Source organism: Sceloporus occidentalis, unplaced genomic scaffold, assembly GCF_023333645.1.
Source record: "Sceloporus occidentalis isolate IW3139 unplaced genomic scaffold, rSceOcc1.0.p SCAF_1, whole genome shotgun sequence".
Lineage (NCBI taxonomy): Eukaryota > Metazoa > Chordata > Lepidosauria > Squamata > Phrynosomatidae > Sceloporus > Sceloporus occidentalis.
This window is the reverse complement of record NW_028316981.1, coordinates 75,878,292-76,022,470: the sequence shown is the minus strand read 5'-3', so window position 1 is coordinate 76,022,470 and position 144,179 is coordinate 75,878,292. Positions and strand designations below refer to the sequence as shown.

General features: G+C 43.1%; 1 protein-coding gene across 3 annotated transcripts; it reads left to right on the top strand.

The window, feature by feature from the left end:
• The first annotated feature begins 78,835 nt into the window (after nt 1–78,835).
• On the top strand, nt 78,836–143,861 carry SEMA3B (semaphorin 3B). 3 transcript variants are annotated; one of them, XM_089525797.1, is made up of 18 exons: nt 78,836–78,908; nt 100,478–100,621; nt 112,247–112,404; nt 116,515–116,577; nt 127,679–127,798; nt 127,975–128,068; nt 129,360–129,479; nt 130,950–131,095; nt 131,682–131,796; nt 132,983–133,052; nt 134,866–135,010; nt 135,529–135,748; nt 136,692–136,783; nt 137,405–137,446; nt 138,779–138,936; nt 139,462–139,517; nt 141,387–141,526; nt 143,340–143,861. In XM_089525797.1, the coding sequence occupies exons 2-18, from the start codon at nt 100,534–100,536 to the stop codon at nt 143,805–143,807; spliced, it is 2,295 nt and encodes a 764-aa protein (XP_089381923.1). In that variant the 5' UTR covers nt 78,836–78,908; nt 100,478–100,533; the 3' UTR covers nt 143,808–143,861. The 3 variants fall into 3 exon arrangements, with proteins under 3 accessions (XP_089381923.1, XP_089381915.1, XP_089381933.1); XM_089525789.1 differs by lacking the exon at nt 78,836–78,908 and adding an exon at nt 79,226–79,300; XM_089525807.1 differs by lacking the exons at nt 78,836–78,908; nt 100,478–100,621 and adding an exon at nt 106,688–106,751.
• The last annotated feature ends 318 nt before the right edge of the window (nt 143,862–144,179 follow it).

Here is a 144,179-nt window from a genome sequence, read left to right as displayed (position 1 = left end):
TTCCATGTGAACGAGGTTTTGTTGTTATTTCCTCTGAGGTTCATTCCTAGAACTGCTGAACTACAAGAGGCACTTCTCTTTAGCAGACCAGAGTGCATAGGTCACAGCTGCCATGAGCACACAGGCTTGCAGCAAGTTTCTTGGGCTAATAGACGAAAACCTCCTTTCCCTTTGAGCCTCACCTACAGAAGTGGAGGAGTGTATGTGCTTGTAATGAGCCAAAGCAATAAAAGGATAGAGATAGATACACTGTTCTGAATTTTTGCTCGGCATGAGCTGCTTTCATTCCCTAGCTCAGTAGGAAGGAGAAACCAACCAGCATGATTTTATTTATTTATTGAATTTTTCTCCTGCTTTTCAATTTAACCCAATATTTCTAATCCAGCTAACTGTGTATTATATTTATGGAAAACATTTTCATTTGGTAAAGGTTACACTCATTCAACCTGCAATAAATGCATATGTAAGAACAGGAATGGGTAAAGTGCAATTCTCCAAATGTTGGTGGGCTGCAGCTCCCATCAGCCCTAACCAGTGTGGTAAAGGATGGTGAGTTTTGTAGTCTAAGAACAACTGCAGGTCTACAAGTTGCCCATCTGACTTATCATTCTTGTTCAGCTGATACAGCTTTTCATTCAGTTAACCATATTACTCTAAAACAAGAAGGGCTCTTTTAGTTTCATCCCAAGAATGACAATCACCTTGATGTAATGAAAAGTCATAATAACTATTGTCTGGCTGCTGGGGAAAACAAAACAAAAACTTCCCCCACTTCCCCATTTATTTCATGCCACAAATTCATAATAAAATGGCTATATGATTAGGGCACACAAATGCTGCATTTCAGTGCTTCTTGAATCTTCGACTGATGCAGTGACTTGGGATGGCATCTCTCCTCTAAATGCCTGCTTGGAGTCGGTAATGGGCTGGATGAGGGAAAACAAACTCAGTGTGAATCCAGGGGAAACGGAAGTACTGGTGATAGGTTCCCCAGATCTGGGTGGTGAGATTTGCCATCCTGTCCTGAACGGGGTCACGCTTCCCTTGAAGGACTCGGTCCACAGCTTGGGAGTGCTCTTGGACTCTTCGCTCCAGTTGTCATCTCAGGTGGATGCGGTCATCAGGAGCGCTTGTTATCAGCTTCGGCTGATACGCCAGCTGCATCCCTACCTGGACTGGGGGGACCTTGAAACTGTAGTACATGCTCTGGTAACCTCTGAATTGGATTTCTGTAATGCACTCTACATGGGGCAACCCTTGTACCAAACCTGGAAGCTACAGTTGGTGCAGAATATGGCAGCGAGATTGGCCGCTGGTTGTTCCAGATCTGACCATATAACTCCCATCTTGAAAGATCTTCATTGGCTGCCTATTCGCTTCCGAGCTCAATACAAGGTGTTGGTAATGACCTATAAAGCCCTAAATGGCTTGGGCCCAGGGTACTTGGAGGACCGCCTCTCCCCATATAATCCGCCCCGCACACTCCGGTCAACAGGGATGAAATTGTTGGAGGTCCCAGCAACACTCTATGTGAGGACCTCACAGAGGGCATTTTCTGTCATGGCCCCAAAATTCTGGAATAGTCTCCCAGACGAGCTCCACTCCACCACATCTTTAGGTCTTTTTAAAAAGAACTTGAAGACATATTTCTTTTCCCAAGCCTTCCCACCATGAAAAATCATTCTTTACCTTACCCCTTTTCATTGACGACCCTGGATTGTATATATTGACTTCCCCCTTTTCTCTGGCCCTTTGCTGTTAGTGTTGTTGTATTGTTTTTAATACTGTTTTTTAACTGATTTTATTGGAATGTTTTTATATGCTGTTGTTCGCCGCTTTGATCATGTTTTGGAAAAGCAGGATACAAATATATTATATTATATTATTGTTATTCTAGCATTAATGCTGATGGAGTAAAGGTTTTCCAAGAATGATCTCCTTGAGGCCTGGAAAGATTCTTGAATCAATTGGACAGTATCCCTTTTGCAAGTTCAGCCTGATTCTTTTGTTTGGATTTTGTTTCGCTGGGGCACTTTTAGCATGGATATGATCAGCAATTGGAACTCAACATGGTTCTGAAAATTATTCATCCAACATCAACATGGTATTACGAGAATGGCTTTGGCAGGAGTGTCATGCCCTGTGGTGATTAACTATTTCTCAGCATGATAAAATTTTCAGAAAAGTATTTACCTCTTCTTGAAGAAAGGGCTTAGTATGAAAGGGCTTGGTATCAAACATATGCTGCACTTACTGACACCAGTATATATGGAAAAAGAGGAACTCAGGGTTGAGGGAGGGAATGAAACTCTTTAAAGGAGCACTTTTTAAAAAATTAATATTTAAAAACAAAACAATGTAACAAAACAAATAACATTCAAAAAAGCAGAAGAATATTACAACATTGTTAATTCCATTACATTTATCCATTCCAGATTATTTGTTATGATCTCCAAACTATGTACTACTTATTATTATTATTATTATTATTATTATTATTATTATTTATATAGCACTGTAGATTTGCAAGCGCTGTACATAAAACAATAAATATATAAGAGCAAATCTGCCTATGGCGTACAATCTAAGAAATAATAGGATAATACATATAAAATACATAGGAATACAGGAAATGGTACAATAAAACAGGCAACAAAAGAACATCAAATAGCAAATAATAATCACACAATGCCTGGGAACGCTTCTCTGAACAGGATGGTCTTCAACTCCGTTTTGAAGCTGGTTAAAGAAGTGATGGCTCTTGCTCACGGGGGGAAGAAGATTCCAGGAGTGAGGGGCAGTGAGTGAAAAGGAGCAAATCCAAGATGGGGAGGAGGAAATCCTGGGCTGGGACAGTAGACCTTGACTACCAGAACGGAGGGCCTGAGTGGGAAGGTGAGGAGAAAGAAGGTCTGATAAGTAAGGAGGGGCCAGTCCATGGAGGGCTTTAAAAGTCGACAGCAGGAGCTTGTACTGAATACGGAAAGGGAGTGGGAGCCAGTGAAGGGATGCCAACAAAGGAGAGATAGGGTCAGAGCGGTGGGCAGATGTCATAATGCGTGCAGCTGAATGCTGGACAGAAATTAAAGGACAGAGGTGAGAAAGAGGAAGCCCACCCAGGATTATGTTACAGTAATCAAGTTGTGAGACCACTAGGGCATGGACCAGAATCTTGGCAGTAGAGGTGGAGAGAAATGGTCGGATTTTGGCAATATTGTACAAAAAGAATCTACAAGCCTTGGCTGTGGTCTGGATCTGAGGGATACACGACAGAGAAGAATCAAAGATAAAACCAAGACTACGGGCTTGCTGGACTGGTTGAATAGAAATGTTGTCCACAGAGACAGAAAAGGAGTGTTGAAGGGTGGACTTAGGAGGAAAGACAAGAAGCTCCGTCTTGGACATGTTGAGCTTCAAACGCCGATGGCGCATCCACTACGAGACAGTTGTGAAACAAGACGAAATTTGCTGTTCAAGCCTTGGAGAAACTCAGGGGTGGAAAGATACAACTGGGTGTCATCAGCATACAGATGGTAGGAAAAACCTAAAAAGCTAATGAGTTTACCTAAGGACAGTGTGTAGAGAGAAAACAGAAGGGGACCCAGAACAGAGCCCTGGGGCACTCCAACAGATAAGGGAACAGAGGATGAAGTCTGACCACCTGTGACCACTGCAAAAGATCTGTCTGACAAATAAGATCTAAACCAGTCAAGAACAGAGTCTGAGAACCCAAGGTCAGAAAGTATATCAACTAGAAGACAGTGATCAACGGTGTCAAAGGCTGCAGACAAATCAAGAAGGATGACAACAGAGTAAAGGCCATTTGCCTTGGCCAGTAAAAGATTGTTCTAGTTCTTTGTGAGGGCTGTCTCTGTAGAATGCCGTGGGCGGAAACCAGACTGAAAGGGATCGAGGATGGAGTTGGCTTCAAGAAACTCAAGACAGCGAGAATAAACGACCCATTCCAAAACCTTAGAAAGAAAAGGAAGAAGAGAAATCGGACGATAGCTAGACAAAGAGGAGGGGTCAAGAGAAGGTTTTTTTAAGAATTGGGGAAATGAGAGCATGTTTGAAGTCCAAAGGGAAGGAACCTGTAGAGAGGGAGAGATTGAAGATATGGAGAAGCGAGGGCATAAAAGAGGGAGCTATAGAAATTAGAAGACAAGTAGGAATTGGATCAAAAGAACAAGTTTCAGGTTTGGAAGACTTCAGAAGTGTAGAGAGTTCATCCAGAGAAGCAGGATGAAACACAGAAAAAATTTTTAGGCGAGGGCGATAGAAGATTATGAGCAGAAGAAAAATCGGGAGGGACTATCTCAGAGCGAATAGTGGTAATCTTTGAGATGAAATAATTAGCAAAGTCATTAGGAGAGAATGATGAAGAGACAGAAGGAGAAGGAGGTTTATGCAAAGTGTTGAAGGTGGAGAACAAACGCTGCGGGCGCCTCTCATTGGCGGAGATCAATGATTTGTAATAATTTTGTTTTGCCATAGACAGGGCGCGTGAGAAGGAAGAAAGAACAAATTTGTAATGGATAAAATCAGGCTGCTGTTTAGACTTTCTCCAAAGATGTTCGGCCACTCTGTAGCAGGACCGGAGAAACTTAATGATGGGGGTAAGCCAGGGCTGAGCCCTAGTCTTAGAGGAAGAAGTGCGTACAGGGGCAAAGCTGTCAAGAGTCGAGGAAAGAGTGGTGTTAAATAAAGACACTGCTGAATCAGCAGAATTCCCAAGATTTAGGGAAGAGAGAGATGAATCCAGGGTCTGACCAAGATGGTTAAAGTTAACAGATTGAAGATCACAAAAATAGCATTGAACAGTGTGACGAGGAGGTGGAGTATAAGTAAGAGCAAAGGAGATTAAATGATGATCAGATAGTGGAAGGTAAGTGTCAGGTAGTCAGAAATGACGCAGTTTGCAGCAAGAAGTAGATCAGGGGTAGGCAACCTTTTCGAGCCGGGGGCCGGGTTGCTGTCCCTCAGACAACTGGGGGGCCAAAGCCAAAAAATAAATAATTAAATAATTTTTAAAAATTAATTAAATAAATAAACTGGGACAAATGTAGGATGAAATTTTCAAATGGAGGACACTTTTATAAAAATGGAGGACACACAAAAAATTTGGTGATTTTAAATTTTTTTTAATATAAATGTATGTTACTGGGGCTTCTATAGACAATTGCCCCCTTTGCCCGCCTCCTCCTGATAGGCCAAAGGCCCCACACCCTCACGTGAGAGGCCAAAGGCTCCGGCGGCAATCGGTGGCAGGACCGGGCTGGAGCCGGTCCCAAGGCCTTGCCGGGCCGCATCCGGCCCGCGGGCCGCAGGTTGCCTACCCCTGAACTAGATCAAGACAGTGACCAAGAGAATGAGTTGAAGAGTTGGAATGTGGTTGGAGGCCAAAAGAAGCTAGGAGATAGTTGAAGCAAGACGTTGTAGGGTTATTGGAATCATCAACATGGATATTAAAGTCACCTAGGATCAGAGTGGGGACTGAATCTGAAAGGAAGAATGTCAGCCATGATTCAAAGTCTGAGAAGAATTAATATTGTACTTGAATTAATATTGTACAATAAACATTAGTGATTGGTTTTGTTGTTGTCTAGGAGATATATTTTTTTAAGAAATGAAACTGGAAATTAAAAAAATAATATGTTATCAAAAACTTTCTTCTGTCTTTCTGGTTGTGAGATTTGTTTATCTTTGTCTACTTCTGATTTTTGTCAGTTTCTTTTGTGTAACTTCAGTATTTCTAGTGATTTTTAATATGACTTTCATTATCTACTAATGTCTGTCATTTGTATATTTTGTTATTTTTCCATCAGCTCCTTGCATCCAGTAATTTTAATAGCCATTCAATAATATCAGGCTATATGGCTGCTGAAGAAAAAGAAAAACTAAAAATGAGACCTTAAATATTAAAAACAACAACAGCAACAACACCATCTCATCTTGGAAGCTAAACAGGGTCAGCCTTGTTTAGTATTTGGATGAGAGACCACCAATGAATATCATGCACTGAAGACTATATTTCAGAGGAAAGAACTAGCAAAACCACCTCTGAGTTTTCCTTGACTAAGAAAACCCTATGAAATTCACAGGGTCGGCATAAGTAAGCAAGTGATTTGTAGACCCACATACTCACAAGAAAAAGAGCAATTATGGTTTGTACACCATCTCCATGTGGAGCAGCAGGTTAGACTGGCAGTGGTGACAAGATAGCTTCATCCACTGCACCTGAAAATAGCTGAAAATTACTGAGTGTTTTTGTTTTTGTTAACTGCAGTATGTCAACTTCAACTTATGGTGAACCTATGAAAGACAGACTTCCAAGTAACCTTGTCATCAACTGTCCCACTCAGGTCTTGCAGACTCAAGGCCGTGACTTCCTTTACTGAGTCTGTCTATCTTTTCCTACTGTCTTCCACCTTCCCAAGCATTATTAACTTTTCTAATGAGTCATGTCTTCTCATGATATGGCCAAAGTACAAGAGTCTCTGTTTGGCTTCCAGGAAGAGTTCATGTCGGATTTATGTTTTGGGTAGTACACAAAACTTTCCTCCAGCACCTCCTCCTCTCTAAATATCAGGCTCCTTCAATGTCCAGTATCCAGTCAACCGTACATAGAAATTAGACATGGAATGGCATGGGCAGTCCTGAATTTGGGGTTCAGTTATATCTTTACACTTCAGAATCTTATCTAGTTCCTTCATAGCTGCCTTTCCTAGTTTTCATATGATTTCTTAACTGCAGCCTCCATTCTGATTAATAACTGAGCCAAGATATAGGAAATCTTTGATTAGCTCAATATATTCATTGTTTACTTTAAAGTTATATAAATCATCTGTGGTCATTATTTTTGTTTTCCTAATGTTCAGCTGTAAACTTGCCTTTGAACTTTCTTCCTGACTTTCTTTAGTAATCACTGTTTAGTAATTGTTTTGTTAGATAATTTTGAGCACCACTTTGCTTGCATGGGAAATTAATGCAATGATCTCGTGAGTACTGCAATTCCTGGCATGTCTTTTCTTGGGGATTGGAATGTTTCCTGTCTGTAAGACATTCTTTTGTTTTCCATATTTGCAGAATATTATAGCAAGAATTTGAGAGGATTCTGTCTCTGTTGGTTAAAACAGATCTATTGGTATGTCATCTGTTCCTGGTGAACTATTTTTTCCCAAGTGCTCTGAGTGTAGCTTCCACCTAATTTTCTAAAATTGTAGGTTGATCTTCAAATGACACTTTCTTGAATAAACACACCATCCTTTAATCTCTTTTACATAGTTCTTCCATATATTATTTCCATTGTCTTTTTATTGTTTATCACGTAGTGTATTCCCCTGCTTATTGTAGTGCATCCCCACTCGTGGTTTATATTTCCCTTTGATTTCTTGGATTTTGTAGAAGAGGTCTCTTATTCTACTTTTTTGTTGTTGTCCTCTATTTCTCTGCATTGATTGTTATAGTAGTTGTATTTATCTCTGTACACAAGTCATTAAACAGCTACATTCTGAGTTCTGACCCCCATTTCTATCCCCTTTTATTTTTGTTTCTCCCCCTTTTATGAGAACATTACCACTATTTGAGGCAGCTGCCTCAGTGTGCTTGATGGTGAATCCAGCCCTGAATCTCTTGTTTCTCCTGTTAAGAGGATCATGGATTAAGATGATAGAAGAGACTTCATTGGCTGAGAGGCTGAGTAGAACTCCTGCTGATTAGAGTAGGCAATACTGTGCTAGAATAGACTGATTGAAATGTAGAACCACAGAATCATAGACTCAAAGAGTTGGAAGAGACCTCAAGGACCATCCAGTCCAACCGCTTTCTGCCATGCAAGAAGACATAATCAAAGCACTCCTGACAATTGGCCATCCAGCCTTTAAAAACCTCCAAAGGAGGAGATTCTACCACATTGTCTTTTCTGGTGATCCATGCCTTCTCATTATGTGGCCAAAGTAGAACAGACTCAATTTGATCATCTTGGCTTCCAGGGAGATTTCAGACTTGATCTGTTCCAGGACTCATATGTTTGTCTTTTTGGCTGTCTATGGTATCCTCGCACTCTTTTCCAGCACTATAACTCAGATGAGTTGATTTTCTTTCTGCTTTACTGTCGTGCTCTCACATTCATAGGTGGTGATGGTGAATATAATGGCTTGGACAATTCTGCCAACCCAGTTCTGAGGAGGGCTTTAGGAACTCCTGATGCCATGTTCTGGGGTCTTTAACCTGAACTCATTGCTTCAGCTGTCATCTCAAGTGGATGTGACAGCCAGGAGTGCCTGTTATCAGCTTTGGCTGATACCAGCTACGGCCCTTCCTGGAATGGGAAAACCTAGAAATGGTTGTACATTCACTGGTAACCTCTCGTCTCGATTTCTGTAATGCACTCTACATGGGGCAACCCTCATGCCACATTCAGAAGCTTCAACTGGTCCAAAATATGGCAGCCAGATTGGTTACAGGGAGTTCAAAATTTGATCCTTTTACACCTATTTTAAAATCACTACACTGGCTGCCTATTAGCTTCCGAGCACAGTATAAGGTGTTGGTCATTACCTATAAAGCCCTGCATGGCTTGGGTCCAGCTAACCTGAGGGAACGCCTCCTCCCATACAATCCTTCCTGCACTCTCAGGTCCTCTGGGAAGAATCTCTTGCAGTCTAAGAAAACCAGACTGGTAACGTCTTCCCAGAGGACGTTTTCTGTTGCCACTCCAAAAGTCTGGAATGACCTGCCAGAAGAGATCCGCCATATAACATCTTTGGAGGCCTTTGAGAAGGCAATAAAAACGGATCTCTTCCAGCAGGCATTCCCAAATTGACCTCCTCGGAATGTTCACTCTCCAGTTGGGAATTGTCGTTTTTAATGGTATTTAAAGGTGGGAGGGAGATAGGGAATTGGATTTTATATGCTTTCCTATGCTTTTACTTGTGGTTTGTTGTGTTTTATTTTTATTGTTCTTATGTTTGTTGTTACCCGCCTCGATCCAATACAGGGAGAGGCGGGATACAAATAATAATAATAATTATTATTATTATTATTATTTGACAGCAAGCCAGCACCTCGGGCTTCCACCAGCAGGGTTATGACCACCCCTGACAGCCCTCCACCTCCCTATTTGTTGCTTTTTAATGAGTTTGGTTTTAAATCACATTTAATTCTATTGACAATTAAAATATAATTAATTTTAAGGGTTTTTAATAATGTGAACTTTTAGTTGTATCTGTTTTGTAAGCAGACTTGACTTCCAGGGAGGGGGGGAAGTATTGAATATATAAATAACTGGTGGTGATGGTGGATTACAAAGCTCAGTGGCCTTAGCAACTACTGTATTAGCAATTGTGAGGAATGCTGAGAGCTGCAATCCAACAACATCAGGAGGGCCACATGATTCCCTACTCAATAATTTAGCAGAACAGGAAGGAGGTGCCAGTTTTGATCCAAAAGGTGTATATCACCAGGTAATTTATTGTAATGGTTCATGACATTCCTAATTGTTTAAAAACAAACAGGCATCTGGTTTGAAGAAATGATATTCAAGTGAAAAAGGGAGTTTCCTCACTCCAGAGTTGATAAATAATATCCAACAATGAAAGCAAGATGGATTTGGAAAAAGGAGAGGATTGCCCACATCAATTCAGCAGAATCCAAGGGCCAAACCACATGAGATCTGAGAGAGCCACAATTGGAGCTTCCAACTTTAAATATTATTTTAGGGCAAGCAGGGAGAGCAATGCTAGGGTGGAAGCATTTCGCTTTCTGCCTAATATTATTTTCCCACTTGAATTCACTGCATTTCCAGATCATCCCCAATGCAGAATTTTTTCCCTTTATTCCCATCCTGCTTTCAGGTCTAATAGCATCTTCAGAAGGGCAGTTTAGGTCAGGAAAACAGCACAGGAAAGGAGTTAAATACTTTTTCTGCAGTGCCATTTTTGTTGCTGTTATCTGCCTTCAAGTCATTTCTGACTTATGGTGACCCTGTCATGGGGTTTTCTTGGCAAGCTTTGTTCAGAGGAGGTTTGCCATTGCCTTCCCCTGCGACTGAGAGCATATGACTTGCCCAAGGTCACCTAGTGGGTTTCATGGCTGTGCTGGGAACTTAACCCTGGTCTCCAGAGTCATAGTCCAACACTTAAACAACTGCACCATGGTGGCCCTCACAGCACTACTGCATTGCCTGCCATGTTTTTTTTTAAATGACAACATTGTTTTAAAGTAAAATGAATCCATGTGGCCTAATAGTTAGATGAGAAAGCCACTATGGTATAGTGGTTTGAGTGTTGGACTACAGCTCTGAAGATCAGGGTTTAATTCCCAGTTTGAGCATAAAAACCCACTGAGTGATATTGGGCAAGTCCTATTCTCTCAGCCTCAGAGGATGGCAATGGCAAACCCTTTCTGAAGAAACTTGCCAAGAAAGATACGTTTACCTTGGGGTCACCATAAGTAAAAAATGACTTGGAGGCACACAAAAACAACAAAGTAGTTAGAGGTGCAAATCATGCCATCTTCCAGATGTGGCTGGATTGAAATTTCCAGCAGCTCTAGTCAATACAGCCAATAGTGAGGAACACTGGGAGCTTGTAGCCAACTAGATATGTAGGGCCACATCATTCTCATGCATGAATTAAGTGTTTAGAGAGATGCATGTTCAAACCCCTGCTCAGACAGAAGGCCAATATGTCAAATGTGAGCCACTCACCCTCCTTCTAATTGTTTCATTTTGTGTGTATGTGTGAAAGTTAAACAGAACAAGGAGAGGAAATGTATGCTGCCCAGAATTCCTTGGAGGGAAAGAGAGACAAACATGCGATTAATCATAACAAATAAACAACACTGAAAAACTGGAGACTCCATATCATCACATGAAGTTTAGAGATCACACCAGTCTGCTCTCCCTTCACAATCATGCTTGTTTAATAATAGGAGCATGTTGGTTTGGCATCATTTCTTAGCATACTTAACATACTTAGCATACAATAGTGCTTTGGCACTCCATGGTTGTGTGATCTGTTTTCCACACTGCTAAATGCTGCCTTCCAGGAGAAAAGGGGGAGAGTGCTATCATGGCTGCCAACTGCCTCCCAAAGCTGGCTGCTGTGTGAATGTGCTGCTCAACCCCCAAAGTTTGGGGCTGCTATGTACATATTCACACAGCAGCCCCATGCTTCAGGAGGAAGGAGGAACAAGTCAACCGGCTGTCAAAGGCAGTAATGGAATAGAAGCAAGACTGACCCTACTGATGAATTTTGCCCATCGATGAAAAGGTGCACTACAGTAATGAATGGAATGCAAAGCAGCAGCAGGATGGAAACAATTTTGTGTGATAAGTACCAATCAAAGGCACTTTTATCTTATTAAAATTCTGCTTTTTAGCCTCATGTGGTAAAGTGCTAGGTCCAAATTTTTAAGCAAAGTACAGCTTTTTATAATAATTACACCACACTTCTAGTTTCATGCTTTATTAAACAGCTTGCTCCCTCCTCCACCCCATCCTGAGTATAGGAATGGACTGGACCAACCTTCATCTTCTAGAAAGGCTCTTGCCCAGACAAGGCCCTGCACCATCAGGTTTTCTCCTGGACTTCATACAATCCCTCTGAAGGGCCAGTCAACTTAGTCAATATTTATTTTAGTCCAGACTTGGATTATCTAAGGGGTGTGTTATCAGGTAGTGTTGTGATATTATGAGGTAGGAACAACAGTGTTACCAACATCCTCACATTCATGCTTCCACACCTCTCACTGTCTCCCCCTCTCTGTTCAGTGCCATTTGTGCCTCATAGCTTTTTAGACTGATTTGTGGACTCCCCGTAGGTAGGGGGCAACTGTGAAATGGGGATTGGGGGGGGGACTTATTTTAATAGTAACTGATATTTTACTCTATTGCATTGTGTGGTTTTTAAGATGTTGTAACCCGCCTTGATTCCTTGAGAAAAATCGGGCTATAAATAAATCTTATTATTATTATTATTATTATTATTATTATTATTATTATTTCCACCCACCACATTTTTCTATGGAAGTCAGAAACAAATGCCAGTATATCCACCTTTAGATTCAATAGCCAAGCCTTATTTCTCAACCTTCTTCCAACAATGGCAAAACATCTGAGGTCATTTTATGAGCACTAGTATTGTGGCAAAAACTGGAACCTGCTGTATCAGTTGCACAATTGTTGTTTTTAATCGAAAGGAGCATCCAGTGGAATTTACAAGTCTTTGTTGGTTCCAGTCCTTGCTTAATCCCATCTGAATTTCTTCCATGGCAGAGACCTTACAAGTGCCAAATCCAGGGAGAGTCTAATACTAGGATCATTCATGCAATTCATATCCCAGCTTTCCACTAAAAATAGTGCTCAAGATAATTAATCCTGATCATCCTGCCAGGTGGTAAAGAGAATTTTGCCATACATATGGTGTAGATGTGTAATGAAATGGTTATCCATGGCCACCCACAAGCCTCTTCCTAAATTGTGTTCATTATTTTTTGTTATGCATCAATCATATTAAGGGAAATAGAAAAAAGGAAGTTTAAAAAGTGAAACCAAATGCAACTTAGAATTAATTCCATTAATTAATATCTAACAAAATTGATTACATTAATTAATTGATCTACATTTTTATTTTATACATTTTTATTTAATAATTAAATTATCAACTGAGATTTCTTGTGGATAGCCAAGCTTAATTGGTATAAGTGTGAAATGTGTGTGTCTGTGTCTGTGTGGACAGAGAGAAACTCAAGAAGAATCATGATGTGCTTGCAATAAATGTCACTTTGGGGTTGTTCCCACTAGGTGAAACCCCTCGTTCTGAATCGAATCCAAGGAGTGGCGTTCCTATTAGGATCCGATTTAAACCTAGAACGGTTCTAGAGCAACCCGCAATCGTCCTCACTACAAATCGAATCGTAGAGCGGGATAAAAATTTAAATCGAGTTTTCCTCATTTAACGCGTGTTAAAAAAACACTAGGGTCCGACCTACGTTTTTCCCTTGATTCGAGTTAGGAACCGGAGCATTTAAATAGGAACGACAACCTTTGAAATCAGGTTAGATGGATGGGAGGAGCCGAGTGCGATGGGGCTGGCCTTGGGGGAGTTGCCCTTTCTGTCCCCATCCGTCATGGCTGTCGCCATTTTTGCTTCCCTCACCCCTTTGTCCGCTGTGGTCTTTCAATAAGAGATAAGGATTATTTTTATTTTTTATTTTAATGGTTTACAGGCGCTTAATCTCTTCAGCGCTTTAAGCGCCTGAAGTCCCAGCTGCTCAAGCGCCTGCATCTGCCGGTGGATTGCAACCTCCCCTCTGTGTGGGGAGAGCCCATTTCTAACGGAGGACAGGCAGGAAGGGAAGGCTCCTCTCGAAGAGGCATTCCCTGCCCGCTTGGGCTCTGATCTCGCCCAGACAGGGAAGGGAAGGCTCCTCGAGAGGAGGCATCTGATCTCGTCCAGGCAAGGAAGGGCTCTGATCAATGGGGGGGGGGGGAATAGAGCCTTTCTCCCTCCCTTTCTCAAATGGAATCTGCCTTCTCCTCCAACCCTGGAAAGAGAATCTTTGGGAAGAGTGCTCCCTCCCTGCTTTTCCAGCAGCCTCCTTCATTGATCTCTGGGCTCTCTGAAGGGATTCTCCCTGGATGTCTTGGGAGACATGAAGAGGGGATGCTGTCATGGAAAACCTATCCCATAGTTCCTCTGGAAAGAGCTTGGGTTTCCTAAATTCGCTTTTCCAGCAGCCTCCTTCATTGATCTCTGGGCTCTCTGAAGGGATTCTCCCTGGCTGTCTTGGGAGACATGAAGAGGGGATGCTGTCATGCAAAACCTATCCCATAGTTCCTCTGGAAAGAGCTTGGGTTTCCTAAATTCGCTTTGCCAGAAGCCTCCCCCATTGATCTCTGGGCTCTCTGAAGGGATTCTCCCTGGCTGTCTTGGGAGACATGAAGAGGGGATGCTGTCATGCAAAACCTATCCCATAGTTCCTCTGGAAAGAGCTTGGGTTTCCTAAATTCGCTTTGCCAGAAGCCTCCCCCATTGATCTCTGGGCTCTCTGAAGGGATTCTCCCTGGCTGTCTTGGGAGACATGAAGAGGGGATGCTGTCATGCAAAACCTATCCCATAGTTCCTCTGGAAAGAGCTTGGGTTTCCTAAATTCGCTTTGCCAGAAGCCTCCCCCATTGATCTCTGGGCTCTCTGAAGGGATTCTCCCTGGCTGTCTTGGGAGACATGAAGAGGGGATGCTGTCATGCAAAACCTATCCCATAGTTCCTCTGGAAAGAGCTTGGGTTTCCTAAATTCGCTTTGCCAGAAGCCTCTCCCATTGATCTCTGTGCTCTCTGAAGGGATTCTCCCTGGCTGTCTTGGGAGACATGAAGAGGGGATGCTGTCATGCAAAACCTATCCCATAGTTCCTCTGGAAAGAGCTTGGGTTTCCTAAATTCGCTTTGCCAGAAGCCTCCCCCATTGATCTCTGGGCTCTCTGAAGGGATTCTCCCTGGCTGTCTTGGGAGACATGAAGAGGGGATGCTGTCATGCAAAACCTATCCCATAGTTCCTCTGGAAAGAGCTTGGGTTTCCTAAATTCGCTTTGCCAGAAGCCTCCCCCATTGATCTCTGTGCTCTCTGAAGGGATTCTCCCTGGCTGTCTTGGGAGACATGAAGAGGGGATGCTGTCATGCAAAACCTATCCCATAGTTCCTCTGGAAAGAGCTTGGGTTTCCTAAATTCGCTTTGCCAGAAGCCTCCCCCATTGATCTCTGGGCTCTCTGAAGGGATTCTCCCTGGCTGTCTTGGGAGACATGAAGAGGGGATGCTGTCATGCAAAACCTATCCCATAGTTCCTCTGGAAAGAGCTTGGGTTTCCTAAATTCGCTTTGCCAGAAGCCTCCCCCATTGATCTCTGGGCTCTCTGAAGGGATTCTCCCTGGCTGTCTTGGGAGACATGAAGAGGGGATGCTGTCATGCAAAACCTATCCCATAGTTCCTCTGGAAAGAGCTTGGGTTTCCTAAATTCGCTTTGCCAGAAGCCTCTCCCATTGATCTCTGTGCTCTCTGAAGGGATTCTCCCTGGCTGTCTTGGGAGACATGAAGAGGGGATGCTGTCATGCAAAACCTATCCCATAGTTCCTCTGGAAAGAGCTTGGGTTTCCTAAATTCGCTTTGCCAGAAGCCTCCCCCATTGATCTCTGGGCTCTCTGAAGGGATTCTCCCTGGCTGTCTTGGGAGACATGAAGAGGGGATGCTGTCATGCAAAACCTATCCCATAGTTCCTCTGGAAAGAGCTTGGGTTTCCTAAATTCGCTTTGCCAGAAGCCTCTCCCATTGCTCTCTGTGCTCTCTGAAGGGATTCTCCCTGGCTGTCTTGGGAGACATGAAGAGGGGATGCTGTCATGCAAAACCTATCCCATAGTTCCTCTGGAAAGAGCTTGGGTTTCCTAAATTTGCTTTGCCAGAAGCCTCTCCCATTGCTCTCTGTGCTCTCTGAAGGGATTCTCCCTGGCTGTCTTGGGAGACATGAAGAGGGGATGCTGTCATGCAAAACCTATCCCATAGTTCCTCTGGAAAGAGCTTGGGTTTCCTAAATTCGCTTTGCCAGAAGCCTCTCCCATTGCTCTCTGTGCTCTCTGAAGGGATTCTCCCTGGCTGTCTTGGGAGACATGAAGAGGGGATGCTGTCATGCAAAACCTATCCCATAGTTCCTCTGGAAAGAGCTTGGGTTTCCTAAATTCGCTTTGCCAGAAGCCTCTCCCATTGCTCTCTGTGCTCTCTGAAGGGATTCTCCCTGGCTGTCTTGGGAGACATGAAGAGGGGATGCTGTCATGCAAAACCTATCCCATAGTTCCTCTGGAAAGAGCTTGGGTTTCCTAAATTCGCTTTCCTAAATTCGCTAAATTCACAAACAGTCAATGAAATGGAAACGATGCCAAAAGATAAATCGCTTCCAAATATTCCGGATTAACGTTACGTCATTCTGACGTACTATTTATTGACAGCTCCAAATAAGGTATGGAGGAGAAGAATCGCTTTATTTAAACACCGATTTCATGCCAAGTAGGAACGCTTGCAGGTAAAAACTTCAATTTAAATAACCAGATGGGAACGATGAACAAAGCGATTCGGATAGCGGGATAAGAACAGTGTTATTTTGAATCGATTTTATTAAAAACGTTGTATTTTAAATCGTTTCAAATCTTAAGTGGGAACAACCCCTTATTAGCTAAATATACATTTTGGCATAACATTTTTGTGCAAAGAAAAGCTAAAAATGTATAAATAACTTCACATGAACTTGGGACAATTTTGATCTCCATATGAGAGTTTGAAAATAGGATACATCTTTCCAAATTTCTCTGGAGTTTTTGAGCAACTAAATAAATGAATATGTAAACTTTGGGGAGAGAGATAAGACTGTTTCTGTTCTTTAGCATGAAACCACCACTGCCTTATATGCTCAACTAGAGTATATTGTGCAAGTCCCTTGGCTTTGTTCTTCCACTCCCACTTGTTGTTAGCTGCCCTCAATTCAACCCCAGCCCATGGCAACCCTGTGGATGAGATATCTCCAAGACCCCTATCTTCCACTGCTCTGCTTAGGTCCTGTAGATTCAGGCCTGGGACAGGGACGTAGTCAAGGTCTTGGGGTCCGGAACCCCCCCTTCCATTAGAAAAATGAATGGTGTGTGCTGCTGTGCCGCCGCACCCAAGCCCCATTATAATGGTGGCACTTAGTCTGGACCCCCCCCCCCCTTCCTAAAATCCTAGCTACATCCCTGCCTGGGAGCTCCCTGATTGAGTCTAGCCATCTGGCTTGCAGCCTTCCTCTCTTTCTACTACCCTCTACCTTTCCTAGTATTATTGTCTTTTCTAATGAGTCATGCTTGCTCATCATGTAGCTAACATACAACAGTCTCAGTTTGATCCAGCTTTCCCATCTGTACATGGTGATGGGGAATACAACAGACTGGATGATTCTAACTTTAGTGCACAGTTGCACATCTTCACTCTTTAGTATCTTGTCTATTTCTTTCATAGTTGACCTTCCCATTCATAGTCTTCTGATTTCTTGACTGCAGTCTCCGTTCTGATCAATGTTTGTTCCATGGTATGGAAAACTTTAACTATTTTGATTTCCTCATTGTCTAGGCAGAATTTATGTAGATCCTCCATAGTAATCATTTTTGTTTTCTTTATATTCAGCGAGATGCCTGCCTTTGTACTTTCCTCTTTGACCTTCCTTAATAATTTTTCCAAGTCTGTGACGTTTTCCGCTAGTAGTAGGGTGTCATCCACATATCTTTCCCTTCCCATCTCACTCTTTCCCCTTGCCAACAACAGTCAGCTACTTCCTCGTCTCCAAGGTCTGCATAACAGCCTGACTTGGATCCTCCAACTCAGATACTTTTCTGGGTCACTGGTAACCTGACACGCTGAAAACATCTGCATTTCTCTTCAATTGCTGGTGCTGCAATGCTGCTCTTCAGTCACAAGACTTATTACACATAAACAATTATTATTATTCTCATTCCTACTGCAGGGCAGCAATCAACCCAAACAAAAAGGCAACACTCCTTTTGCCCTTCCTAAAAGTCTGCTCACTTGCCTGTCTCTAACATGTCATAGTGAGTTCATATTCCCACCACAGAAAACAGGGAAGAAGCATTTCTGTATTCTCCAGACATCTATAATCTTCATTCATTTGAGGCAAAGTAGGGTACAATTTTTTGGTCCCTCTGCTTTATGTCCCTGGAGACAAAAGTAACTGATTTACTTCTCTGAGTGGTTGTTTCTTGGTACTAATCATCAGCTTGATGATTTGCCATAAACATACCTTTGCTACAAACATGGGAGATTATTGCATGGCCATTTTTGCCCTATCCGTGCACAGTACGGTACAGGCCAGAACGGGGGGAAACAGGTTTTATCACACACAAAATTGCTGCTGCACTGCCACCTGACTATCACCCATCCCCCAGCTGTGCTTCTCCTGGTGATTTTGGTAGTACGGAAGCTTTCCATATTACCAAAATCAGCTGGCAGAGTGCTGCTCAGGGATGGGTGATGGTCGGGCAGCACTGCAACAACAATTTCATGTGTGATAAAACCTGTTTTTCCCCTATTCCAGCCTGATCCTGTCTCGTGCACAGATCAGGCAATAATGGCCATGCAATAATCTCCATGGTTAGCTTCTGTCTGTATGGGAAAGAAAGGCTGGTCAAATAAATCATATTCATATGCAGATGTGTAAAGGAGCCAGGGCTCTTGGAGTAAAAACCCCAGGACTTTTTTAATTAGCAGGAGCATTGACACCATCGGCCAACCCCATCGGATTCCTCTGCCAATTACAATACCATGTGTACGTTCTTCTCATCTTTTTCCTACACAATTATTAATTTTGACTTCTGATTTCTTAATAATCACATCCCTCCAGATGTAATTCCAGTTCCAAAGGTAAACTGTGACAATTCCACTCTGTCTCCCATTCCTTTACTTATTGTTTTGCTTTCTTTCCTTTCTGTATCACATTCCCTCTCCTCTTTTACTGTTGCTTAGACCTGTCTGCAACATAACAGAAAGCTAACTGGGGACAGAGAGCATGCCAAGGAAGTGGGAAACATGTAAGAGCCAAGGAGTGAATCTCAAGAATGTGCCAACTCCATTATTCTCAGCCAGTGACATTCCCAGCAAGTGAGCGCACTTAAGGGGATCTGATGGAAGCTGAGGCTTTGGTTTTTCTGCCAAGTAAACCCCCACCACCACCACCACCACCACCACCTCTTTACTGATTAGTATGTTGGTCAACTTTCATTCCCCTTACCACCCTCATTAACAAGTATTGGATTAGGACAACAGCAACAAAAACAGTGAAGCTTTCCATCCTCTGGCTCAGCTGTGTTTATCTGTGATGGACATGAAATACATGTTGTATTCTTACAGCTTATTTTAACCCTCCATCTTTTCTACTGCAGCCTAGGAGAAAAGCAGGTTTGACTGGAAAAATGTTGGTTAACATTCCTGCACACATACATACACACAGCAATCTCACTGAACCAAATTGAATTAGCAGTTGCCTCTATCTTATTTCATTCAAAACAGAAAATAGTGGGAGGACCAGTCCTAGATATTCCCGTTTGATCCTTAGAAGCAAAAGGCACATATTTCTTCACAAACTCACCACTGTTTTTCTTTTGTTCCATTCTTTGGATTGCCTCTGCTTTGTCTATCTGGGAATGGGTTGTTGAGCTAGAGCTGTCAAGAGTCTGATTTGGACAATACCTGAAAGTATTGATTTGGTGCACTGTCCCTCCATCCACCATGCACCCTCCAGCCACCAAAAGGGTCCAAGCTCGACTCAGGCTTGCATCCTTCCGAGGTCGCTAAAATGAGTACCCAGACTGTTGGGGGCAAATTAGCTTACTTGCTAATTAGCTTACTTGCTGTTCACCGCTATGATCTTTGGAATAGCAGTATATAAATAAAACAAATTATATTCACAGGGATAGCTAGTCCAAATGGAGCCATGCAAATAAAATCTTCTGCACATTGGCCTTAGCTGTGCAACTGATTCCCAGATAATGTTCCACACATAAGATTCTTTGCTCATACGATCATCACTTTGAAGGACCATCCATGGCCCTTTTTACTGGGAAATATATACAAAAGATGAACATCAAACTTAGTGACAGAGGCTCTCGCCCACCATTCTGCTGCCTAGTCACCTAGTTTGCTTGGATCATTCTAGGCTTTTTCAGACACTGTTTTCAATTTAAAAATTCTTCATATTTCCGTTTCATCAAAAAATTTGGCTGCCTCATAATAATTCCTCTTTCCTGATTATTCATGAATACTAAAAGCGCCTGTTCCAATACTTCAATAATAACAATTCGCTCTGTTTCAAAATCACTATGTAGCCAAAAATGGCACTATATGTATAGGGAGAGAGCCAATGTGTTGTTATGGTTTGAGTGTTGGACTAGAAGTCTGGACACCAGGATTCAAATCTACACTGGGCCATTGGGCAAGTCACATTTTCTCAGCCTCAGAGGAAGGCAAAGGCAAACCCTCTCTGAACAATTCTTGCCTAGAAACCCCCATGATAGAATCACCTAGGGTCACTATAAGTTGGAATTGACTTGAAAGCACACAACAACATGTATAGGGTGGTATCAGTGGGCTTAGAGTTTGCAGAAATAGGAGGGGGGGAGGAAAAATTAAAGCTGGAATTTTCTATCATCAAAATGATCTCAGAAAATCTCTGGAATGAAGCATAATATACCATCTAGTTCATTGGACTGGTTTTTAGGAGAATAAACCAGAAATAGGAAACATTTTTGTCCTCCAGATGTTGTTGCACTGCATCTCCCATGATCCCTTACCACTGACTATCTCATAATATCTAGAGGTCATCTCCCCAATCCACTACAAGAGAGACCAGGCTACACAGTTCCATACATGCTGAAAGAAAAGTATTATGCCTTATTACATGGACTGTATAGCTAGAACCACAAGAAAAAAATACAAGAAAAAGCAGAAAAGAGGGTCACCATGAAATCTGACCTTAAAAAATAAATAAAACGGGAGCATTTTCGACCCAACGTGCAAAAGCGAAAACTGTACTTTTTCTTCATCAAGAAAGAGTTTTCTTTGCATCTGCCTTTTAACCTACAGTTATAAGAATTCTGTGGTGGTTTTAGTATTTTCCTGATGACCTCCTAATCTACTGTTGAACTAAGACAAAAGGCCCTTTCTTCTTTAGATTCTGACAATGCAGTAGCTCTTTTCTTTTAATGAATAAAGCCCCCCATTTGAACAAAAAGGTTACAAATAATTAACAACCTATTGCTATCTCCATACTAGGGAAAGACCAGCGGCATGGTATGAATTCAGAGAATAGGGCAGACACGCATACAAAGAGGATCTGAAAAGTGAATGTCTGCATAATTATTCAAAGAATAAAAGGAGCAATGACAAAAAAGAGATCATGATGGTGGAATAGAAATATCCTTGGAACTTTCAGTATTAAGAGTAGACTTCTTTTTAGGAGACAATCACAAAGTGATACCATTTGAAGCTGAGGTTGGGAATCCTGTTTTATTAACCCATAGAATACATTTCCAAATAGTGTTATAAAATCAAACAAATCAGCATATATTTTGACTGGACTAAACTAGATAATATGCTTTACATCCATCTTCCCTTTCCTGTATAAATATAGACTCTGGATAAGAAAAGTGTATTTCATTGAAGGCATATTGGGCTGATCCACACTGGAGAGATAACCCAGTTTGGCCCTGCTTTTAACTTTTTAACTAGTCATCCAAGACTATTGGTTTAACTACAGCTAGTTTTAAGCTGACTGGAAAACAGCCTTCCCCAGTGGAAGTTGTTAATTTCCATGGTAATGGCTTCCAAGCAGACCATTGTAGCAAAAACAAACAAAAACAAACAAACAAAAAAAAAACCCCACCCCACAACGTCTTGAACCATCATAAAGATCAATATATTTATCAGAAAATAATAACATGTATTTATAATGCCCTTTCCACCAAAAGGCACATACACTCAAACACATACACTCAAAGACAAAAACAATAAAACATAACACTACAAATATAAATAAAATGCCTAACATCCCACCAGCCAACACCCACCCCAGCGACCTCAGGCATAACTCTGCAGTTCAGTCTGGTGAATCAAAGAGGAAGGTCTTCAACACTTAGAAAAATGAGTGGGATCTTCCTCTAACTGGAGATCCAAAGGAAGGCCATTCTGCAGATGTCAAGCTAGATCTTGAAAGTCTCTCAGCCTTTATAGAGCTGTGCCTGTTAGTGGAACAAACAATAATCCTTTGCTTGTAGATCTTAAATTCCTAAATGGTATATAACATGCTAGCCAAACTGCCAGGTACTGAGGGAGATTACAGTGGACCTCCACATTTACTGGCATTAGGGGTGTAGGACCCCCCATGAAAGTGGGAAAACTGCAAATTAAAAATAAAAAACTTTTTTACCTGAGAGAACACCTTTCTAGTAAGCTCTTGGTTCTCCAGCATAACCCAGTAGTCAACATCTGCCAGAAGCTGACCACAGAATTGTGCTGGAGGACCTACAAATGCCTAGAAAAGTGTTTTTCCTAGGAATCTCTTGGTCCTCCAGCATGACTTCTGGTGGAGGTTGACCAAAGAGTCACACTGGAGGATCTAGAGGTTCTTAGAGAGAACATATTAATCAAATCCATAAAAGTCAAAGTCACAAATGTGAAAGACCAACTGTAGAGTGCACAGCCCTAAATACAAGAACCAAAAGTTTGAAATGGACCCTGTCCTGAACTGATAGCCAGTGAATGGATGTATGGGTTGAGGTGGGGGTGAGAAAAACATGAAACTTTAGGAAGCTTTAAAACAACCCAGACTGCACTGTTCTGAATTAAAGCCAGAGGAAGAAGAGAGCAAGAAGACCAACCTGCCAGTAGGCTATTGCAATAATCCAGGTGAGGCATAACCAAATCCCAGATAAGGAGACTGGTAGTCTCAGTGGTCAAGAACCTATGGATCGTGTGGATGTTCAAAAGATGTTGTCGTCCTGATAAAGCTGTGCAGGGGCAGTCATCCAGCAGGACTGTGAGGTTCCTGACAACCAAAACAGGAACTACTGGAACCCTATAAATACAGTGGAGGGTGTGAAAGTAGCTACTGGATGGTCTGGCTGAAAGATCAAGTTTTCAGTTTTTTTCTATATTCAGTTTAAGACTGTGGATGGTTATCCACAAATAAACGTTCAACAAGCAATCCATCGCAGGCTTCCACACAGATGCATCAATTAATTTAAAACTCTGGAAAATCTGTTGTCATCTTCCTAAATGTGATAATGTAAATCCAAATCTGGATTTTAAAAAAAAACCAAGAGAAAGGGTATATAGTGATTTATTTTTTTTTTAAAAAAAAAACCAGACCCATAACTGATCCTTGTGGCACTCCAACAATTACAGCAAAAGCTTTTGACTATGGCCCGATCTAGATGGGCCTAAAGTGCGCCTTTGTCACATGCTAGGGGTTGGCCAAGGGCGCACTGCCCATGCATGCCTCACCCCTAGCATGTGATGAGGGCGTCAAAATGGCAGCGCCCTGTACACATGGGCGCTACCATTTTGACATGACAGACACCTAGTGTCCGCACGTCCTGGCGTCATTGTGATGCAGAAAGAACCCACTTTTCGCAGGTTCTTTTTGCTGCGCGATGGAGCGGCACGGTTGTCAACTACGGCTCACCCAGCAAAACAAGACACGGATAGACTGCCCTTTTTGGGTGGTCTGTATCCCACCATAGATCCCTGAAATCAAAAAGAGGAGGAACGATCAAACAAAAATCATTTAAACCAGGACAATGCATTCCATTTTATTCCCAATGATGCCAACTATACTATTAAAAGCAACTGCTCCCTGGGGCTGCAAAAGGGCACTCTGGACACGCAGGGGCATCACCACACACACGTGCTCCCACACACCCCAGAGGTCCACCAGAAGGCCCTCCCCTGGAAGTTCCCTCCAGAGGTCTTGTCCTCCATGAGTAACCACACCGGGTGACACCAACTCTAGGGACACCATTGCAGAGATAGAGGATGCAATACAGTCGATTTAAAGTAGCCTGGGGAAAATACTCCTTGAAAACAAACAATTTACTAAATATAAAGCAGAAGCAGATAAAGTCTGTAAACTTTCATGGACTAGAGTCCCTTTCATCAGATGCATTCAGTGCTATCAGTGGCAAGTCTGAATGGAGAGGAAAATATTGTAAACAGTGGGGTCCACAGCACCTCAGGCAGGAACATTTATTCTAGAAGTGCTGCATTTATTATCAATTGATCATAATAAAAAATAAACCACAAAGACCTGGCAATGCATTCTGACACAAGACACTGTTAGGATGGAAAACATCGCTTTTTAAAAAAAGCCACTGCCAAGATTAACATCTGTTCTTAGCCCAGTCACTGTGTTTATTTTGCATTTGTTTTAACATTAATTAAATTGTCACAGACCATACTGCTTAAGTTTCTATCTCTGTGTGTGTGTCCATCTACTTCCTTGCTGTATGAGTTAATAATACCTCATACATCCAGTGAAGTGCATTTCAATCTGTGGAAATTTATGTCATAATAAATCTCGTAGTCTTCATGATGCAACAAGACACAGTTGTTCATTTTAGAAGTTGGGGGAAAGAACATGTTATTGCACAGCAGAGAGCCTTTATTGCCACTAAGTGTAGAATTTGCACTAAAGGTCAGGTTTCCACTTCCATGATCACAATCCGTGTCTGACTATTAAAGACAAATTGTGTTCTGTGGTAAATGAAATCAAAGACAAGGCCAAGATGCCCATCACCCAACCAAACATGAAGTGACTCCAAGCATCTGCCTTAGTTGTTTGATACAGGGTATGGGATGCAATTGCATGGCACTCAAGAGCCACATTGAGAGTGGTGATAAGTAACAGGCTGCCATTTTAGCTTATTATCTTGATATTTGATGAGAAGGGGAACTTCAGTAAGTCTGATTTTGTATCCCTAGGACCCTCTGTGGACTGCCCAAAAACGAAAAACAAAAACCACTCCCAGAAATAATTGGATATCTCCTTTTAATTTTTAAAAATGGGCCTTTTAATTTTAAACAGTTCAGCAGACCCCTGTAAGTTAGCTAAAAGGTGACTTACTGCTCTGGAAGGCTTCCAGGGGAGGCAATTTAGTTCCCCGTCACCAGAATAAAGTGAGTCTGTGTGGGGTCACAGGCCACACAAACAACACTGGGGCCACATCACTATCACAAAATATGATCAACCAGCTCTCAGGGAGAAAGAGTACAGGCTTCACATGGAGTATGATGGCCCCAGAGGACTGCTGCCAGGAACAGTAGACAAATATTGGGTTAGATCAGGGGTGGACAACTTTTGCCCCTTGACCTATCACCATGGGCATTACAAGGTCACATAACCTTTGGTCACTATTTTCGGATGAATTATGGTTAAAAAAAAAACCTCTTTGGGGGAGTCTGAGCATAGAGAAAAGCAAACTGCTACATTTTCAGGTAGAAAATATCTCAAAATCACATCCTAAGTGGCTTACTGGACTGGCTGAGGGGCTTCAAGGACTGGAAAAGTGTGAATGAGAGGAGATGTATGACCTGCAGGCCAAACTCTCCCTAATGATTTTGAGACAATCATAAGTTTTACTAAAATCTCTGATTTTAGGAACTGACTCCTATTAGCTGAAGCAAAGGGAGAAGCGCCTGAAGCAGCTACAAGCCTAGGTGACTAATCTGGCATCACGAAACTGCCATAGGGCAATTCCCATAATCTCCACTATGGGCACTTAGACACTCATGGCATTGCAGCCAGTCTGACCTTGGAACAGAGGCATCTTAGTTTTACATTTAGATCTGCCAGATTTGTGAGACCAAATGACAGTACCCAAGGTAACCTAGCAAAATGTGAATCTGGATATTAGGGTCAGAAACTTGTCAGTATCTTAACCATGCACAAGTTCTCCATAGGAACAGTTTGAGATTTTTTTTTTTATGTGTGGCTTCTGCATCTATTTCAAGGTCATGAAAGCAGAGTGGCAGGTGCACTATCACTGAACATATGAATGTGTATTCTCAGCCAATATATAGCCATCTGCCCGTGCTAAAATTAGTTATAGTATTCCTTTGGTTGTGCAGTCAGCTGCATATTCTATTGCACATTTGGTTGCACAACATTACTACTCGGCACAAAGATTGTGTAGTACACTCAATATGTAGTTCTGCATGTGGAGATTTATGCTACATAATGCCATACCCACCAAGCGGGTATATCACAGATAAAAACTAGGATACATGTGTCCAAACAACATCAGTGTATGCTCAAAATGGGAAAAGTTATTGGAAAAACTGTAGCAATTTACTTTTACCTGAACCTCCCAGGAAAGGCAAGACTCTGTTTCTCCTCTGCCCTGCCGAGTTGAGTAATAACTACTTTTCCAGTTTGCAACAACTGAAGTCAGCTGAGGATCAATGGAGAAGGTAGGAGGAAGAAAGAGAAACTGGAACATCTTAAAAGCAGCTGGAAAAAAATGGGACAATAGAGGATGAATCAGGAATGCCCCTGCCAACTTTGGGTAGTTGGAAGGAATGCAGTCCTGATGTAGGAAAATGGTCTTCATCTTCCAACTCAGCACTAAAACCACTATGATATCTCTTTACCACAGCATTTCACAGAGGGAAATGCTTTTAATATTACTATTTCCCCTCAAAGACCACTATGTTGAACCACACATTGAAACGATAAACAAAAAGGGGTAGGGGAGCAATTATTATTATTATTATTATTATTATTATTATTATTATTATTATTAACCTTTATTTATAAAGCACTGTAAATTTACACAGCGCTGTACATACAATCTTTTTAATTAGACGGTTCCCTGCCCTCAGGCTTACAATCTAAAAATAAGAAAATGATTTTAAAAGAAAAGATGTGACAGGTTGGAAAAATCCACCTTCTGAGAGGAGCCAGATGTGGTTAATAGGCATGCATGAGGGGTTAAGCACAAGCACTGCAAAGTACCTGGCCTCCGAACTATTTATCAGGAAAATTCCCATTAAGTAGGGCTGGAAGCAAGCCAGAAATAATTCTCACGCTCATTGCGGTACCAGGCACTCGTGCCAATGATTCCAGCTGTCTAGCTCAGACTCTGAGTCTGACACACATATACATGTATGTGCATGCACACACACACACAGAGAGAGGGGGGGGGCAGGTCTTTGGTGTGAGTTTCATTGATTCCATACCCTGTTTTTAGGGACCATTTGGTATGGCTTGAAAACAGCCACGCTGGCTAGGGAAAGAGAACACATCCTTTCCTAATAGCCCCTCTACTACATTCCTGTTTTAACTGTTACCATTATGTTTTAGTCTCTCTTTGCCTTTGTAGCTCAAGGGATTACTCCCATATAGCATTTTACTGATACCCATCAATACCACTCTTTTAATCACCCATTTGGCTCTGTTCCATCCCTGACAAATGTCACCTACTGAAGTCTCCCTAATCCAGGAACTCCTTTTTTCAGGTCCGTGATTCCAACTCACCCTGCTCTGATCAGTGCTGAGCCACAGCCTTCATGGAAACTCCTGGGCTCTTTTCTTTCTTGTATATTCTCCCTCCCACTCCTTATCCCCTTGGCATCAACAGAACATAAAAGTTTAAGAAAGAAAAGCCCTGTTAAATCCTGCCTAATCTCCCACCTTTTGTTGGTGGAAGATTATTTGTTATGGTGCATTTAGAATCCGGCCTCAATCAAGATTTACATTATTCTAGTGAAGGCAAGGGCTTTACCATTTCCTACTAATATTTCTACTTTCAAAGTAAACTTGGTGATAGAAGATTTAAGTTGAAAATTTCTTGAAGGCACACAACAACAACAACAACAACAACAACAACAACAATTGATCCACGGTTCAGTTTTATCCTAAGCATCTTGTTCAGCGTTCGTGTGTTTCCTCCTCTTTTCAACAGTCCCACTGTTAAAAGTCTTTCTCGTTAAACTATGGCAATGGCTTACTTTTCACAGAGATGGTAACTTTGAGTTTGGGGTTATCTGACTTCAGATTTCTCCACAAGGCCAGTGGCTTGCACTGTTCAGTGCTCCCCTACACAAAACTAGGTGTCTGCAAGAGAGGATACAGTGCAGTCTCCTTCCTGACATGCTTCGTTCTTTATGAGAGAGTCTGAAATGGCACAGAAACAGCTTCCTTACAGCCTCGGTAAGAACCAGTCATGTAGCTTTCAGTAAAAATCTACACTTGAACGCAGCACTCTTAAGCACTGGAGCTGGTTGCATAGCAGCTGCTAATTACAATTACTATTCTTGATTCCGTGACATTAATTAATTCACCAGGACTTTGTTGGCTGCCTTCCTCCTATAAAGTTATGCATTAATCTTACAGCTTTAATCCACTTTTCACTTCATTTTCACAACCCATGAAGAGGAAATCCAGCCTATCAGTATCCTCAAAGGAATTACAAAGAAGAATGGAGGTTTTCTTCCTACTATAGAGATGTATTCTACACTGGGCCTAGAGATTGTACTTCTTAGCTTTATTTCCTTGGTTGGTAGATGAATACCTACTGTTAGGTAAATGCATGCTATAATCAGCAACTCAACACTCTTTGTAATATAGATAGATAGCTAGATAGCTAGATAGCTAGATAGATAGATAGATAGATAGATAGATAGATAGATAGATAGATAGTTGTTGTTGTGTGCCTTCAAGTCATTTCCAGCTCATGGCAACCCTAAGGGGAGCCTATCATGGGCTTGTCTTGGCAAGATTGGCTCAGAGGAAGTTTACCACTGCCTTCTTATGAAGCTGAGAGCATGTGACTTGCCCAAGGTGTGTGCATTTGTGTGCATCACCTGAGTGCTGCTAAGCAGTATCTTTGACCCCTAAAAAAGGGCTTTACTATAAGGTAAATAAGAGAAAAAAAGTGAAACATTTGCAGGTCAGCTTCAGCACATGCTTTTTTGTTGTTTTTTTAAAAAGCAGATTGATGGACTCTTCCATACCTGACCACTGCTCTTTGTATACTTTTCTTTAATTTTACTTCAATTTATTTAATGGTGTGTAATGTTAGCTGCCAAAAAAGAGTTGGAATCCAGGAACCTTTCATCTTCTAAGAAGAAACACCCTGGCAAGTCAACCAGGAAGCCTGCCAAAGTTAGAAAGAAAGGGCACCCTGAACACAATATTCCCTTCAAAAGAATCCATTCTAAGGAAACTGTAGGCTGTTTTGTAAATCTGTTCCCCATCCTTACCATCATGTGTGTGCAGTATTACACAAAGGTTTATTGCAATACACAGGTGGAAGTCCCCCCCCCCCCACTCAACATCTCTTAACAGGCTAGAAATCACCTATGGTAGTGGAAGGAGATAGTAGGGAAAATGTTGTTGTTTTACTACAGGTTGAGTCTCTCTTATTTAGAATTCCAACTTCCAAAATACTCCAAAAACCAAAACCTTTTCGATGGGTAGTTGAGGCAGTGTCACCTGTGCTTTCTGATGGTTCAGTTTATACAAACACTGTTTCATGCACATAATTATTAAAAATATTTTATAAAATTACCTTCATGCTAGGTGTATATGAAACATAAATGAATTTCATATTTATACTTGGGTCCAATTTCCAAGCTATTTAATTATGTATATGCAAATATTCCAAAATCCAAAAAATAAATAAATCTGGAATCCAATACAATTCTGGCCCCAAGAATGTCAGCTAAGAGAGACTCATCCTGTATCTATATATTATAAATTTATTGGCATTTTAAGCACATTTGTATCCTCACAAACATCTACTCTGGAAAAGACGCACTTGCCACCATCCCTGAGTAATACTAAGTTGTAAACAAGTGCTGATCACAAATGCAGACAGCAGCTATTATCATCTTGAGTAAGACAGGAATGCCACCATTTCTGTGTAAAGAGGTGAGAAATATATACTAAGGACAGGGAAAGAAAACACTGAAAGCTATTATTTTCTGCAGATCTGCCTGCTAGATTCTGGCAGTGAAGAGCAGCACATTTGTTATTTTGAAATGGAAACATGGCATCTCTTACCACTGATTATTTCTCCAGGCAGAGAGAAATGTCAAAAAGCACATTTTAAAAAGTGTAGATAGATATAGAAATTAAAACCAGTATTTGTGGGAGACCACATTCTTAAAGTATTTGTTAGCAGCTCTCAAATTATGTACTCTATTTCCAAAGCACCTGCTAGGAATCCAACCTGGAAAACTTCAACTACAAGCATATACATCCACCCACAGCAGAACAAGGGTGAAGGTGGTCAGAGCAGTAAAGGCCTCCAAAAATGTATAGTATAGCTTCTGATTTATTGGTTGTTTAATGTTAATCATGTCAAAAATGATCTGCAGATAACTTTCAAAATGGAAAAGGAATAAAGTTGCAACAGTCAGCATACTTACTTGTGAGTAAGTAAAAATTGTCCCCCAACTGATCCTTGAAATGACCCAGTGTGCTGGCTGTGTGCCGTAATAAATGAATTTGAATTTGAATTTGAAATGACCCAGTTTCAAGGAAAAGCTGGACCCCTTGATCATTTTAGCAGAGTTCATTTCCATTCATAGCCAATAGTTTGGAAAACAGAGTGACTTTAGGTCAGATTTGCACAATATCAGTACTCCAGCTCTCTCCTGATTCAGTAGCTCTTGCAGGATCCAGAACCAGATTTAACAGCTATCCACTCCGCAAGGAAACTGTGGAATTCCAGTTTTTAAAAGACTGACTTCAGTTCACTATTGAAATTACTGATGGTACTGATTATTTACAACTGAATTGTAAACTATGCAGTTAATGGTAACAGGTTTGTTTTCTTGCACATGAGGGTGTTACTACGATGCATTTCAAAAGTATAGTAATGTAACAAATCACATTACTTTACTTGTGTAATAATCCAAGTTTTAAAGTTACCCTTTAAAGCTTATTTTCAGGAACTGTTTAAGCATTTTAAAATCCATTTTGAAATCCATTTTGAAAGGGATGCCCCCCCCCCCCCCAATTTCATGCCATTCTTTTATCAGTCATGTCTGCCAATCAACAGCAAAGTAACAAGTAATTCAATGAGCAAAGTAACAAATTACTCTTAAAATTCTACAGCAAACAATGGCAACAGGTTCTTTTAAAACATATACAAAGACCTAAATACACTCATGGCACCAGGTCTCATCTGGTTTTGAAAGCTAAGCAGGGTCAGTTCTGGTTAGTACATGGATGGAGGACTGCAAATGAATACCAGGAGATGTAGGTTATATTTCAGAGAAAGGAACTGACAAAACCATCTCTGGGTATTTTTTGCCTAAGAAAACCCTATGATTAATGGGGTGGTCATACAACAAGTGGCTTGAAAGATGCTGCCATGCTGCAGAAATAAAGCAGTTTGACACCACTTTAAGTTCCATGGATCGATGCCATGGACTTCTGGGATTTGTTGTAAGGTGGGGCACCAGAGGTCTCTGACAGGGAAAGCTAAATAACGCACAGAATTACTAATCCTTGAATTCCATAGCACTGAGTCATGGTAATTAAAGTGATGTCAAACTGCTTTATTTCTGCAGTGTAGATACACACAAAAACACATACAGATACACATAATGTGGACAAAACACTTTTTAAAAAGTATCTTTCCAAGATCTTTCTGTATGTGTAGAGATAGATGCAAAATTTTAAACAACAGAATCAGTTTAAAATGCATAGTGTGCTTGTCTGCGGCTGAGCTCCTGCTGCTGTGCCTGCATGCATCTGGACTGAGGGGCAACTAGACTAGAATCAAGCATGCCTTCCAGCTCAGAGAATACATGCACTTAGTATATAGTATAGTATTTTTCCAGCACCTGCCAATTTCTAAAATTCATAGGATGCTTCACAGAATCATAATATAAAATATAAACAAGAGTAAAATGACTCAGCAGAGCATTTCAAACAACCATTCAGAGGTATGAGTTTTGTTTTGTTTTTGAAACTCCAGGTTACAAAACTAGTTAGATAACATGTTGGAAGAAAAAGGCCGATACAGTATAAGAAAATCTTAACCTAGTCCTGAAATGGCATAAAATATGGTGCCAGATTATTATCCAATGAACTTCAAACAGCAGGAGGTACTGAGAAAAAGGCTTCTAATGACCAGCTTAACATTTGAGTAGGTTCAGGCAGAAAACAACTATTTCTCTAAGATAGCTAGTCAAATAGCTAGATGGTGCTAACTTAGCAGTGGAAATAGTAATAGTGTCTATACCAGGTTTTTTTGGAAGAGCATTCCAGAATTGAGGTGCAGCACAGAACAGCCACACACTCTCAGCCTCAGAGGATGGCAATGGCCAGTAGTGTCCCTAGGGTTGATGTTATCTGGTGCGGTAACTCATGGTGTCAGTCCCCTCCATTGACTCTTCCCCCCTTTTACACCATACAGAATTGTTAGCAATCCTTTTTTGCACTAATGTTACCTGTAAATCATAATTCTCATATAGCACTGAGTGTAATGCTAATAGTTGTGACATAAACAACTAGAAAAATTCAAATTGTACCTTCAAATTACAATCTGGGCCCCATTCCCACTCACTCATTTGCCCTGGATGGAACTGGGCAGATCCAGACCCCCCCCCCCCACCCCTCTCAAATCTCTCTGGAAACAAGTGCCCACTATCTTTTACCTTGATTGGGGTAATTTCACATTTGCGGTACCAGTTTAAAATGAAGGCTCCTTTGCTGTCAATCAAATTTACTTCTGCTTTCGTCAAAGGTGATGTTTCCTACAGCCATTAGCCAACGGAATGGGTGCTTTCCACCCTCCTTTTAAAAAAAAAACTGGTGGCAGCGTGCGCGTAGTCTGTCAAATTTAAAAACCTCCAGGTGTGTGTGTGTGTGTGTGTGTTGTGTGTATTTGGGTCATTACGCATTATGGCAACCCTAAAACGACCCCATCCTGGGTTTTTCTTGGCAAGATTGGTTCCGAGGAGATTTGCCATTGCCTTTCCCCTGAGGCTGAGAGAGTGTGACCCCCCAAAGTCATGGGTTTCCGCAGCCTTCCAGTCTCCCCTTCACTTCCAGCCCAATACTACAGCCCTTGCCTCCCTTCCCCATGCGATGCTATCCCATTCTCATCATCATAATAATAATAGTAATAATAATTCCTTGCCCCAGACTGCCATCTCTGCATCCTCTTGCTTTGTTTTCCTTCCTTGAGACCCCAGAATACACACACATACATATGTAGCAAAAGCATTCACAGATTGTATCAATTTACCAAATTGAAAGGGAAACATTTGTACCATTCGCATCGTAGCATTCGCATATTATGCAATAACAACAACAACAACAACAACAATAATAATAATAATAATAATAATAAAGCCTCTTGCAAAGTGAGGTGCTGTACCGGAAGCAGGCAGAAAGGGAAATGTTTCACAAGCAGACACATTCTATCTATATGTATCAAGCTGTAGAAAAAGCATTCGCATGTTCTGTCAAAAATAAAAATACAAAAATAAGGGAGAGAAAAAGCTGCCTGCGAGAGGGAGGCTTGTTCCTTTCTCTGCCCTCCCTCTGACCTAATTCTCTCCCCTGAACTTGACCCTTCGTCCTACTCCTTCCTACTCCTTTGCCCCGATTCTGCCCTCCATGGCTCCCTTCCTTCCTACTTCTCCTCCTCCTTTGCCCCGATGAAGGGGAGGCATGTTCCGCCCTCTGCTCTCTTCTGACCTAATCATTCCCCTGAACTTGACTCAATCATGACTGGGGCGAAGTTCATATTTGCCGGACCTGGTTTTTCTGAAAAGATACAGCTTAAAGTCCGCTTTCAAAAGACCCGCACCAAGGGACATTTGCCCCTGAATGAGTGTGGAAACCTCAATTTTGCTTGTGGAAGAATCGGGGCCAATATGAACTTCCCATGGTTAATCTGGTTTCTGAACCAGGGGGTAAAAGGTAGTCTGAATGGCAGCCCCCTAGTATGCACAACCTAAATGCATTTATATATGCATAGTGAAGTTTTGGTTAAAACGTGATATTTTAAAAGAAAATTTAAAAAGAATAATTTTTTAATTTCAAAAAATTCTGGGGCCTCTCCTTTCCCCTCCCACTGAGCTTTACCTCACTCCCATTATCTTTAAAACAATTTTAAAGGGAAGCAGATGAATGCCACAGCCCATTTCTGCAAAAAAGTAGGTGTTCGAGGAGCAATGGTGTAACCCCCTCCTCAGGGTGTCACCTGGTGAGGTGAGCATTATTATTATTATTATTATTATTATTATTAATATCCCACCTCTTCCGCTTTGAGGATCGAGGCGGGTAACAGCGAAGTGAATACAATATACAACAATAAAAACAACAAGCCCCACAAGACCCTGACCCAACCCTCCCTCCCAACTATAAAATTATCCCCCACACCCCCGTAGTGATGCCACTGGCAATGGCAAACCTGCTTTAAGAAATCTTGCTAAGAAAACCTCACGACAGGTTCTCCCTAGGGTTGCCACACATTTACTAAAGAGGCAAGTCTGGAGTAAGTATTCACACATCTTACTGAAGAGCAAGTGCCCCTGAACTCAGTATGACCTACCTCTAGAGTAGGTGATCATTGCACTGCTAAGAGGAACTGAGGACGTGTTCAGACCGGCTATTAAGGTGCCACGTGCCACTCCACACAGTGTGCGGCATCATGACACTCCTCTGGCGCTGTGTTCATATGACACAGTGCCGAAGGAGCGCCACCAAGCAGCGGCAACACTGCTATGGTGTCCTTTCCAGGGCACACAAAGGAGCCGCAAAAAGTGGCTCCTTTTTGCTGTGGCCCTGATCTGGCTGAAGCTGTTTGTACAGCCCCTCAGAGAGGGAATCAAGAGAAAACAAAACCCTCAGGTAAATCTACTGGGAGACTAGTGTGTTGGAAGCACTGGCTACATCTGCACTGCAGAAATAATGCAATTTGACACTGCTTTAATTGACATGGCTCAATGCTATGGAATTCTGGGGGCTGTAGTTTTGTAGCATATGTTGCCTTCTCTGTCAGAGAGTCCTGATGCCACAACAAACTACAGTTCACAGGATTCATAGCACTGAACCATGGTAGTTAAAGTGGTGTCAAACTACATTATTTCTGCAGTGCAGATGCAGTCATTCTGTGTAGTTGATTAATGAAGCCTTACAGTTTCTCAACTGGTATCCTATTCACCCTTCCACTCCAGGACAAAAAGATTAAGATTATCACCCTTGGAATACCCTTTTTAGTCCATTTCAACTATACAATTGTATGCATGCCTTCCTGAGTCTAGAGGTAAGTGTGGGGAAAACTATAGCTGAAGTCACCATTCATTGTTGTTTTGTGTCTTCAAGTCATTCCCCTACCTTACGGCAATCATAAAGAGATGCTATAATGGGGTTTTCTTGACAAGATTTGTTCAGAGGGGCTTTGACATTGCCATCCTCTGAGGCTGAGAAAGTGTGACTTGCCCAAGGTCACCCAGTGGGTTTCTATGGCCAAGCAAAGATTTGACCCCCGGTCTTCTGAAATCCTGCTTGAACACATAAACCACTATATCATGTTGGCTCTCATTAAGCCACCATACACTGCACAATTATAACTGTTTGATAACACTTTAACTACTATGGCTAGTCTCTATGGAATTCTAAGATTTTTAGTTTGCATTCTCTAGTACACCTCCTTGAATTACAGCCCTATAGCTCTCTGTGGCAGAGAATTCAAATTACCCCACAAAGCTAGAAATCCCAGGATTCTATAACAGTCAAAGAGCCATGGCAGTTTAAGTGGTATCAAAGTCTTATAATTGGGTAGTGTGGTTTTATCCAAGTTCTCTTTGATTGCTTGTACTTGTGTTTATGCTGTCTTTTGATATTTTATTGATTCAGTTTTTTTCTTATTATTTTTCACCCCAAGAGAATCCCCCCCCCCCCGAAGATTGCAAAATGTGAGTTTAAGAGGACCTTTTTCATGGCTGCCCTAGACTGTGGGACTCCCTTCCCAGGGAGGCCAGAATGACCCCTTCTTAATTATCCTTCTGCCAGCAGGCTGAGACCTTCATGTTCAGACAGGCATTTAAAACAGAAAGTTTTTAAAGAACAGGCTGGGGTGTTATAATGTTTTAAAGCCCCCCCCCCCAATTCTCTTTTTAAACTGTTTATTATATTTTAACATGCAATTTGTTTTAATACTGTAGTACTTTAATTTAATTTTAATGTATTATTTTGTATGCTTTTAATTGTACTGGTTTTTTTTTAAATATTGTAAGCTACCATGAGTCCCAGTTTTGGGAAATGGGCGGGATATAAATAGATATAATAATAGTAATAAATAATAATTTCAACAGCTCCTTTGCCGTACAAAAGTTTAGCAAGGGGCAGGGGAATAACTTTCCCATATCACTTCATCCATGCCACTAAATATTGTCTTGCTCAGATTTCTGGAGGAGAGAAAGTGCAGGTTCTACAGCTGATAATGTCAATGAAACCACATCAACAGGATAGAAAAAGATTCCTATGGCAGGACGGTCTCCCCCAGAAGAACCATGTCTAACCTTCTCCTCTGTACAGACTTTCATTCTACAGACTAAATGACAAAAGGGTTAACTCCTGTGTGCTTCCACACTCCTGGCCTTCTGCCTTCCAAATTCCATCTCTGTTGCCATTGGGCTGCCCTTGCCCAGAGCAAGGCCAGCATGGAAATGCTTTGGAGCTGCGTCAGTCTGCCTGAGGGTTCCTCTCACACGTGAAAGAAATACCTTCAGACTCCTTGGATGGAATGAAACACAGACCGCCACAAGCACAGAGGCCCCCACCAGCTTCCAAAAATTTCCTCTTCCCAAGGAATAGGTGGCTAACACCTTACACCCCTCCCCTAGCCCTCTGGGATTTATAGTGGGAGGTTTTAGCAGCAAAGGGAAACTGAATCCAGAGCTTGGATTGCTCCTGAGGGAAAGTGATGGCTTCTGTAGCACAACATCTGGAGACAAACAGGGCTGCTCTGCTATCACCATCCCACCTCCTCCAACAACTGAGCTGTCTGAGCCTAGCAAAATTGGTGTATGCCTTCATAGAATCATAGAATCATAGAATCGTAGAGTTGGAAGAGACCACTAGGGCCATCCAGTCCAACCCCCTGCCATGCAGGAAATCCAAATCAAAGCATCCCTGACAGATGTTGTTTCTAACTTATAGTGACACTAAAGTGACCCTATCACAGGGTTTTCTGGGGCTGAGACTGTGTGGCTTAGCCAAGATTACCCAGTGGGTTTTCCTGGCTGAGCAGGAAACTCAACCCTGGTCTCCAGAGCTGTAGTCCAAACCACTACACCACTCTGGCTTCTAGCAGAATTACCCAGAAGTGTTGAGGAGGGTCTAAATACCCTAAAGGCATCTGATGCCATCTGTTTTTGGAAGCTAAACAAGGTCAGCTCTAGTTAATACTTGGATGGGAGTACTATCAATGAACCCCTGGTACTGGAGGCTATATTTTCAGAGGAAGGAACTGGCAAAACCACCTTTGAGTATTCCTTGCCTAAGAAAACCGTAGGAAATTTTAGGGTCTCCATAAGCTGACAGGCAATTTGAAGGTGTGTGCACACACACATATTGTGGGCTATTTTTTTTTAAAAAAAAATGTTTTATTTTTTGCTTCCAACACTCCTGTAGCTTTTCTAAACACCTACGAGGCAGGCAGCAGACAATCAGTTACCTGGAGCTATTCCTGGGGAATACAGTCATAGTTAGAAGGAAAGCTTCACTTGCAAAAGCCACAGAAGCCTTGCCAGGATGGAAAGAGTTGGCAGGCATATATAAACAATGCAGTTAACATTAAGGCATTGCACTTTAGTCTATAGAACAAGTTTCACATGCAAAATTGAGATACCCAGTTTCAGAAGACTGGCACTCTGTTGAAATCTATCCTTTCATTCCTTTATCTGGTTGCCAACCCCCACCCCTCTTAGGGCTTCTTAAGCAGTCAACTGAAATGGAGAAATTTAGCAGATTCCAAGCTTTTATCTGCATAAGAAAAACTTTGCATTTCTGGTTGTTCAGCAAAAGCCATCTTGGATCCCATTTTGGGAGAAAGGCAGAATATAAGTGCAATAAATAAATAAATAAATAAATAAATAAATAAATCAGAGCTGGCTTAAGAAGTCTGCAAGTGTGACGTGTGACGTGTAAAGCAGTCCTCTTTGGATGAGCCCACATGTTAATCTTTGTCCCTTAGTTCCATATTCTGCCCATCATAAAATTTCACTCATCCAAAGCCTACTGCATCTCCCTTTCTATTTGGAACTCTGTTTTGGACACCCAAGGTCTAGATTTCAGAGCACAATTCTTACATCAGCAGTCCTGCTCAGGTCTTGCAGATTCATAGTTGTGGATTCCTTGATTGAATCTATCCATCTGGTGTACAGTCTTCCTCCTTTCCTATTGCCCCCTCCCCCCCCCCCCCCCACTTTACCAGGCATTATTGTGTTTTCTAGTGAGTCATGTCTTTTCATCATGTATATGACAATCTTAATTTAGTCATCTTGGGCTCATTCCCATTTACATTTAAACTGGTTCAGGATTTGCCTTTGCTCCGTATTGGTAAATTGATTCTAAAAGGTCAGTTGTTCCCATTATGAAAGTGGATCTTTTCATTATGTTCTTGTAATCGCTTCTTTTTTGGCATGATTCATCCCCACTAGTTTCCACCACTTCAAAATGCATGTCAATCATGTGTGTGTCATCAGTGATGTAAGCAGTAGCCTGGGTTCTGGGTGGAGAGAGGGCACTGGCAAACACTGGGCCTCTTGGCTGGGCAACACTCAGGAGGTGCTTCCCCCAAAGAGCTGCTCAGGAGCACAGTGCTAAAACCTTCAAAGGGCTCCATGGCATTTATAGTTTTTTTAAAATAAATTGACTGAAGATTCAATTTATTGGTTTTGCAACTACTTGCCTTTGCAAGTGGTTGCAAAATCAATTATTTGAATTTTCTATGAATTTTATTTTATTTTATTTTAAAAAATGCACCCATAGATCACACCACAAGCCAAAAGGCAGCACTGAGAGAGGGGAGGAATGGTGGTTCTACCAGAAACTGAGGAGGAATGGTAAACACCCCTCTGCCAGTAGTTCCTCCTCTCCAGAATGATGTGATTCAGTTCTGTTGTTCCCACTTGTTGAACACACTCCAGAATCGATTCTTTCCAAAAGAACCACCAAAGAACTAGTTTCAGGAAAGAGTGTTTGTTTGTTTTTTTGTTTTTTGCGTTTGCCTCGCTTCATCACAATTGAAACCGATCACACTAGGATCAGAACTGGTTTCAAATGGGAACAACAGTCATATAAACCGATCGGCAATTCGCTTTAAAACATAGTGGGAATGAGCCCCTTGTTTCTAAGGGGGATTCAGGACTGATTTGTTCTAGGACCCATTTATTGGCCTTTTTAGCTGTCCATGGTATTCTCAGAACTATTTTTCAGAACCACGTGTCAAATTAATTGATTTTCTTCCTGTCAGCTTTTTTCAATGTCCAGCTTTCACAACCACACATAGAGATGGGGGATGCAATGGCATTGGCCATCCTAATTTTAGTATCCAGTGCTGCTGGTTTCTAGGGAGAGCTCAGGTTTCATTTGTTCTTGGACCCATTTTAGGATCTTATCTACTCCTTCCCTTCCAAGTCCTACTCTTCTTCTGATTAATGACTGAACTCAGGTATCGAAAATCTTGATTTATGTTTTCATTCTCTAATTTAAAATTATGTAATGAAATGAAACCCTCAGGTCAGGTAAGCATTACATAAGTAAACAAGAGCATTTTGAATCTTCTAGAGACCACTTGCAAGCTTTTTCCAAACTATATCCAGCCTCCCCTTTACTTTTGATTTCCATTTTGGTGGCCAAATTTCTATCTTTATGGTTGTTGAGTTTTATTTTGTTTTTGTTTTTCAAACATGCAGAGGGTAGCTAGTGGGGCAAGCTAAGGGGCTGTGCAGACCTGCGGGAAAGGCTGGACAGGGGGAGAAGTTGGGGTGTGTTGTCCACATGACATATGCCCCAGCTCTGCCTCTAGACTGGTATGACACCACACTCCAGACCACATGGCATGCGGTGTCACGGCATTCCTCTGGTGCTGCGTCTAGATGATGCAGTGCCAAAGGAGCATTATAAAGCTGCAGTGTCGGTGACTATGGCGCCCTTTCCACTGTGCAAAAAGGAGCCACGCCTCCCTCTCCTGCCGGACTTTGGGCCAGGGGCCAAGCTGCTGCTGCCGGGCGGCTCTCTCTGGGGTGTCGGAGGTGCGCATCTGCGCACCGCCCCAGGGAGGCCGCCCACGGACTCTGTGCAGGACTCCTGTTTGTTTTTGCTGCGGCTCCGAGGCGGCTCCGGAGGACCAGACTGGGGACACCTGGGGGGAAGGTGGAGCGAGGGGCGTGTCGGTGGCAGCGACACGCTGAAAACCAGCTGCCTGGACTCCTCCTTCACCACGCCTCCCTCTCCTGCCGGACTTTGGGCCAGGGGCCAAGCTGCTGCTGCCGGGCGGCTCTCTCTGGGGTGTCGGAGGTGCGCATCTGCGCACCGCCCCAGGAAGGCCGCCCACGGACTCTGTGCAGGACTCCAGCTGCGCAACTGCGCAGTGGCGCGTTTTTAGCGGCGTAAGAGTTAGAAGAGGCTGTGCGGATGTCAGCCTTAGAGCAGGGGATGCCTGAAGTGGCTAACCTCTGCTCTTTCAATTGCTGGGAAGGGGGGGAGGAGGTTATGGATGCGGGGGATGCGCGGGCTGGGGAGGAGGGGGATAACATCGGCATGAGCGGAGCTCCCATTGAGATAGTGCTGGGCAAGGGGAGATATGGCGGTGGGAGAAGGGACTTGCATTACAGAGGAAGGCAGGATCGATGCATCATATCTATCTCTCCTTCCTGTCCCCCTCCCAACCAAAGGGACCTGAGGGTCACTCCAATCGTGCCACAAACCCTGTCGCTGCTCCTGTGCAATGCCAGGTCGATTAACAACAAGTCCCACATCCTCCATGATCTGCTGGAGGACACTAATTGCGACCTGGCTTGCATTACCGAGACCTGGCTTGGGCCTGAGGGGGATGCTGTGTGGGCACAGGCCCTCCCTGCTGGGTTCTCGGTGAAGGACCAGACCAGGTTAGGTGGGCGGGGGTGTGTGTGGCCTTGATACATAGAAACACCTTGTCTCTCACCAGGAACCACATCCGACAGACGTCCTTTATAGAGTGTATTTACATGACCCTAAAGGCTAAGGACAGTCTAGGGATTCTGTTGGTGTATCGGCCACCCCGTGCACTAGCGGACTCCCTTAACGAGCTGACACAGCTGGTCGCGGAGCTGATGCTGGAGACACCCAGGCTACTTGTCCTGGGTGACTTCAACATCGCCCTCACGGCCAGCTATGTTCCATCCGGTGCGGCTCGGGAATTCATGGATACCATGGCGGCCATGGGCCTGTCCCAGCTGATTTCGGGTCCAACGCATTTTGCGGGTAATACACTTGATATGGTCTTTTGTTCGGATGCGGAAAATCCGTGGGTGGAAATAACTAATATTTCCCCCCTGTCATGGACGGATCATTTCCTCGTGGAGGCAAAAATCAAGGCCTCTACACAGATCCCCCCCAGGGGTGGTGGACCTATTAGGATGGTCCACCCTCGAAGGCTGATGGAACCCAAAAGGTTCCAGGAAGCCTTAGAGGGATACATGGTTGGAAGTGATGGCGATTCTGTTGATGCCCTGACTGGTATCTGGAATACCGGTCTCTCTAGGGCTATACACAGCATCACTCCCAAGCGCCCTCTCAGGCCTGCTTCCAAACGTAAGCCCTGGTATACGGAAGACCTCCGGGCGAGGAAGCGGGTCCTGCAACGGCTAGAGCACCGCTGGCGGAAACACCTACGCTTAACCGACAAGGCTCTCCTAGACCGCCTATTGCAGGACTACGGAGAGGCGATACGAGCAGCTAAGAACTCGTTCTATGGTGCTCGTGTCGCGTCCGTGGAGTCGCGTCCTGCAGAGTTGTTCAGGGTGGTCAGGGAGCTAACTCAGCTCCCTCCCGCCCCGAACCAGATCCTTGAACCTTCTAAGGCCTGCTGTGACCAATTTAACAACTTCTTCGCGGATAAAACCTCTCGGTTAAGCGAAGGTCTCAACGCCGGCATTGGAGCAGAACCTAGGGTAGAGGCATCCAGAGCCTCCGTGGACTCTATTAAGCTGGATCAGTTTGAGTTGGTAAGTACCGATGATGTGGACAAGATCCTCGGAAGTCTTCGGAAGACAACCTGCTCTCTCGACCCTTGTCCCTCATGGTTAGCGGCGCAGGGGGGACCGGCAGTAACTTTACTGTTACGCCGGATTATTAATACATCCTTGAGGGAAGGGCAATTTCCATTTGATTTAAAATTGGCCATTGTAAAAACTTTATTAAAAAAGCCCTCCCTCGACCCCCTGGTATACAATAATTATCGGCCAGTCTCGCTGCTGCCATTTCTGGGGAAGGTGATCGAGGGAGCGGTTGCAATCCAGCTTCAGTCGGTCTTGGATGAAACGGATTATCTGGACCCATTTCAAACTGGCTTTCGGGCGGGTTACGGGGTTGAGACGGCCATGGTCGCCTTGGTCGATGATCTCCGTCTGGGCATCGACGGGGGAAGCGTGTCCCTGTTGGTGCTCTTGGACATCTCAGGGGCTTTCGATACCATAGACCATGGTATCCTTCTGGAGCGCCTGGCTGAGGTGGGAATCGGGGGCACTGTGCTCCAGTGGTTCCGGTCCTACCTCTCTGGGAGGTTCCAGATGGTGCAGCTGGGAGACGTGTGCTCCAATAAGAGGGCCCTCACAACTGGGGTCCCTCAAGGAGCCATTCTGTCTCCCATGCTATTTAACATTTACATGAAACCGCTGGGAGAGATCATCCGGAGACATGGGGCGCGGGGTTATCAGTACGCTGATGACACCCAAATAGTCTTCTCTATGTCTCCGACTGATGCAGTGACTGAGGATGGCGTCTCTCCTCTCGTGGCATGCCTGGAGTCAGTAATGGGCTGGATGAGGAAAAACCGACTCAGTCTGAATCCAGAGAAAACAGAGGTACTCGTGATAGGTTCCCCTGGTCCAGGAATGGCAGTGGTTCCACCTGTCCTGAACGGGATCACGCTTCCTGTGAAGGACTCCGTGCGCAGTCTGGGGGTGCTTCTTGATTATTCGCTCCACCTTACATCTCAGGTGAATGCGACGGTCAAGAACACCTGTTATCAGCTTCGGCTCATTCGCCAGCTGCGCCCATACCTGGCCCAGAGGGACCTTGAAACGGTGGTACACGCTCTGGTAACCTCTAGATTGGACTTCTGCAATGCGCTCTACATGGGGCAACCCTTGTATCATACCCGGAAGCTACAGCTGGTACAGAATATGGCGGCCAGGCTGGTCACTGGTACTTCCAGGACCAGCCATATTACACCTGTGCTTAAAGATCTGCACTGGCTGCCTATTCGCTTCCGGGCACAGTACAAGGTGTTGGTGATCACCTATAAAGCCCTACATGGCTTGGGCCCAGGATACCTGAAGGACCGCCTCTCCCCATACATTCCGCCCCGCACCCTCAGAACTTCTGGGCAGCAATTACTTAGGGTCCCTGGGGCCAAACTCTCCTCTACAATGAGGAGGACGTACTCCATCGTTGCCCCGACCCTTTGGAACACGCTGCCCACAGAGCTCCGCTCGGCCACCTCCTTGGCTCAGTTTAGAAGGGACTTAAAAACCCTTCTATTTCAAACTGCATTCCCCGAGTGAAGTCCTAGATGGCCTCCCTCCCTATGTTGTCGGCAAGATGGATGGCTGTCCAGGGTTTTTAAGTTGTTTTTAATATGTATAATGTATGTACTGTTTTTATCACGTTGTTCACCGCCCTGATCAATGGAAGGGCGGTATATAAATAAAATTTTTATTATTATTATTATTACTGTGGAAAGGCCACATCAGGTCCACAGTTGCCATGGCCCCAGTCTGGCAAAGAGGGAGGCGATCTGCACAGTCCCTAAGTCCTTCCCTCCCTCCCTTCTTCCTTCTTCATTTGTGCTCTATAAGGTATTCCAGAGGAAGCTGCTGCTGCTTTGCCTGTGGTAGGCAAGACACAGCTAACTAGAATAGGAATGGTTGAGAGGTATCCCATTCTTTCCCAGCTCTAGTTTCATTGCACTCTTTACTGCAGACATGCTACTGCATCCTGGCGATGGAATATCTGTGTTTCTCCAGTCCTTCATCACCCTTCCAATCCTACTGTTGTTTTTAAAAGCTTCCAGCTAGACAGAGGACAAGAAGGAAAAGAATAGGGGCTGAATGGGCAGAACAAGAATTTGGGGGGGGGGGGGGGGAGCTTCTTTGTCAGAGACTTTGTTAAATAAGGTATGCCTATATCCTCTTGTTTGCAGTAGGAGGACAAACTTCTCCCAGTCTTGCCACAGAGTCAGCCTTCCATTTTGCATGAAGCCACATACTGCAAAACCTGTTTTGCATGAACCCATAGGTCAGGACTCCATCCTTTCCCAAATGACACTCAGCTAAAATCCTTCAGTCTGCTTTCTATATGGAAATCTTTTGCGTGCACACACAAATAAAACAAACAGGGACGGGTCTGCAAATAATTTCCCCTTGGCTAAACTCAGCTGGGACCATTTACTCTTTTAACTGTATGATAAGGGTCACATCAAGTAAAGAAACAGCACACTTTCTGCCAAGTCTTGGCCAGGAAAACCTGCATGCTTTTTTTTTTTTTTAAATCAAAGCTCCAGCACCATCTCCTCCCTTTCTCTCTGGCTTCTGTCAGTGGTCTGAAATTGCTGCTGGTTCTAAAGCCAATTCTACAACACTAAAAGAAACCAGCTTGTCTTTGCTCCTACAATGCTAATGGGTGTTGGTGTTTCCAGTAAGAACTGTCCAAATGGCAAGTGCTTTAGAAAGGGCTTATATTTAAATAAGATGGTCCAAACTGGGTGAGGCAGGAGAGGAGAGAATTTCAGAGTTAGAGAAAATAACTACTGAATCATGATTTCCTCATTGTTTGTTTCAGGAACACTTTATGGGTAGACTGCTGAGTGTATCTGCCACAAAATCCTTATGCACTACGGGCCTTCATACTGGGCACTGACAGGTCTTGCTCTCATCTTGTGCAGACTGGCAGTGTGACTCAAAAGCCACAAAAAATCCTGCAGCATTTTATTAACAAGTGGATATAGGGACGTGTCTACCATTGACTGAAGGATTCTGAGTTCCCTGAAGCAATCTGAAAATTATACAGAGGACTGACAAGTTTTCAAGGCAAAACTCTTGTGATTTTAACATTTCACAATGTACACTCTTCTGTGCATAGACAGCAGTAGATGAAGTGGGAAGATTAACATCTTTGAGTTATCATTTCAGTCTATAAGGGAACCTTTTGAAGTCTTCTTCTTCTTCTTCTTCTTCTTCTTCTTCTTCTTCTTCTTCTTCCTATTATTGTTATTTAATTAAACTTTATTGTTAAAACCAAAGATAAATACACACCAGCATGGAAAAAATAAACAAAGAAAACCATTCAATTACTACTAATGCCTACAAACATTTATAAACACGTACTAACATACACATAATAAACATACTAACAGCATGTCTGACCCCATCATTCATTTTCATGGTCTAACCTTATGAATCGTTATGGTTGTGAACAGGCACTGATACTGAGGATCAGTAATAGACTGAGTCTGGAAGTTTCTTTTTGCAGACTACAACTCTTAGAATCCCTACAAGCAGCGCTGTCATGCTGCCTAGGGGTTTCTGGGCATTACAATGAAATGTAACTTTTTAAAGCTCTGGAAATATAGATGGGCAGATCCATCATGTCTTTTTTGTGGGTGTTTTTTTTTTCCTTCCTCCAAGCCCATTCTGTGCCAGTTCTATATAGGTTTGCTTCTGGGGGGAAAAATCTTTAATTAAATAAAGACATTCTCCTGGAAATGGATGAATTTCCAACTGTTAATTGGGTCACCTTCAATGTTCAGTCCAGATGGTATAGAATCTTCTTGGCTACAGATAGTGTCTTTTCCCATTCCTCCCTAACAATGTCCCTGGCCTCAGTCCAGAGTTCTTCTTGCTCGCAGTCAATTATACTTAATGATAGAAATCTATTTTTTACATTATCTTTAAATTCTATGACAAAGTTCTACAGGTTGTATTTTGACATGATAGTTGATGTAATATTTCTCTTTAGGTTTACTCTAATTTTTGATATCAGTAGATCATGGTCTGTGCCACAATCTGCTCCTGGTCTTCTTTTTGCAAAGAGACTGGAGTTTCTCCATCTTCTGCTTCTGATTAATCAGTCTATTGGATATCTCTATTGGCCATCCAGTGATCTCTATGTATACAGTGATCTCTTTGTTTGCTTAAAGAGTGTGTTTGCAATGAAGAAATTGTTGGCCTCACAAAATTCATTCAGTTGGTTTCCTAATTGATTTCTTGATCTTCAGTGAAATTTTCAAACAAAATTTGATTCTGTTCTGTTTCCTACTTTTGCATTTTAATTGTCTATGATTAACAAGTGTGTTGTCAGTTTCCTTCTGGACTTCAGCACAGCAGCTTTTAGTTTCTTTTTCTGATGCTTCTGTAGTTGGAGCATAAACTTGGATTGTGATTATATTGATAGGTTTTTCCAGAAATCTTCTTGATATTATTTTATCAGAATTTACATATCTCTTGAGTGTTTTTACTGCATCTTTCCTCACTGTTAATGCCATCCATTTTCTTCTTAGATTTTGAATTAGAAAATTAGCAAAACACTGTGTAATTATCTGAATCATAATCTCCCAATCCTGTCCACTTTAGCTCACTCACCCCAAGTATTGCAATGTTTATATGTACCATTCCTTGTTTTACTATGTCTAGCTTCCCCTGATTTATGCTTCTCACATTCTATTTTCCTATAATACAGGTTGTGCAGCTTCGGACTTTCAATTCACCTCTGAGCACATCAGACCTGAACATACCTTCAGCTTGTGTCCACTTGCATCATTAGCCACAATGCTATTTGTAGTTGTCCTCTGCTCTACTCCAGTAGTTTATTGAGTGTCTTCTGACCTGGGGATCTCATCTTCTGGCATTATCTCTTGCTTCATATTGGATCATCTCATTATAGGGTTTTCATGATAAAAAGACATTCAAAAGGGGTTTACCATGCCTTCTTCTATGCAGTACTAACAAGTGTTAACTTTGGTACTACTTCTGTTATTTCTGAGAGATCCTCCACCAGTTTCACCTTCCACTACTGTTCCTGACTAATAGCTGTTTGGCACATTTAGTCTGGCACCTCAAGAAAAGCCTGTCTGACATGTGAGACCCTACCAGCAACCCTACTGCCCTCAGCAAATCCTCTTGCCTCACAGAAACATTCAATCCAGCCACAGTGAAAAGGTAGTGCCATGGTACCTCACATGACTACAAATCCCAGGATTCCACAGGATGCATCCCAGGAGAATCACCAGTAGTATGTGTGTGTGTGGGGGGGGGGGGACCACTGGCCTCATCAGGTGACATCCTAAGGCGGTGGGCCTACACTACTCCCCAAACATCTGCCTTTGGGCAGAAATGGGCTGTTGTGTTTGCCTGCATCCCTTTAAAATGCTGAAGAGATGGTGGGGGTTGAGGGCAAGGCTCAGTGGGATGAGAAAGGAGAGACCCTAAGTTTTTCTTTTTTTTTTTAATTTTAAAAATAAAAAATATATATTTTAAAATTTTCTTTAAAAATGTTACATCTTACCAAATTTTTATTTTAACCACATGAAACATTGTACAGATAAATAAACCTAGGCTGTGCACATGATATTATAATTTAAAGGTAAATTTTTAATTTTGCTGGTTGTTTATATCATAGTTCTTGCCATTACATTCATTGATATACAGGAATTACAATTTATGAGTAACATTAGTAACATTATTACTGAGGATTCTGTATGGTGTGGCATAGTAGGAGGTCAATGGGTAGGGAGTGGACACAATGAGTTGGGTGACACTTAACCAAGACAGTTAAAGTGGAGTCACAGCTCTATATCTGTGTAGTGTGGAACAGCCCAATATCCCCTTTTCCCCTTTTCCATCTTTTTTTCTTATCCGTGGAAGAGGTAAAGATGGAATAGCGCCACATTGTCATTTGACTGTTAGTGCTAAGAGTCTTCAGTCTGGAAAGAGAGTAGGCAGAGGATAGTAAAGGATGAATATTTTAGAAGTAGTTAATTTCTGTAAGGAATATTTAATTCCTGGAAGGAAAAAGGAGCTAAACAACCCCTATCTGGAAAAGGAATACCTGCTAATCCCACACAGGGGGGTCCTGGCAGTGGTGAAAGCCTCTCATCCCGCCCCGCCCCCCAAAGGTTTGTACTGTATTCTGCTGTTCCCAAAATCAGGCTACTCAGAAGTTAGTCCTCCTGGGTTCAACAGGCCTTCCACCTTCCACCTGTATTGTAAAACAACACAGGATCGCAGCCTTTGCTTTTCATAAACAGGTAACATTCAGCCTGAGTTCTGGTGGTCCAGATGGAAAGGAATGGAATAGGTGCATCCCTTCAGTTCCTGCTCTTCTCACTACTCCTGCCCCTACAAGGAATTAGGAATATATAAAGAGTTCCCCCCCTCCCCCTCCATGCTCTTTTCAAATTCCTCTCCCTGGCACGGGACCTTTTTTTCTTTTTCCAGGAGGCTGGAATCTTGCTCAGGCAGAGAATTTCCTTCCTCTCATATAGATTTTATAGGCTTTCCCCTGCTCCCTCGACCACCCAGGCTCAGTGTGCTGGCTGCCTCCTGCCCCTCTTTTCTCCCTTCTCCAGTTAGCCAGAACCCACAGAGTAGCATGCACAAAATAAGAACTTGCTGTAGATGTGGCAAGAGTCAGGTGTTTTGCTGAAGCCACCAGGCAGTCTTATTTCACATGCACAGAAGACTGATTCATTCTCACAACTAGCAGGAAACCTGTCACTTTGAGACATGAAACTGTCAAAGGAACCAAGGCAAGTGGGGGAAGAGAGGTCACTATTTGAGCACTTCTGTAGCCCCCCCCCCCCAAGTGCAGAACCAGAAGAGAGGTGAGATGCATCTACGTAGAAATGATGCCGTTTGACACCACTTTAACTGCCATGGCTCCATTTTACAGAATCCTGGGGTTTGTAGTTTTGTAAGTCTAAAGACCTTGTAAAACTTAAAATTCCAGGATTTCATGGGATGGAGGTACAGCAGTTAGAGTCATGCTGAACCAGATTATTTCTACAGTGTAGATTCATCCTACATCTTGGCACTAATTTCACCCTTTCCATTGTTCTCTCTGTGGAGTTTATCAGACAGGGGTTTTGGCGATTTTTCCTGCCTATCGCGCAATTTTTGCGTCACGGACATTGCGCAGTAACGTGAAAGTGCTATGTTCTTCCAGATGCTATTCATTGTTATGGGAGCCCGTTGAGCAACGTTCCCATAATGTTAGCGTCATTCTTCCCCTTTTTGAGCATTACGGAAAAAAAGTGAAGTCAGCCCTTTGTCTCCCGTTATCCTTGCGAAATGGTTTTGTGTGGTAGGCAGTAACGGAACGTGACGCAAAAGTTACTGATTGCAAAGTTCCCATGATGCTGGGCTGCTTTTTCACCCCATTCCCTTCTGGTGGCCTTCCTTTTTCAGGACAACCCCGGGGGTGGGGGTGGGGTTGCTCTTACCTGCATGAACACTGAGGAGGCTGCAAATGTCAGGGGCCCCTAAGGGTCATCCATTCCAGCCCCATTCCTCTGCCCTGCATGAATACCAAGGATGCTGCAAATGTCAGGGGCCCCTAAGGGTCATCCATTCCGGCCCCATTCCTCTCCCCTGCATGAACACCGAGGAGGCTGCAAATGTCAGGGACCCCTAAGGGTCATCCATTCCAGCCCCAATCCTCTGCCCTGCAAGAACACCGAGGGGGCTGCAAATGTCAGGGGCCCCTAAGGGTCATCCATTCCAGCCCCATTCCTCCGCCCTGCAAGAACACAGAGGAGGCTGCAAATGTCAGGGACCCCAAAGGGTCATCCAAAAAGTGGCAGCGCTGAGAGAAAAAGGGAACCTCCAAGCTGCAAGGTTATTTATTTGAAAAAATAACTAAAAATCAAGACAGGGGTGTATATATTTAATAATAAAAATAATGCATCCTGTATCCCCCACTCCTTGCCACCCCAGAATGCCTCTTGCACATGTAATAATAATAATAATAATAATAATAATAATAATAATAAATTCATCACCGTAAATGCCAGAAAAGGATGCGATTGTCATGCTTTCTCTTATGACTTTTAAAAGCAATTCAGAGCTGTCCCTGAATTCCTTGCAAAAGCATGTATCGTTTTGCCAATTGCATAATTGACAAAAGCAACAAATGTAACATTCGATTGTAACATTCGCAATTTAGCATGGATTCTCCAAGGAAAAAAGTGCCCTTTTATTGTTCCCTTTCACTTTTATTAGCTGACTTCCAGCAAAGGGATACTGTTGCAAAGGGCAAATATATATATATATATATATATATACACACACACACACACACACACACACACACACACACACATATATATATATATATATATATTCCTCAGCAAAAAACACAACAAAACATGCACTCATTTTGTATATATTTAATAATAAAAATAATGAAAAAATAAATAAAAATAAAGACAAGGGTGTATATATTTAATAATAAAAATAATGGGGAAAAATACTGCATTTGCACTCCAAAAGCCACCCTGATTTGCCCTTTTGCCTTCTGTCACATGTTGCATCCAGATTCCCCTTTTTCCTTTGGCTCTTTCCTTCTCCCCCTCCCCTCCGCTAAATAGGACCCTAGAGATGAGGGGGGGGGGAACCCCTCGCTCCCCCGGAAGCACAAAGGTCACGATGCCACCAAAGCCTCCAAAGGGCATGCGCAGATATGTTGATGCGAAATGTGAAAGACAAAAGGAAGGCGCTGGTGTAGTAAAAAGTTCCGCTATGCATGGTTTCACATCACGCAAATCGCAACTTTCGCGCAATTGTAGCGCTAACATAATGTTACGGGGGAATGACGGAAAAGCAAGCAATGTGGTAAGACTTCGTGCGAAACAGTCATTTCGCAACGTTCTTTGCACTTCCTTAGTGCAATTGAGGGTCCAAAACTTTGAGTGTGATAAACTCCTGTGTGTGCTGGTACTCTCTGTTTTATCCCCTAAAATGGTGGAAATGTACAGAGGATGAACAAGTAAGGCAACTTTTTCAGCAGGCCTCTGGACTTGTGCCTTTAGCCACCATCTAGTGTATGTGAGGGACAATATTACCAAATGACAGGGTTTTCTTTCCATACAGGGAAAATTTTTCATTTGCTAATTCAGGTGTTCACAAGAGCTGCCTAAACCTTAGTCGGCTGGCAATCGAGGGAGGGAGGAGTGGCCGGTGGGAGCGGCTTACTCCTCAAAAAGTCGGCCCGCCGGCTCCCCAACCAAGGACGCCAGCCCCAAGACCAGCTGGGCGCGCTCACGCGTGCTGGGAGGACTCCTTGCCACCAAGCAGGCAGCGTTCGAGGGAGGGAGGAGTGGCCGGTGGGAGCGGCTTACTCCTCAAAAAGTCGGCCCGCCGGCTCCCCAACCAAGGACGCCAGCCCCAAGACCAGCTGGGCGCGCTCACGCGTGCTGGGAGGACTCCTTGCCACCAAGCAGGCAGCGTTCGAGGGAGGGAGGAGTGGCCGGTGGGAGCGGCTTACTCCTCAAAAAGTCGGCCCGCCGGCTCCCCAACCAAGGACGCCAGCCCCAAGACCAGCTGGGCGCGCTCACGCGTGCTGGGAGGACTCCTTGCCACCAAGCAGGCAGCGTTCGAGGGAGGGAGGAGTGGCCGGTGGGAGCGGCTTACTCCTCAAAAAGTCGGCCCGCCGGCTCCCCAACCAAGGACGCCAGCCCCAAGACCAGCTGGGCGCGCTCACGCGTGCTGGGAGGACTCCTTGCCACCAAGCAGGCAGCGTTCGAGGGAGGGAGGAGTGGCCGGTGGGAGCGGCTTACTCCTCAAAAAGTCGGCCCGCCGGCTCCCCAACCAAGGACGCCAGCCCCAAGACCAGCTGGGCACGCAAATGTATTTCGCTTAAGGTTTTTTTTTTTTTTTTTTTTTTTTTTTGCGAAGTACAGGCGTTCCTTCTAGGAACAGGAATTAATTTGCTCGCCTGATTGTATTCGGCTGAGCAGGGGTTTCGTAACTAGGGTAATTTGGATAGTTTGTATTTTAGGAATGACATTTTTTTCTGTCTTCCGTAGCTGTTGTGGGGTCTTTTTGTTACTACTGGGTTTGGGGGGGGATATGAGATGCGGGAGGCCAGCTGTGGTGGCAGATGCACTTGGAATGGGAGCCTCAATAGAGGTTGTGTGGGGCAAGGGGAGGTATGGCGGTAGGAAAGTGGATTTGTGTCAAAAAGGAAGGCGAGATAGATGCGTAATATCTATCTCTCCTTCCTTCCACTTTCCTAACCAAAGAGGCCTGAGGGTCAGCCCAGTCGTACCACAAACCCTGTCTCTGCTCCTGTGTAACGCCAGGTCCATAAAAAATAAGTCCCACATCATATACGATCTTATTCAGGATAACAACTGCGACCTGGCGTGCATCACTGAGACCTGGCTTGGGCCTGAGAGTGAGGCAGTGTGGGCCCAGGCCCTTCCAGCCGGGTTCTCAGTTAAGGACCAGATCAGGTTAGGTGGGCGGGGGGGCGGTGTTGCCTTGGTCCATAAAAACACCCTTTCCTTAACCAGGATCCCAGTCCGGAAAACAGATCACATCGAATGTATTTACCTGTCCCTGAAGGCCAGAGACAGCCTGGGGATTTTGTTGGTCTACCGGCCGCCCCGTGCACTAACAGACTCCCTGGCCGAGCTGACACAGCTGGTCTCAGAACTGGTGTTGGAGTCCCCTAGGCTTCTTGTCCTGGGGGACCTCAACATCCCTTTTGGGGCCAGCGATATTTCAACTGGTGCAGCTCGGGAGTTCATGACTACCATGACAGCCATGGGCCTGTCTCAGTTGGTCTCAGGGCCAACGCATTGCGCTGGTAATACCCTTGATGTGATCTTCAGTACGGACTTGGAGGCTCCGTGGGTAGAGATCTCTAACATCTCTCCCCTGTCATGGACGGATCATTTCTTGGTTGAGGCTCGAATCAAGGCTTCTACCTTAAGTCCCCCCGGGGGTGGCGGACCTATTAGGATGGTCCACCCTCGAAGGCTGATGGAACCCAAACGGTTCCAAGAAGCCCTAGAGGAGTATACGACTGGCACTGACGGCGATTCTGTTGATGCCCTGGCCAACATCTGGGATTCTAATCTTTCCAGGGCTATACACAGTGTCGCTCCCAAGCGTCCTTACCGGCCTGCTTCCAACAAACAACCTTGGTATACGGAAGATCTCAGGGTAAGGAAGCGGGCTGCGCAACGACTAGAGCGTAACTGGCGAAGACATCAGCGCTTATCCGACAGGACACTCCTTCGCTCTCACTTGAAGGCTTATGGAGTGGCAATAGGTGCAGCAAAGAATTCGTTCTATGCTGCACGTATTGCGTCCGCAGAGTCGCGTCCAGCAGAGCTGTTCAGGGTTGTGAGGGAGCTAACTCAGCTCCCTCCCTCCCTGAGCCCTATTTTGGTACCATCTAAAGCCTGCTGTGACGATTTTAACAACTTCTTTGCGGATAAAATCTCTCGGATTAGGGCTGATCTTGACGCCGGTATTGATGCAGATCCTGTAAGAGAGGCGTCCGAAGCGTCCGTGGCCCCGGTTTTACTGGATCACTTTGAGTTTGTTAGTACCGATGAAGTGGACAAGATCCTTCGAAGCGTTAGGAAGACGACGTGCTCTCTTGATCCCTGTCCCTCATGGTTGGCAGCTCAGGGGGGTGATGTGGTGTTGACTATGTTGCACCGCATCGTTAACACATCTCTAAGAGAGGGTCAGTTCCCATCTAAACTGAAAGTAGCAGTGGTTAAACCCTTGCTTAAGAATCCCTCCTTAGACCCCCTGATACACAACAATTATCGGCCCATCTCGCTGCTACCTTTTTTGGGGAAGGTGATCGAGAGAGCAGTCGCCTTCCAGCTTCAATCGATCTTGGATGATACCGACTTTCTGGACCCATTTCAAACCGGCTTCCGGGCGGGCTATGGAGTTGAGACTGCCATGGTCGCCTTAGTTGATGATCTCCGTCTGGGCATGGACAGGGGAAGCGTGTCCCTGTTAGTGCTTTTGGACATCTCAGCGGCTTTCGATACCATCGATCATGGTATCCTTCTGGGACGCCTGGGGGAGTTGGGTATCGGGGGCACTGCCCTGCAGTGGTTCCGGTCCTACCTCTCGGGCAGATCCCAGATGGTGGAGCTGGGGGACTGTCGCTCCGACATGAGGGCCCTTACATCTGGTGTCCCTCAAGGAGCGATTTTGTCCCCTATGCTATTCAACATTTACATGAAACCGCTGGGAGAGATCATCCGGAGACACGGGGCGCGGTGTTATCAGTATGCTGATGACACCCAAATAGTCTTCTCTGTGTCTCCGACTGATGCAGTAACTAAGGATGGCATCTCTCCTCTAGATGCCTGCTTGGCGTCGGTAATGGGCTGGATGAGGGAGAACAAACTCAGTGTGAATCCAGGGAAAACGGAAGTACTGGTGATAGGTTCCCCGGCTCCGGGTGATGAGATTTGTCATCCGGTCCTGAACGGGGTCACGCTCCCCTTGAAGGACTCGGTGCGCAGCTTGGGGGTGCTCCTTGACTCGTCGCTCCAGCTAACACCTCAGGTGGATGCGACGGTCAGGAGTGCTTGCTATCAGCTCCGGCTGATACGTCAGCTGCGCCCTTACCTGGACCGTAGGAACCTTGAAACTGTTGTACATGCTTTAGTAACCTCTCGATTGGATTTCTGCAATGCGCTCTACATGGGGCAACCCTTGTACCAAACCCGGAAGCTGCAAATTGTACAGAATATGGCAGCTAGACTGGTCGCTGGTATTTCCAGGTCGGACCATATAACACCTATTTTAAAAGATCTTCACTGGCTGCCTATTCGCTTCCGAGCTCAATACAAGGTGTTGGTTTTAACCTATAAAGCCCTAAATGGCTTGGGCCCAGGGTACTTGGAGGACCGCCTCTCCCCACATAATCCGCCCCGCACACTTAGATCATCCGGGACAAACCTGTTAGAGGTTCCTAGAGCACATCTTGTAAGGACCTCACAGAGGGCTTTTACCATCGTTGCCCCATCTTCCTGGAATAAGCTCCCCTTAGAGCTTCGCTCTGCCGCCTCATTAGATTCTTTTAAGAAGAATTTAAAAACATACTTATTTAGATTGGCCTTCCCTCTTTAGTTTAATTGATTTTTCTCTGCCCTTGTTTTCTTCCTTTGACTCCGAATATTTGTGATTGATTGTTTGTACCCTGATATGTGTATTTTTTTGACTCCTGTTCCTATTCTTTGTAGTAATGTTTTAACTTTTATATTGTAATTTAATTTGTATTGTAAATCCTATTGTAACTGTTTTTAACATTTGTAAGCCGCCTTGATCATTTTTTTGGAAAGGCGGGGTATAAATAAAATTTATTATTATTATTATTAATATTGACATCCACAGTGTTAGTGAATTGTCAGTGTTAATATTGTAATTATCTCTGTCAAAGCTTTCTTTCTGTAGTTAATGTTCCACTGATCAAACTGTCTCCCCATTCCTCACCAAATACATAATTACAGTCTGCAAAAGTTCATGCTAAATAAAAGTCTTTAGCACATGTCTTGTTTTTTGTTTTTTTGCAGTAGATTGAGGCTGCACCCACACTGCAGAAATCATCCAGTTTCACACCATTTGCTATGGAATTTTGGGAAATGTAATTTGTTGTGGCACCAGAACTCTCTGACAGAGAAGGCTAAATGTCTCACAAAACTACAATTCCCAGAATTCCATAGCATTGAGCCATGGCATATAAAGTGTTGTGAAACTAGATTATTTCTGAAGTATGGATGCAGCCTAACTCAGCTATTTCCCTAGAAATTGTAGGGAGTATGTATTCATACATATACATACCTAAAATTCTAGAAAACACTGCATTCATCTCATGAAGTAGGCTTTAGGAGCACATGAAATCCTATACTGGAATAAATAAATTTGTTAGCCTTTTATACCTTTTCACAGGACTCAAGTTTGTTCTACTTCATAGAGGAAATTTCTAAAGCACTTTATCCTAAATACTTCTAATGCACTATCCCAGACACAGCAACACTGTGTATTAACACCCACCTGGTTATTCTAAGATAAATCATTTATGAAGTTTTTGCTTGCAAAAGCATTATAGATTTACAGTTGTTGGATTTTTTGTTGTTATATGCAATTCCTTTCTCCCTTCAAAACACCAGTATTCACAGTTGCTAGATGCTTAAGCCAAGGAGCATCCAATGAACCTAGGAATCTGGTATACTCCTGTTATTTGGGGCTACAACTCCCACAAGTCTCAGCGTGGATGGCCAAATATAAGGGACCCCTTCTATAAAACACCAAGAGGGCATCAAGTTGCACAGTTAATCTGTACAGTTCTCTGCCACAGGAGTACTGATGATCTATAAAGTCTTATATGGCTTGAATTCATGCTTTAGCGCTAAGATTTTCAGGACTTGATCTTCTCTCCGTCCTATTACCTTGTCAGGTTCGTTTGGTGGGAACAAGGAAGAAGGTCTTCTCAGTGGCTACTCCCAGACTTTGTAATTCTCTCCCTAGGGAGGCCAGGATAGTTCCTTGCATCAGCAAGTAAAACATCTTTATTCTATCTGTCCTTTAGAAAGTGGTTGTGTTCGATTTTTAATGGTATACTATGCTGTGCTGTCTAGTCTTTTAATGAATTATATTTTTTTATCTTTACAAATTGTTTAAATGCTCTTAAAAATAACTTTTATATTAATACTTTTAAACTGATGTTTTGTATAGTTTTAAATCTGTGTTGTTTTTAATAAGTTGAAAGTTACCTTTCATGGGGAGAAAGGTGGGATATAAATGAATAAAAGAAATTTAATGATGATATCCTGCTTTGATGTCTTTTAAAAATTATTCACAAATTCATGAGATAAAAAGGCTATCAATGGCTACTCATCATACTAGCTAGATAGGAGCCCCTGTACCAGAGGGGTACATTTCCATAACAAATGATTAGAAATAGAGAGAAGGGTACTATTGTATTCATGCTTGGTTTATGGGCTTCCCAAATTTTTCTGGTTGGCCACCATGCAGGGCCAATTGGTGATTTTAATGCCAGTGGGGCAGTGATTCTGCTCTGAGTTTTAATCCAAACCTATTCTGGGATAGTGTCTTTAAAGAAACTATGGTTCAAAGCAGAGTAGATTTGTGTGGTTCAAACCAGAGTGGATTTACTGGCATCCTAACTCTGGAGCCACTATTGCACTGTGAGAATGAATATGTCGAGAGATCTTGTTGCATCTTTGAGACTAACTGAAAAAAGAAGTTGGCAGCACAAGCTTTCCTAGGTCATTATCACACGATGAAAACTTCCACTCTATTCCAAAGTCATCCTGGAGTCAATCATGGGTATTCACGTTAATGCGCGAGAGATTATCACACGCAATCGCTGTCATTGCAGAGTTGTTCCAAGGCCAATCCAAAGTCAACCCTGGAATAGCTAAATTCGGTGAACTACCTAATTTACAAGTCCTTCTCCCAGGCTGATTCACATTCAGTTCAAAGCTGTGTTGGTGTGGAATGCCTGTTTGCTTCAGTCCTGGTATTCCCTGCCCCCCAACCTAGAAAGGTACTATAACTCCCACGAAGCTTTGCTGCAATCTTGCTTCTATTTTGCTTCTGAAAGTCTTTCCACTTCTAGTGCTGGCGAGGGGAAAAAGCAGATGTTTCTGATGGTATGGGCAGAGAGCTAGTGGAAGATGAATATGTGCTCGTTTTAATGTGAACAGAGCAGTGTGTGGTTTGTGCCACCCCCCGAAGATCTGCAAATGGGGGTTTCTTTTGGGTAGTCATATTCTGATCTCCTCAGGCGTGTTGCCCAGGCGATGTGATGGGGAGGGAGGTGTCTTATTTTGCCAACACAGGTCATGCTTGCAATATATATATATATGAAGGAGCGATGTATGCATGTGCGCACACACACACATATACGCATACATATATATGTATATACAAAAACATATATACATATATATGTATACACACACACACACACACACATGCATGCCCATGCCCATGGCATGCCCATGGGGGAAGTAAATGAGTGTGTGTGTGTGTGTGTGTGTGTGTGTGTGTGTGTGTATGTGTGTGCATAGATATATACATTGTTGTACATATGTATATGTGTGTGTGTGTGTGTGTGTGTGTGTCTGTGTATGTATACATATATGCACCTTGAAGAGCTGAGGCACACATATTCTATTTACAACTACATGTGCTTGGAGCATATAGTGAAATACCTGCTGACACTTTTCCTGGTGGCACATCTGTGCATATAGATGGATGCACCTACACACACACACACACACATGCATAGGTGCATCCATCTATATGTGCAGATATACATGTATAAAATGCAGATATAATAGTTTTTTTGGGCTATATGGCCATGTTCTATATACCCAACTCCTTTCTAGGCAAGCATTCTCTGAAGATGCCAGCCACAGATGTTAATAATAATAATAGGATTTATTTATATACCGCCCAATCACTGGGAATCTGAGCGGTTTACAGCGGAGGGGGTACTAGACGGTTCCCTGCCCTCAGGCTTACAATCTAAAAGACACGACACAAAAGGAGAAAGGAATGGTGGTGGGGGGGAGGGAATCAGGTCCAGCATTCTTCTCTCCCTCTGAGGCCTGGACCAAGGCAGATGGACCGGAGGGAGGGCCCTTCTTCTTCCAGATGCTGGCGAAATGTCAGGAAGAAACTCTTCTAGAACACGGCCACATACCCCCAAAAAACCAGAAAAAACTATGGATGTCGGCCATGAAAGCCTTCTACTTCACATTGCACATATAATGTGTGTAGACCAAGTGCCTGCACCCACAGATACACACACACACACACACACACACACATATATATATATGCCCACATCTATCTTTTATGTGGAGCCTGCATTCATGTGAAATGGGACACAGGAAACAGGGGAAGCGACTCCCTTCTTCACCCCAGAAGTGTTAAAGTTCACAATGCATTCAGAGCCCCACTGGGCACGCGCAAGGATCCCAATTCAAATTGGAGAATCCACACGGTATGTAATTTTGTGATAATTTATTTTGCACTCGCTCCGCTTTGCATTTGGAATGACTGCAGTCTCGCTCTTCACGTGTGGTAATTAATCACGTAATTTGGCTTATTTTTTAATTGACCCTGCTTGGCATTTCCTTCGGGAAGGGGGCACATATCCCACGTAAGATAACAGCCATAGACTTAAGCCTATTTCTTCAGACACATTTGCTGGAGTGGAAAGAATGAAAACAGCTTTTTAGAATGTGAGAATGAAGATACCTTTCTAGTTTAGTCTGATCCGTAGAGCCCTCTTAGAATTATTGAGTTGGATGTCCAAGCTCCTTCCACACAGGAAAACAAAACTAAAGCATGCCAAAAAGATTGCCATCCAATCTCTGATTAAAAGCCACCGAAGAATGGACCCTCCAAGGCAGTCGATTCCACTGTTGAACAGCTCTCACCATCAAGAAGTTCTTATGATGTTGTTTTTACTGTACCTTCTGGAAATAAAGAGAGAATATTCACATTTTGCCCTCCGGCATGGCTCCTGAATCATCTTTGCATGACAACATATATATAAACTTCTGCAATCACTACGTGTGTGACAGAGAAAGCTGCAACAACTTGGTTTCTGGTTGTTATGTGCAGTGCCATAACTGTACAAGCAACAGCAAGCCACCCTAGGGGCACAACAGGGAATACCTGTGGTTTAATTTGAGTTTTGGGCTCAGAAACTGTTTGCAAAGTCAGAGCTGCTGAACCTTGGAAGTTATGTAGTAACAAAAAGGTGTAGGTCTGCACACCAGGGAGTGACATTGATGATCAGCACCAGCCTATATGGGAATATGAAAGGAGAGAGAAAATCCCTCCACCACAGGCTCAAGATCAATAAACTCTCATTTTATAAATTAAGCATTGGAAATGCCTTGCTTAATAAGGTCAGACATGTGACCAACAGGGAAAGTTCCAGAGGGAGCTAGTGTTAATGTATAAACCAGGATTCTTCAGGCAGCAGTAGAAGCAGGCTAGAGCTTGTAGGGGGAGCCAGCTTGCATTCCAAGGCAGCAAAAAAGAAATTAGATCAACAGAGACCCAGGCATGTTGGCCTGGACCCATCCTCCTCTGCTTTCTTCTCTCTACTCAGTAGCTCTTGGCTGGCCAGATCAAGCTATTGTGCTCTGTCTACCTTCTCATCTATTTCTCATCACCTGGCTCTGATGCTTCATTTGAGCATTCATGAAACCAAAGCATGTTACGTAACCATGGATAGGTAGGTCACAGGAATTGTGTCAGGAAGCGTAAAATCCACTTTTGTTTCAAGAACGCAACCTGCAAAATCAATGGACACCGGGGAGAGAGGAAAACAAAGGAGGATGCGATTAGGGTGGGTCTGAGCCCACATCTCTGTTGATCTAATTTGTCCTTTATTTTTCCAGGACAAGGCATATGTGCAGCAGGCTTTAGATGTGAATACCACTGCTAAACTATTCTCTGTACCTATTTTGTGAGGATCAGTGTGTGCCATGAATATTGCAAATGCTCAAAATATACCATTCTACTTGGAATGAGCAAACCCAAAGAAGCCAAATAGGAATATGAAGGAATAAAATCTGGTGCTCAAAGCTTAGAGAACTAAAGAACATTTATATATATGATGCTAAATATTAATAGCAATAGCAAGTGTATTTCTATACTGTTTATCAGTAATCTACTACTCCTTAAGTGGTTTACAATGTGTAATCCAATTGCCCCCAGCATGCTCATTTTACTGACCTACAAAAAGATGAAAGGCTGAGTGGACCTTGGAGCCCTCCTCTAAGATTGAATTTACAATGCTGTGGCTGCAGTACCAGCATTTAACCACTGCACCACCTGGGCTCAATCAAAGAGCTTTTCTAGCTTTTGTTGTATACATTGCCAGAAATGCATACAAAGTGGAAAAGATACCTTTATAGACATACTGTGTGTTCTCTAGGAAGTGTGAGTTTTATATTTAAGATATTCCAGGAAATTAAGAGTGTTCTTGTGTGAAAGTGCCCTGGAAATTCTTGGTTTTCGGGTCTAATAAAAGATATAAATTGGAAAATCCTGGAGGGCCATTGTCGGAGTTGACAATACCAGACAAGATAGACCAATGGATTGTTTTGCATAAGGTTACTTCCTGTATTTGTATGATCCTCACTATTTTCTTTTATATCTTAGTACTACATCTGTAACAAATTCCTTTTCTAAGGTAGCTTTCCATTTATTTATATTTATATTAATATTTAAAATATTAAAATTCATTAAAAGTCTTCCTCTCTTTCTACTGCCTTGTACCTTTCTTAGCCATTGCCTTTTCTAATGATTCATTTTTTTCTCATGATGTGGCTGAAGTACAACAGACTCAGTTTAGTCATCCCGGCCTCCAGAGATAGTTTGGGCCTCATTTGGCATTAAAGATTGTGGTGCAGTGATTTGAGCATTGGACTATGACTCTGGCAACCAGGGTTCATATCTCCACTCAGGCATGGAAACCCACTGGCTAAGCTTAGGCAAGTGATACTCTCTTAGCCTCAGAGGAAGGCAGGGACAAACCCCCTCTGAGCAATTCTTGCCATGAAATCCTCATGATAGGATCATCATAAGTTGGAAACAACTTGACGGGAGACAACTTAAAAACTGGCATAAGCAGCATTCTATGAGAGAACTGTTGGACAAGACTTCTCAGATGCCCTTATCAGAGAGTTCATGTTAGTTGTGCATAAAATGTCTAAGCTACTCTACATGTGTATATGTGCATTCTGTGCCCAAATGATCTTACACATTATCAACCAGGCATATGGACCCCAAAAAAGGGGAGCAGGGAGGCTCCAATCCTTCCTAAGATTATGCTATAAAGGACCTGTCTTGAAATGATCTGGCAAAATTGGATTACCAAGACTGATAAGTAGTTGATATTTACCAAGAATGATAAGTAGTCTGAACTATTAGTCAGACATGTGTTAAATGATCAAGCACCAAGATGTATTATGACAACTATTGTCATTGAGCCCTTCCAGAAATAATAAAGGTTGCATGAAATCTGTCCTATGTACACTAACTTGCAAGTAAGCTGCACTAACACATGAGAGACACTTCTGAGTACACATTGTGCCTGTAAGAGTCTTCTTATTTAAGGGTGTTGTTTGATTGATAAGGGATGAGAAAAGTAACTTGCCTTTCCTCTGCAAGTAGGCAAAATTAATAACAACTTGCCAAACCTGACACACACACTCTGAAAATAATAGTTCTGGGGTCTATTCCCCCCCCCCCCCCATTCTCTTCTGAAATAACAGGAGGATGGTGTGTCTGTCTTGTTACTGTTGCTTCATCACCACAGAGATGCTAATAGAATCATAGAATCATAGAGTTGGAAGAGACCACAAGGGCCATCTAGTCCAACATACTATACTGCCATGCAGGAACTCTCAATCAAAACATCCCCTGTGACAGATGGCTATCCAGCCTTTGCTTAAAGACCTCCAAGGAAGGAGACTCCACCACTCTCTGAGGGAGTGTGTTCCATTGTCAAACAGTCCTTACTGTCAGGAAGTTCCTTCTAATATTGAGTGGAATCTGTTTTCCTGTAGCTTGCATCCATTGTTCCGGGTCCTATTGTCTGGAGCAGCAGAAAGCAAGCTTGCTCACTCCTCAATATGACATCCCTTCAAATATTTAAACAGGGCTATCATATCACCTCTTAATCTTTTCTTCTCCAGGCTAAACATCCCCAGCTCCCTAAGTCGTTCCTCATAGGGCATGGTTCCTGCACATAGAGCAGGAATGCACACACAGAGAAGACTTCCAGACACCCATGCACGTACCACTGTGATCTATCTGACAAGATTTCAGAATACTACATAAATACAGAAAGCTGTCCATGAAGATTTTAAAGAGCTCCCCTTCAGGGACTGTCAGGCATTCAGATCCTTTGCAACAAGACAAAGTTTACATCAGGGGTTGGAGATCAGCCAGTCTTACCCACCCCACAAAAATGAGGGAACTGACAAAAGCTGGCTTAAATGGAGCCTTGTTTAAAGAAAACCACTGTATTGGATCAGAGTCAGCCTGATGATTAATCTAGCCCATATCCTGTCTCTGGGGCCTTGTACTCATGGAGCATAATAACTAGTGGTAAGGCAACAAACATCTGTGCTTTTTGAAGTGGGGGATACTGGCCATGTAAATGTTTTGCATGCTTCTTACAGTGATGATGTAATTTCTCTTGATTCAGAGTAGTTAACTGTCACTGTAGCATTAATATCCCATGTAAGCAAAATTATACTCAAAATTCTGCAGTATAAACTCCAACCAAACATGGAGAGAGAAATCCCAGAGGTGCAAGCAGGATTCAGAAAAGGAAGAGACACTAGGGATCACATTGGAAATATATAATGGTTACTGGAGTGAACCAAAGAATTCCAGAATATCATCATGTGCTTTATAGATTATAGCAAATCCCTTAGCTGCATAGATCACAAAATATTCTTAAAGACATGGGAGTGCCACTACATTTGATATCTGTGATGGGAAATCTGTACTTAGGAGAAGAGGCTACTGTTAGAATAGAATATGGAGAAACAGAATGGTTCCCAATTGGCAAAGGGTCAGGTATGGATGCATTCTATCACCCTACCTGTTCAAGTTGTATGCAGAAAATATCATACAAAGAGTGGGCTTAGATGAAAGAGGAGTAAAGATAGGAGGAAGGAGCATCAAGAATTCAAGATATGTTGATGCCACCATACTAGTAGCAGATAATATCAAAGACTTGGAACAATTACTAAACAAGGTAAAGGAAAAAAGTATAAAGACAGGCTTACTACTGAACATAAAGAAAACAAAAATCCACCCAAACATTAGGAAGAACTTCCTGACAATACAAGAGCTATTTGACAGTGGAATATGCTGTCTCAGAGAGTGATGGAGTTTCCCCTTTCGGGGAGATGCTGGATGGCAGTGCTTTGGTTGTGTCTTCCTGTATGGTGGTGGTGGTGGTGGTGTGTGTGTAGACTGGATGGCCTTTGTGATCTCTTCCAACTCTATGATTCTATGATTTCTGCAAGACTTACCTGGCTATTTCATTTCACATGTGCATATTGTTTTGACTAAAATGTTTGCTGGAACATGTTGAACTGCTCTTCTTTTTGCGTGGTAGGAACCTATCACTATTTTTTCCATGTTATTTCTGCCCGTAGTACCAAAGCTTCTGATAAAATAAGTAAAGCTTAGGAACACATCTACTTCATAACTGAAGTCTACCTGTACTCCCCATATCCCAAACAGTTTCAGTTCTTTCTGGATGCCATTAAATTACAAGCTAGTAAAAAATAGCCTCTCTCTTAAAATTGTCATAATATATTTGGACCATTTAGTAGGTCATCATGCTACCTTGAAGCACTCAGGAGCTGGACCACCCTGATCTGTGGAAAGTTATTCTCAGAACTCTGGGCGACACTTATCTTTCCTCACTTGGCCCTGAAACTTGGCAGCTCTGTATGTGTTGAGGAGAAGATAGGAGACCTTCACACAGGAACAGGCTGCCCACAGCCTAAACAACACACGGAAGCCCAGACAGCAAGCGGGTGAAATGCTAGGAAGTGTTTACATCTCCGTTTTGGAGATTATGACCTCACTAACTGATCTAAATAAGGGAGATAAAGTGCTCCTCCTTTTGTTGCACATCCTTCCTTGAAATAATCTGGTACATGAGACACTGAGTGATTCTTGGTGGGCACAGAAACTGCTACACTAAAATCTTTCTTTAAATGGCTGTTCATCATCTATGAGACAAGCAGGTTGACCATTAAAAAAAAAAGACTCCTCTCTTATTCCTCATTTATTTTTCTTGAACACTATCAGGTTTCAGGGCATTTTCAGTCTTCCACAAACACCTTTCATATCAATATTCCTCATGGCTATCTCCCAAGGGACTGCATATTGTCCAGCTGATCTGATTTGGCAAGGACAGTCCTGATTAATCATCTGTCACCCTACTTTTCAGCTGCTTTTAAAATGTCCTCATTTCTGTCTCTTCCTCCTACTTTCCCCCTTCATCCTCAGCTTACTTCCATTAGTGCAAACTGAGTTCAAAATGCAAAAGTAATTTGTACTCTGTTAACTCAGCAGAGAGGGAGCAGAGAAGAGGGAGTAGAGTCTTGCTTTTCCCAGAAGGCTCAGAAAAAAGCAAATTCCTGCAGCTTTGACTAGAATGAATAATTCTGGCTGTCTTGACCACACTCTAATGTTGTTTGGCATATACTGGTTTTTAACTGTGAAATGTCAGAGGGCATGAGTCCAATGGAAATCTAGGATTCCATGGAAGGCAGCGATAGCAGTAAAAATGAAATAATAGCACTGGCCTGTCCCTCCACCCAACCTATCTTACCAGGCAGCAGCTCTACTGAGATATGGAAGTCCTTACAACTGGCAGTCATAGCACTGAAGAATGACATTTCTACCCTGAATAAGTAAGGCTGCAACAAGGAATTGTGTCAGGAGTCCTGACTCTGATTGTCACAGCGTCACTAGCTGGTGGGAGCAGTGTAACTGCTGCCTGGTAATGTAAGACTAGTAAGGCATTTAAAAATGTGGCTATAATGTCACAAACATGACTACATAGTGTTAATGAATATAGTGCAGCTATGCGTCCGTATCTTTAGGATATGAATTTGTAACTGCAGTACAGAATTTCAGACATTATTTAATCACTGTTTATTGTGCTAGCCAAAGGCCACAACAAAAAGCTCTTTAAAACAAGCAAAGCATTTAATTTTAATAATTAAAAACCAAGCAATGTTATTACAATGGTTTATCTTTATGTTAACTCATTAGTGACATTTTCCAGTAATTTTAAATGAAACTTTTAAGTTTGATGATTGCACAAATTAATTGCTGAAAGTACATTTCTTAACATTTTAACATCAACGACTAAACTCTTTTAATGAGTTGGCACCAATGCAGTGGCACTAATACTAACATTTCTGAGCTTTGCCCTTCCGTCAGACTCATGATCAGTAATCTTTCTTATCACCAATAGATATATTAGTAATATATGTAGTTCATACAATGGTATAGTGAGGAAGGCTCTTATTTATTTCCTGCAGATAAACATACACATAAATGCAGCCGCCCGATTCATCGGGCAGGCCGTGTTGCCACCAGGAGCTTTGCCACTTCAAGGCTGCGAACAGGCTTGGTCGCGCCCCAGTGTGCCTTTCTGGGGTGCTCAGGCCTAGGATTGGTGGCCAGGGTGGAAATGGGAGGGACATCCACCTCCCGAGGCCTCTCCGGGAGGCGTGGGGTCCCTCTCTATGGTCTCCCCGGGACCTCCAGGGCGGCCGATTCGTCGACTGGCCTTGGGAGCGGGGCGACTTCCCTCCTGGCTCCTCCCACATACTGGCTTATTTAAGGCCACGTGGTTTCCTGCTTGGAGCCATTTTGCTGCTCACTGCTATTGCTGCTCGGTGCCATCTGCTGCTCGATGCCATCTGCTGCTTGGCTCACCCACCCACTCTCCCTTGGGTGCGTGGTTTTTCATGTCACAACTTCAGGGGCAGCAGCATAGGTCGTGGATCTGGTGGGCGTGGTTTCCAGGGCTGCATAGCACTGGTTCAGGAGTCCCTTTGGGACACGGGAGTGCTGAGGGCGTCTCCTGGTGACTAGGGGCTTGATTATACATGCGATCGGATGGTTGCATGGATGGATATATGGTGTTCCCTTAGCCCCTAGGCCATCCCAAAGCCTGGCCGTTACCAGGTATTACGGTTCATCATACAACAGCGGGTTGTATGATGATCCAGATCCAGACCTCATGCTTTGGGCCAACCCTACTTTGCTAGCTGGTTGCTTAATAAAGTTGTGGCCTTTCCTCCATATTGCTGGCTCCTGTTTTTCTTGTAGTGGCAGCCTCCCAGGCAACACACTCCCATTTGCCAAGAGGGAAACAGAAGTTAAGCTACAGCAACTGGATGAGATAATGGGCCTGCCTCTTTCTCCCCAGAACAGATGTAAAGCTCATGAATTGTCTTTCCTCTTCTGCCTGAAAAAAGATTGGCCAGCCGGGGCTTCCACTCTCAAGGGCACATTAGTGCTTTCTTTTCTGCCAATGGGAAATGTAAATTTCATTTTACATTTATTTATACAGTGGTCACTATCATTCCCTCACCTCTCTCTTTCTCCATGATTTCACCACCAAGGTTACAGAAAGTGTGAAGTGAAGCATACAAGCATTACACATGGCTGACTTCTAACAAATATGGCTTGGTTCAGATCAATACTGTAGAGGTAAGACACTTTCCTTCTCAAAATCCCAGGAGATCACCATCACTCCCTGATTTCCACAATTTCACTTGCAACAGCTAAGAGAACCCCCGAATTCAGAGAGAGAGAGAGACAGACAGACAGACAGACAGACAGACAGACAGACAGACAGACAGACAGAGACCACCTTGGGTAGTTGCTTAGCTGGCCACAGGAGCCCCTCTGCTGCCAAGGTGCACATGATTCAGGGTGCATCAAGGTCAGAGTGAAGGTCATTGTCTGTGCAGTTGTCTTCGTGGCTCTGCTGATAAGAGGCAGAAAGGTGGAAAGTGCAAAGCTGCTTGAAGTTGGATAGAACTCGCTATTATTGGCAACCATGATTGGAAAACTGGAACCTTCAAAAGAATTTTGTTTTCATTTATTTGGGAGCCAGCCAGGCATCTGGGATACAGCTGAGGAGGAGTGTAACTCAGGGGAACCTATGTAGATCATTGTCCACCTATCAGCCAAAGCTGCTTGTTTCCAGGTGCTGTGATATCACTAAGGAACATCTTCACATCTCTTGGCCAGTTTTTACAATGTGGTTGGGCAGGCTTCTTCCCCTTACAACCATTTTCCTGCCTGCATGACCATTATTTACTCTCTGTCTCTCTTTCTCTTGTGTTGTTTGTTATTGTTGTGTGCCTTCAAATCATTTCCAACTTATGGCTACCCTAAGATGACCCTATCACAGAGTTTTCTGGGGTTGAGAATGTGTAATTCGCCCAAGGTCGCCCAGTGGTTTTTCATGGCCAAGCACAGAATTGAACTCTGGTGTCCAGACTCGTAGTTCAGTGCTCAAACCATTACACAATGCTGGCTGTTCCTGTGTGTGTGTGTGTGTGTACATGCACACACTATTTATATGTATCCATTTATCCTCACAACAACCCTATAAGCTTAAGAAAGAGAGAATGGCAGATCCATTCTAAACCAGATAGTTAACCAGTGCACCATTCTATATCTACACTATATTCCTGTCTAGTAAAGAAGTGGTCCTTTTTTTTTACAGTGATAGATTTCTGAAATAAATAATAATAATAAAGGATTAGCTGTCTCCTGCATTTATACTACTATTCTGCTACCACCACCCATTAAGTGAGAAAGCTGTGCTCCTAGCCAAGTATGATTATCTCTCGGCTTTTTGTGTCAGTTGAATGCACAGCTTGGAACCAGTGTCCCAGCGATTGTTGTAGTCCAGTTCCCATTATTCATAGCAAGCCTGGCCAGTACTGAAGGATGGTGGGAGTAGCAGTTCTTCAGCATCTGGAGGGTCACAGATTTGTCACCCTGTGAATGCCGCTGTTCTGCCTCCTCAGTCCAAACAAGTAGGTGTAAATTAGAAAGGACATACCTGGCTTTTATTTTGTGTCTGGTGTGACAGTGTTGGTTATGTCGTATAACCTATGTGCTTTTATGACGATTGTTTGAGCAATGTGTTGCCACAAATTAAGAAAGTTATTTATTCCGTCCATGTTTGTGGTGGCATAGTTTTCTCTGCTGCCTTTTCTATTTATCAAGGTTCTAATACAAAGTATTAATTAAGTCAACAAGTCCAGGGAAATAGTTTTGAACCCCCACTTTTGTCACTGAATAATTTGTGTGCATTATTAACATGTTATAAATTTAGAATATGCATGCTACTTTTTTAGTTCACTCATTTTCTTAGAATACGCACCACTGTCTAAAATTTAATTGAATTTATACACTGTGCTGAAGCATACCTCTCAATTATACCTATTTGGTTTGATACAATACCAGCTGTCTGTCTGGTACCCATTCTTAAAATAGAGTAAACTGAAGCCAGTTTAAAAATATTGGCCAGGGCTCAACAAAACATTAAGCATGCTTTAAGCTCATTGATTTCAATGGCCATAAATACATTTAACTGAGTTGGACTGTGACCTTGTGAAGGCTTGTGTCAACAGAATTTCTATTACCAACTTCTAAAGCTGCAGATATGCAAAATTATTCAGAGGCACGGACTGCAAGAATTCTTGCCTCCAATCTTGCTTTAAATGTTACAATTTAGAAGCTGCAAAAGAATGCATTTTTTCAGCCCAGCATTCCAGAAATTCCATGAAGGTATCTGAACCAAATTCCATGAAAGCAGCTTGCTCTTTTTAGACTACAATATATGCTAATTGGTTACTTAATATGAGATGCACTTGTTTTTATTTGTCTTTTACTGAGACTTATACAGACTTGTAGTCCTCTCTAACAGCTCTGATAACTGGAACATTCTTACATTTTTTGAGCAGAGGCTATTTTATGAGGTGTCCTCTTAATCTTGAGTATGTGTTGCTGTGCAAATGTAACAGAGTATAGAGTATTACTGAGCGCCTTTAAAAAACATAAGAGGGAGACATTTATTTAGTATTAATTATTAAAAGTATTTATGTATTGCTTTTCAAACCAACTGAGTCCTCCAAAGGATTACATACAATTACATGCAATGCAATAAAATGCAAAAAAGCACCCCGAAATAAAAATACCTCAACAAAATAAAAACAATAAATAAACAACACTACTTTAAATGCATATGAGAGCCAGCATGATGTGGTGGTTTGAGTGTCGGATTACAACTGTGGAAACCAGGGGCTGAATCTGCTCAGCCATGGAAACCTGCTGGTGACCTTGGGCAAGTCACACTCTCTCAGACTCCGAGGAAGGCAAAGACAAACCCCCTCTGAACAAATCTTGCTAAGGAAATCCTTGATAGTTTGCCTTATGGCCACTATTACTTGGAAACAACTTGAATGCCGACAGCATCTTCAATTTGCCACATTAGGTTGACACTTGCTTTTAATTCTTTTCCTTACGCCTAGGAATACCTTTTAAGGTTTTCAAGAGGGTAGCTTTATTAGATTTCTACAGCAAAAATAGCAGGATATAGTATCTACCATTATCTAGGCAACAGTATCTACTCTGAAATGCAAACACATTTCTCTTGGCATAAGCTTTTATGGACTACAGCACACTTTATCAGAAGCATGGGGTTTTGCCTCAGCTGGCAGACATTTATACACAAGTTTGTGGGAGAGGATGTAATTAATGAGGTAAGAGGGAATGGAAATGTAAAAAGCATTAACATCTGTCATAACCTCAATGGCATTAACAAACAATTGGGTGGGAGAAAGACATCCTAGTACAAATGAGCTGCTTTACATGTATATTGTGCTGAATAGCCAGATAGATGAAAGACAGGTAAAGCAGGCTATTTTCTAGTTAAAACATTTATTCTGTATCTTTGAAATTACACCATGCTTTCATGATCCACATTACTTGCCCATTAGTCTTCTTCTGATAACAAAATTGTGGTCCTCTTCACATCACTAGGGAGTGAACTTCACTGAATTGTGGGGCATAAGTTTGCATAAACATACATAGGGCAGGGTTGCATATGAGATCAAATTATGTGACAATCCATTACAAATTTTTAATGTTGTTTTATATGATAGCATTCAAAGATATAGCTGTGTTAGTCTGTAGAATCAGTATGTAGAATGATCTTGTAGCACCTTTGAGACTCCCGTGAATAAAAAGCAATGTTATAATTCCTCTTTATTCACAGAATAATTGTAAGATATTTGCGATGTCACACAATGTCATGTGATAATCTTTGCCAAATCTTGCGATGGGAGCATCCCGTGATGCTCCTGCCCTTTTCCCCAGTGTGATAAACTCCTAAATGAAAGAAAGAAGTTGGCAGCATAAGCTTTTGTAGACTACAGTCTACTTCCCCAGATGCACTGAGATGCATAGATAGAGTAGAACCTGCAACAAAATGTTGCAAGATATTCTTTGATCCACTTGGCCATGTTTCCCTCTAGCAGGTCATTCTGTTCTTGCCTCCATCCCTTTCTATTTCTTATTACTTGCTGGTAGTCAACACTCATCATTTGTGTTGGGCTTTGGCTATATGCACCACATCCATTAAGAAAACAAAAAATGACCACAGATTATTTACCTGACTTTAAAGTAGATAATGAAGACATTGCAATAGTTGAAGATTTTTCATACCTTGGCTCAACCATTAATCAGAATGGAGACTGCAGTCAAGAAATCAGAAGAAGACTAGGACTTGGAAGGTCAGCTGTGAAAGAATTAGACAACATCCTGAAGTGTAAAGATACATAATCGAATACTAAGATCAGGATGACCCATGCTATAGTATTCCCAGTATGTATGGGTGTGAAAGCTGGATAGTGAAGTAAGTTCAGAGGAAGAAAATCAACTTACTTGAGATGTGGTGCTGGGGAAAATTTCTACTGATACTGTGGACTCCTAAAAAGACAAAGAAATGGGTCCCAGAACAAATCAGTCCTGAATTTTCCCAAGAAGCAAAGATGACTCAATAGGCTTTATCACACCAGCCACTTTCTTGCCAAAAAATTAAAATGGCAGCATACTGGTTTTATAGCAGCCATCATTGCATTGTTTTTCATTTGTGCAACTGGGGCTGCTGCCTTCATTGCACTCCCTTCCCATTTTCTCCCTTAACTCCTTTGGAGGTTTTTATACAGAGACTGGATGGCCATCTGTCGGGAATACTTTGATTGAGAGTTTCTGCATGGCAGGGTGTTAGACTGGATGACCCTTGTGGTCTCTTCCAACTCTATGATTCTAACTCTGTAGCAGCTATAGGTGGGGAGTGGCATTGTACAATCAACATTGCTGATGCTGCTTGCTTTCCAGGGAAATCGCAGTTTAAAAGCCATGTATGATAATGGCTTGAGACTGGTATATGTTGGCCATGTTATAGGATAGCACTCACTAGAAAAGATAATAAGTTGGAAGGAAGTAGAAAGAGGGGAAGACCACACTACAGATGAGTAGACTGAATCAGGGAAGCCACAGCCTGAGTCTGTAAGGCCTTAGCAGGGCTGATGTTAATAGCGTGCCTTGGAGGTCTCTTATTTATACAGTTAGCATAAGCCAAAGTCAGCAAGGAGGCAGTTAACAGCTAGAACCACATCCACATTTTTAATTTAAAAAATCTAATCTGGCACCCCTGACATTCTCCAACAAATGGTAATGCTTCCCCTTGATTTCCTAGTTGCCCATTCTGGCATCATTTCTGTTTTCCCTCAACCCCTAAGTTCACTATTAAAGGAAGTGATTACTATACAGGAGGGATGGGAATAATACAGCGTTCCAGATATTGTTGAACTACATGACTCATCAGCTCAAGTCATTATATCCAATGACAAGAAATGATGGCAATTGCAGGCAACAGCATCTGAAAGACTGCAGGATTCTCACTCATTGTACATGTTATTTCTTACAAGTTATTTTGTTATGTTGTGGCACACTATGTATATTAATATATAGATTTACATCAATTGCCACATCAGCTATACACCTCTGCTTAAATATCTGAAGTTTTAATATCACTCCATCAGTGCACCTAAAGGAGTGAATTTAAATCCACAAAAGTTCATGCTGAGATCATTTAGTGTTAAAGTGCTGCTAAATTACTTTCCCTTCCTTTCCCCCTTTTAATGGTATAACAGACAATGACACCTATTTTTTGAAAACCTACTATCCCGTTAATAGTCTCTAGTTAGCCACTTACATGTACAAAACAATTTGATATGCAGCTTTAACTACAGAATATAAATAGAATGCCTGCATGTGTGTGGTAGCCAAGCAGTCTTAGGACCCCATGTGACGTTAACACATTATACACAGAGGATGCTTCAATGGAGAAAAAAGTAGTCAATATGACATACGGAATCACATAGTAATTGCAGATGTGCCTGTTTTACTGAAAAACCACAATTGGTTCCCCTTTTTCAGGACATATGCAGTGCACATGTACACAACAAGAAGCATGTGCAGTTTGCATGGTTTTCATGTATTTTGTTTTCTTACTCAGCTGAGGAAAGTGGAGAGCTGACTATCTTCAGTGAGTCATAGAAATTTCAAAGCTCAGTCTTTCTCTCTGTTTTTAAACAAGGGAGCTGTCAGGGTGTGGTAAGGCAAAGCTTGTATAATTTTTGATATGTAATCATTACTTATCTCAATGTATTCTCAGAAGCATTTTTCTCCACTTGTTTTTCTAAATCTTGCTTTGAGAAGGCAGAAAGACTGAACATGTGTAGGGCTGACCCTACCATTTGGCAAAGTGTGAGGCAGCCTTTTCAGGCATTGGATTGTAGGTGTCATGAAAGTGCAGCAACTTTTTATTTACTTAATTATTATTGCATTTTTACTACTAGGGATGGACAGAAACACATGTGCAATTTTACCAAAATAACTTGGCTAGCTTTTGTTACTAATAGGAAATGTATTCAGCATTCCTGGATTGATGCTGATGATGTCATTTATGGTTTCAATGAAAGAAAAGCTGGAGTGATAGCACTGCAATATTTAAAATGGATCAAGCATTTTTTATAATTGCCAGATATTCCCAAACCTGCAGAAAAATGTAAAGAGTTATCCACTTACTCATAAATATCAAGTTTAGGTTGGTATCACACCACACTGTCATAGTGCTATTATTCTATTTTAATGGCTATGGCTGCCTCCTGTGGAAATGTGGGGTTTGTAGCTTAGTGAGGCTGAAGGGCTCTCTGGCTGAGAATGTCCCCCATTTTACAGGAGGCAGTCATAGCGGTTAAAGTAGAATAATAGTGTTGCAATATTTTACTGTGATATCCAACTCTGTACAAATTTATTCATAACAGCATTCTTGTGTAAAAATTACAGAATGCCAAAGTGGTTGTTTGACAGACACCTAAATAGTTGATAGCACTTGAGTTGTAGTAGTAGTATGATCTTCATTTTTGTCCCATTAGATAATACATCAAAGCTAGCATCCAGCTAGAGAAGAACCATCCAATCAAGGAGGATTTAGGCCCGTGTCTGTGAATTCATCAGGCATGTGGATTCAGGACCACAAGAGACAGTGAAACGTTTTAAAATCATAGTAGAGACTATCCCTTTGACAGAAAAGCTCTTGGGATCAGTTTGCTGGATGTTTTTGCACAGGAGCGGGACATATCAGCAGCCATTCTCATCTTGCCAAAATAATTTCATCCCACACACATCCTGGAACATCCAGGACAAGCAAGCAAGCAAGGACACAACAATATGCATGCAACATTCTGTTCAAGAAATGTACAGAGAACTAGCTTTGGAGAAATGGTACTTCCCTTTGTTTCCTTCCCATTTCGGCCATGTGCATTGTCTAAACAGGTGAGTTCCAAAATGAGGCAAGGCTGTTTCTTTCAGCTCATGTGGACAACACTCTCTTTCAGGCCACCAACCCTTGTCTATTTCCAGCTGGAAAAAAGTATATAAAATAACTCTAAAGCTCATCTACCCTTTTGTGTTATTTTAATTCTAATAAAGATGTTGCCCAGCTTAAATACCCTAAAGGTACCAAATCCTGTCTGATCTTGGAAGCTAAGCAGGGTATCTGGTTTGTACTTGGATGGGAGAATACCAGCAAATATCAGGTGCTTTAGGCTATATTTCAGAGGATGGAACTGGTAAAACCACATATGTGTATTCCTTGCCTAAGAAAACCCTATGAAATTAATGGGGTCACTGTAAGTCAAGGCAACCTGAAAGCGCACACACACACACACACACACACACACACACACACGGTGTTGTCCAGCTATGGAGTTTTAGATTCCTTCTCCCCACCACCACCTTGGAGAACTGTAGTTATCTTTGTTTTTTATAAGTATATAGCAAAAGGGGTGGCCTATATACAGGGAAGAGGAAGAGAGGCAGACATAGATGCCACAGAATTACAGCTGAGCTTCCTAAGAAGCAGTAAACAGACTATCGCCCTGTTGATCACCTCAGCTAGGAGAAACCTGAATTAACAACAGCACCCAGAAGGCTTACTGGCCAATAACCTGTTCTACAAGATGTTGGGATGGGATGGGATGAGATGGGATGGAATGGGGATGTGGGGGAGGGAGAACATATAAGCAAAGGCCCGTGTCCAAGAGTGGGAGGCTGAGAGAATGCCTTACAGTAAGAACAGGCTGCATTAGCAGCCATGAACTTTCCCAGAACCCTGTGCCAAAGACTGAGCCTCTGTTAGCAGAATGCAAGGTCAGAGGGGCCCTGCGCCTGTTCCACCCCCAATTGCTCTTGCAAAGGAGGCCCAAGAATGGACAATGGAAATAGCAAATACTGGGGTCATAGAGCTTTAGCAAAAGGAGGCCATTCTCTGGGAGTAAAACACAGTGGGTGGGTGCATCCTCTCCCCAGCCCCACCACCATCACTGGAAAGTAAGACCAGGGTGGGAGAGAAAGGAGAGGAATGTACTTACGGGGGGTTCTCTGTGTGTATAAACTAGCTTCAGGTACAGGATTTGTGAGGCATCATTCAAAAAGTAATTTTTCCAAGCTCTGGAAAAGCTATTTGTCATTATTATTATTATTATTATTATTATTAACCTTTATTTATAAAGTGCTGTAAATTTACACAGCACTGTACATACAATCTTTTTAACTGGACGGTTCCCTACCCTCGTGCTTACAATCTAGAAAGACACGACACAGAAGGAGAAGGGAGTGGTGGTGGGGAAGGGGATGAGGGCCTGCAGTTCTTCTCTACCTCCAAGGCCTGGATCAGGGGAGATGGACTGGAGGGAGGGCTTGGCTTCTTAATGGATGGTTAATCATCTTCCAGGGAGGCCTGTTGGAGCTAGCCTGCCTCTCTAGTAGGATAATACATATAAAATACATAACAATACAGGAAATGATTATGCATTTATTAGATTTGTATCCTTTAACTGAGATCCAAAGTGCCTTGCAACACACACACACACACACAGTATCAGCAGTGTAGTGGTTTTAGTGTTGGACTAGGACTCTAAGAGACCAAGGGTTGAACTCCCACTCACTATGCAAACCCACTGGTGTCCTTGGGCAAGTCACACTCTCTCAGCCTAGAGGAAGGCTATGGCAAACAACCTCTGAACAAATCTTGCCAAGAAAAGCTCAAGATTAGGATAGTCATGACTTGGAAGTCACCCGAAAGCACACAACAAAACTGTAAAACATCAATAAAATAAATTCCACATTGAAAACAGAAATTAATCTGGGCATCATATTAAAATACATTTAGCTAAAATAGTTTAAAATTCTTCAGTAACAATAATAAATAAAATATAAACATTAAGAAATCCATCAATCCTATTTAAAAACATTCTCTGTATCAGGCAAGCACTGGCCAAAGCCTGACAAAATAGCAAGGTCATTGTTTGCTGGGAGAGGGACAACAAGCAGAGGTCTAGTTTAGGCTCCCTCCAAAGTGAATTCCATAATTTGGGAGCTGCCATTGAGAAGGCCCTCTCCCAGGTTCTCTCCAAACAGATCTTGGAAGCTGGTGGCACAAAAGGGAGAAGCATCAGGAGAAGCTCAGCATTTCTTAGATAATCTGGGCTTCTTTTCTCCACAATGCAAGCAACAAGGCAAACCTTCCTCTGATTTACAATACCAGACACATACTTAGACAAAATATTTAACTCCCATAGTCATGACAACTCTATATCTCTCTTCAAAGGCTCTGTGTTCACAAGGGCAATGTGGAACAAGGGCAATGTGGGATCTTCTGGAAAAAAAAAATTCCATGTGCCAGTGTGTGTCACATCGAAAAGAGATAACTATTGCCAGCATGAAAGGTAGACCTTTCTCTGGGATCAGAAAGCTGGATTAGACAGGCCTTAGGTTAGACCCAGCAGGCTCTTATTCTCCCCATGTCTTGTTCTGGGTCTCTTACTCTATGGCTGCATCTGTACTGGAGAAATCATGCAGTTTGACACTACTTTAACTGCCATGGCTCAAGGCTAAGGAATTCTGAGATTTGTAGTTTGTTGTGTCTGACAGAGAAGAGGCTACTGACTCAATGGAAGGTATGCCAAGGGACCTTGCAGCACCTTTGAGACTAACTGAAAGAGACAAGTCAGGAGCGGAGGAACTAGGCTCAAGTCTAGAAAGACTACCAACTTCTATCCTTTGAGAAAACATATCCAGGGGGAGCTGTGTTGGCTGACATCTTGACCAGATACATATGACTAATACTGTCAACTCTTTCTTTCTTCTTTCTTTCTTTCTTCCCTTCTTTCTTTCTCCTGTATGATTTTTAACACCTTTGCCTGATGAAGAAGCCAGCAGTGCTTTGAAAGCTCGCCATAGGTATAATGCGCATTTTGGTTGGCCCAATAAAGATAGAGCAGTGTTTTGTGGATTTGGGGGCGATGCCATACTTTTCAGTCATATCAGTTAGTCTCAAAGGTGCTGCAAGGTCCCTTGGCATCCTGATTCTCCAGATGAACACAGCCGATGGACTTTATCACACGGGGAAAATCGGGTGTTTAAACATTGATTATCCTGTGAAAATGGTGTAATTGTGATTAACATTTTCACACGACGTTGCGATTAAACTGCCAATATCCTGGGACTAAAGAGGCAATAAACTGCAACAAATCATTCACAAGGAAATCCTGTCAATGATTTGTTGCTGTTTATTGCCTGTTTATTCCCAGGATAATGGCTCTTTAATCGTGATCTGTATGAAAATGTTATTTGCGATTGTGCCATTTTCACAGGATAATGGCTGTTTAAATCCCCCAGTTTCCCCATGTGATCAAGTCCTATGTCTTTGAATGGCTCTTTACATTTGTGTCTGTGTGTGTGTCTATAAATATATACTAGAAACAGAAAGGGGACCCAAAGGTGAATGCTTGTGTCCCTTCCGCAGGACAGCGGGGGCCTTGGTCCCACCACAGCAGGGTGAACAGGTGCCCTAACTGCAAAGGAGGTCAAGGCACCACAAAATGGAGGACATTCGAGGAAAAATGGAGGACAGGGCCCAAGAAAAGCTCCAAACACTCCTAGAAATCAAAATTCACGCTGAGAATGGAGGACATTTTGGACTCCCTCCCAGGCAGAAGGTTGAAATGTCATTCTTACATTTCTGTCAGTGTCTCAAGCTTTTATGTGGCCACGTCCTCCCTTTTTCTTCCCCGTCCTCCATTCTGGGCATCGCTCACAAGCATGAACCCATATTTCTATAGCAGGAGAGTTTTTGGTTTTAGATTTCATTGGCTCCAGTGTCCTCCCTGTTTCCTTCCCCGTTCTCCTTTTGAGGCTGAGGACTCTGAAGAAGGGGACCCTCTCTTTCTAGGAGTGTCGGGAGCTTTGATCGGGTCCTGTCCTCCCTCGTCCTCCCTTTTGAGGCTGACTAAGGAGCAGGACTCTGTATTTCTGGGAGTGTCTTTAGAGTCTATCGGCTGCTGTCCTCCATCCTCCTGCCCCGGCGTCCTCCATTTGGGCATGATGCCTGAGAAGAAGCCTGAGTGTCGTCTGTTCCTGGGGCTTTCCTTGGGCCAGGGCCTCCTCCTCCTCCTCCCTCTCCCTCCAGGACCCAGGGCTGGGCGCTGCTGGCTGGGGCCCCTGCTGCCTCTGCCGCCGCCGCCTCTCCCTCCTCCTCCTCCTCCTGCTCCCTTCCTCCGCTGCTGCCCTTCTCCTCTGCGGGGACCTCCTCCTCCTCCTTTGGAGCCAGTGAGAGAGCGAGAGAGGGGCCAGCCCTTCTGCCTAGTAGTCCAAGCAACCAGCAGCACAAGCAGCACAAGCAGCACCAGCAGCAGCAGCAGCCGCCGCGGGGCTCTGGGCTTGCTGGGACCCCTGGGCCCTTTGGCGCCTGGCAAGTGGCCCCCGAGAGAAGAAGCTGGGAGGCAGGTGGGTGCGCCTCCTCCATCCCAGCCTCTGGGCCCCAGGAGGAAGGTCCACGACGCCCTCCCCTTTGGAGCAGCACCTGAGAAGCCCTGGGTGACTTTGGAGGGGTGCCTTTGAGCTTTCCCTTTTCCTCTTTGGTCCCGTTTCCTCTGGAAGCCCCTCCGTTTGAGGGTGCCTTGTCCTCCTTGGCTCTGCTCAGCCCCCTTTGCCAGTCCAGGAGAAGAGAAGGTTAGGGGCTGAGATTATAGCCCTGTTTAAATATTTGAAGGGGTGTCATATTGAGGAGGGAGCAAGCTTGTTTTCTGCTGCTCCAGAGAACAGGACCTGGAACACTGGATGCAAGCTTCAGGAAAAGAGATTCCACCTCAGCATTCGGAGGAACTTCCATCCAGACAGTAAGGGCTGTTTGACAGTGGAGTGGAGACTTCTTCCTTGGAGATGTTTAAACAGAGCTAGATGGCCATCTGTCAGGCGTGCTTTGATTGTGACTTCCTGCATGGCAGAATGGGGTTGGATTGGGTGGCCCTTGGGGTCTCTTCCAGCTCTAGGATTCTATGAAATTAGGGAATGGTTATTGGCTGTTGCCCATTAGTTATCAGTAGTGAGACTTTGGGTGTGTGTTGTGTGCCTTGAAGTCGACCCTAAGGCAAAAGCATTGTGGAGCTTCCATGTCCAGCTTTGTTCAGAAGTGTCCTTGCCTTTCCCTGAGGCTGAGAGAGTGTGACTTGCCCAGGGTTACCAGTATCCTTGGTAAGGATACGGGTGGCAGAGTGGTTTGAGTGTCAGACTACAACTCTGGAGACCAGGGTTCGATCCCCAGCTCGGCCATGACAACCACTTAGGCAGGTCACACTCTCTCAGCTTCAGAGGCAAGCAAGGGCAAACCTCCTCTGAACAAACCTTGCCAAGAAAATCCCATGGTCGCCATAAGCTGAGAAGGACCTGAAGGCACACAAGAGCAGTGGCCTTCCACAAGGGAAGGGGAGAGAAAAGCAAGGAAGAAAGTTAGAAAGCAGAGAGGAGGCCAGGGCTGTGGGTGAGGTGGGCTTCCAGCTCTGGCCTCAGGACTGCCCTTTCTTGACTGAGGAGACTTGGGCACATGGTCTCTTCATGGGAGAGCCAGGGGGCTCTCAGGGAGAGAAGGGAACCTTTCAGCCCCCCCCCCCCAAGTCAATACCCATGCCCTCTGAAACACTGGTTTGCTACAGTAACCGTCTTGTTTTGGCATGGCTTCTTCTCTTGACAAGTGCCCTTAATTCACCTCCAAAATCTCCCCTCAGGATGTGGCTAGAGCCACCCTGTCTGTTCCCCACCTCCCCACCCTCCATGGAAAGGATAGGATGGAGGGGGAAAGTGTGCCATAAAGAGGCTCCTTATCACTCTCAGTAACCCTGAGAATCCATCCAGAGGAATTTCCTCAAGGTGCCCACCTGGCACAGGTAGAGTACTTGTGAGAGAGCAAGATTCAAAACTGGGAAAGAGTTTAAGGGCCCTCGGCCTTCAGCCCTCTCCTTCCCAACACACAAAGTGGCCTTCATCCCCAAACACAGAAAGTCCCAACCTCTATCACTTTAAGGTGTTGAGGAATTGGGACAGGAATTTTGTTGTTGCTGTTGTGTGCCTCCAAGTCATTTTTGACTTATGGCGACCCTAAGGCACACCTATCATCGGATTTTCTTGGCAGGTACCTTCAGAGGGGGTTTGCTAGTGCCATTCCCTGAGGCTGAGAGTGTGCGACTTGCCCTAGGTGTTTATCACACAGGAGGGATCCCGTGCAGAAACAGGATTTAAAACAGGATTTAAAACCCCAACCCCACTAAGAAGACGCACAAAAGTGTAATTGATTTTCAGACACACCGGGTTAACGCAACATTAAACCGGCTAGAAAGTCAACAAAACGCAATTCTTTTTACCTTCGAGATTTTTCCAGAAGTAAAAATAATAGCATTTTGTCAACCTTCTAGCCGGGTTAATGTTGCGTTAATGCACCTTAACAATGACGTCATCTGAAAATCAGTTCCACTTCTGCATGTCTTTTCTACTTTCTGTCTGGGTTAATGTTGGGTTAACCCGGACGTCATCTGATAATAAATTTGCTTTTGCAGGGGGTTTTTTCACTTTAAATCCCATTTTTGCACAGGATTCCTCCCGGGTGATAAACTCGCCAGTAGGTTTTTAATATTTGAGATGGGAATCGAAACCTGATCTCCAGAGACGTAGTCCAACACTCAAACCACTACACCATGATGGCATCCCAGGGATTAAGAGGAGCACCCATACTCTGAAAAGGAAACAAAACCTTCTTGACCTTTGAGGAGGAAAAGCAAAACTAGGGAATGAGGACTAGACAGAGTGAAGGGCAGGCAGAGTGAAGGAGCCACCACAGGCAACAGATAGCCTGGTGTCATGAAATTATGTTTTGTTTTACTTTGTTGTTGATGTATTTGTTTTGCCAGAGAAGGAAAGTGACACTTGTGGGATTTGTTGCCTCATGGGCCAAAATAACCATTCAGGTACTGTTTAGGTGGGTTGTGTCTCGATGGGATGAGTACCTTTTCCTGTTCTACCCAAGGCAACAAAATGGGTTGGGACAGCACTCCTAGAAAGCCAAATATCAGTGTCTTATTGCCAGATGAGTTAGACACTTGGATTCTGTGGGTTTGCCTGGTTTGAGAAGCCCAAGTTACATGTCTGTTGATGTAGGACTCCCAAAGGAGTGAATGGCCTTCATGTTGTAGCGGTGATGGTAGGAAGAGGAGCAGGTGATGTCCCTCCCACCATTAGCTTTCCTTACTTGAAGGAAGAGGTGGAAACAGCAGTGCTCCATCTCCTGCATGCAGGCTCTGCGACTCTAACCGGGCCTTCCTTTCAGAGAAGTCTTTTTTAGAAGTATTTGACTGGGTATTCCCCAAGTCAGCAGTTCTCCTGGCAAAGCCACTGGAGCCACAGCCTTAGTGGAAAGAGGCCAGGCCTGTGTGGGACAGGAGCATTATTATTTTGGGATGGGGGTTTGAAGAACTTCTGCTTCTCGTCTCTCTTTGTGTGAGCTCTCTCTGTAATTTTCTCTGTCGCTGCATAGAGCGGGACTGGGGTTTAACATTCCCCACACCACGGGATCTGAAACTAAGTATTAAAGCAGCCCTCCTATTTTGTAGCTTTCATTTTGGGAAAACACAGAGTCTAAGGAGTGATTTTGAAGGCCACACAATCCATGTAGAGAATCCAGAGCTAGAGCATCTCTTAACAGATGACTTTCTGGTCCCTCCTTGCTTCTAGGGAAGGAGAGCCCATCAACTCTAGTAACTGATTTGTTTCAAAGCTTGGTAATTGGGACTTTCTCTTGACTAAAATTCCCAGTCCCCCAGAGGGTTGAATTAGCTGGATCCTGGGAGTTGTAGTCCAAAATGTAACTCTGGTTCCTTTGTCAAACTGTTCATCTTGTTTTTCCTGATGTTCAAGTGAGATTTTCTCTCTTTATATTTAGTCCTGTGCTCTGGGGCAGCTGAGAACAAGTCTCACCCTGTTCTTTCAGATATTTGAAGAGTGCTATCATATCTCCTTCCAGTCTTTTCTTCACCAGGCTAAATATGTACAATTCCTTCAACCAGTTCCCACTGGACTTGTTTTCCATCTTCTTGACCACCTTTGTTGGGCTTCCTTCCGGCTTGTCTGCGTCCTTTTTAAAGTGCAGTAACAAAGCACACTATACCAGATGTGGACTAATTCAGTTCAATAAATAAATAATGTAAAATAAAATAGACTTCTTACTTATAATGATCAGAAAATTAGGGTTCTGTTACTGTGGTCTGAAATTGCATTAGTCTTTTTTGCAGCTTCCTCATACCACTGACTCACATTCATCTTGTGATTTGCTACAATCCTGAGTACTCCTGCAATGTCCTCCATTCTATACATGTGAATTTGATTATTTATATATTGCCCACTTTATAATTAAACTATCTTTGTTGAATTTCATTTTATTGGCTTTGGACAACTTTTCCATTCTACCAAGGTTGTTTTGAATTTTATTCCTGTCATCTTTGGTGTGATTATCTTTGTGCTTGTTCGGCCTTATTATCCTAGCAATTGATTAAAATGTCCAAGGGGCTTAGATGTGGGACCTGAGCTTGGGAAAAGTTATTTTTTTAGATCACAACTCACCAGAATCCCTCAACCAGCATGATCCCTGGGAGTTTTGGTCCCTAAAATATAACTTTTCCAGGCTGTGCCAAGGACATAACCTAGAAGCAACTGATTCAAGATCTTCTGTCAGTTGTGATGAGGAAACTGTGACGATCATTCTTTGATATGGTTTTATATTAGCTATGAATCTTCCTGGTTGTATTATCATCTAGTTCACATTTAACCATTTTCCAACCAAAATATCAAGGGAAACTTTGTTGATGATGCAAGTGACTCAATAAAGTTTTTTTGTGGGTTTTTCGGGCTATGTGGCCATGTTCTAGCAGAGTTTCTTTCTGACGTTTCGCCAGCATCTGTGGCTGGCATCTTCAGAGAATGAAGATCTTTCTCTGAAGATGCCAGCCACAGATGCTGGCGAAACGTCAGAAAGAAACTCTGCTAGAACATGGCCACATAGCCCGAAAAACCCACCAAAACCTATGGATGCCGGCCATGAAAGCCTTTGACTAGACTCAATAAAGATTTTAGATGAAGATTTTGAATACTGCATTTTTTCAGACAGTGAAAGGTAACCTGAAAAAGTAAGGAGGGACTCTGGCTATTCAAAGGGAAGACATTTGCCTGATGGGAAAAAACCACACAGTTTACACACATTGCATCTGAGCAGGGGTATATTTCTTCCCGCCTGAAAATGTAAGTAGACCTACAGAGTTGGAAGTTTTGCATTTCCATAATTAAAAATGGCAATAAGGTAGTATAGCTCAGAGTTGTGCTTTACATGATAATATAGATGTTGGCTTCAGGATTTTCTGAGTTGTTATATCAAAGCTTTGCGTAAAGCATGGGAAGAGGAGAGTATTTTTTAAAAACATATGTACTGTGCATAAACAGTATATAAGCTACATAAAGTCCATCCTTACAACATGAAAACCTATATTCTAAAACTAACCACATCAATTATGAAATCAAGAAAAAATAATACTGTAGGTGAAACATTTTCTGTATGATTTCAGAACAAAGAGACACTGTGTACCATGTGTGTTTGGTAGCCATGTTACCTATATACACTGTATGACATTTTAAGTTGTTTAAAATGCTTGTTAATGGTTAGTGCAGCATAATGGTTTGGACTAGGACTCTGGGAGATCAGGTTCAAATGCTGCTCAGCCATGGAAACCCATAATGTGACCTTGGGCAAATTACACTTTCTCAGTTAACAGGAAGGCAAGGATAAAACTCTTCTGGATAAACCTTGCTGAGAAAACTCTAGTATAGGGTCTCCATAAGTTGGAGCTGAAGCAATAACAACTCTTGTTGCATCAATATCTTTATGATTTAAATCACCCTAGCCCAGCCTGGTGCTCTCCTGGTGCTCTCCTGCTGCTCTTCAGTCATTGTGGCCTGAGGAAAATGTTGAGGATCTACTCAGTAGTTAACACCAGTGAGCACAATATAGCTGAACATGGCTTTAGCATGGTTGCATCAGGATTTTCTTTTACATGAGCAACCTCCAGCAACATGCCTAATATGGGTATGTTATCTGGGGGCACAGATTTTACTTCATAATGCAAAACATTGCATGAGAGAAGCTGTGCTTAAGATGCATATTTTGTATGAATTCAAGTTTTACTGGAGGCAACCTCTCTTTTTTTTACTCTGCTCTGTCCCCTTTACCTGGAAAGAGGATGAAGGGCTAGGCAGTTCAGAATACTGCTTAAGCAGCTGACTCTTGTTTTGCTTGTCACCTAGTTCATGTACAGTACAGTAATAAACTTTTACAGTCTTCAAGCCGTTTTGCTGGAATTGCTTTCCTTCACTGGCACTATTATAGCTTTGAACCTCTTGCAAATTAAATGAACAGTGTGTTCTTTGCGAAATAAATTGGAGAGAAAATGACACTGTCCCCATATTGGCAATGCGGGTCTGAAAAGGAGCACCACGTCATCAAGAAATGCATGCACTACCATCTGGAACAGGTTGCTTTTTCAGCAGGCAGGGAACACATGCAAGGCAGTACCCACTGCCATAGCTTTGGGATGGTTATTAATTATGGGATCAGCATAAGCACAGCCATTTATAAAATGTTGAATTTTTCAGGAGTTTTACTTAAAATGTCCCCAGTGTTCTCAACCCCAGAAAAGCTGCAGGAAACTGCAAGGAAAAGCATAACGTAATTTGGCCTGATGGCTGGACTTGCCTTTGGAAAAAAGTTGGTTATGGGATTAAACAGATGGCTCTGTTGTCTTTTTTAACAACACTGTTATGAAAATAGAGAGGTGGTTATAGACTCCAAAAAGCAGAAAGGTGTCAACTGCAATAAAAATTCGTCCTATATCACCTACATCTCCCAGCCAAAATCTTGAAAGTGTGAAGAAACCTGGATACTCCTAGAATAGGCAGAACAATTGATTCTGAGAATATATTTATTGCTTGGAGGCAGTGATGAATAAATCACTCCTGAATCTCAAAAGCCCTTTCCCTAACTCTCATGTAGTCTGTTGTGCCTCTAGAGGGCAGTGATGGATATTAGAAACATAATTTGTGGCATGATTATAACCAAGGTGAATGGACAAGCTAGAGAAAGGAATTATTGTCCCTAACTGCCCTGGAGTCAGCCTTGACCCATGGCGATCCTGTGGATGAGACATCTCCAAGACCCCCTGTCCTCCACTGCTTTGCTCAGGTCTTGCATGCTCAGGCCTGTGGCCTCTATTGATTGAGTCTATTCATCTGGTATGAAATCTCCCTATTTGCTTACTGCCCTCCACCTTTCCTAGCATAATTGTCTTTCCCATTTATTCATGACTTCTCATGATGTGGTCAAATTACTAGGCCCAACCTAGTCATCTTGGCTTCCAGGGAGAGTTCAGGCTTGATCTGATCATTTGTCTTTTTGGCCATCCACAGTATCCTCAGTACTCTTCTTCAGTACCATATCTCAAATGACTTGATTTTCTTTCTGTCCATTTTTTTTACTGTCCAGCTCTCACACCCATACCTTGTGATGGGGAATACAATGGCTTGAATCAGGGAATTACAGAGTTGGAAGAGGCCCCAAGGGCCATCCTGTCTAACCCCCTGCCATGCAGGAATAAGCATTCAAAACACTCCCAGCAGATGACCATCCAGTCTCTGTTTAAAAACCAAAGAAGGCATCTCCACCACACTCTGAGGCAGCAACTTCCAATGTTGTATAGCTCTGTCAAGAAGTTCTTCCTAATGTTGAGGTGGAATCTCTTTTACTGTAGAACAATCCTCACTTTGGTGTTCTGAGAGAGATCGTTACATTTTAGGATCTTGTACATTTCTTTCATAACTGCCCTTCCCAATTCTAGCCTTCTTCTAATTTCTTGACTGTGGTCACCTTTCCAATCATATTTTATCCAAAGAATGAGACCTCTTTGACTATTTCAATTTCCTCATTATCTAGGATGAATTCCTATCCCTGTTAGAGTTACATTAAAAGATAACTAAGTAAAAGACAATGCCTGTATAAGAAGCTAGGTATTTTCCTACTTTCACATCAGATGCCACAACCTGTTTCCATATTTGGCATTTTCCATTTCTTTGGGACTGGTCAATGCCAACCAGCATGAAAAGAGATGTTTATGCTGCCAGCTAGTGACAGATGGCAACTTCCATGTCAGTGGGGCGGTAGATTTTGTCCAGGTTTTTCTCTGAATGTTAAAAGAGCTTTCCAAAGTACTGCACCCTATTCTTCAGAAGAGGTTCTACAGTTTTAATGTCTGCTTTAAAGGTCAAATTATACCCAGAACAGATTCACTATCCCACTGACATGGGCACCACCAGCTGTAGCAGTTGGCATCTTCATCTCTGTCCAGTGGACAGAGATAACAATCATGGTTCCTAGGCAGACACATGTAATCTTTGGAAACCAGTCTAGTACCATATGCACTGTATAAATTCAGTTTCTATGGAATTTATCGCACCACGGAAGGAGACACGGAAGGAGAACTGAACGGAAGGGGCCTGGAATGAGTGGGGAATGCATTTTACTACACAGAGAAGTCCCTCACTCGTTGCGTTCTGTTCCCCGTCCGTTCCCTGTCCGTCCCAGAGGGAGCGGATTTTGAGAACTGTTTCAGAACAGTTCTAAAAAATCGCTGTCCTCTGGAGACAGATTGGGAAGGGAAGGGAAGGGAAGGCAACGAGTGAGGGACTTCTGTGTGCAGTAAAATGCATCCCACACTCATTCTGTTCCCTTCCTAGCCCCTTTTGGATCATTGTCCGACCGTGCCAGAAGCCTGTGCGATAAACTAGTATAACTAGATGATGAAACTTTTACTGCTCAGGAATTATCTGAATGGGGTGGGGGAATAATGAAGCAGCCCTCTGACTTGATTAAAAATAAATTACTGAAGAAGGTCTCTAACCAGTCTTTTCCGATTTCCTCTTTCTTCTTCTTATTATTATTATTAACCTTTCTTTATAAAGTGCTGTAAATTTACACAGCGCTGTACATACAATCTTTTTAATTGGACGGTTCCCTGCCCTCAGGCTTACAATCTAAAAAGACATGACACAAAGGGAGTGGTGGTGGGGAAGGGGCCTCTCTAGTAGGATAATACATATAAAATACATAGCAATATAGGAAATAATTCAATAAAACAGGGCCATTCAGACTACGAAAAAAACCTGGTTTTCAAACCAATTCTTGCATGTGAAGTTCATATTGGGCCCGATTCTGTCACAATCCATGTCGAGGCTTGCACAAGGAAATGCCCCTTACCCCGGGGTATCCAGAATTGGGCTAAAATCCGTCTTTTCTCAAAAGACCCGGTTCCGCGAAATATGAACTTGCCCTCGTGATCGGGGCAAATTCAGGGAGGGATTAGGGTCAGGGGGTGGGCAGAGGTCAGAGCATTCCCTCCCCTCATCAGAAGGGGAGGAGGAGGAGGAAAGAGCTGAAAAAAGGGGAATTGCTGGATGCAAAGGGTGACAGGAGGCAAAAAGGGGGTGACTGATCAGGTCAATTCAGGGCAGGTGGGGGGGGGGGCAGAAGAGGCCAAGCTTCTGCTATCCATCAGGGACCATTTCCCTTTGATTTTTATTTTTTAAAATTATTTTTGGCGAAAAATGCGCATGTTTGTAGGTAAAGATATATAGATATATATAGATATATAGATATATAGATAGATCGTGAGCAGCAACAAGGGTCAATTCAGGGCAAGTCAGGGCACTACAGCAAGGGAAGCCTCTGCTATCCAGCAGAGACCTTTTTCCTTTGGATTTTATTTTTTTTTAATTATTTTTGGCATATTTTTTCCTTTGGAATGACTGCTGCAATGAGAATGAATGGCAATGAGAATGAATGGCCCATTAGAATTCGAATGTAATGTTGCAACTTGGCAAATTGATACAGCTGTTGATCCTGTCTTCAGGGGTAGCCTATTTTTTCCTTTGGAATGACTGCTGCAAAGTGAATGAATAGAAATCGAATGTAATGCTTCTCTTTCCAATTAGGCAAATTGGCAAATTTATACAGCTTTTGCTACTGTCTCTAAGGAATTCAGGGGTAGCCTAGGGAAAGCGAAAAAAAAAAAAAAAAAGCATCCTTTTCTGGCATTCCAAGGTGAGGAATTAATTTTATTGTTGTTGTTGTTGTTGTTGTTGTTGTTGTTGTTGTTACCTGTGTATGAGGCATTCTGGGGTGCCAAGGGAGTAGGATACAGGCTACAGAGATGGCACTAGCTTTCATTTTGGGGTTGAAAATGGGGCCAAGGGCAGATCATAATCTACAACACTGACCCAAATGCCCACAACACACACACACCCCAGAGGTTTTTAAATTTGACAAATGGTGCCTGGTCCTTTAAAAAAAAGGGAGGGGTGGAAAGCACACTTCTGATGCCCCTGTCAGTGCTGGAAACGTCACCTATGACCATCGCAGAACTAACTTTGATTGACAGCCAGGCACCTTCACCTTAAATCCGAATTCTCCAAGAGGGCATTCGTGTTAAAATGCCCCTGATTGGTAGTCAGCACTTGCTTCCGGAGCAATTCGGGAGGGAGCCCCCCGAATTTGACCAGTTCGTTCCAGAGCAATGCCACCAGTGTGAATGAGGTCTTAGTCTCGCCAACAAGCCTTCCCAGTTTAAAAAGGAAATTAAAGTGACAAAGAATTTTCTCCTGCTATAGAATATATGTCTTATAATTAGGAATATTTTAAAATCACATTTTGAAAAATTGTTCCAAGATAACCTGAATTTGTCAACAGGAAGTAGTGAATCCCACAAGCTGATTAAAGTGTGCAGATTTTGGCTTTTTCTTTCCTGATTTGTCTGCTAGTCAGTCAGTGTGGTGTAATGGTTGGAGCATTGGACTACGACTCTGGAGATCAGGCTTTGATTCCCCACTTGGTCATGGAAACATGGTGGCCTTGGGCGAGTCACCCACTCGCAGCCCTAGAAACCCCAGTGATAGGTTCGCCTTTGTATCACCATAAGTAGGAAATGACTTGAAGACACAAAACAACAACAATCACGGGAGGAGGTAAGGGATTAGACAAGTCGATGAATCCCCATCCTCTGAATACTAATGCCCATGCAATGCTATGCAAGCTTATGCAGAGCACTACCAGGTACAGTGGAGTGTACTGCTCTCCTGAAGGATTGCACTTTACTGTAGCCTTAGGCATTTACCTGGTTTCTGAGGTTCTGTCATCAGAGCTGGCCCACCTACTTTAAGGCTTTTCTATGCAGCCTGAGAATCTCATGTATGGTAGTAAAAAGAGTGGATAGTTCAAATTTCATCTCGGTAATCAATTCACTAGCTTGTTCTCAGGATACTGTATTTGTTTCCCATATTTGGCAGTGTATGATCTTAGCCAAGCTCTATATATGTACAACTCTGCTGCCTCAATTCCAAGCTATAAACTAGCATGCCCAGTTCCACAAAGAAAAGTTGACTGAAGAAGGTTGTAAACCAGTTTCTACTTGTTTCATATTTTTGGTGTTTGTGTATGTGTGTGCATGTGTGTGTATGGGGGAGGTGTGTGAACAAATTATTATTATTATTATTATTATTATTATTATTATTAACCTTTATTTATAAAGTGCTGTAAATTTACACAGCGCTGTAGATACAATCTTTTTAATTGGACGGTTCCCTGCCCTCAGGCTTACAATCTAGAAAGACACGACACAAAAGGAGAAGGGAGTGGTGGTGGGGAAGGGGGCTTAATTTAATTTAATTCAGTTTCATATTCTTTGTTGAAATGAAGTGTCTTTTCCCATTTCCATGTGTGCATATGGATTCTTTAAAGGTTAAGAAAAAGTGTGAATATTCATGTCATGTGCCTTCCATATCCACAGGCAAACCTTGGTTTTGCCATTTTATATAAGGGACATTATTTTACTTTGCCATTGTACATAATGGGACTTGAGCATCCATGGATTTTGGTATCCACAGAGGGTCCTGGAACCAAATCCCAGTAGATATAGCAGTTGTTCATTTTTAAAACACATTTAGAAATATACACATTTTGGCAAGCCTTTTCTGCATAAAATGAAATGTTTTTGTGTGCCTTTGCTGTAGCACAAATTTTTGTGCCCCTATCTCCAGTATACACATTTCTGCATGCATTGTTTGATTTGCAAATTGCGTTGCAAATTCATGAATGTCAATATACTGAGCTATAACCAACTCTTGGCTTGTGTCCCATAACTTGTGTATCTGGTAGAAGAACATGCATGCTCTGTTTCTATCATTCAAGCCTTTCTGCTACTAGATGTTTGAATCTACTGGCAGTAGAGAGGTTTTCATAGCTATGCTGGTGCTGGAAAAGAAAAACATTATTTTGGCTTTTCTGTAGAGGCCGGGGTCTTTTCTGACCCAGTAGCCATATTAGTCTTGCAGTTCCCAGTGAATGCAAAATAAATATGTGGCCATTTGCCTGCTCCACATCTTTCTTGCCAAGACCCTGGCTCAGTGGGTGACAGATTTTTTACCAGGTGGATGGGTTTATTCCTACCTTTATTTCTTGCTCCAATGTTTTTCTCAGGGAAGAGAAGCCAAGAGTTGCTGAATGGATGCTGGACAGGCTGCATCTTGGAGAATATATCTCAGTGATACTGCTGGCACATGTTGACACATTAAGGCCGCTGTTCAAGCCTAACTGGTCTTACTGAGGGACAACAGATCTTAGAGAGAGATAGTAAAGGCAGTAAGAATGAAGTGGGAAGAAATTCAGTATGTCTTGAATAAGGGGGTGGGAATGCTGAATTCTGGTGCTGAAAGCAGGGTCAGTGCTCCTTGAGAGTTAGAAAAAATCTGACTAATGTGTCAGTAGGGTTGGCTTGTCCTATGGGACTGAAAGATGCCCAGATGGCTTTGTAGGAATCATGTGGCTCTCCAGATGTGCAGAACTGCAAATCCAAGTATTCCTTACCACTGACTTTACCAGACAGAAGAGTTGGGAGTTGCAACAACAAGTAGAAGTTTATTGATTAGTCAGCTGACCGTATCACAAAATGCACAATACAAATTGCAAAATACAAAATAGAAAATAGAAAATCCAAGTGTCAAAATACATACAAAAATAAAACTTGGTCACATCTAAAAGCTCATATAAAATTAAGACAAGAGTTAAGAGCTAAAACCAATATTAGCTAAATAAAAGCAAATATAATAAAATAGAGTGCAAAATACATTAGACTAAGATAAGACAAACCACCTGAAACAGAGTAGAGGAAATCAATAAGGGTATTAAATAAACTCATCTCCATGGCACTAGACCCTGAGTTGGGAGTTGCAGTCCATCAACATCTGGAGGGCCACAAGATTCCTACCTTGGTGTGGAAGGACAAAGGGATACAGTGCCCAGGGCTTGAAACAGTTATGGGAAGGGCAGTCACAATGTCCAGAATCAGTTAACACATGCTGTGCAACAGATTCTGGGATCTGTACTCTAGAAAAATAAGATTTCCAAGCATTGATAGAGCCCATGGCATTAAGTGGTTGCCACAAGAATTCCACCTGAATACTCCAGCCCATACTAATTTGAGAAAAGCTTCTCAAATCACACTGACTTACAAGGTCTGCTTAGGGCAGGATGGGGAAGTTGAGAACTCCATGTTCCCTCAACATGTTTTTCATTTACAGTGCAAATTGCCATACTCAGAGGGGGCATTTAACAGTGAAGGCATAACTATCCCTGGACTCAGTCCTTCCTTTGCAGCCTTCTGTTTCCAGTGGCATCCTTTGGTTTCTGATGTAAGCAAACTCTCCTTGGCTTTTTTTTTTTTTTTTGGCAAGGATCAGAGCAATCATTGAAAGATGGGTCAGTGTTTCCCGAATCTCATGGCTTTTCTGGCTGGGAGATTGTGGGAGTTGTAGTAAAAAGGGTAGTTTTTATTCCATGCTCTGATTGTAGGAGCCCATTGCACTGTACTGCCCCCCTGCAAGAATTCTGTATGCCTTCCCATTCAAGCACAGCAGGCTTTTGCCCCTTCAGAATTCTAATGTCTAAGCAGAGGGAGGGACCCCCTGACCAACACTCTTGCTCAGCCTTTTATTTACTCCTTTTCAAGGGGGAGTGTTGCTGTGCAGTAACTTTAATATGTTCTAATTAGGCATCTGCTGGGAGGGAAGAAGCTCTTCCCCGCCGGGCTGAGAAAATGCTCTTCTTGGGAAGGGATGTGAAGATGTTTGTCATCAGCTGGGACTGCAAGGAATTCTTGAGGGCAGAAAGATTGAGGCCACACCCAGGAACCCAAATTCAGCCTGGGCAATCATCATGCACTTATAGATAGTGAGGTTCAGTGCTTTGAGTGCTGTTCCTTCTATATCTAAAAGATTGCCATCTAGAATACCTGCAAGAAGAAGTGATTTTTACACTTAGTGGGAATCCAAGGTTTGCAGAAGTACAAAAATAATTGACAGGGAACTAACTGGAAAGGGGGCCATAATCAAAACAGCACAAGATGGACTATGCATGCTCAGTGAAATGCTAACTGACTATTGGGGGAGCAGAGTGGGGGGTTTAAAATAAGGAGAGGAGGAATAGAGTGGAATGTCTGGAATCCGGGACAAAAGCACATCACACTGCAATGTTTTACTGCAGGTCCTACCTTCTCTATCTAACAGTGATTTTTTTCTGTAGAACCCAAAACATATTTTCCAAAAATCTATGCTCACCTAGAAATGTATAGGGACGGAAACTGGAGTGTCTTCCAAATGCACATCCATCCTGCTTCAAACCTTAATTAAGATCCTTTAGAGTTTTAAACTACTCTGTAAAGATTTAGTCTTCTTTTCTTCACTTCATTGTCCATAGCTTAACAGATTCCCTGGGAAGGGAGGCCTGTGTTCGCCTGAGGTCTGGGCAAGCTTCGTTAGCTGACACACCGACCATGGTGCACTTATCAGAAAATCCCCCTGCATTACAGCTGGGCTTACATGGCATCTCTATAATTGCTTTAGGAAGCTGGCATCCTTTAATTGTCAGGGGTGCAAAGAAATAATTGCAGCAGACAAATGGGCTCAGAGGTGGCCATCTGCCTGTGAAAAGAACAGGGTGGGGAAGACTCATTTGGGGAAAATGGAAAACAGGACGGGTGTGAAAAAAGGCCAGGAAGAAAGGGAAAGGGACTGAATCCATTCTTCTTTCTGGGAGCTTGGCAGGTGGGCTTGGCACCCAGGAAGGAAAGTCTCTCTCGATTTTTGGCATCTATTCCAGGGATGGGCAATATGCATCCCTCCAGATGTTGGACTGCAGCTCCCATCAATCCCATCAAGTACAGTGGACCCTTATACGCTGGGGTTTGGTTCCAAGATCCCCCATGTATAACAAAATCCATGTATGCTCAAGTCCCATTAAATATGACATAGCAAAATGGTATCCCTTATAAAAAATGGAAAATCAAGGTTTGATATTTCAAATTTATACTTTTTTTGAACATTTTCAAACCGTGTATGCTGGAATCCGTGTATAAAAATCAGTATATAAGAAGGGCCGACTGTATAGTGAATGGTCAGAACTGGTGTCCATCAACATGGGCTACACACAGGGGGAACAGTTTACTATGGAGACCTCTGACTATGACAAAATGATACGTGTGCAAATCCAGTGATTCTGGTTGGCTTAAGAAAGGAGCCAAGCTGGACTCTCATGAATGAGTCATGCATTTAGGCTATAAAGCAAATGATAGTAATTCCATTATAACTAGCATGGATTCAGAGCAGGATAGGATGAATGGAGTGATACAGAGACAGTTGTCTATTTTGTGCCATATTAACAATGTAGAATCACATATGTGGGGCTTCAGGTTCAATCTCCAGTGAAGGCAGCTACAAGCAGAGCACGATTGTTGCTAAGATCCTGAAAGGCTAGATTTAAGACACACCAGAAGCTTGATTTACAAGACAAGGATGATTGACAACAGATTTTTGCATTATATCCCCACCTGGGGCAATCCAGCCCAATACGAAAAAACTTTTGTAATGTTTGCAGCTATATGTGTTCAACATCTGATTTTTTTTAAAAAAATTATAAGCCACCTTGAGTTCCAGCTTTATTTAAGGGTATAAATAAGGTAATAGAACAGAATAATCAAGTTAAAAATAACTCTTGACAGAATATTTCAAAGAGGTCAGGACAATTCACATGTTTGTTCATTTTCTATTTTCCGACTGCCTTTGTTTGCCTTTCTTTTTTCGCAGTTTGCCTCTGTTTGTCTTCCTTTGCTCTCCTTCACTTCTCCCTATAAGTGGAATTCATTCTGCCTTGCTGCCTGCCACTCGTCTTCCCTTTTCTTTATTTTAAAGTTGTGTTCATTTGTTCTCCTCTGCTTGTTTTTCCTCTTTAAATAATTCTTGTTTTTGTTTACCCATATATGAGTGCACAGATACAGTACATGCATCTTGTTAACATTGTTTTCTGCTTTTCTGAAGGAGCAGTTCTGTTTTAAACATAATATCTTGTCTATGCACATTCTCTTTTCTCTGTCACTCTCATTTTGGCAAAAACAGTGGTAAAGATGGCAGATTGGGATGTCAATGCAAAGACTGTAAAATTTCAAGCAGGGGCTATCTAATTGTCTATGGAAGGCTTTGTTTAGTTTAACAACAGCAATAACACATTTGCTGTTCTGTGGAATCTTCCCTTGGAAGATTTTAAAAAATCTTAAGTGCACTTTTGGAAGTAAGATTAATTTTTTTGGTTGACCTTTTATTTACTGGTTATGTTTGTGTTGTTGTTGTTGTTGTTGTTTTAAAAATATATGCCTTTTGTAATACAGATTGTTGGCAGCAGAGTTGGGATCAGAATCAAGCTTTCTTGTTTTTATTAAGTAAACACTACCTGAGACTGCATGTGTGCCCCTCTGCAGACCTTGTGACCTTTAACCCTCTAGACCCCCACAAAACATTCTTTTCTAGCCAGAAAAAGTGTGAATTTCTTACTTGGAAGCTCCCAGGTATAGTGATTCACATTTTAAAGTGATTGCAGGTGCTATTTAAATGGTTTAACATTTTTAAAATGTCATTTTTTCAAAAACAAAACTGCTTCTGGATTTTCCCTATTTTGGATATTTTTGGCTGTGACCTGCTGCAGTTGCTGATCCCTGTCCTACTTGAATAGCATTAAACATTTGGATAGCCTTTATGAACTGTTGAACTTGTGTTATTCTGCAAGCGGTTCACATTCAACATATTTAATTCCAGCAGTCAGACCAGTCATTTCAAATGTACTTCTGCAAACATTCCTCTGCCCAACCCACACATCACATTAAAGGCTATCCATTACACTGATACAACAATGTTGCTGTACTGCATAGTCTCCTTACATGCCACGAACAAAAACATAATGCCGTTTACCATGTAGGGATAAACATGAAGTGCAGTAGTGCAGACTTCACCTCAAAAACCCTTCCATAATGTTAAGTTGTTCCAGTCTGTCTGGTGTACTAAGCATGATAATGCTAAGGCTTGCTCTAGAAAATGGGAGGGCTGGTTTAAGTTGGAGTACATGTTATGTCACGGACTCATTAAGCTGGAGTCAGCCTGGAGGCACATAACAACAGTAATGGCTGTAACAACAATTGTATTATGAATTACTTTCTAGTATTTGATAGATATGAGGAAGAAAGCCTTAATGGCTGACATGACACATTACTGGTAGCATTGTAGGCAGGAAATTGGTGGCAAGGGATACAGGTCTTAAGGAGCATGTCTACATGGACTCTTCACATTCCCCCCCCCCCCGCCCCCCACACACATCATCATCACACAAGGAAGGGGCAATTCAAGTGCAGAATATCTTCATGTGGCCTGGCCTGTTCCACATTGAATCTGGACTACACCTGACTTAATCTGGTTTAAAAAGACTCGCAATTTGCTTTCCATAGTACCAAAATTGGTCGCCAGAGCACTGTTGGAGGGCAGATGATGGTTGGGCAGCAGGGCAGCAGCAATTTTACATGCAGTAACATCAGTTTTAACCCATTCCAGCCTGATGCTGTCCTGTGCCTGGATTGGCATTAAAATTGTATGCGATAAACTCCTATATGTCAACAAGTGTTACTATGCAAAATAGTTGTAGTTCAGTGATGATATGATGGAGTGATCTCAGTTGGGCGCTATATGTGACCAATGGTGGAGTTCCATAATTTCCTGTCTTTAGTCTGTTCTGTAATGAATTGGTGCTGGGTATTAGTCTTGCCTTATTGATTTGTTTTTTTACTTCTTATGATGGGTACTGTAGTTTGAGGAATGCTTGTTGTAATTCCATGAGTTTGGCATCGCTATCCTGTGGGCCTAAGCAGATGTGACTGCTCAATATCTGAGCAGATGTTGGATTGGTAGGCCAACATTGATGGGGGCTTTTATGGACACCAAATCAGAAGTCTGTAGATCAGAGGGCTTGGCTGTAAACCAGGGATTTGGTAGTGTGTTCAGGGTGGAGGCATGTAAGGCATGTAGTGGTCAGTGAGTTTGCAATATAGGGTGGTGTTTATATGTTCATTGTGCAGCTGTATGGTGGTGTTCAAAAAGTGTATTTGTTCTGTAGCCTTGTTCCAGGCTGAGATGGACGGTGGATTGGAAGCTGTTGAAATTCTGGTGGAATATATGCCATCCTCTGTCAATAATGCCCTCAGCATTCTACATTGGGCAAACTAGACAGTCTGTGTAGCAGAGGATAAATGGGCATAAATCAGACATTGGCAATGGGAATACACAAAAACCTGTTTCATTGATCAGGACAGCTTGGCTCTGTAATGCAGTGGTGGCTAAATTGCCCTGTCGTTGTGCTCCAACCTTCCCCAGTCTCCCACTATATCTTGGAACATTTCTTTCTCCATTCATGCTTTCTTGCCATCCACGGTTGTTTAAGTCATGGTTTTCTTTCTCATCCATCCCTTATATACAAATTGTACTGCAAGAAAGACTCTGCTGGTATGCCAACATTTATGGGGACTTGTGTGGACACCAAATCAGAAGTCTGTAGATCCTGCAAATCATTTAAAAACAAAACGAAAGAGGGGAAAACATGGCTGTTGCCAAGAAAAAGTTTATTCCCAAAGTTACAAGTACTGTACCATATATGATTACTTCCTTATATGGGTGGTCTATGTTATAGTTGAAGCCGTTTCTTACTAAAAACCTGCTGTCATCCTGTCATCTCCAGTGTGTTCTATAGAACACCTAACTTTAGAATTGTAGAGTTGGAAGAGACCATAAGGGCCATCCAGTCCAAACCCTGCCATGCAGGAACTCACAATCAAAGCACCCACAACAGATGGCCATCCAGACTCTGTTTAAAAACCTCCAAAAAAGAAAACTCCATCACTCTCTGAGGGAGTGTTTTCCACTGTTGAACAGCTCTTACTGTCAGAATGTTCCTCCTAATGTTGAGGTGGAATCTCTTATCCTGTAGCTTGCATCCATTGTTCTGGGTCCTGTTCTCTGAAGCAGCAGAAAACAAGCCTGTTCTATCCTCAGTATGACACCCCTTCAAATACTTAAACAGTATCATATCATCAAACAGGATACATGTGTTTAGGCTTAGTACACTTCAGTTACATGACAAACATCTATTTTCCTGTGAATGACTAATTTGTAGAATCTAAGCTTGTTTTCACAGGATTGTTGGGGAATAGATTATTAATCTGTGCTATCCATTGGTATGTTTGTACACATGTTTTTCTGTGTTTCATGACAGAATATTGGAATTGCAGAAATGCTGTATTTATTCCAATATTAAAATACAAACCAGAAATGAACTCATTCTGGAGCACAGTTGTTATTTTGGCTATGAAACTCAGATGAAGTGGACAAAAGGTAATCCATGAAAGTCATTTGACATTTGTTGGCATTGGAGGTACTATAGAAGAGGCTGGCAACATGCAAGTGAGTTAATCAAAAGTAAGATTGTTGCAGAGATCAACATCTTCTACTAACAATGCAACAACCAAACTTCCCCATCATAAGGTGTTTTGCCTTATGAACTAGTGCTGGTACAAAACATCCAGATGACACTAGGCCAGGAAAGTTTGCCCATTCTGTCCCAGTTCTGAGGACTTGTCATAGAATCCTTCCACTGTTTCTGTCATCACAGCACAAGCAATTGGATCAGCACCAGAATATGACATGGTGCTCAATGTCAGCACTTAATGGTGTCATAAACTATAGATCTGGGACTTAGAAAGTTAAAAGTGCATCTTGACAACAACTATAAGAAGAGGGATCCTACAGAGACTTTTGTTTTAGGGTGGTGTAGACATGCATGATAAATATAGGTAAATAAGTTGTGGCAGTGGCTGTGGAAGTTCTAAGAAAGTATTTGAAAAAAAATTTAAAGGCTTGTTTTTGATTTACTGTATTTATCTCCCATGGCCCTCTCTGCAAACAAGTTTTTATTTTCATTGATAAAAGATTACTTATGTGAATTTCATCTGTTTGACAACCTAGGCAGGTAGATCATCTGAATGATACTGATTAGCCCAAGGACACTCACTCAGCTTCATGGCTTAGTGGGGAATTCAGGCCACGTTTAACTGTTCCATGTCTAATGTTCAAACCTTATCAACCTCCCTGAACTACAGCATAATAATAATAATAATAATAATAATAATAATAATAATATATTTCTAACCCACTTTTCCAATAGATCAAAGCGGGTGACAAGCAGAGTGCAATATACAATTGCAACAACAACAGCATCAATAAAAAACAGTTAAAAGCAGAATTTAAAACAATTATATACAATGTTAAAATAGAGGATAAAAATGTACAAACTAGCTGATTCAGCTTACATGTGCAGTGTGTTGGGGGAGTACAGGTAATTACACTGTCTGGAGGAAGACTTGTTTGAAAAGGAAGGTTTTTAACCCCTTCCTAAATTGGTCAAGGGAGGTGGCTGAGCGGAGCTCGCCGGGAAGAGAGTTCCAGAGCTGTGGGGCTGAGATGGAATAGGCCCTCTGAGCTGTTACAGTATATTTTGTGTCTGGAACTCTCAACAGTTGCTTCCCGGCTGACCTGAGAGCGCGGGGCGGATTGTATGGGGAGAGGCGGTCCTCCAAGTACCCTGGGCCCAAGCCATTTAGGGCTTTATAGGTAATAACCAACACCTTGTATTGCGCCCGGAAGCTAATAGGCAGCCAGTGTAGATCTTTCAAGACAGGTGTTATATGGCTGGTCCTGGAAGATCCAGTGACCAGTCTAGCTGCCATGTTCTGAACCAATTGAAGCTTCCGAGTTTGGTACAAGGGTTGCCCCATGTAGAGCGCATTACAGAAATCCAACCGAGAGGTCACCAGAGCATGTACCACTGTTTCAAGGTCCCCCTGGCCCAGGTAGGGTCGCAGCTGGCGTATCAACCAAAGCTGATAACAGGTGCTCCTGACCGTCACATTCACCTGAGGTGTAAGGTGGAGTGACAAGTCTAGAAGCACCCCCAGACTGCGAACAGAGTCCTTCAAGGGGAACGTGACCCCATTCAGGACAGGTGGACAAATATCCATCCCCGGACCCGGGGAACCTATCACAAGCACTTCCATTTTCTCTGGATTCAAACTGAGTCTGTTTTCCCTCATCCAGCCCATTACTGACTCCAGACAGGCATTTAGAGGAGAGATGCCATCCTTGGTCACTGCTTCAGTCGGAGACACAGAGAAGCATAATGGTGAATTTGGGCACATTCCCTTTTGTATCATCCTCTGCCATATTCCACAGCATTGTAGGGAAGATCTTTTCCATTCCTGTGGTTTCCTTCTGGATAGGACTTCACAAGTACCAAATAGTCAGGAAGGTCTGTGAGGACTCCAGTGTTTATCTGGATGGGTCTTTCCCTTTCTAAGTCAGGCTGAGGATTTTCCCCTTCACTGCCTCCCCCTCCTCCCCCCATTCATCCTGCGAGGGGCTGTTGTAACCTGATCAGGCAGACAGTCTCACTCTTGCTTCTCTTTCAGCTGCCGGAGGTTCAGAGTCCAGCACTTGTGGAGGAGCAGAAGGGACAGCAGCTGCTATGATCCAGGCACTGGTTCTCCTGTTGCTGGCTGGGAGTGAAGCCACGTCTATCAGCACCAGTCCCCGTCTGAAGCTCTCCTTCCCTGGTAAGTTAGAGTTGTGGAGGTACACATTTATGGAGGTGGTCAATGGGACAGGGAGCTTGCTTTTCCAAAACGGGGAGATGAACTTGGAATTAGCTCTGTGATGTTTCTCTAGTCTTTTGAATGGGAAATACTCTCATCACAAGATTTGACTGTGGGTGATGCATTTTCTTGGAGCAAGTCTTAGGGAGGCAAGCTGTAAGATGGTAAATGGAGACAGAGATTAATGTTTGTGAAGCAGGGGTAAGCACTGGGGTGAAATATGATGGTTACCAGCATGCTGTGTGTTTGCATCTTATGATAGTGCATTTGCCACTCTCCCTGTATGAGATAAGCCAACAAGCTATCTTTACAAAGGCATGGACGCTGCACTTTTCTGGTGTTCTTGATTGTAGCTGGGTCATGGAGTCTCTGTTGAATCCAAAGAAGTATGAGATTCTGGAAAAGCAAAGTGTGTTTGATGTAAATTAGCATCAATTCTGTTCTTGTAACAGTGGAGTGAAAACAGGACCTTATTTCTTTTTACAGTTATATAAAGCCAGAGAGTGAGTTTCCTTAAATCAGCTTCATGGTGTCAGATTTATGCTGATTTCACAGAAACTGGACATGATTTTACATGTTAGTGGAGTAAACGCCAATTTTTGAGGGGAGGGGATACAGTAGGAGGACTTGGGGTCTGTGTGAATCACTCTGAGAAAAGCCAAAACCAGATCATTTGTTCACTTCTATGTAAAGCCACAGGCTAAATGATGATATTAATAACCTACAAGTTTAAAGTGAACAGGAAGAGTCTGACAAAGATTTGATCATGGGCAACAGTACAACTGCACTTTAGAAAGGGCTAGACAGATAAATGGAAAACAGGCAGATTTGTGGATGATAATAAATAAGATGTTTGGAAGATGTATTTCAGTATTGGGCTTATTTAATTTTTTTGTTCTCTACTTATGGGTTCTTTCCCCTTCCCTAAAACAGCACTAGAATCCCTTTGGTCTGCAAGTATTTTTAAATTTAAGAAGGAAGAGTGCATGCTCAGGGTTTCTTAATATTAAGTCATAATCATTCATTGCCAAGTGATCCTAAGTGCACATCTTGCTCTTGTGATATGCAGAAGGATATAAATATTTGTTTTTCAAAAAGGAGAGAAAAGAAAATATGAAGTTTGAGGTTGGATCAGATTAAGGTCCACCTAGTTGAGCAGTCTTGGGAAGATTCACAGCAACCAAGAATTACTAGAAAGACACTGGGCAGATGTTGGCTGGACAGTGTAACGTCAGCTACTCACAGTGTCCTTGGATGATAGTAGTTGTAGTCCAAAACATCTGGAGCACAGTAGGTTGATGAAGGATATTGGAAAGTATCTGGAAGTGTTTTACAGATGAGATAATAAGTTAGTTTGAACTGTAATGAGTATTCTCATATGAAACAAGATACAAAAGCATATGGTTCTAAGAGAGGAAGAAACAGCAAACCAATCCCATAATGCACTTAAAAGAAATGATCTCATTAAATTTCATGTTGGAATGAACCACAGAAATGCATCTAGTTCATTGGCTTGATTTTAAAAGGAATCAGGTCCCCTTAAAGCAGAGATAAGGAATATGTGGCCCTACTGATGTTGTTGGACTGTAGCTCCCATCTTTTTCCAGCATTGGCTGTGTATGCTGTTATAGAAAGCCCAACAACATCTGGAGGACTACACATTTCCCATTCCTGATTTAAACTGTTTTGGACAAAAAAAATCTAGCATTTTTACTGACTGTCCTAGAGTTGTCATTCTTTTACTAGTTATGAATTCCTGAGCTACATTCTACTTAGTTTTTGAACATTTTCCTACAAAAACGGGACATGTTGGATTCCTAAGATGTGCATGAACACTGGAATACATCCTGCTCTGCTAAGTCTTTTCGGCCAAAGCACTGTCTGCCATTTTGACTGAGTTATTATTATTATTTTTTTAGCTCTCTGTGTAAATCAGCTTAAACTCAATAAGAGCCAAAATTTGCTTAGCATCTCCAGTTTTGAAACCACATGTGATGGTGATACATTGGTTTGAGGTGTGATCTTCATGGAAGATCAACTCCCTGCAGAGGCAAGACAAAGGGCCCCCCTCCCTTTTAAGACTCTTTCTTTAAACCTCTGACAATACCCTCCCAAATTTCACAGATGAAAATGAGGACACATGTGGCCAAGCAGCATCAGAGTTTGATCAAGAGGGGGAAAGATACTAATGATGAATACACAAGCTTGGAGAGACTGCAGCAGTATGATGTGGCCTGAGCCTCCTGGGAAGGACAACACTAACTCCACTTCTTTTCTCCTCTCCCCTGCTGAGTTGAGTGCAAAATACTTTTGCATTTTGAACTCAGTTTGCAGCAGTCGAAGTAAGCGGAGGATGAAGTCTGTATTAAGGACAAGAGGCCACTGTCAGATCTGAATTTGGAGAAACAGAGTGGTTCCCAATAGTCAAAGGGGTCATTCTATGACCCTACTTGTTCAGTTTATATGCTGAAAACATCATAAGAAAAGCAGAGCTAGAAAAAAAAGGAAGAGGAGTAAAGATAGGAGGAAGGAATATCAACAATCTAAGGTACGTGGATGATACCAAAATAATGGCGGATGATATCACAGTCTTGGAAAGGTTACTAAGGAAGGTTAAAGAGGAAAGTGCAAAGGGATTAACATAAAGAAAACAAAAATTATGACCACAAAAGAGATACATAATCTAGACAACAAGGACATCGAAATAGTTAAAGAAATGGTGACTGCAGTCAAGAAATGAGAAGAAGATTAGAAATGGGAGGGTAGCTATGAAGAATCTAAGCCATTGATAGAAGCCTTATCTTCTATCACTCTCGCCTAAAAAAATTTCTGTATTTCCTCCTGTTTCTTTGGATGAACTCTCTACACTGAGTGGAGATTGACTTGAGGGCAACTAACAACAACAACAAAAGAGAATGAAGCGGGGAAGAGAAGAAATTAGGACCTTTGAAAAGCAGCTAAAAAGTGAGATGACAGAGGGTTAATCATGAGTGTCTTTGCCAGTCCAGGACAGTTGGAGGAATGGATATGCCTTATTCTTAATAGAGCTCTCATGGGTGATACAGAAATCACAAAGGCCCAACCAGACTAGTTTGCGTGAGTCAGTGTGACTAAAAGCCAGGTTTTTCACAGGTACTCTTACCTTCCTCTGCCCCTGAATCATTCTTGCCTGGCTTCCTCCTTCCCTCCATGTTTTCTTTTGTGCTTCTCCCACACAGCGTGAGGGGGAGGTTGGGCTGGAAATGAAATGTAAACATACTAGTAGAATGACTGCGCAGGTAGATGGGTGCTTTGCAGTTTCATCAGGTGCAGAGCAACATGGCAGTTCATGTGGAAACTGAAAAAGGTAGATAGCCTTTTAAGGTCAAAGTCATGAGCTTATTCAAGTCATATTTGCAGTAGGGCTTGCCACTGTCCTGATAGGCTTTCATTGATAATTGCACGGGCGGGACAATTAAACCTCCTTTCAAATCAGGAATGGCAACTGGAAAATATTGGGGGGGAAATGAAAGCCTGCTATGACGATTACAGAATACAGGACAAAATTCAGGTCTACTTTCAGCCATGAAGCCTGTTATTGTTGTGTGCCTTCGTCATTTCTGACTTATGGCGACCTGAGGCAAACCTATCAGGTTATTTTCAATTTTTCTGTGAGCTCCACTTAGATTTGTTCAGAAGAGGTTGCCCTTACCTTTTTCTGACCCTGAGAGAGCGTGGCTTACCCAAGGTCACCCAGTGGGTTTCCATGCCTAAGAGGGAATACGAACCCTGGTCTCCCAGAGTCCTATAAGTTTATCGCATGAGGCTTCAACCGTTCCCCAGCGCGTTCTAACGGGGGCAAGTGGGGGCACGCACGGAACGCGATGGGCACTGGATGGGGCACAGAAAGCGACTTTATCGCACGGGGGGACGCCGCCGCCACCGCCGCGCGTTCCCATCGCGTCCCAATTCGGTTCCAGAGGGTGCCATTTCTGGGAACTGTTTCAAAGCGTCCCCAGAAATGGTGCCCTCTGGAACCAAATTGGGACGCGATGGGAATGCGCGGCGGCGGCGGCATCCCCCCGTGCGATAAAGTCGCGTTCTGGGCCCCATCCGGTGCCCATCACGTTCCGTGCACGCCCCTGCGCGCCCCCATTAGAACGCGCTGGGGAACGGTTGAAGCCCCATGCGATAAACTTATGAGTCTAACACTCAGATCTTTACACTATGCTGCTTTTCTCTGAAGCTTACTGGATAACAAATTTGGGGCTGTGGTGCTCTGTCATTTAATTTCCATCACAGAACTGTAAGGATTAACGATGAGCAAACATCAGTTTCACTAAGTGCCAGTATGACATTTCAGCCTAACATGCCTTGCAGGATTGTTTTGATATCAAAATAAGAAGGAGGATTGCTGCCTTGAACTCAAATCACTGGAGTAAAGCATAAGATATGAATGGTAATGGTAACTAATAGCAGGCCAATAAAATATCATGGCAGCACAACTTTTTCCCACTTTGAAGAGTGTGCTGAATTCCATCCCTATCCAACACTGTGGATAGGCATACACAGAGAGTTCCCCTGCTTCCCGGGGCTGTTGCACGTATTTCTATGTGGAAGGGAATTGCATGTGTATAGATTGCACTCTACAAACACAAGTTATGGCTGAGGTTACTTGGTTTCATACTATGATGAACAATTCACCTTGGGGAAAATGCAGCCATAAATATAATTTGAACTGGAAAATTAGCACCCTGCCACAGTATGTCAAGGCACTGGCTCCCACTCCTTGGCAATGATCCTATATTGCAAGACTGGGCAATTGCCCAGTTTCTTTTGATACTGCTCCCTGAACTGAGCTAGATATATAGGCCACATTATATACCCTCCCCTTGAGGTTTCTGTTCTGCCCTATTACAAAACTATTGGTTGTTTAAAGTAGATGGGGCAGAAAGGGTGGCCTTGTTTTCATACCATTTACTATAGGTGACCAATGATTTAATGTGAATGAGTGAACAAGTTGGTGGGGTATTCTGGATTTCCATTTTGGCTATTTCTCTTTGACCAACCTCTAAATACAAGCCAGTACCTTATTAGCAGGATAGAATCATAGAATCATAGAGTTGGAAAAGACCACAAGGGCCATTCAGTCCAACCCGCTGCCATGCAGGAACTCTCAATCAAAGCATCCCTGACAGATGGCTGTCCAGCCTCTATTTTAAAACCTCCAAAGAAGGAGACCACCACTCTGCAAGGAAGCATGGTCCACTGTCAAACAGCTCTTACTGTCAAGAAGGTCTTCCTAATGTTGAGGTGGAATCTCTTTTCCTGTAGCTTGCATCCATTGTTTTGTGTCCTATTCTCTAGAGCAGCAGAAAACAAAATTACTCCATCCTCAATATGACATCCCTTCAAATATTTAAACAGAGCTATCATATTACCTCTTAACCATCTCTTCTTGAGGCTAAACATCCCCAGTTCCCCAAGTCGTTCCTCATAGGGCATAGTTTCCAGACCCTTCACCTTTTTAGTCACCCTCTTTTGGACATGCTCCAGCTTGTCAATATCCTTTTTGAACTGTGGTGCCCCCAATGGGACACAGTATTCCAGATGAGGCCTGACCAAAGCAGAAAGGAGTGGCGCTTTGACTTCCCTTGATTTAGACCCTTGATAGCATAAATAATTTTAAAAAATTATAGCGGGGGGGGGGGGGGGAGGACAACAAAGATCAGAGATAAGCTAAGTAAGTTCTAAGTTAAAGAAATTCAAGGACTTCTACCATCTCTGGTCCAGACATAAGCAAAGTATCTTGCCCATCCCAACCTTTGGGTAGACTTAGAGGCTTATTGCATGCATGTTAATTCAGCTTAGTTCTATCCCATTTAAAATTTAATTCGGGCGGCATCCTGATGTTATCAGACAGTTTTTACCGCTGAATTTGCTACAACAGCCATTTTCTTAACTCAGAAAACTCCCAGATCCGAAAAGAGCCAGGAGGAGCGGCTCTGGAAGCAGGGATGGACCCAGACTGTATTCGGATGGCAAATTCAATGGCAAAAAGCATCTGATAACATCAGGATGTTGCCTGAATTCAATTTTAAACTGTATAGAGGTAAGATGAATTAACATGCATGCAGTAAGCCTCTAAGACAGCTACCTCAAGTTGCAGATCAAGGCACAGTTTTTGTAATGCTGAAGGGCAGAGCTGCACACCTGTCACACAGCCTGCTTTGTATTCCTGAGCTAGCCTTCTGCCCTCAAATCAAATACAGTGGGCCCTCCACATTCAATGGGGCTAGGAGCACAGGATCCCCGTGAAAGTGGGAAAGCCACAAATAATAATAAAAAACCACTTCTTTAAAAAAAAACCTGAGAGCACACTGCCCTAGGAATCTCTAGGACCTCCAGCACAACTCTGTAGTCAACATCCAGTAGAAGCTGACCATAGAATTGTGCTGAAGAATGTAAAAGAGGAGTGTTTGCTCTAGGAAACTCTTAAGTCCTCCAGTATGACTCTTTTGTCAACCTCCAGCAGAGTCACACTGTAAGACCTAGAGATTCCTAGAGATAACACATTAATCATATCTATGAATGGACAAAAGACTTGAAAAAATTCATATGGCAAGGAAAAAAGCCAAGGATAAACAACAGCGATGCAAGACTGTAAGGAAAAAGGAGGGCTGGGCATGCCAAACCTACAAATATACTATAACGCAAGTGTATTCTCTAAAAGAGTGGATCACATTTGAAACACAAAAGGCTATTAGCTCTAGAAAGTGACAACATGGCAGAGGGATGGCATGCCTGTCTATGCTATGATAAAGCAAAAACAAACAAAGAATTTAATAAACACCTGGTGAGAAAAATGTTGTACAAAACCTGGACAAAATACAAAAAATATCTATACATGAAGATTCCTAGATGGACTTCTACACATGAAGTGTTTCATGAAAGAGAGAGTCTGTACAAAAAAAATGGCTTAGGTATGATGATATTTTAATTAAAACAGAGAAAGGAGAAATAATAAAAACAAAGGAAGAAATGCAAAGAGAAGGAATTGAAGTCCACTGGCTGTTCCATTGACAAATCTCAGAAAACTTCAAGAAAGATATTAAGACCCAAGGAATTGAAAGTGAACCCAGAAAATTGGGGGGGGGGGGGGGAATCCTAGCACAAGGGGGAAAAACATGTGATAATGAAAATCTATAAGATACTTTTAGATATAGAGTTAAAAGAAGAAACAATCAAGGAAAATAGAATAAAGTGGGTGCAAAATATAGGAAAGCCAGTTCCATTAAAAAGTTGGGTGTAGGTCTGGAAACACAATCTAAAATTCACGAAATGCAATAACTCAAAGAAAATTATTATAAGCTATTTTATAGATGGTACATCACACCATTGAGACTCGCAAACATTCAGAATAAGAGCAGGAACAATTGTTGGAAATGTGAAGAACTAAATGGAATGCTGTATCATACGTGGCGGCAAGCCAAAAAACATTGGAAAAAAATTCATAAAAATATATCAGACACATTACAAAAGAAATTCAAGATGAGCCCAGAATTATTTTCATTAAATATAACAGATGAATTAAAAGACTAATTATGAGGGGAAAACATTTTATTATATATGATAATGGCAGCACACATAATTTATGCAAACTATTGGGAGGAACAGGCTGTCCCCTCAATTAAAGACTGGAAAATAAAAATAAACAAATTAGCAATAATGGACAAACTGATGATGCTCATCAATGAGAAAACAATGCAACAATATAAAAAGAAATGGGAAAAATTAAATATACTTTGGAGTTAGAATGATTGAACAAAATGACTATCAGTGTTAAAACGAGTGTAAAATAATATATTCAGTTAATTTGTGAACAATTTGATTTATATGTTCTACAAGAAAAATGAAATAAAAATATTAAACTCAGGGGGAAAAATGAAACTTTTCTGGATTATAGTTCCTAGATCACCCAGCCATCATGGCCATAGCCATGTTCTGGGAATTCTAGTCCAAAGGGGTTAGGTTCTGGTGCCTCTAGATCTGAAGGTTCTGAAATCCAGTGCTTTCAAGCCAGTGGAGCTGACCAGACAGTGACTTCCCTGTGGACTCTGTGCACCCTCACGGGCAACAGCTCATTAGTGGGTAGATTGCTCCCCTGCCAGCCATTCTCGTTTCCTTCCCCCACAATGGTTTATTTGTTCCTGCTGCAGAAAGCAGATTAGGCTCCATGGGCAGAGAAAAGACCCTTTCTCTGTGCAGATGCCTGTTGTGCTGGGAGATTAATGTCATACTGCTGGTGAGGCTGGTAACCTGTTAAAGCTGGTGGGACCAATGGGGAGGCAGCTTAAAAGGTGGGTGTCTGCAAGGGAGAGCATCCAATGTAGGACAGAGATTGGATTGGGAGTGGAGATGGGGAAAACTGCAAAACTGGACCCTCTTTTTCACCTTTCCACACACTACACACATGGGAGATTATCACACCACAGCCAATTCAGCAATAATCACAAAAATATAAATAAAAAGCAATGCTAGTGCTATAGTGCTCAATAGTTTTGCAGTCACACATTCATGGGATTAACATTTAATATCACAATTGCATTCACACACACCTATAAATGAATAGTTAGTACACTGTTTTGGCGCAATGGCGCATGTCTGCAAATCATTTTTCCAGGCTGCACAGAATAAAGACAGCAAAATAAAATTTATTACTTCAGCACATTGTTTTCATCCAGTGAAGACAAAATTGTGCCCCACACCTCGAAAGAAGAGTGAAATCCACTGCAAAACTGATCCTGGTAATGAGAACGGATTGCCTCCACCACAATGCATTCTGGATATCCCTAGTTGCTTCTGCAATAGCGCTAATGAAGTGTGATTGACTGTCTCACTCTCACAATCACACTTCAGTTACACTATTAAAAAACATTTGTGGGAGCTCCCCATGAATCGTTTGTTGCAGGAGCATGCTAGATTATTCACAGGCAACATCCGGGATAAGCGTGATTTTGTTTGGAAATCTTCCGTGTGATTTAACCAGGATTATGCCTCTCTCTTTCCCTTTTTCCTCCCATGTGATAATTTCCTTGGAGTGTATTTATCCCAAACCTGCAGCTTGTGAATAGCATGCAAGAGTCTCCAGATCATGGCTGCCACTGCCTGTGTTTCCCAATGGCACCCTTCACTGGTGCATAGAGGCTTCCCCACACTGGCCTCTTAAGAGCTCAGGTGCAAGAGACTTGTTCTGTTCAATGCTATGCAGTGGATGCTGGGGAAAGGGCCAGTTTTAGTTTTCAGATTTTTCAAGGAAATGTGTTTTTATTTCTTTGTCATTTAAAACATTGTAAGCAGTGGACAATTTTAAATATGCAAAACTTTGTATATAAAAGAATGGACTACATTCAGCCTTCTACATCTGAGGCCTTGACTTTTGTGGATTTGATTATTTGTGGATTTGATTAATATGTTCTCTTTAGGAATCTCTAGGTCCTCTAGCACAACTATGTTGGAAATTGACCATAAAGTTGTGCTGGAGGACTTCTGAGAGAAAACATTTCTCTAGGCATTTGTAGGTCCTCCAGCGTGATTCTGTGGTCAAAGTCAAGCAGATATTGACTGCAGAGTGGCACTGGGGAACCTAGAAATTCCTAGAGAGGTGTTCTTTCAGGTAAAAACATATTGGTTTTTTTTATTTGCAGTTTTTCCATTGTCACGGGGGTCCCTAACTCCAGTGAATATGGAATGTTGAATGGCCTGTGTTTACCTGTGTTTATTTTGCTAACATCCCATTTGCAGATGGAAGGCCTCTGCTAATGCAAGATACTGGGCATTCCTTTCTGCATATATAATGACAGAATGATCATGGTTTCATTGACTGAAGAAGCCTGCCCTGCTGGGTTCAGCAAAATGGCAGAGACTTAACAGGGACTTAAGGGAACTTTGTAGAACTTAGAGTTTTTAATGGCAAAAATGTTGCAAGGCTACTGCAAAAGTTTGACACAGGTTTAGAGCAAATCAGGCAATGTTGTATTTGGGATGTTCACTAGAAACCTCAAGTTGAGGTGTCTGTTCTCAGTCTTGGGATATTGGTTGCAGAACACTGCAAAATAATTTCAAAACTTTGGTGGTTTGGAGTGAAGTGGACAATGTTAGATGAGAGGGTACTAGGAACCCTGATTTGAGACATCCATTACATTTTGTGGGTGATGCAAAATGTGAGGGTTTTGTCACAAAACATTGCAAAACAGTTATAAATTTTTGGTACAAATTTAGAGCAGGGTCCACATTTTAGGATTCATAGGGGCTCAACAGACAAGCGGCTCCGTGCTGCCCGTTTTTGCTCTGAATCGTTGTCGCAGCAACCAAAAGGTGCTGCAACAATGCGCTCCCTTTTGGGAGCAAAAAGAAGCTGCCAAAAGCAGCTTTCTGGAAGGGGTGGGATTGGCGTGCTCGCATGCCCCAATCTCACCACTTCTGGCCAGCACAATTTGGGTGCTGCGCCACACTCGTGCCATCATGGCGCTGCCCGTGTAGAGGAGGGTGAGCAAAGATGGTGGCCTCCTTGCAGACTAGGGCTGCTGGGCGTGTAAATGCCCAGCCTCATCTAGCCCTAGTTCGCTGGCAGGAACCTGCTAATTGCCCATCTGTACCGGGCTATAGTTAGCAAAGTTGTTTAATGGTTGCCCTGAGAAACCTATGGCCTGAAGAAACAAAAGGGCGTGAACAGCTCAGGGGCCTCTAGAAAGGCCTTGGTTTGGCCAGGGTCACATAAAGGTCACCTGTAGAGCCACAACTGGTAACACATTTTCCTGTCAGCTGTAGCAGTATTCCAGCCACGCAGCTTGCACTCATTGTTTAGGAACCAGAGACTGTTATGGGGTAAATCACACTTTAGCCAGCCAGTTACCTTCTTAAATTGACTTAGCTTTCAGAGAATGGTGATAATTTCTTACCTTTTCCCCACCAACTTGGTGGTCAAAGTAGCAGATTGTTTGCTGTTTTCACTGCAGTACAGCCAGCATGGTGCAGTGTTGGACTTCAACCCTGGAGACCAGGGTTCAAATCCCTTATCTGACATGTAAACCCACTGGGTGACCTTAAGCAAATCACACTCTTCTCTCAGCCTCAGAAGGAAACAGATGAAAAAACCTCTCTGAACAAATCTTGCCAGAAAAACCTCAGGATCGCCATAAATCAGAAATGACTTGAAGGTAGACAACAACAGCAAACAAGAATGATAGAAGTTTGCACAAGGACACTCACTTTCTTGTAGACATCTGGGTGGCTCTTGGAATGCTCTCATGTGGGAATGGACACCATTAACAGTCTTTGGTTTTGTTTGTTTATGTTAACATTTATTACTCTCCTTTCTGTTCCTGTAGGCAAGGGACGTTGTAACCATTAAAACCAATTACAAAAGCATAAAATAGTCATGAATTGTTTGCATTTCATGTGTTTGGCTTGAGTATGCTCCTTTTGGTCGGCTAATTCTCCCTGGCTTGCCTTTTCTAAGAACACAAACTACAAGTTGCTTAAAATGCAGATTCCTCTGTGCTTGGCAATTGCCAAACATCCTCCTTCTGTCCTTTTTCCCTCCAGAACTGCGGGGGCGCCATGGACTGCGCACCTATGAGTTGGAGCACTCCTGCTGCTATGACTCGTTGCTGCTGGATGAAGAGAGAGGACGGCTTTTTGTGGGTGGCAAAAACTATCTGGCATCCCTCAGCCTAGACAATATCAGCAAGCAGGACAAGAAGGTAATCTGTAGTCTCTGAACTGCAGCCCACCCCCCTTACCTAAACCGCACACACTTTTTTCCTGGGGTGAGAATTATGTGGGGAAGTTATTGGACTGCAGTGGAGATGAATGCTGGAAGTTGCAGCCCAAAAACATCTGGAGGTCCATATGATTCCCACCTCTGCCTTATTAAGAATTGGCTTCTTGATCTCTCACCTTCCTCTGCTGAACTGGAAAGCACAATTTTTCTGTACAGAGTTTTCCCTCCGATTTCAGGAAGTGATGTGAAAATGCCTCTCGGAAGGCTGTGATGGGCATAGCATGAGAGTGCTGCAGTGTATTGCTGGTTACTGTTCCCTGAGACATGAAGGACAAATAAGATGTGCACGTACTAAAACAATCCACATTAAAAATTAATCATTTAGATTTCACAATTTAAAAATTAACTGGATAAGACAGGGGTAGGCAACCTGCGGCCCAGCGAGGCCTTGGGACCGGCCCCAGCCCGGTCCTGCCGCCAGGGCCTTTGGCCTCTCACGCGCAGGGCAATTGTCTATAGAATCTCAGAAACATGCATTTATATTAACATTTTTTTAAAAATCAGCAAATTTTTTCACATGTCCTCCACTTTTTTAAAAAAAGTGTCCACCATTTGAAAATTTTGTCCTACATTTGTCCCGGTTTATTTATTTATTTAAATTTTTTAAAAATTATTTAATTGTTTATTTTTTGGCTTCGGCCCCCCAGTTGTCTGAGGGACAGCAACCCGGCCCCCGGCTCAAAAAGGTTGCCTACCCCTGGGATAAGAGATTGCTCTTTAATGCCATTTTAAATTCAGATAGCATATTCAGCTATTAAATGTGTCGGAAGGTCATTCCACAGTCTAGGGTGGCTGAAGAAAAAGTCCGCTGACTGACAGTTGCCAACCTAATTCTGGCTGACTGAGGAAATGTCCACCAGAGAACCTGAGTGGGGCAAATTATAGAGGAGGAGGCAATCCTATAAGTATTCTGGACCCAAACTATGTAGGGCTTTAAAGGTAATAACCATCATTTTGTACCTTGCCTGGAAACACAGGGACTCTACAGACTGACACTTTGTGCCGGCCTGTAGGCATGGTGATGGCTGAGCATCCAGATGCTCCGAGCGCTCACCATGTCACCCAGTCACCATCTTAATGTGTGCCCATTTACATGGCATGCACCATGATGATACTTATTATGCACAATGCCCAAACAGCGCTGCGCACAAGGGGCATCATCATAGCGCACAAGCACTCCTGTGGCATCCCTTCTGGGAAGCCAAAAGAACCCACCCAGAAGCGGGTACTTTTTGGTCCCTCCGAAAGCCGTGGCGTGTGGTTGTCGCGGACTCCTGGGGCAAAAAAGAGTGACGTTTAGCCACCTGTCTGCACAGCCCATCACTGAAAGCCAGTGGAGTGAGTTTAGTATTGGTGTGCTATGATCACTTCTGGTTGTTCTAGTAACCAATCAGGCTTCAGTGTTTTGTACTGACTGAAGCTTTTGAACTTGGTACAGAGGTAGCCTAATGTACAGTGTATTGCAAATTCCAGTCTTGAGGTTACCAGTGCATGCACTACCATGTTTAGGTTCTCCAACTCTAGGAAGGGGCAATAATAAGCACTCCTAGCCATTGCATTCTATTTGAACTGTCATTTGGAACAATGGATCTGGAAGCACTCCTAGGCTGCGAACATAGTCTTTTGAGGAAGGGGAGCATCCATGACTGGTTGACATACCTCCAAACCCAGGTTAGGACCCTTGACATTAAGCACCTTTGTATTGTCTGGATTCAGTTTCAATTTGTTTTTTCTTCATCCAGCTTATTACCTCCTTCAGGCATTCATTCAGCTGAAGCTGTGTATGAAGGCATATAGAAATATATTTGAGTGCCATCAGCATACTAATATCACCCTGCTCCATGCCTTGGGATGATCTCTTCCTGCATTTTCATGTACAGTGCGCTCACGTCATACGCGGACGCACTATACGCAGTTTTCAGCATATGCTGAAAGCCGCGCGGGAACACACGGGGCGCAAGGGGTGGCACGTCCCATTTAGATTAATAGGGTGCATGCCCGTGGCATGCGTGCCGCCGTGCCACCACCACATGCACAAGCCCCATTACTTCAATGGGGCTCGAGCATACACATTTTTTTTAATGCGGGGGGTCTGGAATGGATCCCCCACGTAAAAAAGGGCACACTGTAGATGTTGAATAGCATTGAGGATAGGATGGCACCTTGTGCTATGCCTTATTATTATTATTATTATTATTATTATTATTTATATCCCACCTCTCTACAAAATGCAATCAAGGCGGCTATATAACAGCTCCTTTTTTGAGGAGCAGCTATACCCAAGCATCACCATCTGGGACCAGCCCGAGAGACAGAACCAGAACCACTGGAGCACAGTGCCTCCAATTCCTAAATCCCCCAGGTATTCCAGAAGGTTACTATTAAACACTGCTGGGAGATCCAAAGGCACCAGCAGGTTCTTGGCTTCACTTATTGAACTGAACCATCCGTACTGTAGTATTCCTTTTTCCTTACTTCCTTCCACTTTACCAGATGTTATCATTTTTTCCAGTGAGTCATGTCGTCTCATGATATGTCTAAAATATTACCTCTCAAATTCAAACTTTTTATTGTAAACCACCCTTAATTTGCTGGATGATTGTATCTAGTCTTTCTCTTTCTCTTCTCTGCCCTGGAGTCTATAGGGGCTCCTTTTCCCATAAGGAAAGGGCTTTCTGTTTGTCATGACAACAAGTCCCGCATTCCAGACTCCTCCGTGAAATCTTAAATAATAAACTTCCCTGTTTAATGGCTGGCTTGAGTCTGCTGGTGCCCTTACTGCTGTGCTATGGACAGAGACTGCATTCCCAGCCTAGCAGGAGAAACATCCTTGGGACACAATGGAGCCACCTCCATCAACCCCCTGCTTCTGAAGGGATTTTCTGGTCTTGGGGTGTTGTGTGTGTGTGTGTGTGTTTGTCATATAAGGCTGGAAGACAGCAGAACATGATTCTCAGCTTTACCCTTTGCTTCTTTGACATGGAGCAAGGCAGATGGCGAAATATCTGATCTTGTGACTCATATTTGGTTTCTAAACAGCCATGCTCCCACAGTTGGTGAAGTGAGGTGCCATTCACAGCAAATGACTTATACACCAGTGCTTCCCAAGCTATCTTATGTAGGAGGCTGGCAGAGCGCCCCCCCCCCCAACACTACTGTAGTGTATAAGCTAGACCTTGGGAAAGTTGGCTTTTTGGAATACAACTCACAGAATACCATAGCCACCATCACCACTGGCCATGTAGACTGGATGATTCTGGAAATTGTGACTGAAAAATTTAATTTTTCAAGCTACAGAAAACATCCAATAGTATACAGCCATGGTGGGGAATCTATCATGCCCTCTCTGGCCATTTTGCAGGGCACACAGAGAAATGGGAGGGCAGGGGAGGAGGAGGAACAGGGGTGTACCTGTTGTGGAATTCTCTTCTTAGGAGATTGGGCTGTCCATTTCAGGTGAATGATAAAGGCATTGCTTTAATTGCTGGGAGTGGGGTTGGCAAGGGCCAAAACTGATCTTACTTTATCTCTCTGGAGAGTTTATTTCTGCTGTTCCTAATCTTTTTTATAGTTAAAATTGTTCTAACATTTGTTTCTAACATCTGGCTAGTCTTATCGCTAAAAGGTGATTCATACATATATAAATTAATCAATAGTCTGTTGAAGCAAATCAATTGGCGTGACCCTTGTTATGCAAAGTATTCACCAGCTTAGTCATGATCTTGCAACATCAGCCTTGCAGTTCAACAATACACATGATGCCTACCCACTATAGTGGTTGTACACTGTTCTGTGTCCCATCTTGCTACACAGGTTAAATAGCATAGAGACAGCCATCCCTGACGAAGGGAATACAGAAGTGTTACTTTGCATTACATTACAGGCAGCAGGGGTAGGTGTGTTGGGAGCTCTATCCTAACAGGACTTCTATAGCATTTGACTAAACCTAAATGAGGTGGACGACAGCTCTGGAAGTCTCCATTTGTGTGTGTGTGATCTGAATGATTTGCTTTGTATTTTCCTCCCACAGATTTACTGGCCTGCACATGTGGACTGGAGAGAAGAATGCAATTGGGCAGGCAAAGACATCAATGTAAGTAGCCCATTAGGATGGGAAGTGCTGGAAGGTGGGTGAGGAATAATCCCCTGCTCAGCTCATACTGTACCTGGGCCAGAGGACAAAGTGAAGAAGAGATGAAGAATTGGGAAATGTGATGCAAGTCAGTGGTCTCTAGAGTGAACACAGCAGTAGCCTGTTTAGATTTTACCCCTGTATTGCTGAGGGAGCTTCCCTCTCCCTCATTCACCCATGGCCCTTCCTTCCTATTAAAGATTTGCTGAGCATCTTGCAGGCATGACTCCCTTTACTTGGGGTAAACAAAGTTCTTTATCCTCAGTCTGCCTTACCATTGTGTCCCAGCCCTGTGAGCCCTCCCTTCCCACTGCTATGGGGGCAGAGAATAAGTTGATGTGGAAGGACCGGTTGGTGCACTTAAGAGATTCCTGCTGGGCTATGACCCATCCTGACCTTCTAGGAGATAAGAGAAAGGTTCCCACAGTCCTTTGGCAGGAGCAGAGATGAACCAGATCACACTTAGATGTTCCTCCTTGATAGCTGTGGGCCACCAGTGGGAGTGTAGTCTTAGGCACCTTGGCTATAACTCATCCTGGGAAGGAGCAGCTCTGGGTCAAGCCATGGAAACACGAGCTTTAGTGAACTGTTGGGTTTCTTCTTACTTGGCTTTGGAGAGCAATCACTGAATCCCCATTTCCCTTCAAAATGGCCAGATGAAACTATAGAGCTGGGAGAGACAAATGTTCCCCTTGAGAGTGTTTGGAGAAAATAAGGCTGAAGAGCATCAAAGGACATCAGTATCCCTGTTAAATGTTGACTGGTCTCTGCTTGCAAGCTGTTTCAGGCCATAGAATAGCTTCATACACCAGCACTCTATAATAGGGCTGGACAAATGGTAGGCCTTCCAGCTACCATTAGTTGGCAACTCTACTGATTCTTCCCCACTGACTGTGCTAGCTAGCAGTCAATTGCTTGTGACCAAAGATCACTGAAAACATACATAGTAATGATACAGAAAAGCAAACAGATAAAATGTCTTTAAGATAACAGTAGATATAGAAACAGTACATGCATTTATACATACACGAAATACACATATGCAATATATGCAATATAGAATTATTTACAAATGTTGGCTTCCACAGCTTTAAAACAACAGTCATCCAGGTGACTTTGAAACAGCCCAGTTAACATATATGCTAATAGAAAGCAATTCTATTAGCAAGTTCATCAGAATATGCAGTCTGATGAACTTTCATTAGGCTCTTCCTTTGCAGCAAGGGCAAAGCAGATTACCTTATCGGACAACCAACTATCATCACCCCTCAGGAAAAGTAGTATATTTGACCTATCCACCAAAACTGTCAGATAGTAAGAAAAAAAATCTGTCTGGGGAAATTGTACAGGTGGCAAGAAAAGAGATAATAAAGGAAATCCTCGCTTACTGCCAGCTCCATACACATGTTCCCCTGAGCCATAGGGGTTTTAAGATATCTACCAGTCAATAATGCACTTGACATTGTCTGGAGCTGCAATTCAGTAAATGCTTTCTTTATCTGTGGGAAAGTTATTGTCCCCAGATAACTTGGATTAGAATGATTTTCTGTAAGGAGGCCACACAAACCAGAAAAATAACTGGACTGGATTAAGAAGTTATCAGTAAATTTGTTATGGTTCAACAGCTGATCTCTTATTTTTTCCACTGGACCTAAGAATTAGTTGCAACACCATCTGGGGGGCTATGCATGACTACTCCAGCTCTAGATACATAGAAGGTGTAAGCAAGGATTGCTCTGTTCCCAATAAGTTGGAAGACTCTAGGATGGAGAGTAAACCTGCAGTTTGCACATTGGATGTACTGTTTCAATACTTCTGGTGCTCACTGTCCATAGCTCCTTGCTTCAGGTCATTCCCATCCTCACAGTGGTTGTGGATGGTACAGTTCATATAGCTGAATTATCCCCCTTTCATCAGACAGAGGCTGAAGAGATAGGAGGTCTTCCTTTCCATTTTTTGTTTCCTTCCCTTCCTGTTAGATGCAATGGGCTGCCACCCCTCCAAGGACAGTAGGGCACTGTGCTGCTGGGGATTGCTATTGGCACTTTGACCTGGTACAGTAGCCTGGGGAAAAAGGATTATGGGGGTCACAATGACTTCCCAACCAAGGTTAATTATTTGTGTGCTGAGTAGAAGCCAAGAACAGAGCAAAGCAAGAGTGTTCTGAGATGTATGCATGTAATCCAAAGCCACTTTACATAAGCACTGCTTCCACTCAAAAGAAATAAAAGGAAGAACTAGGAAGGCTAGAAATACACACCACTGGTACATTTAGCTCAATATTGTTTACAGCACCCTCCCCCAATCTGGGCCCCTCCAGATGTGTTGGACTATAATTTCCACCAGCACCATAGTCTTCTTGACTAGAGATAATGGGAGTTATAGTCCAACATGGAGAGAGCCAGAGTGGTGCAGTGGTTGGAGTAAGACTCTGGGAGTCTGTGCTCAGGCATGGGAACCCACTGGGTAAGCTTGGGCAAGTCACTGTCTCAAAGCCTTAGAGAAAGGCAATGGCAAACTCTCTCTGAACAAATCTCAACCAAGGAAACTCTGTGATGGGTTAAACTTAGTGTGACCATAAGTCATAAATGAGTTGAAGGCACACAACAAAAAGTCCATCACATCTGAGGAGCATCAGTCTGAGGAGACTTCCCTGTGCAGTTAGTGGTTCCCAAGTGTTTCTGAGCCCTTTTGCATTTTGAGAAGATGATCTCTTCCCTCTTCAGCCTGTCTGAAATCCACCTATATGAACTGGATCAGCTCTGCCCCTGAGTTACAGTGTTTATTCTCTTCAGAGGAAATTGAGGCCTAGAGAGAGATGAATAGTTAGTCCAGGATTGCTGGAACAAAGGATTTTATGGGAAGACATTTGGGTTGTGGAGCAGCCTGAAACAATATCAGCACAATAGCTACCTGTATCACAGTGTTCTTCTTTGTTATTACCATTTTATTTAACCTCTTTTTTTCATTGATGTACATAAATAAACAACCTCCACCCACCATCTCCCACCAGTTTACCCCCCTTCCCATCACCCACACAGGTTTAAAATAAAATAAAAAAAACAGCAGAAGAATAAAATGACTAAAAAAGAAGAAAAGGGGTGTAGAGCTGCTGTTCTCAACCTGTGGGTCGTGTCCCCTTTGGGGGTCGAACGACCCTTTCACAGGGGTCACCTAAGACAATCAGAAAGCACATATTTATACATAACACATAATTTATAGTTGGGTGTCACCACCACATGAGGGACTGTATTAAAGGATCACAGCATTAGGAAGATTGAAAACCACTGGTGTAGAGGGACAAATACACCTGTCAAAAAACAGACATCACACAAAACACACCAGGTTAGAACCATCCTGATGGGGGGTCTGAGTACTAGATGAAGATTGGTGAGACCTGGGTTCAAACGCAGCTCACTCAATCACCCTGAAACAGTCTCTCTCACCCAAACCTCTGCCTCAGTCTACGTCACAGGGTTGTTGTGAGGATATAAATGCAGAGGAAGACCTGTATGCCTTGTTGAATTCCTTGGAAGAAAAGCAGAAAATAAATATAACATCTGACAACCTGTTCCAAGCCCTTTCAACGGTTTCCACTTTTTCTCACCACTGCATTCCACTATGACTCCTGCAAATGGAGTTGGAGGAGAGGGGACACCATCATCCCCAGAGTTGCTGGCATTCCACCTCCTCTGGGGTTGATGGTATCCCCTCTCCTTCAATCCCATTTGCAGGAGGTGAAGTGGAATGTCCCAGATGCAGCAGAATAGCCCAATGATACAGAGACATCACCACTGATCCCTTGGCAGAACCAAGAATTTAACACTTGGTATAGTGCCAGAATGGTATAGTGGTTTGAGCATTGAACCATGACACTAGAGAACAGAGTTTGAATCCTGGCTCAGCCATGTAAAGCCACTGGGTGACCCTGGGGAAGTCACACTCTCTTAGACTCAGAGGGAACAGTGGCAAACCCCCTCTGAAGAAATTTGCCAAGAAAACTTTGTGTGACTTGAAGGCACACAAGAACAACAAAGTAGTGTCGTACTGTGACAGTCCCCATCTGACCCCTAGTTTTTGCTTCAGAGTTAAGCTCCACAAGCCTGATACAGATGGGATTGAGAGACCAGGACCTTGTTCTCTAGTGAGCAAAAACGAATTGCAAAGAAGATGACTTGGAAAACAGCTGGCAGGCAAGCTTAGCCTGCTGGCTGAGGCGAGGGGGTAGTAGTGTGACATTTCTCTCTGTCAGTGATCTCAGTCTTCTTTTCTCCCCCTGTCAACAGCTCTCAATATTCAGCCTGTTATATACATCAAGGCAAAAGGGCAGGAAAACAGAGTCCCAAGGTTGTTTGTCTTCCTGGGCTAGCTCAAGAGTGATGATAGGGGGATGTGACGGCCTGTTTATACCAGATCTGTCCGGTGGTAGGTAGGCTGGGTTGTTCACCAAATGGTTAAGCTACTCTAGGGAAGACTTACACATGTGTGCATGTAAATAAATTAGTAAAAATGAGAAAGATGAACTAGACGGATGGATCATGAGCATGCTCCTCCACTGCCACTAAATGAAGTCCTCAATCCCAGTGTTTCTGTTTACACTGACTGGCACAACCCAACAAATTTTGCTGCTTGAGGAAGAGCAGCAAATGACCAACACCCTTCTCCAGTGTTAAAGTGCACAGATCCCAAAGCTAACCAAAGGCATATGACCCATTAGGAAGAAAATCCCACAATTTCTTTTCCCCTCCCTGTCAGTAAAAATACAACAATCCCAAAACCAATAACAATTACAACTTAAAGAAGAGAGACAGAGTGCTATAGTAGTTTGAATATTGGACTTGCTAAATTGTCACTCAGAGGAAGCAAGTGACTCCTCCCATCATTAAATCATGTTAATTGCACAATAAGGGGGAAGATTATTACAACCCCACGCACTTATTGCATTCTTGTCCCATCCGTAAACAGTAATGAACATGTCATTTGGTATTAAGGGGAGTTTCCGTTAATACCGAATGATGGGACAAGAATGGGATAAGCGCATGGGTGTGTGATGATCTTTCCTCCTATGGTGTGATTAACATGATTTAATGAAGATTTAATGATGGGAGGAGGATGTTTGCCTCCTGTGTGATAAAGTCCTATGACTCTGGAGACCAAGGTTCAAATCCCTGCTCAGCCATGGAAACCCACTGGGTGACCATAGGCAAGTCATAGTCTCTCAGCCTCAGAAGATGGCAATGACAACCTCCCTCTGAAGAAACTTTCCAAGAAAAAAACATTATAGGTTAGCATTAGGATCATCATAAGTTGGAAATGACTTGAAGGCACATAACAACAAACAACAGAAAAAGGTAGCCATTTGCTGCCCCTTTTTCAACTCCCTAAAATATTTATTTAGGGGAGGCTTGCCATTGCCTTCCTCAAAGGCTTGGAGAGTATGACATGCCCAAGGTCAGTGCATGGTTTAAAAACTTAAATCACTGTTTTTCCACCAGGCTCTGCCTGAACCCTAAGGTGACCCTATCACAGGGTTTTCTTGACAAGACTTGTCCAGAGGAGTTTGCCATTGCCTCCCTCTGATGCCAAGAGTATGTGACTTGCCCAAGGTCACCCAGTGGGGTTTCCAGAGCCACAGTCCAACACTCAAACCATGACACTATGCTGGCTTTGTATAGCTTTAACACCTTAGATGATTCTGTAAATCTGCTGCTTGAGTAGTTAGCTGTCTGACTGCCCAATGTCAGGGCCAAGCCTGGTTGATAGTCCTGCACTTTATGGCAATGTAATCACCATCCTCTTGCCTCTTTTCCATAGCAGAGTAACTTTTGCAACTGCAGCAGGTCTCCAAGTCTGATTTATAGCATAGTAAGACTCTCCCTGACTTGTTACCATTCCATTTGAATGCCACAGTATAAGTTCCATGCTGAGAGCAAATCTTACATGAGAGGAATCTGCAGAGAATAAATAATGGACCCTCTCCTCTTTTGTTGTGCAAATGATCCAGGGGCAGAGCAATTATCACCAGAGGAGGGCAAAACTCCCAATGTCTCTTCAGCTGTGAGAAAAGGATCATGGGGCACATGGAGTGCTCACCCCAATGTAGGCTCTTGAGGAGAGGATCATACTGGCTCTAACAGGGCTAGGAAAGAGTCCAGCTACTTTGGAGCTCAGCTTTCTTTATGGTGGATGTTCATTTAAATTCAGCACTACAAATTTGATATTAGAGAGTTGAAGTTAAGCATTACAGGAACCTAAGCTCCAAGATAGCACCCTCTGGATGAATAGCAATGTAAATGAAGAGGGGAAAGGAGGGCTGTGAGGCTAAGAGGTTTGTGAGAGGATGAATGCTGAGAATATGGGTTGGAGAGTGTGAGAGGGAAAGGAATGTGGTGAATTCTTGGGTTAACAGGTGGGGTGCACTAGGATACATTTTGCACTCCCCTCCCCCTCTCCGTGTGTTTATAAAGAATAGAGAAAATAGCCCTGCCATACACTTCATGCACTGCTTGTATATTTGACTAGATGAGAAACTTTGGCCTGATACAGACAGCCAAAATAAAGCTGCTTCGAGTCACTTTGCAAGTATGCTATTTAAATGATACATGCGTCCTAAGTGTCCAGAAGCCGCACCAAAGCCACACTCCAATCCTAAGGACTGGAGTGCGGCTTTGGTGCAGCTTCCAGACTCTTAGGGCGCATGCATCATTGAAACACCATACCTCCAAAGTGACTTGAAGCAGCTTTATTTTGGCTGTCTGTATAGGGCCAATACATCTTTTTTAACGCTCAAGCCTGCTTTTTCCTCCCGTTCGTCCACACTGCTAGCTATTGTCAACATCAGGGATGGGGGAATGTGTGGCCCTCCACATATTGGTGAACAGTAACATCCATCAGCCCTAGCCACCATAGCCACTGGTGAGGGACTATAGGTGCTGCAGTCCAGCAACATCAGGAGGGCCACTTGTTCCCTTTCTCTAGTGTATAGTGGCTGTTCAGAGATTCAGGCTAGGGGCTATTCCAGTTCGGTGCCAAGGATTGAACACAGGGCCATTTGCATTGCAAAGCATGTGCTGTATCACTGAACTACAACCTAAACTTAACCTGTGACATGACTCAGTTCATGCTGTGTGGTGTGAAAAGCACAGTCTCCAAAGTAATTCCCAGCTTGGCCTTAGGGACTGTGCCACAAGGGGTTATTTACCACATTATACTTTCCTAGGACCTTTCATGTCTGTGATGGATGGCTTGAGGAATATAGGCAGGGAGGCATTCAGCAGAAGCTTAGTGGTGCGTGTCCAGTCTCTGGGAGAGGTGCTAAGACAACCGGGCTGGAACATCTGCCCCATCCCCATGCATTGATCCTCCATGTTTGTGTCTGGCTCATTTCCTTTTCCCATTAGCTAGGCAGCTGGACAGGCCAATGGTGTAAGGGAAGCCAAACCCTTTGTGTATATTGAACACTGTCCCTCTTCTTAGATTTAATTTTTGCTTGACCTAAATGAGAAAGCTGGCTATCGGGTATTGGAGTCAAATTGTTCACATTTCATTATGTGCATTTTCAGTTCCCCTCCTGTGTTTAACTAAACTAAAGGAATGACCATACTTGTCCCCCCTCCCTTAACCTCAACAGATAATAGCATCAAAAAAACCAATAGAAACCATCTCTTGATTAGTCTGGATATAATGATGTCTCCATGCTATCCCTCTTCCCAGCTATTTCCTCACCTCTTCCTTTTTATTCATTATCTGAACCTCCTTTCCTGTTCAGGTTGGCTTTATGCAGATGTCCATTGTCACCAGTGATGCCATGTTTATATTGTCTGTTGAAGATATAATTTTTAATCTAGCAGAACACTATCTACTTCAGGATGCCCATATGTACCTACATAGTTGTTAATTGTGTACCTTCAAGTCGTTTCTGACTTACGTCAACCCTAAGGTAAAAGAGGAGAGTTGGGGTTTTCTTGGCAAGATTTGTTTGGAGGAGGTTTGCCATTGCCTTCCTCTGAGGCTGAGAGCATGTGGCTTGCCCAAGGTCTCCCAGTGGGTTTTATGGCCAAGCAGGAAATTGAACCTTGGTCCCTAGTCATAGTTCAGTGCCCAAACCATTAGGCCATGCTGGCGCTCCTATGCTATGAGCATTGTGTTGTTCGATTCAGCATCACTGTTCTTATTGCTGTGGTGCTGTTGTAACAGCATCAGGGGGAGAGAATGATATACCTCAGTCTCAAATGTGTCCACATGTGGCAAAAGAGGTATGAAATCATGGGCAAGAGCCAGCCTTTCCATTCTGTTGATGGAGCTACTTCTAGTAGTCACTATTGGCTTCTCTGTTGGTAGAGCAGGAATCCACTCTCAGATTTTAGTTTGAAAGGTAAATCACCTGCCAGAATTGTTGAACTTATCTTGAGGATAAGGTGGAGCACCTTGGACAGGCCTTCAAAATTCAGACTAAACCTTGGAATGAGTTCACAACTCTTGTGCACTACACAATTAGAACAGTGTGTGTCGTTCCACCTGAAGAGCCACAGATGCATCCAGTGGAATCCTGGGATTTGCAGTTCAGTGCAGCACTAGAGATCTCTGCCCCTCCCTAAATGGTGAATCCCAGGATTTCATAGGGTGGAAACATGGCAATTAATGTAGAAGCATAGTGCTATCTTTGTGTAGTGTGAAAGAGTCCATGGAAACCAACAGCTACCACTGATTCCATCAATGGAAACATCTTCTCTGAAGATGTCAGCCACAGATGCTGGTGAAATGTCAGGAAGAAAATCTTATAGAACATGGCCACATAGCCTGAAAAAAACAAAACAAAACAAAACAAAACCATAAGGAAGGTGTTTCCTGTCTCTCCAACCCAACCCACTGTTTGCCCAGTGCCCTGAACCTGTTCCAGGATGGTGCGGAAGATTGAAGAGGGAAAGAAAATCTCTCTAAGCACCACACTGACTCTTCCTACCTCCTTCTCTGCTGCCCCACATGTATTTCTGCATGCTTGCTTGCTTCCTGCTGCCGCTGCTGTGTTTTCCTTGTGATTGACAGCCACGTGCAGCAGTGGGTCGTTGGGGAATTAGCCTTCCATTCAACTCTCTTCAGCCCTTGTTTGCCTTGGCTTCTCCTTCTGAAATTACCTTTAAAAAAAGACCAAGAGGAGAAAGCTCTGCCCCAGTCCTATTATCCAGTTGGAACCTGGAAAGCTGTCTCAAACCATTGATCCATTAAGCCTGTTATTGTCAGTACTTAGTGACAGAAATGACTCTCTGGAGTTTCAGGCAGTATTCTTTCCTGGCTCTGCCAGGAGATACCTGGAGATCTTCCTTAAAAAAAAAAAAAAAACACCAAAAACTAACCAGGACATGTCTTGCTTTGCTTCCAAAATCAAAGGAGAGTGGGAGTTTTAGGGTGGCATGGTGGTTTATTGAGAGTCAGCATGGGTAGTGGTTTGAGAGCCAAACTATAATTCTGGAGACCAGGATTCAAATCCCCACTCAACCATGGAAACCCATACTCTCTCGCAAACCATACTCTATCATCCTCTGAGGAAGGAAAAAGCAAAACCCTTCTGAACAAATCTTGCCCAAAAAAAAGACACCTTGCAATAAGTTCATCTTTGGGTCTCTGTAAGTCAGAAATGACTTGAAGGCACTCAACAAAAACAACTTATGGCTTACTATTTTTGCTTAATTTTTCTTTCAAAGTGCATGATGGTTCTGGATAGAGCCTTGATTTTCTTCTTCCCTACAATGTTGCCAAACTCTCCCCCCCCCCCCCCCACAGCTCATGCTTACTCAAAATGTTACTTTTTTTACTGCAGTTCCCAGAATCCCTCAGCCAGTATGGCTATGCTAGATGGAGAATTCTGGAAGTCATAGTCCAAAGATTTTTTTTCACACTCTGTCTTTTCTTGCCCATTCGTCATGAAAAAGTTTCACTTCTGCCTGAGCTATTCCAGACATTTGAACAATCAGCCACTTTTTAATGAGCTGTCCAGGCAGAAGTGATCTGTTGGCGGCTAATTGTGCTCAGCAGCAAGTCAAACAGATGTCCCTCTCCTGACAGGCTCTGGAAGGGAGGGTCTGGCCCTGCATGTTGCTTTGCGAGAAGAATGAACTGAACTGGGGTCTTTGTGTCTTCTGGGGAGAGGCACGGCATCTCCCTGCCCTCCTCCAGCTCCTCTAACCCCTTGGATGATGCATATTATTGGCAGGTCTGTAGACCCTCTGAGTTCAGCAGTGCCCTCTGCTGCTGAAAGAGGTTGGAGGTGAAATATTAACAAGAATTCCAACCAGCCATAGACATCATGGCACCTGGCATTCCTGCCCAGCCAGAGAGGAATTGTAGCACAGTCCTGAATGTAACGAGAGGCTCCCACAGGCTTTGGCATTCCAGCAATGTCAGGGGAGGATGCCCAGGAGTAAGGAAAGGACTGACATAGCACATGCCAACACCGAGTGGGGCAGCAATCTTACACACTTCTTTTGACACCTTGCCGGTCTATTCCCAGTTTTGTCTCCCCCACAGGATGTTCTTTCTGGCAAGGAGAGGGAGGCACATCTGAAATAAGAATTTGGATGGAGCCATGAGATGGAATGTAATTGACTAGGAATGGAGAAATCATCTTTGCTTTCGGCTCCCTTGTTGCTGGCAGCCATCCAAGCCCTCAGCTCCCTGTTTAATAATTCTGTTGATGCCTTGCAGTAATATGTCTCTTTCACACAACAGAATTATAACACTTTCATACCACTTTAAATATCACAGCCCCATCCTACATAATCCTGGGGTTTATAGCTTGTTAAAGCTCTCTGACAGAGAATTCTAAGTATCCCTCCCTAAACTACAAATCCCTGGATTCCATAGGATAAAGTCATGGAAGTTAAAGTTATATCAAAGTTAAAGCCATATTTGTGCTATGTGAAAGAGACCCTGATCTATATATTTATTTCTGTGCCCATCCACCTGTCCTTTCATTCTCTTTATTTTGCAGTTTCTCTTTGATAAGTCAGAAAGACACGTCCTGAAATTGCTGTGTAACAATTGCTGCTCTTGCTTCATTTTGTAGGCTGAGTGTATGAACTTTGTCAAGATTCTGCACCTCTACAACCGCACACACCTGTATACCTGTGGTACAGGGGCCTTTCACCCCATCTGTGGGTTTGCAGAAGTTGGACAACGTATGGAGGTAAGTCCTTCTAGGATCAAGTGTTTCATTTATATACTTCATTTACACATTCAGTTACACACTGAGATGTGTAAGGGCTGAAGCTGAAGCCAGAGGCGGAGAGCTAAAAGAGCTGCAGATGTTCCAGTCAGGCTCTTATTGTAAACATGTTTGTTTCTGTCTTTCTCCTTCTCTAGGACTCTGTATTTAAACTGGACCTCAGGAGCTTGGAGGATGGCAAAGGCAAGAGCCCTTATGACCCACGCCACATGGCTGCCTCAGTGCTTGCAGGTAAGCAACCCATGTGCCTTCCTTTCTCTGGTTATTAATAACACCAGAAAAATGCTGTGAAGGTCTGGCCCAAGACATTTCACTACCTGAGGCAAAGATGACCCCATAACCTCTGCATGTACAAAAGCAGACTGGGGTGGCAACTGACTCTTACTTCAACACTGGTTGAAGTGGGATACTGTCCTCTGCCATCTCTGAAGTCAGCTAGATGGCTTAAGACAGTTCTGCTCAAAGTGATGATCCATGGACTGGTGCCAGTCCTTAAGCCTTCAGCTGCCAGCTCCTGGCAGGTTTCCAGGAAAAAAACCAACAACTGTAACCAACGGAACCCGAATATAGTACCAGTCCTTATTGCAGCGGAGTGGAAAACTGTTGATCCCCCACATTCATTTTGGAAATCTTCCTTCTAGTATTCTTCTGCCGTCAGTGACATCCTAGTTTGTGACAAGCTCATCCCGAGAAAGTATCATACCAGTTTATTATATTTTCTTACTGATATAGTAGCAATGTTCTTTGTATTCCATATGTACTTGTCATACGGTTATACAGTACTTCTTTATGTAATTCAAACATTTTCATTAAAATGTTTTAAAAGCACTGGTTTAAGGGACCCAGAACAGAAACATGCATGACAGAGGGGAATGGCCAGGAGGAATGATCAGAGGGCTACCACTGCTGACCATCAGTATCAAGTGCTTGAGGCCATTACATCATTCTGTCTAATAGTCCTGATTGTGCAGGATGTCCTCAAAATGCAAGGTTTTCGCCTCCCATAGACACATGGCCATTTATTTGAGAAAGGAATATGGCACTTTCCCGGCCAATATGCAGCTATTGGGATCTTGGCAGACCACTGCTCTGCTATCTATGTTGCATCCAACATGTTCCAGTCCTTCCCTCAACCTAGCCCTTAGTGTATCCTGTCTGTGAGGAGTGGAGAACTTCTTTGAGATTTGTTTATAATAAAAATGTGACCTTTATAGATCTTATAAATAAGCAAAGAAATAAATGTCTTTGCTGCCTTGAGGTTTACCTTAAAAGGCAGCTTATAAATTTCTGAAATATATAAAGAATAAGCCAGTGTTCTGGCCTGGGGTGGGAGATGCTAGTCCTCACCGAGCCAAAAAGTTCCCTGAGTAACCCTGGGACTGTCACTTTCTGTCAACCTGACCTTTCTCATAGGGCTGTTGTGGGGATAAAAAGCCATGCAAGTTCATTGGAGTAAAAACAGGTTATAAATGTAACTGATAAATCAATACATAGTTGTTGTTCTTTGATCTTTTGTGGCCAGGTGAAGAGCTTTATTCTGGTGTGGCTACTGACCTGATGGGCCGGGACTTTACCATCTTCCGCAGCCTGGGCTCTAGACCTTCTATTCGTACAGAGCAGCATGACTCCCGATGGCTCAATGGTCAGTGAGGGGTGCAAGAGCATCCTTGAAATGGGTCAGAAATTGGACTAGAAGCTGCAAAGTCAGGGCATTCTTGTTGGGTTTTTTTTCATTTCATTCAACAGGGTAAGAAAAAGGGCAAGAGGAAGCTATTGCTCTTTTTCTTACTCTGTTGACTCAATGGTTGTTAGATCTAGAAGAAAATTGTCCTTTAGGTACCAGACAAAACTATAGTTCCTGACAACTCTTGTCAGTTTTGCTTCAGTCAGATCCCTTGTGGCTGTTTAGAGAGACTTGTGAATGGAGGCTGCCATCTAGTGGTCAGATTCCAAGTGGACCTCATCCATCGTGGGCCAGAAGGCTGACAAAGGCCAAGTTGCTAGACACAATGAGAGAGATCTTTAACTACAGTACCATTTTCTTTGGGGTTTTTGCTTGGTTGTCCTTTTGTGTTCTATTTAACTCATTAAGGGCTCCATATTGCTGTTTGAAAGATCAGGGGACATCACCTGTGGAAAAAATATTTTGACCAATTCCCCTTGTAGCCTTTTCCCAAACTAAATTAGTTCTTCCTAAATTATTTCGTTTCAAAGCTTGGACTACAAATTTTGGATTACAATGCCCAAAATGCACTAAGATGACCATGCTGGCTGGAGTTCTGGGCACTGCAGTCCAAAGACTTTTTTTAAATTGCTATGTTAAGTTGTTCTATATAGAGGAAAGATAGGTACAGCATCTGCATTTGTCTTCTCTCCCTTATGAAGATTCACAGGAGATTTTAATTAAGAAAATAGTGGAATACTGGGCACAGCCCCTTAACAGTTTTTCACATGTGCATCTACATACCCATGCACACACACATACACACAGATATGACTGAGAGATTTGTATGCCTTTGGTTTGCATGCTGATGGACCTAGATTCATTTCCTGAAATTTCTAGTAAAAGCAGGGATGGGGAATATGAGATGATGTTGGACGCAGTTGCTAGCATCCCTCATTATAGACCATACTGGCTAGGGATGATGTGAATTGCTATCTTATGAACGTGTGGAGGGTCACACATTGTCCACTGTTGGTGTAGTGGATAATAAGAAAGGTTGTTGTTCTAGAGAGCCTTTACCTATTCTAGTAGGTGGAATCTTAAGCTATGTAGCCTAACTGTCTCATGCAGTAGAAGAAAGTTTTGTAAGTCCCAGCACTGTTATTATTTGAAAGCTCTGGAGATCCTGATTGTGGGCCTCACATGTCAGGCCTAATTTCTCCTTTAAAAGAGCTATGAGAAAACATTGTTCATTGTCAAGTTTTGGGCTAAGTTAGAGGAGAAGCTAGGAATTGGGAAGCAAGTTGACTGCACTTCTTCCCAGTTCCTGCTTATCTTCCTCTATCCCCACTCCCTGGTGAAGTCACCTCCAAATGTCAGTATCAGTAAGAACGATCATCTCCTTGACTTGTGCTTCACTGACGTTCTCTTCCATCTTTCTGACACAAGAGCCTAAGTTTATTGATGTCTTCTGGATCCCGGAAAGCGAGAACCCAGATGATGACAAGATCTTCTTTTTCTTCCGGGAAACGGCCGTGGAGGGATCCCAAGGGCTGGGAAAGCAGACCTTTGCCCGCATTGGCCAGATTTGCAGGGTGAGAATTCTGTGCCTGCTGAGAGTGAACAAGATTCCTGGGGAAGGGTGCATGAGAGGAGGAAGGCAAGGACCAGTCAGGTTGCTAGCAGTCAAGAAGGGTTGTGTGGGGGAGGGGGGGGGGAGAGAAACCTTGCTCTGGCTGAGAGGAAACTGAGCAAAAGGGCAGAGGCTTGCAGTGGTGCTTGAGACAAACAGTGGTATTTATCTCAGGCTAATGAAGCTTGTGACAGCTGTTCTGCTACCAGGATTTGGGGAAGTGTTTATCTTAGCTAGGCTGGTAAAGCACCAGAGCTTGGAAAAGTTCAGTATCTTGGGACTGCAACTCCCAATATCGTCTAACATTGGCTATGGTGGTTGGAGGATTTCAGGAGTGCTTTTCAAGTCCCACTCTTAGACCTTTCTACCTTGCAAATGTTTGAGCCCCTTGTTGAACCATGAGTCAGTTGGCCTTCTTGTGAATCATGTTCTGTGGCAGCAGCCAGATGGAGGAAAGAGTAGCTGGAGGAAAGAGACTGAAATGTGGAGATAAGGCAGGGAGAAGATGGCTGGGTGGCTCTTTAACTGATATCTTCCTCTCCTTGCAGAATGACATGGGTGGGCAGAGGAGCCTGGTGAATAAATGGACAACCTTTCTGAAGGCCCGGCTGGTGTGTGCTGTGCAGGGTAGTGACGGGAGTGACACCTACTTTGACCAGCTCCGTGAGTGACTGTAGCTGTGCGAGGGGCTGGGCTGGGCTGGATCCAAGGGACCCAAATATTGCTGGGACTGGCTTTCACCTGAATCAGTGACATCTCAGAAAAAGGAAGTTGTAGCCAGGAAGCAGTAGTGATGCAGGGGGGTCATGTTGCTTTATTTTTATTCCCCCCACCCCCACAGAAGAGAACTAAATGCTACATTAATGTCTCTCACTTTCTAGACTGGAGTGGGGAAACTTGTGGCCTCTACCATAGGAGATTTGTGGTCTAAATAGTGACACACTTGCCTATTCTGGGGTGAAGCTATTCTGAAGTATTCACCCTATTCTGGGATGAAGCTCCTCCTTGCTCAGATCTTGGGCTGCCACATCCTTCAGATATTTTAGCTTACAACTTCCCAGAAGTCCCAGATAGCATGTTCATTGGTGAGAGATTCTGAGAGCTGTAGGCCAGAACATCTGGCACAGTCTGACCAGATGTGGAGGGCCATAGTTTCACCGCCCCTGTTTTGGACATACATAGTTTGGTGAATAAATGGACAACCAGTTGTACCAACAGAAAGCCAGACCACTGGGCAAAGGTTTTTCAGAAGAATATCATGACCTGGAAAAACCATTTTAAAAATATGTTGATGGTGATAATTATAGTTTCAATCCTGTGCAATAATTTTCATGCTAAAACCAGACTTCTTTCACATTATCTTTTAAAACCTGCTTCCAAATCTCAATAAGGAACACAATTTCCTTTGCTGCTTCCAAATCTCAGTAAGAAACACAATTTTCTTTGAAAAAATATGAATTTATAATTTCTTAATTTTAATATTTAATATATCTTCCTATTATAGCTCCCTAATCTCCTCCCCCTTCTGCCTAATCATAGCCAAATCTCATAATCTAAGCAACCAATTTGTACAGTCTGGTGCATTCTTGCAGACTCTGGCAATATGATTTTCTGCAACTAAAAAAAAAAAAAAGAATGACTGTAATATCTCTTAACTGCTATCGAATCACAACAGATACCAGTGAGAGAGGCTTCATTTCTCTATGAGGTTTTTGATAGGTGGATTAGCAAAAGGTCACTTTTGAGCAAGGTCACTGTTTCCTTTGGATGAGGTGGAGATTGCCATGCTCTGGGTGAATGATGAGAAGCTGGTGACTCTTTCCATTCCTCTTCTGCTTGCTCTGTTCAGGTGATGTCTTCCTGCTGCCAACCAGGGACAAACGTAACCCATTGCTTTATGCAGTTTTCACCACTTCCAGGTAAGAATAATATTCACTATTGTGTGCCTTACTTCAGGCTGGGCAACTTCAGGTTTGCCAGATCTATTTTATTATGAGAATCCCAACATCGACCAACCAGAGCTGAGGCAAAGAGCATACACCTTTCACACTACACAAATATAGCACATTGATTCCACTTTAACAGCTATGATTACTTCCAATGGAGTCCTGGATTTGCAGTTTAGAGAGGGGTACTTAGAATTCTCAGCCAGAGAGCTCTAGAACCTCACCAAACTACAAACCCCAGGATCCCACAGGATGTTGCCACAGCAGTTAAAGCAATGTAATGACATTGTGAAAGGGCATGCAGAATTAAAGAATGGGGTACCTATGATCACATTTAGTAGGAATTTGTTTTTGGTGGCAAGCATGAAATGAATTCACAATCATTTTGGTGTCCACTCCAGGTTACCCAAAGCATCCTTCATTTTAGCATCCTAATATAAGTGGAGAATAATAATAATAATAATAATTATTATTATTATTATTATTTATATTCTGCCTTTTCCCAAGGGGAATCATCAGATCATGTTGTTAAACAGGTATGAGTCAGAAATACTGGCTGATCAGTTATAGGGGCTGTCCTAAAGGCCTAGCCTCATATTGTCCTGTTTGGATGACACAGGCCAAAACTCTGATCCTGGCAGACTGGACACAGATCTGGTGGAACCCTTACCCTGGGTTAGCTTGACCCCTAGTTTGCTGCTGAGTTTCCTAGAAACTCTGGCTGTTCAAATGGCCCCCATGTGCTCCTTACCTTTGTTGATGTTGCTCCTACTGAAAAGCCCCCTGACACCACATCTGATGTGGAAATGGGGTGCCTAGCCATGTGGGTGCAGCTAGTCACCCCATTTCTGCATCAGACATGGCAACTGGGGGCTTCTCAATAGGAGTGGCAGTGTAGAAAGGTAAGGAGTGCATGCTGGTAGCGAGTCCCCAGGTCTGTGCAAGGACAAGTGTGTAAACACTCACCCGTCTCTATGCCAGTCCTGGGACCAACCCAGGTGAGCACATAGGCCAGAATAGTATGATCTCGGTCCATGTTATCCTGGCTCATCTGCTCAGGGCTCCAGATCACCCAGAATTCAACAATTAAATCCCAATCTACTTTTCAGCCCGGGGTGTATTTTTTCCACCAGGCTAGAGAAATGTAAATATTTTTCCAGATGTAGTGGATGCAGAATGGATTCAGAAAGTACTTTTTGGATTACTACGCTTCAAATATCCCAAGCAGTATAGACAGTGACCATTCTGGCTGGTGACTTTTGAGAGTTGTAGTTCAAGAGATAATAATAAATAATAATAAAATCTTTATTTATATCCCGCCCTTCCAAAAAGATCAGGGCGGCTTACAAATGCAACAGTGCAACAGATACAGGTTAAAAACACAGCAAACATCAGTACCAATACAAAAATAAAAAATAAAAGCCCCATTAGCCCATCCTCATGGCCACGGAAGAGGAGGGAGGCCCACAGGATGTTTAGTCGGGGAATGCCTGCTTAAATAGGAAGGTCTTAAGATCCTTCCTAAATTGGGCCAGGGTAGTAGATGAGCGGAGCTCGATGGGCAGCGTGTTCCAGAGGGCAGGGGCAGCTGTGGAAAAGGCTCTTCTAGAGGTAGAAGCTAGCCTAGCCCCTGGCACCTTCAGCAATTGCTGCCCAGATGTTCTGAGGTTGCGAGGCGGATAACTTTTCCACTCTCTAAGCGAGATGACATTATGTAGCTCTTTTCATATTTCCTCCCAGTTTCTTTATGTTTCCAGTAATTCTTCTTTTCACTCTGTCCCCACAGCACTGTGTTTAATGGCTCTGCTGTTTGTGTCTACCACATGAACGACATCCGTAGGGCCTTCTTGGGGCCTTTTGCTCACAAGGAGGGGCCCAACTACCAGTGGGTGTCCTACCAAGGCCGTGTCCCTTACCCCCGCCCAGGAATGGTATGTGTCTTAGACTTCAGAACATGAAATGAGGCGGGGTATTTTTTCTTCCTCTATAGAGATGTGGACACACACAGAACCAGGCTTTTAGGAATAGCAGGTCTAGGAAAGTAAGAGCTGGCTGAGATGAAGAGCTGGGAAAGGTGGGGTAGGGTGCTGAGCTTTTATTGCAGTATCTTGCCAGTATTCTGTGGGATTTCAGAGACATAATACATAAATGAAATCTGAGTCAGGACTCAAAATAGAGGTCATCAGCATGGAAGAATGGGGGGAATTGTAATGGTGTACAATTGGAGCAGAGCAAAGGTTTGAAAAAGTCATTTTGGATTACAATTCCCAGAATCCTCCACCTAGCATGATCAGTGAAATTTTGGGAGTTGTAGTTCCAAAAGGAGTAACTTTCCTAAATTCTAGAACAGCAGTTGAGCAATGCAGGAATACATGAAGGGCGTATAATTGGATGTTTCTTGGCATAGATGATCTGCACATTCACCTCTCTTTTCTCTCTGCCCCCACAGTGTCCCAGCAAAACTTTTGGCACTTTCAGCTCCACTAAGGATTTCCCAGATGATGTGATCCAGTTTGCTCGCAACCACCCATTAATGTACAACCCTGTCCTGCCTCATGGCCATCAACCTATCTTCTTGCAAACCAACGTGGGCTACAGCTTTACCCGCATTGCAGTGGACCGTGTGGCAGCTGCAGATGGACACTATGATGTCCTCTTCATTGGCACAGGTGTGTCTGCTCTCCTTCCCTTCTAATAAGGGACAGGTTTCCACTGGTTGCTCCATAAAGCTGCCTATCAGAGGATGGCCTTCCAGAGGATGTCTAAACAAATCATCAGTTTTAATATTGTAATAGTTTAATTCCATTTTAATTGTCATTTTATAAGTGCACTGTGCTTTTAGACTGTAAGCCACTTTGAGTCTCTGTTTTGGGGGGAAAGCATGATACAGATGACGGTCATGATGATGATGTCTCTAGTTCAGAAGTCAAAGGAATGCATGTTTCTGAGACCTTTCGCTGATATCTTTGTGAGTTAACCTCTGAGTTTTCCTCAGTAGTTACCTGTTCCCATTTTGGGACAACCCCAGGCAAAGTTTGCAGAGGGTTAATGTAACATGTAAAAATATCATTTCATAACCCCTGCCCCATCATTTCATTTGCCCCATTGTTTATCTGTTTCTTCCACTGGTCACAGATATTTCCTCATGATTTTATTTATTGGCATATGATTATACAAAATATAATCAGAGAATAGGGCTCCAAGAGAAACAGTAGCAAGTCATGCAGCTTGCTGGAGCAATCAAGAAGGGCCCATCTATTCAATGCATTGAGGAACATTTATGTATTTCGTTGCCAAGGGCAGGTGGGGAGCATATGTCTTGATCTAAATGAAACATGGAATGGTTTCCCACTCCCATGAGTGTAGCAGAGACTAGAAGCAAAACTTTGCCCAAGAAGCCTTGCGAACACATTTTGACCTCACTCAATTTTGTGTGAACTAAATGGTCTGGCTGTGGGTCTTTGCATGAGATGGCCTCTGAGGAAATTTCTCTGGGAGATAGGGATTGGGGAAAGGAGAGTAATAATTCTGCTGAGTTTTTCAGAGGAATTCTCTGCCTGCCTGCAGCCTCTTTTTTGGACTTAGTTGTCTTACTTTCCCCCTGCCTGGTAGATGTTGGCACAGTCTTGAAGGTGGTCTCTGTGCCCAAGGAGACCTGGCAAAACATGGAAGAACTGCTGCTGGAGGAGCTGCAGGTGTTCAAGGTAGGTTTGGACAAAGGAAGGGAGCTGGGCTGGGCCTGAAACAAACTAAGCCTGTACTGTGAGGCTCTGAGCTTTATCACACCGGGTTCTCAGCCCGGCCCGGCAGGAAACGGAACGAGTGGGGGACGGATTTTACCGCACACACCTGTCCCTCACTCGTTCTGTTCCCCCTCTCTTCCCTGCCTATTCCGTTCCAGAGGGAACGCTTTTTGAGAACTGTTCAGAACAGTTCTCAAAAATTTCCCCCTCTGGAATGGATTAAGAACGGAAGAGAAGGGGAACGGAACGAATGAGGGACGGGTGCGTGCGGTAAAATCCATCCCCCACTCATTCTGCACTCGTCCCTGCTCCTTCCATTCCGTGCTCAGAACGGAACGGAAGGAGCCAATGCGGTAAAGCTCTCTGTGTGGCTCAAATATTGTCACTGTATGCTGACTTATTGTCTTCAAAATGGTTGGCTGCTTTTATGACTTCACCAAAGATATAACCTGGCAGTAGCATGGATACCTTAAGAAGGTGCTTTGCTCCCAGACTGCAAAAGAGCAATCCTTAAGAAGGAGACCTGAGAATGCAGATTACCAACAATCCAGTCATGTTACTTTCCTTTTTTCTCATCGACAGGACTCTGCTGCAGTTACCAGCATGCAGATCTCTTCCAAGCGGGTATGTGATACAATGAAATGGCTTAGTGAGAGGCAGATATTTCTTTGGATGAAGTGAAGTTCTTCTTTGACCATTTTCTAATTACATTAAATACTGCCAGGGAAAGAGTGATCTCCATTATGATCTGAACAGGAGCTGGAATGCATTTTTTTTCTCAGAAAGGAAGTTTATGTGGGTTCTTATTCTCAGTATTGTGCTGGAGCTGTCCCTGCTTCTTCAGATACATCCTGTCATATCCATGTGGTATATCCTATCACATCCATCTATACCAGAGCTTTGGAATGTTAACTCATTCAGACTACAGCTGCCAGAATCCTCCAATCAGTGTAGTCAGTAGCCATACTGACTCAGGGATTCAGGGAGTTATAGTCTTCAAATGTAACTTTTCAGCCCTCTGGTCCTGCACTTCTGCACCTGGCTTACATAGCTGAAAGGTGCAGGCTTCTTCTGAGGAAGGGTCCCTGAGCAAATCTGATGGAATTGTCTTGTTTTGGAAATAGCTGCCAGTTCCATTTCTTGCTTGTCCACAGACATATACTCAGGCTCTGTGTTGTGCCCCCTCCCTCCATTCCTAACAGGTAGACAGCTGTCTTCCTGTCTGGTGAATTTAAGGGATTTTTTTGCTAAATTGCCTTATCTTGGAAGTTACTGGTTTGACTTGATTCTCTCATAATTTAAGACTACAGTGGTTGATGAAGTAGTGCTGTTATCATTGCTCACCATTGGCCATGATGTGGAACACAGGAAGTTGGCTTATACTGAGTCAGACCATTGGCCTAGCTAGCCACTTATTTTTAGCACTGAATGGCAACAACTGTCCAGGGCTTCTGGCATGATTTTTTAAAAACTTAATCCTATCTGGAGATCCCTGACTTAGCTTCCAAAATCAAACAAGATCAGGTGAATTCAGGATGCTGTGGTGCTTAGGCTGATGGGAAATGGGGGCAATGTCCAACTCTTGATGACTGGAGCACAAGGGAAATTGTGAAGCCCTGATCGAACAGGATCTAGGAATTTAGACGCAGAACATAGCACTTCTCCATTGAGGTTTTGAATCTGTAAATCCCCTGATAGATGGAGAACAAATGGGCTGCTTCTATACAATTCCATCTATCAGACATTGCCGTGAAGTCCCAAATTACCCTAGGGCCAGGCTACCATTTCCCATGCCACACCAAGGAGAATTCTTGTCTTCCATCTCTCTGGAGAAGACTAGTGTCAGGCTTCCTTGGATTAAGGTGGCCAAGGTTGGATCTTCCTATTAAATCAGGTGTGACTCTACTCAACATTTAGTAGACCTTAACAAGACTACATGACTTTGTCACTTCACAGCAACAGCTCTACGTGGGCTCCAGGACATCCATTTCCCAGTTACCCTTGCACCGTTGTGGGATCTATGGCAAAGCCTGTGCAGAATGCTGCCTCGCAAGGGATCCTTACTGTGCCTGGGATGGCACCACCTGCACTCGCTACATGCACAACACAAAACGGTAATGGCAGGCCAGGAGATCCCAGGGCCTGATGGGTGTCCTCCTCTTGATAGTGGACAATGTGGAGAGGAGAGAGCTTGTTTGTTGTGCCTGGAGCCATTCTTTAACTGTCATCCATATCTGTTTTAAGTTTAGTATATGTTTTTACTACATTTTCTGGACATGCATTTAATAATACTGAACTGCAAAAGAAAAGGCTGGCATCATTTCTATGTGCAGGCTTGGCATGAGCACCATCCATTCTTCTCTGCTTGTGAGCATTCTTCAGTAAGCCCAAGGGCAGAGAAGTTGTGGCTCTAGCCATGACAGTCAGCTGCATCGCTCTATGCAGTAGTAGTACAGGATACACATAGAAGAGACTCATTACCACATAGTTATGGCTTGAGTACCCTTCCTTTATGGCTCTTTGCCTGGAAAATTGGCCTGGTAGCCACTCAACCTCTGGAGAAGCCCCCAGTCTAAGAGTAGAAAACTCACTGCTCCCTGAATATTCTGTCTGTTCTCTTTCTCGCTACTGTCTGATAGGCGGTTCCGGCGGCAGGATGTGAGGAATGGGGATCCTAATACGTTGTGCTCTGGAGGTGAGTGCGCTTAAACCTTTTGTTCTACATTGTGCATGTCAGATTCAGTATATCCACTGTCACCATAATAAAAGATTAAAATCAGTGTCATGATAGTGTAATTTCCTTATTTTATTGAATTAGATGTTGGTTTTTTGTTGTTGTGTGCCTTCAAGCTATTTCCAGCTTATGGAGACCCTAAGGTGATCCTATCATGAGGTTTTCTTGGCAAGATTTGTTCTAAGGCTGAGAGAGTGTAATTTGTCCAAGGTCACCCAGTAGGTTTTGATGACTGATCAGGCAAACGCTGGTTCCCAGGGTTGTATTCCAGTGCTCAAACCACTATACCACACTGGCTCCAGTTGTTAGTACAGTGAGTAAATGTTTTACCCTACTACAATAAATTCTCTCATTCCTTACCCTCACTCATTCTTTATCACAAACCTGATGTGCACAATTTAATACCAGAACCAGAGAGGCTCCAACAAACGGGGAATCTACACGTCGTTACTTTGCAATTGTGTGCAGTAATACCCTGACCTGGAATACATAAAGAAGTTAGCTTGAATATACAGTGAAACCTGTTATGGACCCCCTCACAAAGATACCAAAAACTGCAGGACCTCAAGCCCTGTTCTCCCCAATGGCACCATGTGCATGTGGCTGCACTGCCATTAGAGCCAGACCCCGTTGTCCCCAATGGCATTGCGTGCATGTGGCCGCACCTTCATTAGAGACAATGGGACTTCAGGTAAGCCACCGTTGTCCCCAAGCAATGAGGGCTTACCTGGTCCTGTTGTCCCTAATGGTGGTGTGGGGACAATGGGGGCTTGCCATCCACAGATGCTTAAATCTGCAGATAGCAAGCCCATGGATAACGAGGCCCCACTGTAGTTCCTTCTAACAGCTTCCTGTCCTTTTTCCATGTAGATTAAATATTTGTAACTGGATGTACTGCTTTATCAAAAAAGATGTTGGAGGAATGATAACAGGCCACTGAGCAGAATCCATACTTTGAACTAAGGATGGGGAAATGGTGGTCTAGAGGCCCCTGGCTATTTTTTTCACTTCCCACAGGAAACCTTGATACCCTTTAGAGGGTAAATTCCCAGACCAAAAAAAATGTAATTTGAGATCCTAGAAGTGTCCAGGAATGGTGGCTTTGCTCTGGGCTCCCCACACACCCCAAATACAAAATGGGACTAAAAAGGGACTCCAAGCACTTCTAGTTTTGAATTTTTTTAACCATTTCATGGGGGTGGCCCGTTTACTGACAAGAGAAAATTGGCCCTTGACTTTTCAAAGTTGTCTACATATGCTATTACCACATGTGACTCAAAATCAGTCTGCCCACCATGAGAATGGGAAAGGTTCTGTTTCTCCTTGTTCCCATAGATAACTACAGTGGGGCCTTGTTATCTGATGAGGTTTGGGTCCAGGACTTTCCATGGATTTCAAAATCTATTGATTCTCAAGCCCCATTATATATATTATATGCATAGTAAAATGATGTGTAAAATAGTGAACAGCTCAAGACCAAGGACTGCTTTTTGGAATTGTAAAAATATATATTTCTGAGCCATAGTTAGTTAAATCCATGCAGAACTCATGGATATGGAGGGCTGATTGTACTCCCTTCCATACAGAAATCCTTTGAATTCTAAGGAGTGAAGCACCACATATAGCCAAAATCAATTCCTGATTACATATACTCTTCTCTAAGGATGCTTATGATTGCACATTAGAAACTGAGCCCATTTTTTAGCTAGTGAGCTACAACTGGCATTGAATCTGGCTTTGCTTCTAGCCTGGACCTCTGTGTTTGCTCCTACTTGTCCTCTCCTTTTTTGTCTTCACTGCTGACTGTATTCCATTGATGTTTCTGCACAGATCCCCAACGAAACACTGTGCAGGAAAAGAAACTGTATGGAGTAGAGGGCAGCAGTGCCTTCCTAGAGTGCCTTCCTAAATCACTGCAGGCCCAGATTGTATGGACTTACCAGAAAACTAGCAGTGCCCCCCGGAAGGAGGTATGAGTCTTCTGTGTGTGTGTGTGTGTGTGTGTGTGTAGACTGACTGGAGCCCATTAGAAACAAGGCTGACAAAATCAAGTGCGGCTAAGTTCCAGGAGTGACTTTAGCCTTTCTTTCTCACTATCATCGCCATCATCAATTCATTTATACAATAGCTTTCCCCAAAAGGACTTAAAGTAGTTTACAAAAATTCAAATTCAAATAACAGATAAAGGCACATACATAAGTAAAAATAGAGAAAAGGCATTATTAAATTTATTACTAAAATGCAATTGAGCTATTCATATAATTAACACCATTTAAAACAAATAAATTAAAAAGACAAAATATTATAGTCAATTAAACAGTGCTCAAACCATTGCAGTTATTGCCTTGAAGCCCACTTGCTGCTGAAAGGAGAGCAAGGAAGAAGCCATGCTAGCCTCCTTGGGGAGAGAGTTCCACATCTGGGAGTAGTCACTGAGAAGGCCCTCTTCCTTGTCCCCACCAGAAATGTTTTTTAGGGGGCAGGACTGAAAGAAGATTCCTTTCCCATATCTCCTTTGCTGTTGCCATTCCACTTAAGGTGCCTATGCGATGCATGGGCCAAGAAGCTCCTGTCTCCCATCTCCTTTTGTACCCCTTATTTGCCCTCCTTGAGAGTGGACCCCATCTGTTACAGAGGTGATGGGCAGCTGCTTAGAGGCCAGGCGCCAGTATGTTCCCAGATGCTCCAAAAAGGCCACACTCCCACTGCACAATAAGCCCAAACACTTCCCCTCTCCTTTGCAGTCCCTCTCTAAATGGTGACAGGAAGTGATGGAGATATTCAGGGGTAGTACATAATTCTGAACTTTTTGTGGGTATGGGGCTGTTGGGTTTTTGTTTTTATTTTTTGTATTTTCACACATGGGGGGGCTTTCTGCATGGTTTGGGGCAATAATTACCCAAAAAAGTAAGCTGATTTTTTTTTTAAAAAAATTATGGGATGGGGGCATTCAGAGGCCACAAAAATGAGCTGCAAAGGCTGCATGCAGTCCATGGGCCACACTTTGCCCACTCCACCTTATAGTAGAATCTGTGGGACCCTCCTTCTCCTGATTCCTGGTGATTGCCTGCCTTGTTCTGGGCCCCTAAATTAGCCTGCTTTGTCACGCATGATGGAGGACAGTGGAACACACTCCCTCGGAGTGCAGTGAAGTCTCCCTCCTTGGAGGTCTTCAAACGGAGGCTGGATGGCCATCTGTCGGCGATGCTTTGATCTGGATTTCCTGCATGGCAGGGGGTTGGACTGGATGGCCCTTGCAGTCTCTTCCGACTCTATGATTCTATGATTCTATGATGACAGTGTCTCATCTCCTGTTCAAGGAAGAGTCAGCTGCCAATTCAGTCCACTCCCTATTGCAGGTAATGGTTTGATGCAGTTTTGCATACCCTCCAAATGTCCCAACATGGCATGGATGGTCCCAATTAATTCTCTATCCTCCTTTTTCAGCTGCTTTTGAAATGTATCAGTTTTTCTGTCTTCCTCCCACTTTTCCTCTTTATCCTCATTTTACTTCAGTTGCTACAAAGGTTCAAAGTGCAGAAGTAGTTTGTATTCAGTTGAGCAGCAGAGGGAAGTAGAGAGGAGGAGATGGTGGAATCCTTCCCTTCCCAGTAGGCTCAGGGAAAAGCAAACTGCTATAGCCTTTCCTTGTGTGATCAGTTTGCCATCTTGACTGCACTTGGATATTGCTTGGCCACACATGTCCTGGTTTTACCCATCTTGGCTTCTGTTTTCCATTTCTGTTCCTAGAGATCTGTTTCTCTTTCTTGTGTTGACTTTCAGGTGTTGTTGGATGATCGGGTCATCAAGATGGAGCGGGGAATCCTGCTGCGCAGTGTGCAGCGGAAAGATGCTGGCCTCTACCACTGTCAAGCCACAGAACATGGCTTTACTCAGAGTTTGCTGCACCTCAGGCTTGAAGTATTCAATGCCCAGCAGGCCGAGTCCCTCTCCCTCTCCCTCTCCTGGGAAGAGGAACCCACCCAGCCCTTACATCGCAAGCTTTGGTACCAAGACTTCCTGCAGCTGGTAGATCATCCCAACCTCAGCACCATGGACCAAATTTGTGAGCAACTATGGAGCCGCAAGAGTCACCAGCCCAAGAGGAAGCCACCACTGCCCCCTCCACTTAGTGTCAAGGCCAAGAATCACAAGTGGAAGCATCTGGAGGAGAAGAAGAGAGCCCGCAGCCGAAGAACACATGAAGTTCCCCGCGCGGAGAGAGGACCCCGGAGCACAGACTTTTGGTGACCTTCAAGGACCACAGCTGGATGATCTCTGTGACTGGGAAGGGCTGGGGGAGCACGGTGGGAGTATGGGGGAAAGGGGTGGAGAAACAGAGAAAGAGAAGGCAGGACAAGGTGTAGCCCTTCTGGTTTGGGGGAGAGGGTGTTTTTCTATTCCTGCCTTCATATATGGCTTGTACAGGAAGTGTCATCATAGCAACTTAGCTGCCATTCTTCCAAAGTTGACATGAAGCAACCAAACCTGATACTTCTAGAGAGTTCTGCACCCCTGGCCGCCTCCATAACGCACAACCAAAGACTGGAGCACCAGCCTCCAAGGGCCAAATGAACTGAGAGGCCATATCCTGGAAGCCCTATGCCATGGGAGGTAAAGCTG

Coding starts and splice junctions, on each gene's coding strand:
- SEMA3B (XM_089525797.1), top strand. CDS start 100,534: ATGATCCAGGCACTGGTTCTCCTGTTGCTGGCTGGGAGTGAAGCCACG. Junction 129,480..130,949: donor TGACTCCCGATGGCTCAATG/GTCAGTGAGGGG, acceptor TTCTGACACAAG/AGCCTAAGTTTATTGATGTC. Junction 135,011..135,528: donor CTTACCCCCGCCCAGGAATG/GTATGTGTCTTA, acceptor CTGCCCCCACAG/TGTCCCAGCAAAACTTTTGG.